The sequence below is a fragment of the Engraulis encrasicolus genome, chromosome 19, assembly GCF_034702125.1.
Source record: "Engraulis encrasicolus isolate BLACKSEA-1 chromosome 19, IST_EnEncr_1.0, whole genome shotgun sequence".
Lineage (NCBI taxonomy): Eukaryota > Metazoa > Chordata > Actinopteri > Clupeiformes > Engraulidae > Engraulis > Engraulis encrasicolus.
The window spans coordinates 34973857-35117265 of record NC_085875.1 but is presented as its reverse complement, the minus strand read 5'-3'; the positions used below and the strand labels follow the sequence as shown (position 1 = coordinate 35117265).

The following is a 143409-nucleotide window of genomic DNA, read 5'->3' as shown; positions in this document are numbered from 1 at the left end:
GATACGCAACATGGCATCCTTCAGATGCAGTACTCCTTCTCTCGAGTATCTTCTCAGTTTTGTAAAAGAAAGAAGGTTTTAGAAAACTAGTAAGGATTTCTTATGGCAACTCAGATCACTGTAATTTCTTTCAGGACGCAAGAAGACTTCCAAAATGATCATTTAAAGTAAAACTTAAAGAGTTGGTTCAAAGTTAGAATTCTTGAAAACGAGACGCCCCATCTCAAGAGGTTATCCCATAACAAAGAGAATTTGAATTTGAAAGAATTGGTTTCAAAGTCATTCCTACAGTCACATTTCATGCATGTACTATAGAGACCCTGGAGATGTTGTGCCCACCTGCTTCGCTTGGCTCGGAGGGTTCATTAGCCTGGCACCCAGCTCTGAGCTGCTGTGGCGGTGCCCTTGGCTCTGGAGGAGAAGCTGCCTGCTGTGTTCAGGTTGGCGTTGTTCTGGGTCGAGACGACGGCGCCCGATCCCGAGCCGGCGCTGGACCCGGAGTCGAAGAGCTCCAAGCTGTCGGCGTCCATCAGCTCGCCGCGCAGGATGGCCTCCATGTCGCAGTCCAGGCTGCCGTTGAAGAACTCCAGGCCCAGCTCCGTCGCCGGGAAGCAACGGTCCTGAGGCAAGACCAGGCCACCAGCGTTCAGCCCCAGCAGCAGGGAGGACGGCTCGGGAGGCTGGTGGAGGGCCGTGGAGCGGAGCGGCTGCTGCTGCTGCTGCTGCTTTGTCAAGTAGTGTTGTGTGGGGTCGTTGCTGAGGAGGCCCAGCCCCCCTCCTCCTCCTCCTCCTCCTCCTCCTCCGCCATTGAGGCCTCTCCAGGGCTGCGTGCCGCCGTTGAGGAGTCCCGGCCCGGACGGCTGGTTGGAGAGCATGGGGTCGGTGTTGCGGAGGAGCATGGCGCAGCGCCGGGCGCTCTGCGAGCTGACCACGGCCGTGCTGGCCTGCGACATGAGCGGGTCCGACTGGGTCAGCAGGATGTCGTTGCGGCCCCCGCCGCCGCCGCCGCAGCCTCCCCCCACGGTGCCCTCCAGCAGCTCCTGCAGTGTCTGGGCCCCCGCCCCCCCGTACGGCCCCCCCAGGCTGGGGAACGAGGCCTGCTTATTCTCCTGGATGGTCTCCATGGGCGACTGGCGCAGGCCGGGCCCGAACAGGGGCGAGGGGCAGCCGAAGGTGAAGACCGAGGAGGAAGAGGAGGAGCCGTGTTCGTCTCCGCTGTCCTCCCCGTCCACTCCTCCTCCTCCTCCACCGCCCCCGCCGGGCGACTGCTGCTGCTGCGTGGCCGTCAGGCTGATGTCGTCGAGCAGGTCGTTCATCAAGCCATCGTTCAAGTTGATGGTGCCGGCGAGGTCAGCGAGTCCCGGCAGCTCGCCCAGGCCGACGGTGGAGGGTGAGAGGCTGCTGGGGGAGGAGTAGAGCATGGGCGAGAGCAGCGGCGAGTCCTCGTCCAGCTCAGCGCCCTCGTCCAGCTCGGCGTTGGCCAGGATGGGCGAGAGGCGTCCGCTCAGCGTGCTGGCGTTGGAGTTGGTGCGCGAGCGGAAGTCGGTCCAGGCGTCCAGCTCGTCGCTGCTGCGCGACGCGGGGCTACCCGACCAGCGCGACAGCCCCGTGGAGGGGTCCAGAGCCGGCCCCAGCGCCCCCACCACTACCCCGCCCCCCTCCTGGGCGGCCTGCAGCGCCGCCTTCTTCTTGGCCGCACGGCCCCGCGCGCTCTTGGTGTACTTGTTGCCGTTGTCCATGGAGACGGCGCGGCGCCGCGGGGCCTTGCCGCCTTTGCCGCCCTCCGGGTTGACCATCCACCAGGAGCTCTTACCCGTGCCTTCATTTTGGACGCGCACGAAGCGGCTGTGCAGAGACAGGTTGTGCCGGATGGAGTTCTGAAAAGACACACAAGAATGCAGAAAAAAAGTAAGCTTTCGGCCTTTATTATTACAGGACAGTATGAGAGTAGACAGGAAACGATAGTGAGAGAGATATGGGGTAGGGCTGGGAAATGACCCCGGCAGGACTCGAACCGGGGTCCCCGTAGGCATGCAAGCCCAAATGTGGGGCTTAGTGCGCTGCACCACAGTGGCCCCAAGAATTGGGGACTTAATGTACTGTTCTGTTCTGAAACGAGGCGGCGAGGCGGCAGCATCATGCCCAGTGACTGCACCAGAGAACCTGTGAAGCACTAATTATGACTTTTTATCCTCACCAGCCACCAACTTCTCGGATGCCGGAGAGTGATTATGGTAGAGAGAGAGAGAGAGAGAAAGAGAGAGACAGAGAGAGAGAGAGAGAGAGAGAGAGAGAGAGAGAGAGAGAGAGAGAGAGAGAGAGAGCCTCTTTGAGCTGCATTTGAAAAGACATTTTTATTCTCAAACAGCAGCTTCATTCATGCGATCGCTTTTCCGTAGTTAGTTACTGTCTGGAGTAACAATTTTGCACAATGGGGCATCCATTTAGGACTTACGTAAAAGCTGACTGAATAGCAGAGAGACAACACAGCAATCAGTAGAGAAGTACACAAGCTTTCATATCTTCTTCTCCAGACTCACAGAGCAGAACAGTAGAGAAGTACACAAGCTTTCATACTGGCATTCAGATCCTCCTCTCGAGGCTCACAGAGCAGAACAGAAGAGTCTCAATGCAAGACATTTTAGAACGGCTCTCCAAAACAATTACAGTCCAATTTGTTTTTATTATTATTTATTTTTAGCTTATTTAGCAGGGACAATGCAGTGCACATTATTACAAACATGACATGGCAAGGCCATGACACAGCTTGCAGATGTGAATACATAAAAGATTTGTAGCTAGATAGCTAATTTTCAACCTCAGTCCCAACCTCAGTTTTAAGATGTTTAAAAAGAGCTTACATCTTTACCTCACAGCTTTTCTACATTCATCAAATCAGATGAGAAGGTCTTCAACCAAGAAAAAAAGTATCATTTAAAAAAAAAAAAAACTATTCACAAAGTACTTACACTTTTGTCATACACTGAACTTTGTGAGACAATAAAAAACGAAACCCCTCCCAAAAAGGAAGTGTATAAACTAACATTATGCCATCAGATGTACTTGAGCTTCCTATTCTAGATCAATTACATCCTTGCTAGTGCTTTGCGAAAACATGTCAAACTGAAACTGCCTCGCTGGTCGTTGGCTTGACTGTTGTCAACTTGTTCTTGTGCCTGAAACAAGACCTTGTAGTGACACATTAGTTCTCACTATCGGGGCTGGACTGGGGGAGAAATAGGGCCCGGGCACTTTTGGCGTAAAGGCGCAGAACTGACTCACCGGTGGACCCTGCACCCTCATGGGACCCTATTTTCAGAAATGTAAAGGGTGCAGGGCCCACCGGGAAATGCCTGCTGCGCTATACCAGATGGCCAGTCCAACCCTGCTCACTAACACAAGCCATTCTACAGCATGACACAGAGGGGAATCCACATAGGACTGCTCTTTGTCTGTGAACTTGTAGGAGTAATGTTAACGTTAACACAGAATAGGTCAGCATTCTTCGAGACCAATGTTTTTAGTTTGGTTTGTTTTGCTGGGGGAAGGGAAGGGAGGAAGGGAGGAAGGGAGGATTCTCAGTGGAGGTCTTTGTCTCCAGTAGAGCCGCCACCAGGGTTGCCAGATGAGGCTGATGATTTCCAGCCCAAAAAATGCTCACAACCTGCCTGGAAGCACTAAATCCCTTCCAATTCTATTGATTTCTATGGCCAAAAATTGGGCGGGTTTTTCTCCAAAATCCATTTTTACCCGCAGACGGCCATCCTAAGCAGCTCAATTGGGCGGGAAACAGCCCAATCTGGCAACACTGGCCACCACCCCCACGGCCGCTGGAGAACTGGCCTTTGTGTCTGCTGAGACCAAGGAACAGGCCTGGCTGACAAGCACATGAACTCAACTCTTAAGGACACGGTTTACGACTTCACAAACATGGCCGTCTGAAAACAGCTGCATGTGTGGTGGTGCATCTAACTAATCTTTACAATTTGACAAATGTGGGTGAGGACAGCAGCACATAGCCTGTATCGAATTTCCATAGAAACAGGTCAGGCCGAAGAATAACTCAACACAAGTTGCAAGCTTATGATTTTCCTGAAGTGTATTAATTTACTTCTCAACATCACAAAGCCAACCAACAAACATGTTGTTGTCTTTTCCGCACACGTCAAGTCATATAATACTGGGAAAGGACAAGGGAAAGTTGGGAAAAGAATGGAGTAGGTTGTTTTGTAAACGTTCCAAAAATATGGTGGGCCTACATTTAAAGTTATGGGTCAGTTACGACAAGCTACCAAACGGGGGAGTGGAAACTCGACAGTTGTATTGCAGCAGTACAATTTTCAAAACCCCAGTGGCAATTATGTGGCCAGGGAAGCCTGGAATGCAACCACAGAGGGAGATGAGAATAGGGGATTGGGGACTCAGTGACCTGGCTAGGCAACTTACTGCTTTTACAAGAGATGAGGAGAACCCTCCCACCCACCCACTCATTCATAAAGCAGTTTGCATCCGAGAGCTTTGATAAACTATTGCTGTGCATTCCAATATGCACACTCCCGTCCTCCACTTGTGCTTGTGACCTCGCCCCACCTCTTGGCCCGGCCTCCGTGGAGAAAACAATAAAGTTTCCCAGCTGTCAGCCCAGCCACAACAACTTTTGGGGGACTGTGTTTTCACCATACCAATTGCAAATGAGAAAATTAAATTAGAATTGTGCTTTTGCAAGATATTGAATTAATTTTCTGTCGTCAGTGACATCATCATGAGGTCACGAGCAGCAAGGGAGTGAGCAAGGGAGGACAGAAGTCTGTATATTGGAATCCAATTCCTCGGTCTATGCTAAAGGTTGTCCACTCACTCTCCCACCAACTCACAGACTAGTCTGACCATTTTCTGCTCTCTGTGCAGAAAGATCAGCCAGGGTCAACTCTGACCAAAAGCACACACACACGCGCACACACACCCACACACACAATGCAGGTGCAGAATGTTTAGGAGCTTTCTCGAATCCAAGCTTCCCTCCATTGTTCCGCTCAACAGGGGGGTGTTCCATTCACTGTGCAAAAAAAAAAAACCCACACATGCTAGCAGACAGACTAGCGTGGTGGAAGTCAAAAAGGGTTTGGATGACCCTTTGACCCGTGCAACATCTACTACAATTCGTATTAGCCTTAATCCTTTCCGTCGTCAAGGTCTGCCATTCTTCACCACTGATGAAGTTTAGTATTCATTGCACAATGAATGTTTCTTTAATCCCCTCCTGCCTATTATCCAAAATAATTGGAAAAGAGTGAAAATGAGACTGAGTGTTGGCTTCATGATTGACGAGAGCAATTAGATAGCTTGCACAGAGATTATGATCTTGCCTGATTATTATGAAATTGAGTGCAGAGAAGAGTCAAAATTGAAAGATTCTACTTTTAGCAGAGGCTGTGGCTCTTTCACGGCCGAGGACTAAATTCACCAGACGCATTTTAATCATTTCTCCCTGAACCTTGAAAAAATAGGTTTTTCTCCACTACAGGCACATGAGGACGTGCCATAAGAAAGACATTTTTACTCTCTTTTTTGCTCTCTACTTAATTTATTCTCCAAGGAAAATAGCTGCCAAAAATTGCAGAGGCAGAATGGCAGACAACCATGCAGACAAAAATCATCCGTCCCTCGCTGCTCCATTTTGGCTACTAGTTATATGTTTTTAGGACTGCTTAAGATCCGTTCAAGGACTGTTCCACATATCCATCAAATTCATACTACAACTATAAGGACAAACAAAGACGGAATTGGCCATGCAGTAATATTTGCTGTGTATTAAATCATGCACCAGTAAATTGATGCAAAACAACTGTGTTTGAAGGCTTGCTGCCTGGGAGCGTCAATTTAAGGAGATTTTGTTTAAACCTGTGCAGCTAGCACTGTTCTTCTTCTGTGAGCAAGCGTCCCATCTGTTTCAACAAGCTGTTTGTACCAACACAGGGGAACGGAGCCTCATTAATAGTGGAAACACACCTTACTTATTTTGATATTTTTAAAGAATAGTTTACACAAGGGAAACCATTTTGTTGATTTCTTTAAGCAAAGTTTTTAAAAAAAAATGCTTCTCACAGAATGACAGTTAACTTCAAAACTGTTTTCCAGATACGATAACAAATGGCTTAGCAAACCAACTTTCAACACTAGCTCTGGAAATGTCAGCATGATGGGCAATCGGCCATGTAAACTAAAATATCTAAGATAAATATTCAGAAGTCAGAAAACATTGCATGTATGCATTTGCACATTGCATGTATGAATTGAGTTTTAGACCGAGTCATCAAAACATCATCAGGTGTTGATACAGCCCCTATGAATAGAGTAAAGTTAGCCACCAAGATAAGTGTTCCCTGTATGCCTTAGCCAACCACCGGTGCACATAAAACACACACAAGACGTGTACACATGCACAAGCACACTGCGCATCTGTGTGTGTCTGTGTATGTGCATGCATGTGTGTGTGCGTGCACACAAGTCGTGTACACATGCACAAGCGCGCGCACACACACGCGCACACACACAAACTCGCACGCACACACAAACTCACACATTCACATTCACATTCACGCGCGCACACACACATGCACGCACGCGCGCACACACGCGCACACACGCGCACACACACGCGCACACACACGCACACACACACACACACACGGAGCTGCTCAGGGATCCGTGCGAGTCTCCAGGCAGAGGGCCAAGTCAGAGCTGCAGAGCAGGAAAGGGGGACCTGCGGCGAGGCTCGTAGGCAGCAAGCAGCTCCACTGGAGCAGGAGCAGGAGCTGGAGCACAGGCCAACAGCACTCCACTCTGCCCAGTACAGGCTGTTCTGGAACTGGGGAGGGAGAGAGGGAGGGAGAGATGGGGGGTGGAGGGAGGTGGGGAGGCCTGGGTGTGGACCTACTGATAAAGGTCAACACTAGAACAACTGCCATCAAACCGGTGCTTGAGAGTTGTCATCTGCTTAGTATCCTCACATTTGTGTCTGTAATTGTTCTACTTATTGAAATTTAACAGTAGCCCTACATGTTTCCATTTGAAGTGAGCTAGTCCACAATTAAGGCAGTTACACACTCATCTGTCTTATCTGTCTTATTGTTTGCTTTGTGTGGGGGGCTCTAAACACAAACAAAGTAAAACAATCCCTGTTAATCTCATTGCAGCTTAATTGTCTCATTAGCTTGTACAGTACAGTTAGGTCTAATTACTGTGGAGGGAAACACTGTGTTTACCAGATTGATCATGAGTGTACTGGAGCAGCCTACCACTAGGCCATATGTACTTTGTTCTCTCTCATTATAGTCTTTCTCTCTGCCTTTCTTTCTTTCCTTCCTTCCTTACTGTGTCTGTCTCTCTAACTGTTTCTCTCTTTCTGTGTCTGTCTATCTGTCTGTCTCTCTTTCTGTGTCTGTTTGCGTCTCTCTCTCTCTCTCTCTCTCTCTCTCTCTCTCTCTCTCTCTGAAAGAGATTCATCTTTCCGCCAATTTTCCTGTCAGCGGGGTGAAGTCTTGAGAGAGCATGCTGAGGATGTTCTGTTCGAAATGAAAGGGTTCGGGGCTCTCAGCGCTCCAAGGCGGAAGTAACCCGACGAGGATCGCGGCGGCGGCAGTCTTCAGAACCCTGCATCAAAGCACGGAACCCCGCTGTGCGACACGGGTCGGCTGTCGTAAGCATGGCATTGGAGCCCTACGCCACGGTACAGCACTGCATTTAAAAGGTCCAGTATCTCAGAGTTTGTGTTAGGTGTTCATTAGCAAGATTTGAATTGTAATTTGTTCTTTTTCCATGAATATATTCACCATCATTATCAATTTCAAGTATCCTTATTGGATTCAAGGATTCAATTGTCCATGACGGAAAGCTGAGAATGCATCCACATCATTGACACAGGTGCTGGACCAAACAGAAGATAATAAACAACACTGTTCTCTTGCTACTAAATATTTAATGGCACAATGTTTTGGAAGCTCAGTCCTTGGTGTAGTGAAGATTCATTACTTCCTTTACATAATAAGAATTTCCTTGTTTTTCTTTGCTATAACATGTTAACGTGCTACTCTATAACAATATAACAACTCACAACATTATAAATGTCACATATCCGGGCAAGTTTGAGGAAGGGAAATCTTTTATCGCTAATAATAGCCTTTGTTGGACCACTGCACCACTGCACTGCCTGTGTTAGCTTCAAAAGGGTTCTCTGTAGCACAGAATAGCCTGTGTTAACTTTGGTATACCCACTGATGCACAGAATAACTCGTGTTAGCTTCGGAAACCCCCCTACAAAAGAAGCAGCAGAGTCCATTTAGCTAATAAGAAGCCTCCTACCACAGGCCTGGTACAATGCAACCTCTTCAGGAGTGCATTTCTCAAAAGCGTAGTTGTTGGCTAGTTAGCAACTTGGATAATTGCCAATGAGAAATTGCCTTGAAAACGACAAAGTAGCCAATGAAGTTAGCAACTATGGATTCAAGAAATGCACCCCAGCACTCTTCTTCATTTGTATGCTGGTGGGTCAATGTAAGGCCCAATGCACAGCACACACTATGTGTCTCTGCAGTGCAGACAGACACCAATGGAGCGTCTGAAAGGGATGTGTGTTTGATTTACAACCATGAACACCATGTGGGCTGGATGTGCAGAGTGATTTGTGAGACACAGCCTTTATTCTTGGCTGAAAACTCTCGTTCAGGATCTTTGACCCGTGTGTGCATCTCTGCATATTTACACAACAGACTTCTCTCTTTTTTTGTGGATCCTCTTAGACAGAGAAGGCATTATACCGTGACATTATGTTGTGAAAAAATATTCATAGGCAAATGACGCTACTGATGTGATGTCACAGGCAACTGGCCTGGTGAATGGTTGCCCACAAATAAACAAATGCAGATTTATTGAAAACTGGCCTTTAGCCAGCTATTGACAGTTTCGAGACTTCGAACGCTGTTCCTCGCAAAAAAAACTAATTGCACCTCCATGTTGATTGTTCCTTCCTGCGCACGATCCATGGATCCAGTACTACTACTGGGTGCCATCTACTGTGTTTGTTAACTTCAAATTGACTGAAATATGTTATCTTCTCATCCCTGTTTACAGAACATGGTTGCTGCAATGTCCCTTTCACTTGCCATTTCAATAGAAACCACAGGACGGGACAGGTTGTCCAAGTCATTGACATTGATGCGTGCAATCTGGACATAAACTCAGCCATTTTCCCCTCATGACGCCAGCAACCCATTGACATTTTACACAAATAAATCACAGGAAAACGGATCAGCAGTGAAGAGTGTTAATGGCCATTCAGGCCAGTTTGTGTGCAGTTTAGTTGTATTAGCCCCAATGACCAGGACATAAACTTAAATGATCAAGCTTATTTGTATAGTTTCCGGTCATTATTATTTCAAAAGATAAAAGTTGTTTTACAATGAATGGCTTCAGTTCAAACAAAGTGACAGACAAGGATTTGTGTTATTCATATCCTCTGAAAAATGGCTACACAACTAAACATTCCAGCAGGATGTGTAAACTTAGGAGCATCACTGTACACAGAAATAATAGTCATCTTTATCCTTGCTCCTTGAAAGAGCAGTGCAGTGTGTGTGTGTGTGTGTGTGTGTGTGTGTGTGTGTGTGTGTGTGTGTGTATGTGTATGTGTGTGTGTGTCTCACAATAGCAACATGCTTTAATCTGTTGCTGGTGGTTGTTCTTAGTAGTGTGCTGGAGTTTTCCAGCCCTGCTATGCTCTACTCTACTCTACTGTGGGGATTTCCACCGTGACCTTTGTGCTATTTAACCCACGGCCCCAGCACAGCAGCTGGGGGAATGCGGGCGAGTGGAGAGGAGAGAGAGTTGACCAGCAGTAGCCAGCCGAGCCACACACCACCAACAATGCATGGCTGCCTGCATCACACACACACATGCGGCTTACCCAGCAGCCTCCGCTCAGCTCTCACACACTCACAACTGCATGTGAGGCAAACCGACCGTGATCCCTGCCACTGGCCCCAACACACACACCACCACACACCACCTCCTCCTCCACCTCCACCTCCACCCTCCCCACCCCAGGGTGACGGCCATGACCTGTGGACATGGTGGAGCTCCAAAGAAAAGCTCTGCTGCATCAAGGAAAGCTGACAAGGGGGGAGGGGGCAAAGGGGTCACTTGTCCTGGGTCCAGGGGAGAGGGGGCCCAGAATTAGATCCTCATTACATTATATGTATTGGGTCGTTTGGGGCCCTTTCAGATGTCTTTGTCCCGGGCCCAGCAAAAGCTGTCAGCGGCCCTGTCTGCATCAAGCCAATTACCGGCGCTCCAATCCTCCTCCTCGGTCTGTTTGTACTCCAAGTAAGTCAGTGTGCTCGGCCAGCTACATTGTTACCACACACAGCTCACTGTAAATGGGCCGGCCATTTCAACCGGGCTTTGAGCCGGCACGATTGATTGGATTGGCCCATTGGACAAGGGCACCTGAGATGCCGCTTTGTGTTGCATTAGTCTGCAGTGCACAGCCTCAATTAGGAGTTGGGACAACACTGTTGACTGATTACAGTACCTACAGACCATGCAAGCCAGTGTTTTCCGCTGAATTTTTGTTAGTCAAGGTGGTGGAGCGTTAAAAGTATATATTTTTGGTTTTGCAACTTTAGAAATTACATTCACAATATGAAATCTTTATCTTTTCAGGGGACCTAGTCAAGGTGGTAGGTGTTTTTTGTCAAAGTGTGCGCCGCCGTAACAAAAAAGTGCTGGTGGAAACCCTGCCAGCACAGTAGGAGGAGCATGTTGCGTTTTGCTGAAGGCCAGTTTTTGTCACTTAGCTTAGTGTGGATCAATATTTTACAAAAGGCAACAGTCCCTCCAGCTCATTCAAGTCAAGCCCATTGCACAGCACGTCCCTACAGATGACATAAAAGGGGTAAAACTTTACTGCCATTACAGTGTCATAACATTGTCATAATGCAGTCATGCATGTGTCATTAACATTGTCAATGTCATAAACATTGTATGACTGTCTTTATGTCAACTTTTCATGGCCATAAAACGTTTATGACATTGGCATTATGTTAATGACTCATTCATGACACTATTATGACACTGTTATGAAACTGTTATGTCATACGTATGACGCCAGCGTCAAGTAAAGTGTATCCATAAAATGTGAGGGAAACACTGGGACAGAACAGATCTCCCCTTTCCAGCACTAAAAAGGCCTATTCTGGGCCTATATCTCACACACTTGTGACTGAGGCAGGCTTGTCCACCACGACGGCACAGCGTGTCTGTGGGCCTCGTTCTCCTGCTCAACCCGAGCTGGAACGGAGCCACAGCGAGGACGAGAAGAACAGAGGCGGAGCTGTAGGGCCCCAACAATGAGAGGCCTTTCTCCACAGCCATGAGTTCATCTTCTGCCCGCTCTGCTCTCCGACCAGCAAGCGAAGCGCCCGGGTCACACCACCCACCACCGCCACCACAAAGAATCCACTAATCTTCCACCAACATGTCTGCACGCACCAAAACAAGACAGGGAGTCACTGTTTTCTAAGCCTAAGATAAAAAAATAAAGACGTCAACAAAAAAAAAAAAACGTGGCACACAGAGAGTGCTGATTGGCTATGGAACTACCAATGTCCGCAGAGTGGCACACAGATCCAAAGGATTTACGCAGAGAGCTTGCCTTGCTACAAGGGCAGGCTTGCGGCGGTTGCTGCAAGCTTCGGGCTTCATATTTTGCATCTGACGAGGGCAGTTGTGTTTTTCTAACTACAAAAAATTCTAACGCCACATACTTTCCCATATTGTCAAAGAATTTTTGGCTCTGAGACAGTCATAGTGAAACGTGCAATTGAACTTAAAAAAAATAGGCTCTTTGCAATGGGGATAATTCTAGTGTTGCATCGTGCACAATAAGGCTTGACAATGTTTGGAAACTGCAAAAAAATAGATAATATTGAGAAATGCTAAATGGATGTTATATATGTAAACTGCTTAAACATGCAAGTAACTATGAAACATAGTGATGTCTTTCATCACTCACTATGTGGCATGTGGCGGGAAAGTGTATTGGAAGAAGAATAAGGGGGGTGGGGTGGGGAGTAATCAGTGTAGAATGCAAAATGCATCGCACATGGAAGTGCACCACCCATTTCAGGGAATCTGTCTCGAACCATATGAATAATGCATAAGTTAAATGTTGTCATGTTGTGATATTGTTGATGTGCTGTGCAGCGCTATTATGCAATGCAAATACTGCACTGGAGGATGCCTTATGCAACCATGCACCCATGACCAAATCTGAAGCTTTCACACTCAAGATAACACTTCAGAAGATGGGATACATCTGCAAGACAGCCTAACATCAAAGTAATGACCTGAATACATTCGTTTCTGTGGAGGATTTTGCATAATGACACGGTGTCCTTATTCAATGTGCATACATGCTGCTTAATGTATTCAATGCATTCCATGCACTTCTGGGCAACCACAAAACCACTTTGATGTACATAAAGTAGATGTTTTTGCATTTCAGTTTAATTCCTGATTTGCACAGTATACAATGCACATCTGCATGCACTGCAGGGCACAGTTATCCTGTGAGTTACATTACCCATTCCAACTGAACCCACTGGGCACAAAGCATTTCATCTGACACTAACAGAAAGCGTGTAGAGAATGTAAAGAAAGAAAATGCAATAATTAGCAGTCTAAACTTCTTTGTCCTCCTGAACCAGGTCGAGTTCTCGTTGTTCCCTCTGTTATCTAGAGCCTTCTTCCCTAGCCTCGACGTCGTCTTTGTGCCTTTTCTCTCTCTCTCTTTCTCTGTCTCTCCCTTCCTCCCTCTCTGCTTGCTGCAGCCTTTCTCTGAGCCAAGCCCCTCTCCTCTCCTCTCAGGGAAGGCCTGGCGCACTGCCAGTTCACACAAAGGCAGATCCCGGAGTCAAACAGCAAGCTCTCTCCTCTCTCTCTCTCTCGTTCATTCTCTCTCACTCTCACTCTTGTTCTCTCTCCGTCTCTCTCTCTCTCTCTCTCTCGTTCATTCTCTCTCACTCTCACTCTTGTGTGTTTCTCTCTCTCTCTCTCTCTCTCTCTCTCATAGTCGCACACACACACACACACACACACACACACACACACACACACACACACACACACACACACACACACACACACACACACACACACACACACTGACCTACATAGTTTCCAGTCAGCTGATTGATCCTTGTGCAGGAGCTGCCAGCCAATGGAAAGTGAAGGTGGGGTGCAGGAGGACCAATCAGAAAACAGACACTGATAAAAACCTCATGGCAATTTTTAAGTTTGTATTTTTTTTCCCTGCCTCTTTCTCTTCCTCCCTCCCTCCCTCTCTCCTTCCTTCCTTCCCTGTACTGTTCATAGTGGGGCGTGGGTTTAGAAGAGCAGGCAGGCAGGCTCAGATGCAGCAGACAGAGTTTTTATCTCGCTCAACCCCACCCCCCTCCCTCCCCATCACTTCAAACCAATCCACCACCCCCAAAGTTCTCCTAGCAACACTGTGCAGACTCTTTCCCTCTCTCCCGCTCTCTCAAACTAGCGTCCGTCCGTCCGTCCGTTCCGCACGCAGCTGGCATGGGCCTGCGTGCCGTGAGCACCGTGTAATTTCTCTAATTTTCTTTAATAGCGGACGGGAGAGGGCTGCTGTTGAAGAGAATATAAACATGCCAGGCCGGTCTCGGCCCACCACCACCACACTGCGCCTGACTGCAGGGGTGCTGACAGCTTAGGCTGGGCCCAGGACAACGCCATCTGAAAGGATTTCTCTTAATATACATACAATATAACTGGGATTCAATTCTGGGCCCTCCCATCTCCCTAGGCCCGGGACAACGTACCCCTTTGTCCCCAGCTCTCGGCTGCTCTGCCTGCCTGCCTGCCTGCCTTGGTACGCAGAGAAGGAGGGAGAAGCTGCAGCATTTCAGATGAGCGATGTGTGTACGAAGCAAATAAATCAGAGGCAGAACAGACAGGCCCCATGTTTTCATTCCGTCGGGTGTGTGTTTTGTTTTCCCTCTGATGGAACGCTCGCTCGCCTTTTTCTTTGTAGGACACCAATCTCCATCTCCTCCTCCGTCTCGCCAACTCACACGTACACACACAACACAAACAAACATCAAAAGCAGATGCACACTTTCACTTGGTAGCCTAGCCGACCGACCGACCGTCCTCAGCGCAGTGGGATTACAAACCTATTTCAAGAGCATCTCTCCCTCTCTCCCTCCCTCTCTCTCTCTCTCTCTCTCTCTCTCTGGCATCTCACACATATTCGCTTTCTCTTTCTCTCTCTGTCCCTCTCTCCTTCTCTCTCTCCACCCCGCCCCCCCACCTCTCATTCAAATCCAGCCAAGGCCAAGAGAATTCATTACATGTGATTCCATGACGGCTGAATTGGTTTTACAAGCCAGGATAATCCCTGGACCCTTACAGCACCCAGCACAGCACAGACGAGCCGAGCGTAAGTGAAAAGGTCTTTACAAACGCTCCCATTTACATTCATAAGCAACACACGACAACATACTAACACACTGAAATATCTATGTCAGCTAAATATAGAACACGAGCAAATGTTACTGTTAAGGATTATAATTATTTCTACAGTTACACAACATGACTGAAAGAAAAAGATTGAGGTAAAAAAAAAATATGGGGGAAAAAAGGAAAGGGGAGGTCAATCTATAAATAAAAAATTATGACCAATGCAATTAAAGGTCAGGACAGATGATGTGTGGAATGTGAGCGTTTCAGTGAAGCACTATTGCCGGTACAAACACACGCTTTAATTCCACAACCAATTTCTGTTCACTGAAATGAACCCAGTAAGAGATGATCTGATTGGATCAGAATGTGTTGTTATGTGACAATACAAACATTATAGGTGTCCTGTTTGACACGCTGTGATGCTATTTTTACGGCTAAAAAATACTAATAGCATGGATGGATGGATGGATGGATGAATGAATAAATGGATGAATGAATGGATGGATGACAAATGCACAGATGTCAACACAACCATGATGAGGGAATTATTTATGCCTCAGAATTGAAATCACTGAAAGAAAAAAACAGTATCATAACACAAGTCTCCGCTACAAAGAGACAAATAGAGAAGTGTAGAGCAGTGATGTGCTGCATGCACTCACAAAAACATCCCCTCCTCCTCCTCCTGCTCCTCAGATGCAGACACAGCTTGTGTCTGCTGTGTGGACTATGAAAGCTAATATGGTGTAACACAAATAGCCCAGACGTCATACTGATAAGATAACCCTGGTGTGCTGCTGGTGTGAAGAAAGTGACAGCACTCAGCAACTCTGGAGCACTGATGCTTGAGAGCCAGGAAGGGAAGACGATGTCTGGGGACTGTTGGTACACTTTCTTTCTGTCTTTCTTGTAACATGCACGTCCATTGGTGACGTTAAAAACGATCAGTACAAAAAGATATATCAGACCTTGCTTTTCCCAAAGCACAACATAGTCTTTTCGTCTAGTTGACACGCTGTCTCACAGACCTCTCCTTACCACTACTATACTGGTGAGATAAGAGAAGCAACGTTGTCAGCACAGACACAGACATGCACACACAGGGGGCATGGTGCCAGGGTATGAGGCAGGCCTCCACGTGAGGGGATGAGGGCACAGGGCCGCGATGACCGCAGACCAGGGAGGGCCTGCCATCAGCTGTGCCAGTGCCAGTACCAGTGCCATCCGACTCCTGCCCCTTATCTGTGACACCAGGGCTGGACTGGGGGAGAAAAAGGGACCGGGCGGGCACTTTTGGCTTAAAGGGGCCCCTCAAAATTTGCTGCACAGAACTGACTCACTGGTGGGCCCTACATCCCTGTGGCTCCTTATTTTCAGAAATGAAATCGGGGGGCCCACGACGAGGGTGTGGGGCCTACCGGGAAATGGCCGCTATGCCAGATGGCCAGTCCAGCTCTCTTATCTGTGACCCTCTTCAAACGGCCTGACTTGACTGGCCCTATCAACCACCCCCAGTGTCTGACGGGCCAGCTGCTAATCAAACCTGCCCCACTGACTGACTAAAGAGGGGTGCATTTGATGATTGAGACCTATGACAGCCTCATTACCTCTTCTGCCCCATCAGTCTCAAATAAATAAGTTGTATAATGAGGCAGCAAATATTCTTATTACAGTCACAGTTTCTGTGTGGTTCATACATGTTTTCAGACTAATGATAATGCATATGGCCAATGCAGTAAGTGGCAACAACTCAGTCTACTCCGATCAACCTTTTTGTACAGCTACTAGCTACTACGATGTCACTACTATGTACTGTACATGTGTGGTGCAAGGGGAGTATACAAAAGCTCACCTTCCAGCCAGCGGAGCTGTTGCTGTCGCCTTTGTCCTTGAAATAAGCCACTGATCTGACCATCCAATCGTAGATTTGGGCCAAAGTCAAGCGCTTCTCAGGCGAGCTCTCGATGGCTTGAGTGATGAGGTCTGCGTAGGAGTAGTTGCCCCAGGCATTCCTGCGGGCCGAGGACTTCCTTGGCTGTGCAACCAGGCCATTGACACTCGTCTCGCTGCTCGCAGTGGACAGGGGCTGAGAAGGTACCTCGAAGCCATCGAGATCCTTGTCCTTGGAAGTGGTCTTGAGGCGCACCGCGGGGGTTGTCTCGGATCTATGTCCCCCTTCTGAAGTCTCAGTTTCTATCGAGCTGTCGTTGGCAATGATGTGGCCCGCAGAAGTGTCAGTGGTCGGGTCATCCTCCTCCTCCTCGGGAATGATCTCAGATGGTTCGGGTTTCCCTGTGTCCGACTCGGGTCGTGGAAGAGGCCACGTACAAGACCTGGGTCTTTTCTGTGGCTCGAAGTCCGGGTCTATCATAACGTCCAAAGTGTTTCCATTTTCATTGTTTGACACCTCTGCCATCTTCGCTGTACTTTTCGACTTTTCTGTGCTACACTTAGATCCGACAAACTAATTTGGAAGCCTGCTTTCCAGTTGCATTCCATTAATGAGCTTATTTGTTTATGTTAGTAGTTTACAGTACTTAAAGCACTGTTAATAGACCCTTGCTGTGGAAGTTTCAATGCCCTGGGTAGTAGAATGTAACTAATCTCACGTATTAAAAAAAAATCAAGTCAACACATAATATTTTTGGGGGTCATTTGGTACTGGTCCGCACCTCCTGCTACCTGATGTTTAGCTAACTCCACGTGCCTGCCCAATTGATTGTTTCAGACAGCATCAGTGGTGGCAAACGCACAAGGATAACTTCAAATACGCTGCTCAGGAGAAATACTTTAGGCGACTGAGTTGCAGTGATGCAATCCTGAAGGTTTTTTTTTAAACAGGGTAGGTATCACAAATTTCGCCCAGGCTCAATAGCAGAAAAAAAACACTCAATCAAAACACTTCATCGTTAAGCCTGACTGTAATCATTATAAAATGCATGAATACACTCAGTGACAGAATACGTGCCCTTAATACAGTCATTCAGAATGCAGCTGCCATCTTGACAATTTCCTTTTCGAGTCGTACGTATTATCCAGCCCGAGTGGAGAGTCGCCAGCTCCCAGTTGCAGTGCTTGCTTGATAATCTGTAGGGCTGTGAGTGCAAGGGCTTCTGAAAGGACGTCGGAACCTCCAACCAGCCAGTCGTCCTCCGAGCAGCTAAAATCACATATTGCGTGCGAAGGTTCATCGAAATATTTCATATTCCTCTGATTCACAAAGACACAGAGGCTTTCCCCCCTCTGTTCTGCAGCTAACTAGTTAGCCCTTGCTTGCATCCTGGGCGATCCGATGCAAGCGGAGCCTCGCTCTCGTGCCTCCGCCTGCCTTTGCTTGGACTACGCGGAGCTCTGCTGCAGTCGTCGCTGGCCGCTGAAGACAGACCTGCCCCCTAGATTACATGGGTGGCATAGCCTTTTAAAGTGACACAATCCCCGCTGATGAACATTGTGAGCGTGCCTGGAGAGACTGCACCGCTCAGCAGTTTTCATCCTCCCTCCCAGAGAGAAGGTGGCGGATCTATTTATCTACTTTTCTTTCTCCACAACCGTTTCCGCCCTCCTACACGCCAACATAACTTATGCATAATAATACAGTAATTGTATGAACTAGTCCAGATATTCAATGTGTACATGTTTACAAAACTCATACATCCATTTTGCATAAATAAAATCTTTACTTAAATATCTCATTTTTCATTCACTGTGTACATGATAATTAATTGCAGATAATATGGTGGCAGGTTGAAAGTCAGATCCATTCTTCCATCACACTTTAACTTTCAAACCAAAAACAGAGTTTTTAATGGCAAGAATAAGCTAACATTTACCAGAGAGCTTACATGCTTTTAACCATTAAATATGAAAATGACAAAATATGTATTAATCTACTGAAAATAAGACTGATAATGACTTGAGTGTACATGTCCCTCCTCAGATATCAATAATGTTCATTTGGCCACCAGATAATTCATTAACATCTTTACCTACAATAGGCCTATACGGCCAGGCCACCACTGCCCTGCCTTATTTAAAAGACACAAAAAACAAAAGGCATCCCTTTTCCTGCGGTTACCATAGGAATTGACATACTACATACAGTTTATAACATGTGCAACTCAACTGGATAAAGTGCAAAATGCAAAAATAATCTTACTGACATCCAGTTAAAATGCAGGGTTGTTGAGTTGATCCCATGACAAAGATTAGGATAGGATTGTATTTGTGGTGTATGTGGTAGTGACGAATAACGGAGGAGATGCCGACATGAGTAGGCCTAACTGTATGTGTGTGACAGAAGTAGACTGTACAGAATAACAGCTCATTTTCTCCAACAAGTCCGACCAAGAGCGGATAGCCTGCTCTGAATGACTGTTTTCAAGCAGCAAACCTTCAAGTCATTTATGTGCAACGACAATCCAATTCACCAACCAACCTGAGGAGCAAGAGAACATTTTTTTTTTTTAAATGACAGAGAGAAAAGCTGAGAACGCTGAACCGGACAAAGGCAACTTCTCAAACAGCACACACACGCAAGTAGGCACGCACACACGCACACACCCTCTCATTTCCAAGTCAGAAAACTAAACAGCACCAATGGAGAAAAATAATAAAGAGGTAGGATAGTGCCCAGCTCTTCTCCCCTTGTCTCAGGCTGGTGGGGTGGACTGGATTGGCGTAAAAGAAAAAGGAATGACTCTTCCAAGCGTTTAGACAGTTCACCAGGCAGCACTACTGTATGAAGTTCTCATCGCATGTGGTCCTCTGACTGCACTGTGACAGACGAGCGACGGGCCTGCAGCCTCAGGAGCTGTAGCCAGGCCACGCTGCGCTGCACGGACGCTGGGCAGGCAGGTGGGCATCATCACGTGGTGCTGCGGTCCCCCTCCTGCCAGTATTCCTCCGTCTGCATCTCCGTCAGGCGGGACACGGTGCGCTGGAAGGCAAACACCTCCTCCTCCCCACTGTAGATGGCCAGGCTGCTCGCCGCGTCCTAGACACACGATAGACACATATGACCATAGAGCCGTGAGAGAAGAGGAATTATTGCTATTGCTATACGGACAAAACGTGGCAAAAGTCGTGGATGTAAGTGACTGTATAAAACAACGGTGATGAGCGTTTTTGTTGGCAAGAGAAGTTCTACTTCAGTTAGTTTTATGTAATGACCTACAATATAGTTCAAAATGTATACATTAATGTTCCTCAATGTATACAAGGTCTCAAACAAGGGCTTCTGCCCTCATTGAACATGATCACATTTTTGGATGCTATTAGTCAGCACAGTCCAGCAGGATTCTTCAAATAATTTAACACTTTAGTCGCGTACACTACAGGCTATAGTCTAAGCCAGTGGTTCCCAGCTATGGGTACGCCTAACACTAGGGGTACTTGGGCGAGCTTCAGGGGATACGTGGAAGAATTTACAAATGTATGGAGCTGTCACATGAGAATAGAGGAAGAGATATAGGGCATGACTGAAGTGGTACTCATAGTATGATGAAAAGGCTTAAGGGGTCCACAAGACAAAAAAGGTTGTTAAACACTGGTCTAAGCTGCGTTTCCCCAACACTTTAGAGGTGGCAAACCGTTGCAAAGCTTTGTATGCCAGGGGGTGTCTGAGGCATGGTCGCCTAAAAAATAATTCTGTATAACTATAAGATAAACTGATAGTTTTGCTTGTCATACCAGTCAATTCGGCAAGGTCTTATCATATAAACCCACAGTAAGTGCACAAAGGGGTTAACAAGATGCCTTAAGCGTGGAGAGATTTTCATAGAGGACTTTTATAAAGGATATTTTACCAGCACAACATTATATCTCACCCAATTCACATGCATCTCTTATGTGGGATGCATTAAGGCATCATACTTTACCTGTTTAATGCCAAGGTCATCCAAAACCTCATGGGCATGGTCATCGAGACTTGCCTCAACAACAAACAGATCATCTAATGGGGCTTCGGCAAGAATCACAACTCTCACCTGGGGAAAGACAACAATAAAACATTTCATGTAAAGTATTTTGTTCCTTGTGTTAACCAAGCATATGCAAGTTTTATTCAAGACCAGAACAAGCTTGTGAGGCACACTGCTTTTAATAGATACAGTAGTTTACTTTCCAATTTCAACGAGAGGCACCTCTTTTCATGTTCTACTGTGAATTTGGACCACAGCGGGGCCAATAAGATGAGTCAGACCACCACAGTCTCATCAACACATGGGAAACAGGAAATGACATGTAGAAAATCGTAATAGCTTAAAAGTGCACTGTGCTGCAACTATGCTGCTCATTGAAACTGTGCTGCCTATTACCAAATTGGATCTTTTCATGAATATTTTCTAAATAATAAACCAATATTTACTAGTATAACCAAAGTACAGTAAGTTTTGCAGCCAAAAAATCTATTATTATATTATATTTTATGTCATTATATTATATATTATATCTATTTCTGAAAATGCAAAATGGAGTACCATGGAGAAGATCCCCCCTTTTCAGTATGAAAAGTGCAATTTTCCCAGTCATAATTAATACTACTTTCAGTTTCTTATTTCTTTCATTTCAATCAATCACTACTACTTCTACTGTTCAACTACTCGTGTTAACGTTTATTTCAGATTGTAGTTGAATAAAGCTGTTAATGACGAAGGCCATTCTGGATACTCAACGCCTGCTAATGTGATTTGGTAGATACCACTATTTACACCAATCCTGACTCTCTGTGATATAATCTGATGACGTCACCAATCAACCTGTAAATTCTGGATCAAAGAACTTGTTCTCAAGGCCCAAATATACCCTATGCCTGCCTTGTCAATGACGTTCGTATTTTGTCAGTTCATACATTCTATTCATTAACACCTTCGTTCATAACTCCAGCCGCATTTTCCATGGGGTGTGCTCTTTCTAGTCGTTTTAAGCTGTTTGATCTGTAATTGTAAACTCCCCAGTTTTATGTCAAATTACTAGGGATGCACGATACCACTTTTTTGGAAAACCAATACTAGTACGAGTACATTAATGTCTGTACTTGCTGATACAGAGTACAGAGTACCAATACTTTTACCCACAACATAAAATGAAAATGCACAGCCTTTTTTTCCACCTGTGATATTTGTTTTACCGTCCATTTCCACGTAGATTTAAACCTCGGTTAGTAAATGTATGAGGCAACGCGTGTTTTTTTGTAATAGCAGTATCGGTGCCTGGTATCGGCAAGTGTTTGACGAGTACGAGTAGTATAATGAGAAAGTATCTGGGCCGATACAGATACCAGTATCGGTATCAGTGCATCCCTACAAATTACAGATAAATTCAACACATGGGGAGAGTAAAGCACACTTCACCCGTATCCCTCTTTTATGTGGGACAGGAATGGGCCTTTTCTTAGACAGAGAAAGAGGAATAGGGAGCATGAATGGGCCATTAGATACTTAAAGAGGAAGCACCTTGTGGTCATAGAGTGCATCTATGAGAGTGATGAGGCGTCGCGCTTGTGTCTTCTTCCAGGAGGTGAGCAAAGGGATGTCGCGGATGAACACCGTGTCAAAGAGGTTGGAGATCATCAGGTAGTCACTAGCACCCAGGGGCTGAGGGACACAAGAGACACAGAAATGTTTTAATCACAAACACATCTGACTTGTCAGCATCCTATCTGGGATGTCCTCTCTGATGACATGATGTCACAGATAAGGTTTTCAGGCCGACCAGAACGGAGCCGGTGCTAGTGCCCGCACCAGTTACGTTCGGCACTGAAGTGCTTATCTGCAAAACGACCGTGTTCATACCGGGATCTGAACTTTTTCTGCATGTGACCATGTTACCCAGATGAACGTGCTGATGGCCACGTTGTCGTCATGGTTCTCGGAGAAAAAACAAGTATTTTGCGGTTCTCATTGCGTGCGGAAACGAGCACCGCCACGGTTCTCAGTCAGCCTGAATGCGCCCAGACAGCATGTACTGTGCATGAGATGGAGTGTTGTAGAACATCATACAAGTGGCTTAAAAGAAATAAATTCCCAAAGGTTACATAAAACTAGCCATCAATGGAATATTGGGATATAGAGTGCTGAGTATGCTGTGTACAGTAGAAACAGCAAGGAACTATGTGGGTGTACATCGCATAGCAAGCATTGAACAGATAGGATGGTTTAGTCATATACAGTGCCATGAGAAAGTTTAGGCACCCTTTTGGAAAATCATTACATCGGTTTATTTCTCATTGAGCTTTTAAAGTAGCAACTTCCTGTTAACATATGTTAAACTGTAGGGGAAGAGAAACATTTCAGCAGTGGAAGAATTTTCATAGATGTTATAGAAAGAATTGTATGTGGATTTAAACAAAAATATGCATGTGCATAAATATGGGCACCCCAAAGAAGGTAAACCATTAAAATGAAGTAGAGCTCACCTTTGCTGATCTAATGGCCTTTGGATACTTGCTATACAAGAAGACAAGTTCCAACTGCCTGGTGCTACTGAATAGTTGCCAATTATTCTATCCAGAACCCCTCTAATTCAGTCAGGTTACTCATCTGTCTTCTTTAGACATCCTGGTTCAAATAAATTCTTTCTTTTTCAATGATTGTGATATCTCAAGATTGGTATGACCATTTCAAGATATTGTACTTGTTGTTTTGCATTAACTCATTGTTGAATTTTGATCAGTGCAGTGCAAACACTGTCTTGCTGGAAAGTCCAAACTCTGCTCAGCTCTAATTTTGTGACTGACACTTGAACATTCTTTTGAAAAACATGCTATTTGAAAAGAATTAGTGAGGCCCTTAACTGTAATAAGTCTTACAGTGTGAATACTACCCACGCAGACCTATAGTAGCGAGTGTTTTAGACCAGAGGTCATAGAATGTATGGGTGCATTTTTTGCCATGTCCACCTCCCATTGTTGAGGTCAAATAACTCTTGCTCAATCTCATCTGAGCACACTATGATTTCCCAACATGCTTTTAGCTTGTCCAGATAAGCTTTCTGCATAAGTTTAACAATTTATTTCTGATGGATACACAGGAAAGCCTTTTTATTCGGCACCCATCCAATGAGCTTTTGCCCTGTGAAGAGTATACGTGGAAGGACCCATGTCTAAGTCTGCACTATCAGCAGCTATGGTCTTGTAATTCTATGGAGGTGTTCTGTAGTGTGCCTGTTACCATTCTTACCATCCTTTAGCCATGCCTTTTTAACTATTTATCAACAAACTACAGTTTTTTCAGAGCCCACCATATTCCACTCTCCAAGACAGAACTTAGGACGAGCCTTGTCTGCTATTTTGTATGATAAATAACATTTTAATGACCAATAATATCTGTCTTGGTGACTGAAGGGATTCCAAAGTCATTAAAACCAGTTTGTGCTGCAAAGGTGAGCTCTACTTCATATTAATGGTATACCTTCTTTGGGGTGCCCATATTTATGTGCACGCCTATTTTTGTTTAAATCCACATAAAATTAATTCTATAACACCTATGGAAATTCTTCCACTGCTGAAATGTTTCTCTTTCCCTACAGTTTAACATATGTTAAAAGGAAGTTGCTACTTTAAAAGCTCAACGAGAAATAAACCGATGTAATGATTTTCCAAAAGGGTGCCCAAACTTTCTCATGGCACTGTATTGGGTGTTGACATTCCATGCTAAAGATGGGGCGCAAAAACACACACACACACAAGGAAGAAAATGGCTCACTCACTCGATCACACAACTCATCAAATGTACAGTCCAGGATGGTCCCACACGCTTTACTGAGAGTCAGCTTCCGATTACGCACGTTCAGAATCCTCGGCCTTGTAACTGTTGAAAAATAAACAAAGATGTGGTTACTATCAAAATAACGTCAATAGACATCCTAACAGCTGTTACAACAGCAAGAACATGTACTGAGCTTAAGAAAATATAGTGTCCTGTTTTGGGCACAGACCACACAGACAGGAACACATTGCACCCATAAGTGTAATAGTCCTGATAAAAATAACTCTGAAAAGACGAGATATGATCATTCAACAATGCCACTCGTACCATACGTAAACTGACTGAACTGAAACACTGAAATTCTGAGAACATAACCCGGAGAGAGCATAACCAGGACGCTGGCATTTTACAAGAAGCCTCTCTATTCACCCATTTTAGTCTAAGCCCTTTTTGGGGAAAAAAAGGGCCCGCTGCCTATTAAAACCTTAATATCTCAGCCTCCGAAGCACATAAAACCATGAAATAAAGTTGCATTTAAAAGCTAGGATCCTCATTTTGCATTGGAATGTGTTCGTTCAGCTCTGACATACCCACATTTTAAATAAAACAGCTCAAATCTCAAGAAAGTGAATGCAGCCTATACTGTATGTCGCTCCAAGACAAAATGGGTTAAGCGACTCAAGAGGAGACAGAGAGCCCACTTACTGTCATTCTGCTTAAAGGCCATCTCGTCGAACATCTTGTCCAAGGTAGCGTGCACATCTGGTTCACTTGTGCTGAATTGAAGAGAGACAGACAGTGGTAAAGGAGAACGTTGGCCAAGCCAGGTAAAGTGTGTACAGAATTATGGCAAGAGAGTCCAGGGGACTTACAGAAAGAAAAGTTTTCCAGCACCGGGACGGTTCCTCCTCCTATAGTCAATTCCAGAATCCAGCTGAAGTGTTTGGCAATGGTCCTGCAGACAGCAGAAAACACACAGTGTGTTTTTTGGGTGGTAAGAAAAACAGATGATGAGAGAGGATAGACTGTGACAGACAGGGGGAGACTGACACCCCCAAAAAGAGAAAGAGAAAGAGAAAGAGAGAGAGAGAGAGAGAGAGAGAGAGAGATTGGCCAATATGTAATATGTAATAACAGAAGAGATGAAGCCAAGGTCCTGATTTCCAGTTTTGCAGCATCACTGTTAACATGTGCCTCAGAAAACAACACTACACACACACCAACAGCCATATTGTAGCCATTTTGTGAAATCCAGTCAATACATACAGTACCAAAGGTTACCTCTGAATAATATATCACAACGCACCCATAGCCTTGTCTCCTACTGAGGAGAACCACATGACATCACGATCAAACAAAAATGTTCACCTTTAGCACAGCGATGAAGGGCACAAAGTTAACTCTCTGAAGTCCGTTCTTGTAGAGGTCTGCAAATGGAAGACAATACAGTACATAGTCAAATGGAATGCTCACCCACCCCACATCCTATGGCATGTTTTACACACTGTGAAAACTGAGAGTAAAGTCCACAACACCAAGCTCGTGTTTTTCTTATTTTAATGTGACGTTTCGGGCAACAATGACAATGTCTGATGAAGGGCATGTTGCCAGAAACGTCACATTAAAATAAGAAAAACGGGAGCTTGGTGTCGCTGAGTTTACTTTCAGTTTTCATGTGATTTTGATAGTCCTCCATCCAATCTTTTTGAGACGGATGTGCGTGTTTTCTTTCTCTCGTCTTCTTTTTTTTTTTTTTTTACAAATGCTTTACACACGGTTCCAGAAAAACATCATATAGACTCCATACCCTTCCAGAGTTACACACGAGTACAAGACAATTTTTATGGTCAGATTCCATAAGATTTTACTATGGAACATTTTATATACATTTTCTTGAATGCGCTTGCTTTTAAGAAATTGTATGCTATATTTTAATAAGTTAAGACAAGGCCCCTGCTATAAATTTGTTGATACCAAGATGGTTTTAATAAGGACACTGTGTAATGTAGTAGTGTAGTAGTAAAGGTGGTAGCTACTATAGTAGTAAAAGTTTTTCGATGAATAGTAAGGCGTTTCAATAGTGGATGGGTGCATTATGAGGCTACTTTAAGATGAGAGGAATTGGTGAATAGCAGTTCACCTTCTGGCTGACGGTTGGAGGTGGCCACGACCACAACTCCGTGTTTGAAAAGATTTTCAAAAAGCTGTTTCAGTATCATTGCATCAGCAATGTCAGTCACCTGTGAAATGAAGAACACATCTCAACGAAAAGGCATGTGAGAAAACAACACGTATCCAAAGTGACCAGAGCACAAGACTTAGAAGCACAAATTATTCATTTTTCTGTCTCGCTCCTCAAAAGCACCTCCACATATCAGACAAGATGCTCATTCATCCACGACATCATGTTAGTCAAAAGAGTTCAGTTATAAGAAAATGGTCTTCAAAATACGTTTTGTGCTTCATCAAAAAGCCTCATCAGCGTTTCAGAGAGTACACAGAGTGTTCCTGAGAAATAAGTCTAGGTCCTCTCAACAGAACTGATTAAGGATTTTGATAAAGGCCAACATGCACTCAGGCTCCAAAAACAAGTGCACTTACTTACAACTAAACTCTTGTGGCAAATCCACATTTTTGTAGATGAGAGCTCAACAGCTATTTTGAGCTCTTTAGAGGGAGGAAAATGCTGAACGCTCTCGATGAACCAGTAAACTCCAAATATGCTGGTGCTCTTGAAGTCAAATAGACAAATGTCCCTTTTTCGTAGACTTGGTGGCCACTGGGCCTACTTCAGGCAACTCTTGCATATGAGTCAAGGAGAAATAAAGTTCTTTACGTTAAAACCCCTTTATTGTAAACTGGGGCATTTTGATTCTATTTGAGCTTTTTGATGCTATTTTGAGCTTTAGCTTGTGAGTCTTAGTTTCAGAAGACCCGCTTTTGCTGGGCGTACCTGAAACTCATCGAAACACAGAAGGGAGGCCTCCTCACTGATTTCTTCTGCCACGGGTGCAATGGGGTCATAAGACTTTGCCATTTTGCCAGCTTTCCTCTTAGGCATGGACTGCTTCAATCGATGTATTCCTGATGACAATCAATCTCACCAGGTTAGTAGCGAAAAGATTTGCACTTTCACCCGTATTGAACAGACTGCCGATCATAAATGTTCACACTTTAAAAACATTTGACAGCAACATCTTCACAATCACTCTCGCAAAATGAAAGGAGACTTTAAAAAAGGAGATAATTTGGAATTGAAAACAATTTAGTCTGAAACAACAGCCAATCCCATTGATACATTATGTTAGATAATGACAGAATAATTAAACTCACTCTGATGCACATCAAGCATAAATCCATGGAAATGGACTCTTTTCTTTTTGTTTGTCTCAACGTAGGAGTAAAACATGTCCATGACCATCGTTTTACCCGTACCTGAGAAGACCACCAAAAAGCAACAAAGAATAATTACATTACATACATTTAGCAGACACTTTTATGCAAAGTCACTTACAAAGAGGACAACAACTTACTTGTGCATAGCAAGAATCAACGAGAGGAGCATTACAGAAGAATTTACTGTAGATGTGTACTGTGTAGGATGGTGGCCAGTGGCCACTTTTCATGTATGAAAAGTGCAATTTTCCCAGTCATAATGAATTAATACTTAGAATTTGAAGTGGTGGTAAGTATACATGGAAAAGATAACATTTGTGAATGGGCAGCATGAATTCTGGAAATTAACTACTGAAAATATTACACAGTGCACCTTTAAAAATGGTATGTAATAATATTTAAGGGAGATGGTATTTATCTACTTGCCTACATCTCCATAGATATAGTAGCCTTTGGGTATCTTCGGCTTGGAGAACATCTGTAGAGTAAATAGCAGTTTAGTTGTATTGCAAACATTACTATACATGGCACATGCAACTTTAGATGGAACATTTAGAGTATGTAAACCTTGCATTTGTGTTAAGGCGACAAACACTGGTTGACAAACAGTGATTAAAATATTGTCACCTTAGAAAAGAAAGATTGGGGCTGGTTATCATAACCCTTCAGTGTCTGCTGTAGCTTTTCCAGATTCTCCAAAACTGATTTTTGATGAACGTCCTCTTTCAGAGTGCCCTCTTCCACCAGGCGCCTGTAGTGTTCAATGGGTCCTCCATAGCTGGCTGTTACGCTGTCTTCAACCGACTGTGACAATGCATTCGCTGCAAACCCTAGAAATCGAGACTCCGGTTGTTACATTGTAACATGGCGGTTGTTACATTGTAACATGACGGCTATTTTGGAACTTGCTTGCAACAGAGAAACTTCCAGCTGACTGTCAAAAACGTTGACCTGGGCTGACGTTAGCTTGACTAGTCGACTCTACACAGAATTCCAAATCCCCCCACATTGCTAATACACGACGTAGAGGAGAAACATGATAAACATAGCAAAGACAATACAGTAAGAGGTAAGTTGACTCCTTGAACGTTTTTGCAAAACCATAATCGTATCAAAGTAAAACTTGCCATATCAGTTATCTCTACATTATGCTAAACTACAGCTGCTAGCTAAAAACACCCCACGTAGAGGCCAGCACAGCCTTCGGTAATGTTTGTCATTTGAACGGATTTAAATGAAACCACTTACCCCGTTTAACGAAATTCAAACTAAATGGTATTGTTAACAACTTCGTTTTCCATAAGTAGTGGTCTTTAAAAAGAAATCGGATGCTAGCAGCACCCAAGGGCGCTGTGCAGGCAGCCATCTTGGTTTGTGCCTGGGATGAACTTATTGGTTGTTTGACAAACCAACAGCAGCGTCACTGTTGTGGGCAGCTTCAAAGGGCCAGCAGTCGTCTCGTGCATGCAAATGCTATGGTCCCGTGCATTGGATGCTGATGAGAGAATGATGCAGACTAAGCCTAACATAACGTAAGCAAACAAAATACTGTTTAATACTGTGAAAGCAAAATACTGACAAAATACTGTTTACCATTACACTACCGTTTAGGCATACTATACCACTGCAGTAATTATACTACAGTGTAAAGTGGTATCTCCATATCATACTAAATAGAAACAGTAGGCCTAGTCTACACCAGGGATTCCCAAACGTTACCATGACAAGGCCCCCCATATACCATTAAATTCCAACCATGGGCCATGGGTCCAACATGGGTCATGCTATGCTATTTTTTTCTGTGCACCCGCAATCACGACCATTGTGTGTGTGTCAGTGTCCCATTGGGATATATAATAATGTTCGTTGCAATAGACTATTATGCAGTTTTTAATTAATGGGAATATTGTTTAGCAGGCTTTGGTTTATTTTGGTGCACATTAATTCATCAATTAATTAATTGATGCATCCCTTCACAGCCCCCCAAGGATCCCCGGACCCCACTTTGAAAACCACTGTTTTTTAGCATCATGGCATGTGCTATATGGTGGGCCTATTAATACCAACAGTTGTTAATATAATTTACCTTACTATAGCAGAATACAATGGGAAGTAGGGTAAACTAATGTAGGTGTATTTACTAGGCTAATCTACACAACAGTGTGCTTAGTTTACTAATAATAGCACAACATGTGTATAACACAGCAGCCTATGGTATAGGCTACATACGATTGATAATTGATAATTTTGTCAGTGTGCTACCCAACCATATATACATTTTTTAATAAGTTGGTTGCTGCTTTTATTTTACACCAAGTTCAAATGTTTGCACATCAACATCTCTTAGTCTGATCCAGGATTGTTTAAACAGGTTAATAATAATAAATAATAATAATAGGCTAATAAAGCAACCTATTAATTATTAAATCAACCACACAATCCAGTCATTGCTGTGTTCTGTGTTTTCAGTCATTTGTGTAAAAAAGTAACACTCTACAACTGTGTTTTTAGTCAGACATAAAAATTCTAGAGCAGTAACATTTTTTGGTCAAATAGGCTACAGGCAGACTCCGGGGTTTAGGCAGCAGGCTCTGTTGCTATGACAACAGCAGCAGGTCTGTTTCTAGGGGGACTGCATGTACACACAGACATTGGTGTGCACATGTAATTTCTAGCTTCCTTCCTCCTCCCTGACACATAAACACACATTCGCTCACTGGGGTTATTTTTGGAAGCAAATAATGTATTCTAAAGCAGTTAAAAAAATATGAAGGATATATGCAAAAAGAAACAAAAAACAATCCCTCTCTTCATCATGAAGAAATAGATGTCTGGATTACAGCCATTAACACAGTTACTCTCTCACAACACTATTTCAGGCTTCATAATAAATGGATCCTCAAAATAGATGGATGTTCTTCTGTTGGCCTGCCACTGCTGTGCTGTATGTGTGCATGTCTTTTTTACCAGAGTGTGTAGTTCTAGGCTATGCAGCAGCAGCAGCCTGCTATAGCTATAGTCTACTGACTCAAAGCTGTGATGGTATTTCATGTGTGTGTCACCACAGTGATGCAACCCCCCACAACACACACACACCACCACCACCACCACCCCCCACTCTCAACCAACCCCCTCCCTCTGCTACCGCTACTGCTACTGCTACTGCTACTGCTACTGCTGAATGCATTAGTCTAATGAGGCGTCTGCAGCCTGAGCTCCTGTAAGCAACAGCACTGAGCCCCCGCGAGCACAGGGAGCTCAGACACGCAGAGACAACCGGAGAGAGGGAGGGGAGAGAGAGAGAGAGAGAGGGAGAGAGAAAGAAGACTGGAGACGGTGGAGGAGGAGGAGGAGCAGGAGGAGAAAAGTGGCCAAATGGATAGGGAACGGCAGAGAGAGAGAGAGGAAGAGAGAGAAAGAGAGATAAGGAGTAAGAGAGAGGATAGAGAGTGTGTGTGTGTGGTAGAGAGAGCGGGCAGTAGAATGAGAATGAGAGTGTGAGAGAGAAATAGAGAGAGAGCGAGGGAGAGTGAGTGAGAGAGAGAGAGAGGGAGGGAGGGAGGGTGGAAGAAAAATGTCTCTTATGGCAGTCCTCTGAAAGAATCTGTCTTTGTGCTGCTATATCAATCTCCACAGGGGAAAAACAGCTTAGCCAGTCCGGGAGAGGAAGAAGAAGAGAGGAAATCCAGAGAGCCAGGGAATAAGGATCAGGTAACTAACCGGCCCTGCCCTACCGGGGGGTATCTCCCTCGGGGCTGCATGCATGGGGTAGTAGAGTGGCGTGGAGTGGGGCTTTAACCGGGTGCTCGTCATCAATGGGGGTTTACTGTATGCAGTCAAGGGGATGCAATGTAAATCCAAATTGTTTTTTGGGAGGTGTGTGTGTTTGTATGTGTATGGTGGGGGGGGGGATGTTATGTCTATGCTCATTTTGATGCTTTGCGTACAGTAGCACCCTTATTTGGTGTCTCTTTGTGTTTGTGGGATATTTTGTACGGTACTGTACTGTATATGTGTGTCGTGAAGAGAGAGGGGAGTCAGCGTTGCTCTCAAGGTTTGTGTCTATGTGTCCTGATGTGTTTTAGATGGCAGCTATGCTATAGTACAGCAAGTGAGTCCTCGTGTGCATTTTGGATACAGATATATACTGTATATATGTGCAGGAGCAGGTTAGAACTTAGAAAGCTCTGAAACCTTGTGAATCTGTTATGTGTGTGTGTGTGTGACGGTAAGCATTATGTGTTGAGACAAGCATGTGGTTTTATAGATGCATTGTGTGTGTGTGTGTGTGTGTGTGTGTGTGTGTGTGTGTGTGTTACTACCAGCAGGTGTGTGGTGAGTGAGTGAGTGAGCGTGTGTGTTGTGTTGTGAAGAGTCCCCGGCGCTGATGAGCGGTCCTGCAGGCTCAGCACAGACAGCAGACAGCGGCAGCAGCGGCATCGGCATCATCGGCGAGATGCAGTCGCCCCCGGCAACCTCCTCCTCCCCCTCCTCAGCCTCCTTCCTGCCGGCTCCGACTGGCAAGATCCCGGGCCGCAAGAGGGGCCGGCCCCCGCTGCACCGCAACCTGGCTAAGATGGACTTCCCCAGCCGCTACCCGGAGGTGCTGCCGCCCCTCAAAGTGCCCAAGAAGAGGGGAAGGAAACCCGGATTCAAGGTCAGTCCAGTCCCCCTCTTCCTCTTCTCACAGGGGATGAGATGAAATTGTGTGGATTTCCGTTGCCTTGAAGCAGAAAAGATGTCTGTGTTTCTTTTTCCCTTTACTGATCTGTGTCCTTTTTTCGAAAGATATTGCTGTGTTCTTGAAAATGACAGATCCATGATCATATTTCTGAATGCTGCTGCTGAGATTGAAGATGGGTACACACAGGGTTTTACTGTAAATTATTTGCTTAGTTGTTGAGGGTGACTATTTTGTGTGTGAATCTCTTTTGTATCTCTTTTTCAAATCACCATTTGAGGAAAAAATAACAATGAAAATGCAAGCTGACTGTAGCTTGGCAGGCGGTGTGGGACATTGCTAGTCTCTTTGAGTGTGTCGTTTGACAAAGCTCGTAAAACAGGAGCTGGCAATCAGCCAGTTTGTGCTTGCGGCTGGAATTTTCATTATATACAGTGTCACCATCAAACAGATGAATGCCATCATTTACCGTCAAGCCATTTGCATCATTTCCTCATTTCCTCTTATCTAGTAGCCTATGCTGTATCATGACCATGTGGTGGGGCTTTGGGTGAATATCTCTCTCTCTCAGGTTACAATTAAATGTAGAATGAAGGTATTACTACTCTGAGTGTATCTTGTATTTCATTTCATTTTCAGGCTTTACACACACACACACACACGCACACACGCACGCACGCACACACACACACACACACACACACACACACACACACACACACACACACACACACACACACACACACACTCACGCACGCACGCACGCACGCACGCACGCACGCACGCACACACACACACAAAAGACTTGACACTGTCAGAAATACAGTGGCGTCTAGGATCTATCTAGCACGACTATTTTCATTTCACTCAAAGCATCACTGGTGTTTAGTTTCATGTCCTGCACTGTTTCCCTGAAGGTCCTTGTGTGGTTGCATCTGAAACTGCTATGGGGTTCATTTATAATCTTTTTTGAATTGGAGACATACAGTATGTAGTGTGTGCTTTGTCTGAATTATGATGTGGAATTACTGCCTGGCATTACTTTGGATTCCATGAATGATATGGAATATCAAAGTATAAAACCCACATTTTCTAAATCACAATGAAAGATCCAGTGTGAAATAGTAATTTACTCTGTATTCATTTTATTTTACTCTGAACTTATGTATTGAAACATAAACGTTAAATCTTCATAAATAACTGTATTTTATAAATCAGTTCTGTTGATCACAGTAGTGAAAAGGCATGCTATCATTGCTATCATTTCCAGCACCTGCCCCCCAAAATACCTGTGCACGCCTCTGGGCATAGAAGACAAAGGGCACACTTACTATTATAGTACATCAGTGGGCGCACACACACCATGAAGCTGTGCACAGGAGAATAACAGCTACTGTTGTGTTGGGAAGCAATCCTGTAGTTTTTTTAGGCTTTTTAGCCTTTATTTCTGACAGGGCAGTGGAGGAGAGGCAGGAAATGAGTGGGGAGAGAGAGACGGATAAGGATTGGCAAATGACCCAGGCCAGAATCAAACTGGGGTCTCCAGTGTTGTAACCCAGTGCCCTACCGTTAGGCCACGGCAGGGCCAGCAATCCTGTAGTTTGATAAAAACAAACTAATATTTTCTGTATGCCTAACGCAATTATATGTTGCATAGGTGTTATTTTTGATGACTTAGACTCATTACACACTCTGCAAACATCTGCTTTCTCATGCTTTTGATGCCAGCCATTAATTAGACCTAAATGACTTCCAATCGTCAGGTGTTGAGTGCAGTCAGAAAGTAAAGTCAAAACCAACTTCGAAAAATAAAACACTGAAAGAACAGTGTGCGATATGATACTATGTGATGAGTTTTTAATCCATATCTCGATGTCTTACAGAAACGAAAATCAGAAGTCGCTCTCACATCATCATGGTATTGAAAAGGAAAAGCCCCAAAAGCCGTTCTGAGCTGCTTCACAACTGGGGGAAACCCAACAAAACACAACAGTGTAGCATTAGAGTATTGGCAACAGTGTATTTGTTCTTCAATTGCACAATGAATGAATAGCGAGCCTTCTATAGTCTTATCTCCAGGTTGAAGGGGTGCATCTGGTTATTCCTTTTAGGGCTTGACAGACTTTGGAACTAAAGCACTCTCCTTTTAGTCAAGGTAGTAGAAGTATTTAAAAACCCTTTATTTTACATTGGGGTTAACATGGTAAAACGCCATGATATACTTGAAATACTTCAATTACCTTCAATCAAAGGAGAGTGCTTTGGATATAGTTCAAAAGTGTATTTGTTCTGTTTTTGTTTCTGTTATTACATTACATATTAGCCAATCTCCGTCTCGCATGAATGTGAATGCCCACAATGTACCATATATCCACATGAGCATACATGTTGATAATCCTGATGCCCCTCTGCCTTCTTGCTTCCCTTTCCTCTCTCTACCTCTCTTTTACTCTTCTCTCTCTCTCTCTCTCTCTCTCTCTCGCTCTCTCTCTCTCGCTCTCTCTCTCTCTCTCTCTCTCTCTCTCTCTCTCTCTTCTCTTTCTCTCTCTCGCTCTGTCTCTCTCTCTCTTTCTCTCTCTCTCTTTTGCTCTTCTCTCTCGCTCTCTATCTCACTTTTGCTCTTCTATTTCTCCGACTCTCGGTCTCTCTTTTGCTCTTTTCTCTATCTCTCTTTTGCTCCCCCCCTCTCCCTCTCTCTCTTTTGCTCTTTTGCTCTTCTCTCTCTATCTCTCTTTTGCTCCTCTCTCTCTATCTCCCTCTATCTCTTTTTTGCTTCTCTCTCTCTCTCTCTCTCTCTCTCTCTCTCTCTCTCTCTCTCTCTCTCTCTCTCTCTCTCTCTCTCTCTCTTTCTCTCTCTCCACAGCTAAAGCCCAGGATGTTGATGACCCCTCTGGCCATCTCTCCTCCCAGCAGCACCCCTGAGCCCGACATGAGCTCCATCCCCCAGGACGCCGCCACCGTCCCCCACTCCTCCACCGACCAGGAGCTCACAGGTACCATGTGCTCCTCCACTCTACTCCTCCTCCTCTCTTCCCCCTCTTTACACCTCCATGCACACCAAGACACAGTGGCACTCTGGCTCTGGCTCTGCACAGTAGGTGACAGATTAAGCAGGCTGCCCAGGTGTTCACGGTGGTACCAAGGGAGTGTGCAGGCTGTGCAGGCTGGCCAGCATTGCAAATGAGCTGACATGTACTGTAGCAGTTATATAGTGGAGCCCAGAGACAGAGCCAGCCAGTCCTGTCACACCCGAGGACACTCAACCAGCTGGGCTGTGCTGGGCAAATGTTAATGAGCTTCACAGTAGCCTACCAACCGGGCATGTCATTATTTCTTCATAGAAGCGTTTTTTTGCAGTAGGTTCTATTGAAACATTCATGCGACTGACATTTAGGCATTGCACATCAGTACCATTAGCAGAACAATTATCAACAATGATGAGTACGTGATGAGTGTTTTGCATTTTAATGTTTTTTTAATCCATTGAAAACAAAGCATGCATCATCATCTTTTAATATTAACCATGATCCATTCTGTACAAGACTTTGCTAGCATTTTGTTAGCATGTTTAAAAACTCATACAGTATGTTGTATTTGGATGACAGTCTTTGTCAGATGTCAAATCACAATGTGGAAAATAAAGCAGAAAATATACTGTTTGTTCAACGTCATGCAGTATGTCACATGAGGGGAAATACTGTGGTGTAGTCATTCAATCATTTCACACAAAGAGTAGAGAAAGTGGTCTCTGAAGGGGGTTGTTGAAGTGAGAATTGAACAGTCAAACACGCACAGGCCTCTTTATTCTTCTCCCTCCATATTTACTCTGCCTCCCCGGTCCATTGTGTCTCTCTACCCTACTGCTATGACGTGATACCTAGACAGTGTTGTACAGCTTGGTACTGTATGAACTAAATGTTTAGCTATACTATGTGGGGGTCACTGTTGTCAGTGTTTTGCCTGCCCAGTCGTCTTTCTCTATTAGAATGCTTGCTACCCTTATCCTGCTACAATGTTGTATTACAGTGGTTCTCACTCCCCCTCTCCCCCCGCCCCCCCATGGCTCCCCAACGCCCCCTGGGGGCTGTAGCGCCCCTGTTGAGAAACACAACTGGATTATGATGTTAAAATTAGGGATGTGCCGAGTCCTGATTTTGAGGGTTCTGCCTTTTCAAGCCTTTTATTGGTGTTTATCAGACAGGACAGTGAAGCAGAGACAGCAAGAGAGTTGGGAGAGAGACACAGGGAAGGGCCGGCAAAGGATCCGGGCGGGGAATCGAACCTGGGTCGGCCGTGTAGTAGATGAGTGGCCTACCATTAGCGCCCCGGTAGGGCCAGATTTGGTTGAATCTGAAACGAATCTTACTTAGATCATGACACGGAAACCTGTCAACAAGGCAGAATCCGAAACCGAATCTTGGATTCGATACATCCCTAGTTAGAATGCCTCATTGTTTTTCATTGTCAATATTTTGAGTCATACACTGTGCAGCACTTTGGTCTGTTGTCACTGCTTTTGAACTGTTTTATAATTAAAATGTACTTACTTTACTTAAGCCCAGACTAGTCATCATATTCATACTGGTGGTTGAAACATGTACGTAGCTGTTTGCACAGCAACACTTGAACACTGTAACAAAAAAGCACAACAATGATCTGAAGTGGCCCCTGCCCAAGAGGACAATTTGTATCAAATGTGAAATAAAATGTATGTGACATGTTACAACTCACAATGGTATAGTGAGGGTTTTAAGGTTCTTAGCATTGCAGCAATTCATTTGAACATTTTATTGCATTTTATCTCTAGTCTCTAGATAGTTTCGTAGATAGACAGATATGCTTTGGTCAGTCATATTATTTTATGTTGATATGTTGGTGAGGTATGCATTATTTATTCTGCACTGTGGTGTTCTATGTGTTCAGTTAAAAAGTTATACATCCCAGATGAATATATACGTAGACAGGAAAATGTATATCTTGAGCCATACAAAAAGCATAATTGCGTTATTACACTTATCTGACGCTTTTATCCAAAGCGACTTACAGTTATTTGAAGGGTAGTGGTTACAGTCCCTGAAGCAGTGTGCGGTTAGGTGCCTTGCTCAAGGGCATCTCAGCCATAGAGTGAGGTGGGGAATGGAAGGGTGGTATTCAAACCTTCCCTCCAACCCTCTGATCTCAAGCCCATCTCCTTAACCATCAGGCCACGGTTGCCCCAATATATATATATATATATATATGAAAATATTTTTCGGGGGGATTCATACCTTTTCCGAGATGACAGGCAGTGAATGTTAGAGAGATATGGGGGAGGATCGGGAAATGACATCGGGCCGGAATCGAACCCAGGCCCCCAGCGTGACAGTGCAGTGCCCTACCGTTTGAGACACGGCAGGGCCTCGGTTGCTCCAATATTATTAATGTTGAATTCCCTTTTGCTTCTCCTGCACAGTGTGCATCTACATAAACAAGCAGGCTCACGTGGGGCCCAACCTGGACCGTAAGAAGGTGCAGCAGTTACCGGATCACTTCGGTCCCGACCGGCCCTCCGTAGTCCTCCAGCAGGCCGTGCAGGGCTGCATCGACTGCGCTTTCCAGCAGAAGGCCGTCTTCACCCTGCTCACACAGGGCTACGGAGGGGAGAAGATCTCAGGTGTGTACAGTATCTATACTGTATGCAGATACACACACACACACACACACACACACACACACATATACACAGATACACATGCACACAGACACACAGACACACAGACACACAGACACAGACACACACACACACACACACACACACACACACACACACACACACACACACACACACACACACACAGTCTTGTTTTTGCTACATTGTTAGGACCTTCCATTGACTCCAATGCATTTTCAACTAGTGAACTGTGCCCTAACCAAAACAATCCCTAAACCAGGCGTCACCAACGTGGTGCCCGCGGGCGCCAGGTAGCCCTCCAAGAGCTCCTGAGGTGCCTACCAAGGATGTTAATAAATAGTGATGAACACAGGATTTTAGTCACAGTTAATGTTTTTCTTCATGTAAATATGAGAGTATTTCTTTATCACCTATAAAGAATGTTTCTTTATAACTCTCTGGGGCAATGTAGGACATTTCTGTCAATGTACTTGAATTTAAGCAACACTTGTAAGTGCTTTAACTAATATGTTATCATTATTTAACTTTTTACGAAGAAGTAATGCTTCAGCTATGTCTGTGGTAACATGAAGCTTAGGGTTGTATATTTCCTCAGAGTTTCTCAGGAATTCTTGTTTGTGTCTGTTTTCCTGTTTTGTTTTGTATTTATGTTTATTCATTCTATGTACCTATGACTCTGACTGTATGCCTTGTACTTACTGCCTGTCCCACTAACATAAAAATAACTCCAAAAACATACTGCCTTGGGGGTTGTAGAGGTGGGGGAAAGAAGAGGCTGCTGTTAAAATGACTGTGTGAATGTGTGTTGTCTTGTACGATGTAATGTTTTGTCTTGTACTGTCTGTATTGTCCAGTTTCAAGGGGACTCTACTGAAAATGAGATGTTGCTTCTCAAGAAGCATTCCCCATGTGCAAATAAATACATAAAATAAATAAATTACCTATCAGCAAATAATCATTTAATCATAGTGTGATTTGAGAATCAGCTAATGGGGATCCTAATAAACTAAACTAAATAGTGTGATTTGAGAAGAATGTCAAGACATTGGTAGAGGATTTCGAACAAACAAGTAGCCCTTGGCAGCCATCACTAGCCCTCGGGTAGCCCTTGGTAGCCGTCCGACCCAGAAAAGCCCTAAACCTAACCTGTCAGTAAGAGCTATGTCTACCTGAAACTTAGGTCTCTGTGTCTGCTGTGTTGTATATTGGTGGGCACTGGGCAGCCACATTTGCACCTGGTGTGGGTTCCAGTTTTTAATAGATTTTGCACTATGGGAAGAAATGAAAAGAGCTCAAATATCTCCCTGAAACAGAGGTGTCTCTCTGTTGTGTTCTGTTGAGTTGCGTTGTGTCTCCTCATTGTGTGTATTGGTCTGCAGCCACGTTCGATGGGAAGCAGCTAAAAGCTAAAATGTCTGCCTAAAACAGAGGTGTCTCTCTCTTGTGTTGCGTTGCGTTGTCTGTTGTATTGTGTGTTGTTCATTGTGTGTGTTAGTTTGTCTCTCTGTTGCGTTGCGTTGTGTGTGTTCATTGTGTGTGTTGGTCTGCAGCCACGTTCAATGGGAAGCAGCACCTACAGTAGTGTGGGTTCCAGTTTTAATAGACATGAAAAGAGCTATTTCTGCCTGAAACAGAGGTGTCTCTCTGTTGTGTTGTGTCTGTTGTATAGTGTGTTGTTCATTGTGTGTGTGTGTGTGTGTTGGTCTGCAGCCACGTTCGATGGGAAGCAGCACCTGCTGAGTCTGCCGGTGGTGAACAGCGTGGGCTACGTGCTGCGCTTCCTCAAGAAGCTGTGCCGCAGCCTGCACTGTGAGAACCTCTTCAGCGACCAGCCGCCAGTCACCCAGCACAACGGGGCCTCCTACCAGACCGACACCATGCCGCTGTCTGGTGGGTGGCTAACTAACACACTTTCAATTTCAATTTCTCCAAGTGCCATCTTGCCATGACCACCTTTCCATGACAAATGTAACCATGAAAGTGGTTATATACTTGCATTTTTGGAGAATGGAAACCAACGCACACCAGAGCTTTCGAGGTGCAGGTTGCGGGTACTAGTTCACTTTAGACCGCATACTCTTGTCCATCATGCTGAATTTTATTTACAAAAACAACGTTTCGGCCAGAACCATTGTTTTTGTAAATAAAATTCAGCATAATGGTCAAGAGTGTGGGGTATCTTCCCCTCTAATACAGTATATAACTTGCATTCCCAAAACAATACTGTACATCAGTGGTGGGCAGCCTACCTGAAGTGGCCCCTCAAATGAAAAGGGATCCCCACCCCTGCTCTACATGCTGTAGATGGAAGATGCATCATGGATACAGTAACCAAACAATACAGCCATACAGAGTGCATACGGTATTTAACAGATGCGGTACACATACAAACTACATACAGTATCTAACAGACAAATATATATATTCGAGACAGTACAGCCATGTAGAAAAGATATGTAATAGTCAACACAGACTCCATACACACAGCACACAAATGAAGCTTTTGGCTCTAGACATAGTCGAACATGCTGGGTATTGACTGTAATAATATATACAGTACAGTACATGTTACATCCAAGACGCTCCTCAGTGACCACCCAGCACAATGGGGTGTCTTACTCAAGACAGACACCATGCCTCTGACTGATGGATGGTTAACATGCCTCAATTTCAATTTCAGAAGAGCTGGTGTCTTGCCATGACAAAATGGTTATATAGTTGCATTCACAGGGCTGTGACACAGGGAGCCGCATTCACAAAGCAATAGATGGAACATACAGACTGTTAATACAGACTGCATACAGTACACACCACAAGAATGAACCTGTCTGCACTCGACACTGTGTAGCATACTGGGTGTAAGTTCCCTTCAGAAAATCGTCGACCATGGTAAATCATGGTTTTGATGGTTTTTGGAGCATCGTTCAGCACGGTTTTTATTTACTATGGTTCAATCATGGTTTGACTATTGCCTAGTGGTGGGTGGTGAGCACAGTTGAATGTCATTGGCGGAGGTGCCATGTTTCCATGACAAAATGGATACATAGCCGTCTCATTCACAATACAATAAACATGTACCGGCAGGAGACATATACACTGTTCATAGAGGGTATATGTACATTCTGCTAATCCTATACTCATGGATTGAAGGGGTAGCATCAAGCATGCTGTGAGAAAGTGCATAAATATGGGCATGCTTGCCATGGAGAGAGGTGGCTCTGTTCTCTGCCAATTGTCCGTTTATTAAATAAAGTTTATTTTTGGATCACAATTGGCAGTGTGCCGACCTACCTCTTTCCAATGACTGTCTACTATTGAAGAGTTTATTTTCAAAGCGGTGTACGCACCATTTTTGACTGTTCAGAGGTCCTATCACCCACTATATATGTGATTTCTGGCCATTCAAATATTTTGAGAACATACTTTGTCAACCTATATAAAATGCATTTTGCAATGCAATACAATGGAAAGCCCAATACAAAAATGTCAATTTCCCAACATTCTACAAAATGGATATACACCGTTTTTCAAACAAACTCTTCTATCGTATACCACCTCCAAAACTTTGGATGTGCGCTGCTCACCCACTTCTAAAAACAACATGATTGTATTGTATTGCATTGCATTGCATGGGAATCTGTGCTGTTAGACTTGGACAGATGCTTCCACCATAGGAACTACCCCAGTAGCTCCCTGGAGGCTGTGATGTGTACAGCAGGACTGCCACAGGGGTATTCACCTAGCCTGCAGGAGCCCTTGTGCAGCACAAACTCTTGGCACCCGCAGCCAACCTCCCAGTGTGTAATAAGTCACTAAAGCGGTTGTTTACAACCTTGAAATGGCACCACACTTCAAAGACAAAAATATAGAAAAATGCATCATCACTGGGTACTGACAAGTCAAGGGTAGCATGAGCAATAGAACAGCATATTGAAATTGGCAGAAGTTATCCTTTAATTTTTTTTACAGATGTACCTTGTTTTCCAATGTTGCTTAGTATGTTTTTGGGCTTACCCACCACATAATCATACCTCCTTTCTTAAATTCAACAATAATACCAACTTAGTCTGTATATCCATGCGACTTACTGTACATGCCTAGCCAAGCGAATGGCTCACTATTTGTAAAATGTCCCTGTCTGAGATCCTTATGGAGTGGAGTACATACCATCCTCCAATATAATTTAATACCCACATCAAAATCTAATAGGAGCTGTATATCATGACTTCCAATAACGCTACAACATTTTAAGAAGATCAGATGGGATAACGTGTAATATTAATAACTATAGACGCACATGAAACGGTTTAGGAGAGAAATGATGGGGGAAGGAAGGATCAGGAAATTGCCTTGGGAAGGACTCAAATCCCAATCCCCAGATTTATGGTATGGATGTCTCAGTCTGCAACCCCCAACACCCAACCCCCTTGCTTTCGCATCAGCAAGAGTGCCTAGAGCTGAGGGGGTTAGATGCCTCACTCAAGGGCACCTCAGCTCAGGCATGGATGAGTGTGCACAGCACCACACACATTCCTCTTACTGCCACTGTGTTGGATTTCAACTTGCAACCCTCAGATCAAATAATTGAATAGGAGAGAAAGATACTTCAGGCTCATTCTTTTACGATATCCATGTGATGTCAGGTGAACGCCCCTTTAGGAGACCTTCAGTTAGGAGACCTTCGGAGTTTTGAGGTTGAGAATGAATTGAGTTCCCTTAGCGCTGTAGATGGCGGTAGCGCACTTCTTGTGCAAACACCACAAAAATTGAAAAAGAAGGAGGGCACAACGCCCCCTTGGGTGTGCTTTTTGAGCACACTCCTTTGTATTGGATGGACGGAGTTTGACATATCTTTCTCTCGTATACGATTCTTTGCTCAGATCCAAGACAAAAAACTCTCCATAGGCCATAGCTACGGTACAGTATAACCATTTCAAGAGGTTTTTTTCCACACTTTTTTGAGAGGTATATACAGTACAACATGGAGCCTACATTTTGCAACTATCATTGATGTGCAAGTGAGGCTAAAGAAAAGAAAAGACACAATATCACCTTTTCATTTCAATTTAATATTTACTTTACTAACATGACTGAAGCACACTGAAGCGCATGTTACATGTAACATACAGAAGAAGCAATGGTGGTGGTGGCGTCCACGCCAATTTCTGAGCATTTTGCATGTTGCGTAATTCCAAAAGTAGTATGCTGAAAAGGAAGAAAGGAGTCGCACACAAGCTGAATGCAAAGTTAAGACTATTAAACAAAGCCGAATAAAATAAATAAAACCGACAGACAAGGGACAAACGTTTCAGTCCAGCCCATCATCAGTGTTCCCAGAAACTTGCATCTCAGCCTCTGTGTGCGACTCATCTCTTTCTTTTCGGCATACTGAAGAAGCAAAGGCCAGAAGCAGGCTCAGATGTTTGACGTATTCATTGGCAGGTGAGGCGCCCATGCCGGATGATTACCTCTCTGAGGCGTCAGAGCTGCAGCAGCGCTACTCGGTAGACCCCAGTGACTCCGCCTTCAGCTGTATGAACTCGCCCTATCCCCCCAAGCCCGTCTACGGGGGAGGAGGAGGAGGAGGAGGTGGAGGAGGAGGAGGAGGAGGAGGAGGAGGCTTCCGCTCCCACCAGCCACACCACACCTCCCCGCTCGGCACCCACTGCGGACACAGCAGCAGCCCCAGCAACTTCATAGACAGCAACAGGGCAGGTGAGAAGGAGGAGGAGGAGGAGGAGGAGGACAGCAGGGCAGGTGAGGAGAGGAGGAGGAGGAGGACAGCAGGTGAGGAGAGGAGGAGGAGGAGAAGAAGGAGGACAGCAGGTGAGGAGAGGAGGAGGACAGCAGGTGAGGAGAGGAGGAGGAGGAGGAGGACAGCAGGAGAGGAGGAGGAGGAGGAAGTGGAGGAGGGAGTGGAGGAGGGGGGAACGGAGGAGGTGAAATAGGAGGAGGAGGGGGAGGAGGACAACAGGGTGAAGGTGAAGAGAAGAGGAGGCGGAGGAGGTGGAGGAGGGCAGCATGACAGGTAGGGTAAGGAAGAGGAAGAGGAGGAAGAGTGACAGGAGGAGGAGGAGGGCAAGGAGGGGCAGGTGTCTGACAGTGACAGCCAACTCCTGCCAAGATGTTTTTTCTTTCAGGGAGAGATGAACCATTGTCAGTGTGCACTATTATAAGGTGTTCAATGCACCAGCAGCTTCCTTTTGCATTCACACTTAATCCTGTTGGATGTGGTTCATCCTTCTTGGTGGTATGCAGACATTACCTTGGATACAGTGGCTCTTGATACATCAAGACAACAAAGACATTCAAAGGCTGTCTCAGTCTAAGATGCAACAGTTACAAGCGCACCAAGAATTTCTCCTTTTTGAACTCTGATATGTAACCCATAATGTTGTGTGCATTGCAAAATGTTGAGCAAAACTGTGCCCTTACCCTGCTAATTGAACCTTCACACTTCACTTTACTGGTGCAATGTACAATTAATGAAGATTGGCCAACAGGCTGGTCCACTTGAGCCATGAAACATCCCACACTAAAATGACAGGTGTCTCAGTTATTTTGTCCAACCCCTGTATATCTATTAGTTTGTGAGCTTGTGAGTTAGCTCAGTCGTGTTTTTTGGTGGCATTTTTTTTAATAGGTCAACAGAAATTTGGGATACGTGGCATAAAATGTTGGGAACCACTGTCTTAGACAAAGGGATGGCAGAAATAAGCCTGGCTTACGTGACTGGAAGTATCAGTCTGGCCAGGCAAACCAGCGACAACATTTCTCTACAGGAGATGCAAAGGGTGTGTCTAGCAAGCTCATGTTCATAAAATGCCTCAGTATGCTACTGGTTTAACCTTGAATCGATTACACCACCCACTCCTTCACTCACCTGTTAACAGAGCTGGTGTGTCATTGGGCACGATCATGATGCTTTTGTTTGATGCAGTGCTGCTTTTGATAGAGATTTTTTTAACCACAATGCATCAAACTGGCAAAGTGCGCATGCACACTGCCTGGCAAAAGCAGCATTGCTTTATCACGAACGTGCCAATTGTCTTGACTTAAACACACCCCATTGAGCCATATTGGAAATGGTCAACATTGATTGGTTTCCTCTTTCATGGAAATATGAAATGTTGTAGGCGGTTTGCCTGGTCAGACTATAGTCTTTTTTTTTTTAAGATTTGTTTTTGGTCTTTTTCGACTTTATTTGACAGGACAGTGTGAGAGGTGGACAGGAAGCAAATGGGGAGAGAGACGGGGAGGGGTCGGCAAAGGACCCAGGTCGGGAATCGAACTCAGGTCAGCCGCATGGCAGACGAGTGCCCTACCGGTTGGCAACGGCAGGGCTGTTCAGACTGTAGTCTAACTAACAAGAACTTTCTCTTCCAGACTCCCAGGAGTCTCCAAAGCGCCCCCTCTGCAAGGACCCCGCCACCTGGAGTGTAGACGACGTCATCTGGTTCATCAAGGACGCTGACGCTCAAGCTCTGGGGCCACACATAGACGTGTTCAGGAAGCATGTACGCACCAGAAACGCTCTTTCACATAATCAATTGTACCACATACAGCACAGCACAGCAGAGCGCACAGTCACATATAACAGTCTTTTTTTCTTTTTGGGGGGGGGCTTTTTGCCTTTATTTTGACAGGATAGTGAAGGTAATGACAGGAAGTGAGTGGGGAGAGAGAGATGGGGAAGGCTCGGCAAAGGACCCGGGGCCGGGAATCAAACCCGGGTCGGCCGCATAGCCATTTGCACCACGGTAGGGCCACATATGACACAGTCTGCTTGACTTCACACAGAAGCATTATGGCTTTCTAATGAGTAGAGACGAGCATAATGAATTGAAGACACTTTGATTCCCTTGATTAGCAAGATGACAATCATTAGAGGAACTGCACAATAACTGTGGCTGATCATGTATTAGCTGATGTAAATTGCAAGGCAATTTTATTTTTTATAGCGTATTTCATATGCAAAAGCAATTCAATGTGCTGTACAGTAAAGTAAGATAAAATAATGCAAAACCAACATGAAACAAAACAAAAAAACAAAAGCATAAAAGCAATAGAAGCACAAGGCATGCAATAAAAGGCAATAGAAGCACAAGGTATGGCAGGTAAAAAAAAGTTGGTATAAACACCAACTGTACTGCCTAGCCCCACCTATTTATTTATTTATATAGACTTTTTGCGCCTATTTATTGTTATGGCCTTTTTGTGCCTTTATTTTAGATGGTACAGTTAAGAGAGACAGGAATTGAGTGGAAGAGGGAAAGGCGGTAGGGTTGGGAAATAATACAAGCCAGATTCAAACCTGCGTCGATTTGGCAGGTGCATTATTGATTAGAGGGAGATTTCAGACTCCAGTTCGCATTGGATGTCTATGATACAGTTTGATCATCTAATCTGCTCTCCTTCTCACGTTTGTTCTCAGTTGGTCTCATGGCACATTTGAAACTGCAGGGGGCGCAAATGTCTGTTTTGCAGCTCTAAAATCTAACAAAATGTCACTCTTTGCTTTTAAAACACTGCTATTGCACTGTTAGGAAACAGTAATTAGGTAGTTTGTCGCATAATCAACAGAGCAAAAACTGACTCTAATACTGACACTAATATGAGTTTAAAATAGACTGTCACTAATATGAGTCTGAGTAACCATCTTCATAAATGATGACCTCGTCATTTAATTATGTAGCGCTTTCGGCATTGACACTGGCAGCTCTAGAAAGGCCTGATGGGTAATTACTGTTTAATGCTAATTACAGTTGGCGCATCACTGCTTATAGCCGCTAACCAGTTCTGGAAATGTTTGTTTGTCTTCATCTTGCGTTTTTATTTTTTTTACAGGAGATTGATGGCAATGCCTTGCTGCTGCTGAAGAGCGACATGATCATGAAATATCTGGGCCTGAAGCTGGGGCCTGCGCTCAAGCTGTGCTACCACATCGACAAACTCAAGCAGAGTCGCTTCTGATCCAGCTGACCTGACCTGACTGATTGCAGGGGAGAAGGAGGAGGAGGATGCCCCTCTTCATCCTACCCCTGTCCCAGCCAGGCCCTCTCCACCACACCACACCAGATCCGACCACACCAGACCAGTCTGTCCTCGGCCCCCCACACCACCACCCAACACCCTGCCACTTTATCACATTATAGTTACTTAAAAGGTCCTGTGGGTTTTTTTGTGGTTGGATGTTTATTTCCAGACTTAATGCTGCCCATTTACATACAGGATTTTCCATGCATATGTATTTATACTACAAAAGTATTCATACTAGGCCTATTCATACTACATCATACTGAGCAGTAAGACCAGTAAATATTCGTTTATATTTCCTTAGTACATTCTCATGAAAAAGATATAATTTATGAATGGGCAGCATATTTGGGATGTAAAGTACTAACCTCACTGACACAATGGACCTTTATAGAAATTGTGGCCCACAGAGAATGTTCTACTGGGATAACAACCTGATAATGTAATGCTTAAAGGGGTATGCCACTATTTTGGGGCTTAATACAGTTAAAATCGTGCTTGCTACAATGCTACACGGATCCATTGACTTTCACTAGCTTAGCGACATATTCCCTCTTTTAACTTGTCTTAAAGCAAGACAACGGCTTACATGAAAAATAAGACACTTTACCACCTTTATAAACCCCAGCCAACGATTTTATCTGTATTAAGCCCCAAAATAGTGGCATACCCCTTTAAGATATGAATGGCAGACCTGTAATGAGCACATAGGCCAGATGGATATATCAGTACAAGAAGGCCATCGTGAGTAAGTAGCACTTCTAGAGTCAGCATATGGTGGTCGTAGGCAGAAGCTTAGTGTGTGGTGTGATTTTTTTCACATGGTGGCAATGCTCTAAAGAGTCACCCTAATAATTTATTTTTGGGTGGAGGCGGCTGGTCTTACAAAAAAAGCATTATAAATTCTGTGGACATTCCTTAATCTCAACTATTATGTGTGCAAAGAGAATGTGTGACCGTAAGGCAGTATCCTGTGTTTTGTCTGCTGTATTAAAGTGAGTGCAAAACTGCATTGCATTACTGGGACGACTGAACAACTTCAATGATAGCTGGAAATCACACATTGGGTTGTTTTTATCTGTTTTTTTAGACCTTCTGGGAGTACTAAACACAATGAAAAATGAAAATTAAGTCCTGGGAGATTGGTGTGCAGACTTCATTTTCCTTTTTCATGTGACTTTGCTAGTCCTGCACCCAAAACTTTTTCGAGAAGGATGTGTGTGTTTTTTTCTTTGTTATACTGGTACTAAACACACAACCAGCATACAGTACAACCATCTCAGTGGACCTGAAGTTGATACTAGGCGTTCATCTCAGGTTCTTTCCTATTTCTCTGCTCTTCTTCTTATTCACTTGTGTGCAATTCGTCACTACCACTTTCCAGAGGAACAACACGTGCATAAAGCAAGTCATCTGACAAGGAGGAAATGGTTATGAAGAAGAATTGTGATTGATGCTTTGTATATGAGGCTCTAGAGACACAGTATTTAAATACATTACTATGCATGTCACAATTAAACAACAAATTTGATCAGCGAAATATTGTATCGATCCACAAATGACTCTTTCCATTCCACCCAGAACTGTCTTTGAAGTGTTTTAATTCAATTTAACTCACCACTACAAATGCTCCACCACAAGAAGCTGAAAGGTTTGGTTAATTGTCTCTGTTAATTAAAAGATACCATCTCTTATTGTGATCAGATATCTTCCTTATGATTCCAAAGCTACAGGCACAGGGAAGGAGCTCTGCAGTGTTCAGTGCAGTGTGAACCTTTCCCTCATCCATCCCCCCTGGCAGCTCTCTGTCTGCACAAGGCTGGCCCACCCTGGTCCCATGCTCACCGAGTTCTTCTATCTTTAGAGCCAAGAGCTTTGCGGATGCCCTATTTCATTACCACAATTACTGAAAGCTATGCTGTATATTCTTGATGACATCTCCTGGCTCTCCGGGCAAATGCTACAAAGATAGTGTACCCAAGATATGTAAAAACACTACTCCATTTCAAATGTTACAGGGTACCCAAGATATGTAAAAACACTTATACATTTCAAATGCTACAGGGTAGAGTACCCAAGATATGTAAAAATGCTTCTCCATTTTCTTCATTAAATGGGAGCAACATTTCAGCTTACTACAACAGCCGAGGAGGCATCACAACAGGGAAGGCCCCAGAAATGTGTACTAGGCCTATATCCCACGGCTACAGGAAGAAAGAGTCACCAATTTGAAGTGATAATTAAAAGTGGGAAGAAACTGCCATGGTGAGCTTTGTAGTGTGGCCTGGTTTCCTTGTCACCTGTGCCCAGTCACTGGTTGCTGAGAGATTCACAAGAGGGAGGCCAATGACCCATTTAAGAGGGGAAAGTTTACATTAAATCTGGAGTGGGTCTCCGAATTTGGGTTCCTGTCGTTTAGGCTGCAGCAGCGTGTCACTGGCTTCCATCTGATCTTATGTAATATTTCAAGTAGCAAGCCTAGAGCTGAAGACAATGCTGCGGCACCCTGCTTTACAGTCCATATCTTGGAAGCACAGTGGTCGACTTGAATGCTGTTCTAGGCTGCTCTCCCCGTTGTAAATGCTTACGCCATCTCCAAACTGCCTCTCCATGGTGTTATTCATTAAAGCACTGACAACGCAGAATATAACTGCGATCTGATTTGTAGTTGACATATGAAACGCATAAAGGAAGGCGTAGTGGTGGAGTCCACACACATAGTGTCCAAGCCCCGTCGTGCATCGCTGGAGTCCTGTTGCCACACCGAGGTTCCTCTCTGGCTCTTCCCTTGCGTGATGCTCAACACTGTATGACGCCGCATGTCTAGCTATCGTCGCATAGCCCGAGCTCTTAAGGCGCGAGTGGGAACGGTCCCTACTGCGTGTCAGCGTAGTCCCCCATTTTAAACCAAGGCCAAACAAACGGCTCTGGAAAATCGGGACGGTATAATTAGCGCATTTTAACCGCTTTTGATACCCGCCAGGGCTCTCCTCCGCAAGCCTCTCCAAGACCCACCACAAGGTAAGGGGCAGCCTTAGTCATCGTGTCGGTCCCGAAAAAAAAACACCGCATGTCTGCCTGCCTCACTGGCGAGGTAATTTCGTGGTCTAAGTGGTACAAAATTAGCCATTGTAAGAGTAACGTCAGGTGAAATGGAATAATTTCTATCGCTGTCCGTATGCAGTCGACTCATAACGGGATAATTTGGTAGGGGATGGCAATTACATGATCACGAATCTTCCTTCCCCAACCATAATGCACGATACATACAATAACTATAATGATTTATAATTCATTTTCATTCGAAATAATGGCAGGTTGAAAGCGCACTACCTATAGCCTACATTGTCATAGTCTATCGGTAGAAGAGTTGCCATATATGAGTTTACGAGTCTGTATAAATATTGGTTTTGTGTAACAGATGTGTACAGATGTGTCTCCAAAGGAACAGTTGATTAGCATTGGCGTTGTGGTGCGTAAGTTCAGTGCAGACAAAATCGGACTGCGTTTTCCCCTGCACGCTCTGCTGGAATGCAACGACCTGCAAATCTGCCTAATTTATCCCACCCTGGGCGAGAGTGAATCTCACCGAGCACAATTTCGCTTAATTCCCTTAATTTCGATCTACTTAAGGTGAATAGTCAGTCAGATTTGACGTGGTTGGAAAGCAGCGCTGATCGTATGTATGCATTTTCGTGTACCACGATTTCATCCCATGAATTAACCCATGTAACCATTTAGTCGTTTTCTTACATTGTGAAGGAATGACTTACTCCTTGATGTGTTCTGCTCCCAAGGTCATTCTGAACGCTTACCCATGATTGAGGGGACAGTCTCGTTACATAATGTATTGAGTCTTTTGTCAACAAAATAGGTTTTTGAAAATGGATCTAAATTAGACAAACTGTTAAGATACATCCAAGACATCGGGAAGATTATTTTGTCAGCGCTTCATGTTGTTTTTGGTCTTCGATTGAATTTTGCGCATTGATCTAAAATGTAGCCTATTTGGTCATGCGTTAAATTGGGCTCACCATTTGTATTTGCATTTTGCGCTAATGACATGTGTAGAGATTGCAAAATCAATTTTGTTTTGTTAAGCAAACGCAGAAAAAGAGGTAAATCGTTCCTCTGTTGTAATGCATGACACATCATCAGATTCCGATTCCATGCCGCATTTCGTTTTTTTCCTCCCTTCTTTCTCTCGCAACGGCCCATACACGCCATTCCTACTGGACACGGGTCCGTGTGCAATAGGTGAACGGTTTCTGGCCTCATGCATCCATCCATTCGCCACAGCCGCGGTAGCACAGCAGCCAGGGGAGGATGGGGATGGGTGCAGCAAAGGGGAGTGTTACTTTAAGTGGGCTATGGTGGATATGGAGGGGGGGGGGGTCACATGCTACTGCAGACTCCTCATGATGACTGCTGAAGCCCTGATGCTGTCTGAGAGGCGCACCGCAAAGAGCGCGCCGCCACTCACCTACATGGATGATGCGCATTTTACGCACAAGCCAAATAGGGAGCTGTCATGGCCGGCTTTGCGCAAAACAATGCGAGGTGTCCAACAGATCAGTGATATGTGATCTGCACGATATGGCTTGCTGTTAGATGTGTTCCAAATTGTTTCAATGTTTTGACCTGTTCTGTTGGCTATGTAAGAATTTGGTCAGGATCTATACACAGCCCACAGTTTGCACAACCAGCGTTGCCGTTTAATATTTCTTATTGTGGCAGGCTGCAATGCAAGAGTGTGCCTATGCATTTGAAAATAGCCTCCTCTGACTATGTGCTGCCTCTGTACGACCCCTTTGGACCATTCATCCAACCATTTGTCATGAAGGTGTGTGTGTGTGTGTGTGTGTGTGTGTGTGTGTGTGTGTGTGTGTGTGTGTGTGTGTGTGTGTGTGTGTGTGTGTGTGTGTGTGTGTGTGTGTGTGTGTTGGGAAGGGGGGCTGAGGACCTGTCTGTCATTCTGCGGTGGATGCCTGTAGTCTGTTGGATGGACAGCCGTGGCTGTTTTAGCTGTTTCAGCCAGCACAGGCCCTGTGGCAGAGTTGGGTGTATAGCACATATTTCCGAAAAGGGACAAGAAAAAAATATATTGATGTCGATTTTCTAGTTTGAGTGAGGAAATAGCCATCTTGAGATTATGGATCTGTAGAGAATTGATTATGAGTAAAGCATAGGCTGGCCTTCCGATTGGACATTGAGATTGGCCTTCCAATTGGACATTGAGACTGGCCTTCCGGGCAAGCTCTATGACTAGTCCAGAGGGCCTGCTAAGCACACTGCTCTGATATGAATAGCTCTAAAGACCTAAGCCTAAACCTATCATTACATTACATCACATCACATTACATTACATTACACTTAGCTGACGCTTTTTTTATCCAAAGCGACTTACAGGTATTTTAGGTACAGGGTATTGGTTAAAGACCCTGAACCTATCATTCTTTTCATGCAAAGGATGTCTGGCCATCGTTTAGGTCAGAAGTAGCAAACTTGATATATGCCAGGGATGACAACTGTGAAAATACAGTAGGTAGTTCTTGAATTTCAATTGAAATTAATATATTCAATAGTGTCTGATTGTGTTCGAAAAAAACGTTGATCTTTCCTATCTGGTCTGTTGTCTCTTGAAAGCTCTAAGCAGGAAAGTTGAGCAACAACATCCTTCACAGTTTGTTTTGCGGTGTCAATTCAACACTATGTTAAATGGGACCATGCACGGTATGGTAGGCTCTACAACCCTGTTCAATTTAATTCTCTTTGTGTTAAAGTGACACCGCAAAACCGAGGTAATTCAATTCGCAGCATTAATTCAACATTCAAAGACTTCAATTTAAGACTCATCACCGAATGGAACCATGTATGCTCACAATATTTGAACAAATTAAGAGTTTATTTGCAAAACGGTGTATAGAATGTTGGGAAATTGACATTTTTGTATTGGGCTTTCCATTGCATTACATTGCAAAATGCATATAGGTTGAAAAAGTATTTTCTCAAAATATTTGAATGGCAAGAATTCACACATAGAAGGTGATCAGACCCCTGAACAGTCATTTTCAATATGCCATAGACAAAAATGGTGGATACACCATTCTGCAAATGAACTCTATACAATGTTGAATCAACACTGAAACATTTACTGTGTGTGTACACAACACGTGTCCAATTATTTTGTTTGTGTGCAGACATCACAATGGGCAAGCAAAACAGCAAGCTGACCCTGAAGGTGATGTAATGTATTGTAGTGTAGTGTAGGGGGATGTAATGTAATATATAATGTGTGTTTCTGTGCAGACATCACAATGGGCAAGCAGAACAGCAAGCTGACCCCGGAGGTGATGGAGGACCTGGTGAAGAACACAGAGTTTAATGAGCACGAGCTGAAGCAGTGGTACAAGGGCTTCCTCAAGGACTGCCCCAGTGGCCGCCTGAACCTGGACGAGTTCCAGCAGCTCTACGTCAAGGTAAATTACAAAAGGCAACCCCTGGCCTGGCTGCCACCGTACCGTACCGCTGTGGGAAGAAGAAGGTTACTATAGTGTAGTGCAGTGTTTCCCAACCCAACCTTTTTTGTCTCGCGCAACCCCTTACGCCTCTTAGTTGTGCTAGGAGTACCCCCTAGTTCATGTTCTATATCACTTTCTCTGTCCTGATGTGACTGCTCCATACATTCGTTATAATAATAACCTTTTTCCAAGTACCCCTGTACCCCCTGCAGTGTGCTTGCGTACCCCTAGTGGTACACGTACCCCTGGTTGTTACTCTAGTGTAGAGTAGAGTGGTGGGGGACGACCTTAGATAGTGGAACACACCTCAGCATGTGCAGGGCCGGATTAATGCACAGGCTAGATACTATGGCTGCAGCCTAGGGGCCCCCACCTGCCAGGGCCCCCCTGATTGGCCCGAAGTGAAACACTGCAGAATAATGACAAGATGCAACATCGAAAAATTCATCTGTCAGGTTGAGTAGAGTTGGTAGACATGTTATCCTTAATTCGTAGTACGTAATCATGACACTGTCTATGTAAATTTGTCGCAAAATTTGCTTTCCGGGGGGCCCCACAGCAACCTGTGGCCTAGGGGCCCCAGGCAATCTTAATCCGGCCCTGTCAGCGTGTGTTCCATATTCCTGCACAATACCATTCTGGAGTGTTGTTTTTACACTTAGAGAGTAGGGCCAACTCAGTGAGTTTTAGCAGCTCTACGTCAAGGTAAAAAAAAGGCAACCCCTGGCTGTAACTTTGTGGGAAGGTTAGAATACTACTATTATGATAGAGTGGCTATACTGGGCTCAGAGGTGGACATCCCGACCTCAGATAGTAGGAAACACCTCGCCATGTGCACTATATTCCCGCACAGTACATTTATTGTGTTAATTCAGCACTTGGAGAGTGTCGAGTATTAAATTCCACACTATAAATCTTGAATTAATGCAAAATTCACTGTGTGGGAATGTTACTATGTACAGGTATATCACATGCAGTACTACGCTTCTATATGATATATCATATGCCACTGTAAGTCTATGGTTACTATACTGTGTAGTGGGTGTGGCTTCTACCATACACAGAGGTTGGACAACCTGCCTGACCTCAGATTGTAGAAAACATTTCGCCATGTGCTTGCCCTATATCCCCGTACAGTGCCTTCTACACAGATGACTTTTCCTAAACATCTGATGCACTTCCCTAATCATTTATGGTGGTAAGCTCAGTCAATCTTGCAGGATTTTCTGGGTACTTTCTGAAACCAGGATTGTCATATCCTGTAGTGATATCAAGATGCAATTTGAAGTTTGGGAAAAGAGCCCTGTCTTACTTTTCGGAATGATTTATTTTCTTCTTTTTTCACTACTTTGTACACAAGCTCCGGTGAGACCTCTACAAATTAGATGCCAGGTTTACAGACCACATGCCGTCATAATGAAATTACTACCATAGAGACGAGACGGTTCCTCCAGCTCAAATGAGTTGAGGAGGCAAGCTGGGTTTTTCATGACAGCTACATAAAATCATCATTAATCAATTTCCTTAAACGTAATTAAGACAGAAGACATTAACATGTGGCTCGTTTAATCATTTGGCACTAGATAGTGCTAAAAATAAGACGGCTATTAATAGCCAACATGCTGCATGTTGACACTCTGTAGCAGAAACAGATGGAGAGGAGAGGTTTAGATGGAGAGGAGAGATGAAAGAAATCAGTGAGTGCCGTCTGAGTGAGGAGAACAGGCCACGATTTGTTTACTGATCTGTCACAGTCATTTGTCAACATTAGCTGAAGGGAAGACCGTGTTTTTTTTCTTTGTAAAGCTTTTCTTTGTATTGCTTTCTCAGCACATAGCTCATACTAAATCTATTTTATATCTTTTCTTTCCCCTGTTTTAGACAGAACAGTCATGTCTTTGTTTGATCCTTTCCTTTTTTTGTGACTATTTTTTTACGTTTGACTGTAGTACAAAAGTAAACAGCATCAAATAACAAAATATGACATTCCTCACCCCCACCCTACTACCTCCACAGCAGATTGTTTACACTGTGAGGAAGTAACCATATCAAAACCAAATCAAAACAAAGATGACAAAAGAAAGATAAAGTAAAGTAAACATTTAAAACACAATTATGGGGAGAGTAATCCCTTCAACCATTGCTATTCCATACAGCCAATTGTTGGTGGTAGAAGCCTTAGCATGGTTAATTCTCACAGAGGACCGTTCCACATATGGCACAAATAACAGATAACTCATAACACAAATCTTTTTTTCTTTGTGCAGTTCTTCCCATATGGAGACGCCTCCAAATTTGCACAGCACGCGTTCAGAACCTTTGACAAGAACGGTGATGGGACCATCGACTTCCGAGAGTTTATTTGCGCCCTGTCCATCACCTCGCGAGGCAGTTTCGAGCAGAAGCTCAACTGGGCCTTCAACATGTACGACCTGGACGGGGACGGCAAGATCACGCGCGTGGAGATGCTGGAGATCATCGAGGTAACGCATCACATCGCACCTATTTCTTTTTTGGGGGGCTTTTATGCCTTTATTTGACTGGACAGTCAAAGATGGTTACAGGAAGCGAATGAGACAGAGAGACAGGAAAGGATCGAGAAATGACCCCGGCCGGACTCGAACCGGGGTCCCCATGGATGGGCATGCAAGCCCAAATGTGGGGGGCTTAGCGCGTTGCGTCACAGTGCCCCCCCCCATCGCATCATATTTCACCACTTGCTTCACTTTTAAAGGTGCACTGTGTAAGATTGTGGCCAGAGTAGTACAGTAGGTATTGCAACTATGCTGCTCATTGAAACTGAACTGCCTGTTGCCAAATTGGATCTTTTCATTAATATTTACTAAGTAATAAACTAATATTTACTAGTGTAACCAAAATACAGTATTTTTTTCAACTTAAAATGCCTATTTCTGGAAATTCAAAATTGTGGACCATGGAGAAGATCCCCCTTTTCATGAAAAGTGCAATTTTCCCAGTCAAAATGAATACTAAGAATTTGATGGTGGTGGTAAGTATTCATGGAAAAGGCAACATTTGTGAATGGGTAGCATGAATTCTGGAAATAAACTACTACAAATATTACACGGCACACCTTTAAAGGTCCAGTGTGTAATTTTGTTTGCAGTTCATTCCCAGAATGCATGCTGCCCATTCACAAATGTCATCTTTTCATGAATATTACTATTACTACCACCAATACTACAATTACTACTGCTACTGCTTACTACCAAGTATCTACTAAGTATCAGTTTTTTTTAAATACATGGATAGATGGAATCATATACATCTGTTATTTTGAATGACCAGTCATACACATCTTTGATTACAAAGCCTGCAGCAAGTGCCAATCAGCTGGTACCCTGTTTCCTTAACTGTACCATTACATGGTCTGTGTAAGGTCTGGACAATCTCAATTGATCACCACGGATGCCCCATGGAAGCAGCATGGTATACTCTGCACATATGGACAGGAAAACAATAAGTACCATACTCTGGTCAGGGCAGTAGCCTAAATATTAGTTTACATACTTAAAATAAGTAAAATATTCATGAAAAAAATCAGATTTGTGAATGGCCAGCATATAAATTGGGTCAGCTACAGTATGTCGCTGGGATATAAGAAATACATGCTATGCTATAGAAATACATTTTGATTGATTGATTGATTAATTGACTGGGATTTTGAAGATAAAATACTATAATGACCCGCTGGACCTTTAAGCCTGCCCTCCCAGAGAACATGTGATGCACTTAAAAGGTTCATGTTCACATCAGACATGAACGATTAGCACTGTTGATACAAAACACAGCTATATTTAGCAGCGAGCGCATATTGATCATTGGCAGAGTTTCATGCTGCACAGAGGCCGCTTCTATAACAGGTAACAAGTCTCGATCGGGGCCCTGGCTTGCCGGGCTATCCAGTGTCCCCGGGACGGCAGTCTCTGTAGTGTAGTAGGAGCAGATGGTTATTCGGTAAGGACACGCGCAAGGACGGACGGTCCTGTCGAAAAGAGAGAGAAAAAAAGAAAAGGAAAAAAAAAACGTCAGTGCTTTCCTGAGAAGCCACCTGCTTCTCCACTGGTGGCATGTCCCCCGATTCACACACATCTCCAACCTGCTGAGTGTGCAGCCAGTTGGGATTAAAACAGTGTGACAACGAACTAGGGCTGCACGATATTAGAAAAATATGCGATACACGAGAACATGACTGTATACCGCGATATCGATATGACTCGCGATATTTAATGTATATAGATGTATTTTCCCCTCTCTACTTGCCATTCTACACTTTGTCATGTATAATACAACTGAGAGCAAAGTTTTATTTTCCAACATACATTTTTATTAGGAAAAAACATGGCTAATATACAGAATCAACATAAAATGTCAACCTTTTTAATATCTTTTTTTAAGCCTTTTCACCAAATTTGCTGTTATTAAAATTTAAAAACTAAGTATCGTAATTTAACCAACCTTTGCGATTCGTCTATTGCAAGCCGTGATATTGCAATAACGATACATTTTCGATATATGGTGCAGCCCTACAATGAACTGCCTGCCATATCCACACAGTCAGAAGGCCGTCCATTTTATTTTACCCAAGGCCTACGCAACTGAGTCAATGCAGAGTCCATGATTATCATTAGGTCTGTCTGTTGCACCATTTTATGTAGATTGTGTCAAGGATTTTGTCAAGGGTACATTTCAGCAATGAATGTCTTTTCATATTTCTTACCAAACAGTTCTGTGTGTGTGTGTCTGTGTGTGTGTGTGTGTGTGTGTGTGTGTGTGTGTGTGTGTGTGTGTGTGTGTGTGTGTGTGTGTGTGTGTGTGTGTGTGTGTGTGTGTGAGAGAGAGAGAGAGAGAGAGAGAGAGAGAGAGAGAGAGAGAGAGAGAGAGAGAGTGTGTGTGTGTGTGTGAGAGAGAGATCTATAATGTAAATGTTAATCTCAACCATAAATGAAGTCTTGCGAGCAGTGTGTGAATCTTTTCCCTTTTTCCCTCTTTTGTGTGTGTGTGTGCGTGTGTGTGTGTGTAGGCCATCTACAAGATGGTGGGCACTGTGATCATGATGAAGATGAATGAGGACGGGCTGACCCCGGAGCAGCGAGTGGACAGGATCTTCAGCAAGATGGACAAGAACAACGACGACCAGATCTCCCTGGACGAGTTCAAGGAGGCCGCCAAGAGTGACCCCTCCATCGTGCTGCTCTTGCAGTGTGACATGCAGAAGTGAGCGAGCCTGCCGATTGGCCTGCAGCCATCCTCCTGCCGAAAACAACAACAACAACAACCAACCACGTTCTCCCTGCATCTCAGCTGCCAGGACTGGGGAAAAACGAAAAAAAAATCTTTTACGTTTTTTTTTGTTTTGTTCATCCACCCCTCTACCATCTTCACCAGATTAAAGAAAAGAAAGAAAAAAAGAGAAAAAAAAAATCGGGACTACTTTTCTCAATGAACTTGCTTCTTCTGGTTGAATAAATAAATCTATATATGCATGAGAATGTCACCTGCTACAAATAAGCTATATACACACATATACTTATAAAAATGAATATATAATGAAATAAATTGTAAAGTGTGCAAATTAGATTATTTCATATTACTCCCATTTAATCATTAGAATGTGGTTGAGTGCAGTGCGCCATAGGTTTATGTTCTTACAGTTCAATCATGCTTGACCCTACAAGCCTGCTTTCTGTTCTTTATAGTTGTCAAAAGGAGAAAAAATATCCCCACCACAAATAATATAAATACTAGACGTAATACCACCAGTTATCAAAAACAAACAAAAAGACAAAAGGAATTATATTATTATTATTACTATGAAATAGCCTGAAGGAGGACCGTGCCTCCCTGTATGCTCCAACCACAAAGATGATCCAAATGTCACTAGTGCATGCACGTGCTGTGTCCAGCGTAGGCCTCCATTTTAGTCTCAGCCAGAATAACGGCGGGGAGATTAAAAAAAGACCTCAGACATCATTTTTGTTGTGTGGAACGTTCGTTCACTCGTGATCCATTCCTCCATAATTTGCATTCCTGTGCAAGCAAGCATGTCTCCTTTACTAGTATGTCTGTGTGTTTGTCAGTGACCAACTTTCCCCCCGCCCCCACACACACTCTTTCCCAAACACACTCCCTCTTGAAGCCTTGCTCGCTCTGAGAGATCTTTTGGTAACACTTTACTTGATGCTGGTGTCATAAGCATGCCATTATGGTGTCATAATAGTGTCATGGCACAGTTATGCATGTGTAATAAACATTATGTCCATGTCATAAACATTTTATGACTGTTGGCCTTGAGTGACATGCCATAACCGAATGTTACTTAAGGCCAACGGTCATAAAATGTTTATGACCCGGACATAATGTTTATGACTTATCTATGACTGCATCATGACACTATTATGACACCGTAATGACATGCTTATGACACCAGCATCAAGTAAAGTGTTACCGATCTTTTCCCCTCACGCTAACGTGTTTCAATGTCGCGTCAGTCTATGCACCGAGCTGCAAAACGGGATGGAGAGCTCCCCCCTTCTGCCATTACCATCCTGTTAAAAAAAAAGATTTTAACACAGACTGTCTCAAGCTTGCAAAAATGTCTACTATCACAGGCCCTGCTTAAAAAAATGTATAATGAAAAAAAAAACAGATAGCACATTAACCCTTATGTTTCCAGATCTTTGTTTTTTTGTTTTTTATAGAAGATCTATGTGAGCATGTCTCGTGTGACTGCATTATCTATTTGTTTTTACCACAAGCAGTGTTTCGGACGAGAACGGGCAATATGCTACCAGTATTCCCTAGTTGACGAAGGGCGCCCCACAAGTGCTGAAGTACTCCCCACCCCCGCCACTTTGTGTACATGATGATAGGCCCCTCCCCTCTATGTGTTTGTTACACAAGTTTACTCGAAGTGCACTGCATTTTTATTGACTCATGTTTTTGTAATGAGATACCTTTTTAATTCAAGTTTACATCCCGAAGACCAACAACACACCAAGTATCTTAAGGACACAGTCTGGCCAGGATGCAGCATTCTGTTTAAGAGACAAAGGCTTTTGTCAAAGTATATTGAATATAACAATTGAGTGGACATGAACAGGCAAAACTTCGATGTTAATTAAGATGATTTGATGTATTAGTTTAATGCTATTTTCACACAACAGGGGGGTATTTCAGAAAGCGGGGTCTCTCTTTCTTCAGTATGTTGATTCTGAGCATGTGCTAACTCTTGTAATAGGTGAGGCCTGTGGCTGTGTTTTGATTGAAGCATGAATCTGCAAGTCTCTTCTATTAGGAGGTTTACAACTCTCTCATGGTCGACTTAACTGGGTTGGTAACGGGCGCCTTCGTGATGGCACATGCTGTGACAGTCTGTACAGCACGCATAACACACTGTGAAATTACAATGTATTCTGGCTTGAAAATTCTAACCGCAATGCATTGTAATGGCGAAATGTGCATGCATACGCGCTGGCGCAGACTGCTCCTGCGTGCAACACCACAAACACGCCCAATGAAACCACCTTTTTGGAATACGCCCCAGGCCAACGACCTTCTGTTCCACTGGTGGTGCATGGAGAGCCTACTAGCTCTGCCCTGCCCTCCTCTCCGCTCTCATTCCGGTACCAGGGGCACCTCCACTACCCCTCGGATGCTGCATCCCACAGACAAACAAAGACCAATCTTCCTGAGCAAAAAAAACAACAACAAAAAAGATAAACGAAGATAAAAGATACAGGCCGTTTGTACAATCTCCACCTCTTGCTGGTTACAGTGTATTTTGCTCTGTAAATATTTGTACTTAATACATACAAAATGAAATACCAAATTGAAGCAAGTGAGTAATTTACCAGTGTCAGACCTATAACCATGTTTTTATATGTGGCATGTGTTTATTTTCCGATGTAACAAATGTCATGATTGCACTACTTACATTGTGGTTTAAAAATCAGTAATAAAACAGCATATCCACTGGGATATTTCAGTGATTTGCCAGCATCCATTATTTTTATTTATTATTTTTTATTTCCTTTGGCTGAAAAAATAAATACAGTAGACAGTAAAAAAGCAACAGCATTATTTTTTGTCAATTTAGGGAGTCCCTTTAAAACCAATTCATGGTCTTCCCCCTAACAATTAACAGTTTAGTCAACCCCACCCTCCAAAAGGCACCGTAATGGCTAGCAGCATAGCATAGCACACAGCATTAACTCACACAATTACAGTCTTAGAGCAGAGAACTCACTCTCCCAACACACACAAACACACACCCTCACACAGAACACAGTGACAACCTTGGTCCTTCTATGAATTAAAAACGTTTCTACTTTAAAATAGGTACGTAAAACCATTCAACAATTACAAACGATAACAAAAATATAAAAGTTTCTGTGATATAAAAATTCTAACGTGAATAAGCTGCACTTCTATCGCCTGCTGCGCGAGACCTCCTCGTCCTCGATGCCGCCTCTCTCTGGATCTTCCAGCTGATGGATTTTAATGTGATCACTCTTGGGGAGATTGCTGATAGGAGAGACATGAACCAAGTAGAGATGAGAGTCTAAACACTTATATTCACTCAATTATATGCTGCTATGTTAAGTATCCTATATTTAAGAAAAAAAACACACATTTTATAAATCCTCAGCAGTACTAGAAACTTCTCTGAGAGTGTGTTTTTAAGAACATGTCACACACAAAAACTCTGTATTACCTTGTAGTATTTTAATGAAAAAATGTACAGCTGGAGCTTACAGCTTATTTGCCATCTCAAGTGACTGCAAATAAAGTATAATACATGAGACGGTAAAACCATCATTGCAATGAAATAGAGAAGAAATAGCAGGTAATTTACTAAGGCCCAAATTAGTGGACCGAACAGAAATGGTAGATCGAATAGAAATGAATAATTTGGGAAGGAACAGCACTGCTGTTGATGAGAAGCAGGTTTATTCCACATTTGACCAGAAGGGGGTTAGAAGCTGACTGAATCTGACTCGGGAGGAATTGCCAGTTCATAATTGTATATACTTTATTTGCCTATGCTCCTATTGGGCCATTCAAGCAGGTGCTGTAGACTAAAGCACGTCCATACACACCCCAGTGATATGCGTTTACTCTTGCAGTACGTCAACTGGGCACTTCTTGGGCTACTATCGCTTAGCAATGCATCAGTTTGGGGGATACAATTAAAAAGACAGAAGTTCATTGGCCAATCATTCAATAATTTAGCACTGCAACCAATGCACCCATCTGTGAAATGGATCCCCCCCCTCAAGGGTCATCATCCAACTGCAAGAATAGTGATGAAATAAGTGGCCATGGCATGAGTGTGTGTGGCAGGTAGCAGGCATCACTCAGGGTTTCTTGATTAATTGTGAGGGTGCTGGCCCAAATAAAACACTTAAAATGAAAGAGAAAGGGGCGCACCTTGCATCAAACTGTTTTCTTTATTTCTGTGCATAAAAAAATGAGGAAGGCAAACAAAGGTAGGCACACACCAAAAACGCGTCTGTGCACAAAAATGAAGAAAACAGGGTGATGCGAGGTGCGCCCCGTTCTCTTTGATTTCATGAGTGTGTGTTGACCTCTGACCCTGACAGCAGCGCTGCTCACCTCGTGGTCTGGGGCGTGATGAAGATGAACTGGCGAAGATGCTGCCTCTCCGACAACTCTAGAAGCAGGTCCAGAGAAATGCGTCGATTATGCATGTCCTTCGTTGGCAAGGAAATAAAGAAACAACATTAAATCAGATCAGAAGTCACGTTTATGATGTTAATACTTAAAGAGTCTCACCCTGTATGGAAAGAAAAATCCCTGAACTGTAGCAACAACAGTAGTACACACAAACTACTACTTGGCTCTGCCTTCTGAGATGTGAAACACACACACAGACACAGACAAAGACACAAAGACAGACACAGACAGACACACAGACACACACACACACACACACACACACACACACACACACACACACACACACACACACACACACACACACACACACACACACACACAGAGAGAGAGAGACAGACACACAGACACGGGCAGTGGAAAGTAATTCAAATGGCACAACCATCTCACAACAAGAGCAAACTTCTACCAAGAAAAAAATGAGATTTTCTCAGTGTCAAAATGGAATTTCTGAATTTTGAACAGGCAGGTTTGTTACAAATGTCACACTAGATGCGATGCAGGGCGTTACTGAATGTTTTACAAATTATTATACATGTTACACATTTTTCAAATGAACTGTTACTCATGGTTGTTACACAGCCACAGAATGGATGGAGAATTGAGAAGTGATCCAATTCACTGTGTAGACACATTATGCTCCCATGAATGTAATGTTGTTCTGGATTACAGAGGTGTCAATATCCGGTTAAGAAGTAAAAACCCTTGCATGCCCATGGGGACCCGGTTCGAGTCTGGCCGGGGTAATTTCCCAGCCCTACCCCATCTCTCTATCACAATTGTTTCCTTTCTCCTCTCATACTTTCCTGTCATAATAAAGCCCAAAAAGCCCCCCGAAAATATTTATATTTTTTTAAATGATAAAAAAAGAAAAGAAGTCTACCTGCCTTGTGCACTCATTACGCTCTACTGATTAAGAGTTCAGGAAGTTCTACTGCCTATTATTTTATTTTTTTTTTTTAAATGTGTCTGAAATGTTTTGTGAGAATGTGGGTATGAGAGAGAGTTTGTATCGTGTAGTTCTCCTGCAAACGGATTCATAAATAAAGTAGTAGTACTACTAATGTTCCAAGATGGCCGACCTGTAAACATACCGTTGTAATATGAGGAAACTCTACTCCTCATCGACTGTATGTAAATATGCAAATGGATCCACTTCAATATCTCCTCTCTCACCTTTCCTTGTGATTGTGGCCTCGTGATGATGTTGCAAGACGTCATTGATGATAGAAGTTTGATTCAATATCTCACAAAAGTGTGATTTCAAAGGCTATTTTTCCCATTTGCAATCGGGTTGTTTAATGTGTGGGAAAGTCCCTCAAAAATTGTTGTGCCTAGGATGATGGCAGGGAAACTTATTGTTGTCTCCACATAGGCGGGGTGAAAGCAAAGCACGAGGAAACAAGACTCGGATGTTTGACACTAGGGCATGAGAGCTCTGAGCATGCTCAGTTTGGACAATGCACTCTGCTCGTGTACCAGAAAAACCTGTTTGCCACCACACAGGAAGTGAGATATGTCTCCCAGATAAGGCATGACATAAGTGTGGACAGACAAACCCCTGACTTAAAAAAAGTGAGTGAGGTCTGGCCTAGTAGCAGTAGCAGTAGGCCTAGTACTCAAGAAATGTATAGTTGCTGTCTTTGGGTGTGCTCCAAATACAGGCCAGGTGACGTAGAAAAGACTGCACTCTTTTACCCTGGCAGGGGAACTCCACCCACTTTGTCGGGAACCACTCAACTTTGAGCATTTCCAACAGCCTAGGTAGAGGCGTGTTCAAGGCAGTGATGTCGTTTAAGCAAAGACGTTCTAGACGTTCTGGCTTATTTTCTAAACTAGAAAAAGTTTCTTGCACCACGAGCCAATTACACAGACATGTTTCACCACCAAGCCATCCTCAGTGCCTGGCCTAGTGACTGACATCTCCCCATGAACATGAGGCTGGGCTGGATGGTGGTGGTGGCTGGATATCTGAGGGAAAGGAGTATGGGGATATGACTGGGGTTGGTGTGTGTGTGTGTGTGTGTGTGTGTGTGTGTGTGTGTGTGTGTGTGTGTGTGTGTGTGTGTGTGGTGGGGTATGGTTGGGGTTGGCGTGTGAGTGTGTGTGTCTGTGTAAAGGGGGATTCATACTTGTCGTGACTGGCGCTACCCTCCTTCATACTTCACTCGCGACCTCACTCGCGCCGTCACGTGACCCAAAATGACGTCACACGCCGTGGCGCGAGCTGCCGTGGCGCGACGTCGTGCACCCCACATTTTTTGTAACTTGTCGTGCGCCACCAGCGACCATGCAGGTAGGCAGACAAAGCAGGAGTTGCGAAGAGGCTACAGCTACTGTAGGCTACTACAGAATGGATCCTGTATCATTTTGAGGATAATAAAATGTCCTAGAGAGTTATTTTATCTTCTCTCTTAAATGTTGTTCAGTGAAACAATTGTTTACTTTTTTCAGAAGCACGTTGTGTTCGGCGATCTATTTATAAATTCTGCCGCCAGAACAATGCTCTCACATGGTCTTGGAATGATCTGGCAATGTAGGCTACAACAAAAAAATATATGTTTCAATGTGGTAAGTCACAAGTCAGACGTTCAGTAGCCCTACAGCAGCCGTGTTTGTCTTTCTATTTTATACATCCATAGAACTCACGCTTGCGAGTTGCGAAAGATACTGCCGTTTCTCTCATGAACGGCAGAGGGCACTTCCGACAATGCGAGCAGGGCGCTTTTGAAGTATGAATAGTCTGGCGCAAGTGATGACGTCATTAATGGTTCTCGCGCCAAACGCGCCAAAGTGCGCACGTGAAGTATGCAGAGCCCTTAAGGGTGTGTTTTGGGGGGGGGGGAGGAGGGTGTTCAGATGGGTGTTCAGATGTGTGTGTGTGTGTGTGCCCCCCCCCCGTGGTGACTCACCATGTAGACGTCGAACTCGTCCAGGCAGCGGAAGGGCGACTCTGTGATCTCCCAGAGGGACAGGATGAAGCAGACGGTGGAGAAGGAGCGCTCGCCGCCCGACAGGGAACGCATGTCACTCACACTGTCGCTCTCCTGACCCGGCGGCTTCACCTGCCCAGACGCACACACAGGTAGGCAGGCGGGCGCACACACACACACACACACACACACACACACACCCACACACACACACAGACGCACACACAGGTAGGCGCACACACACACACACACACACACACACACACACACACACACACACACACACACACACACACAGACACACACACACACACACACACACACACAGACAGAAGCACACACAGGTAGGCGCACACACAGACACACACACACACACAGGTAGGCGCACACACAGACAGACAGACAGACAGAGAGACAGACGCACACACAGGTAGGCACACACACAGACACAGACACAGACACACGCACAGACAGACACACGCACAGACAGACAGACAGACAGACAGACAGACAGACACACACACAGGCAGACAGGCAGACAGACAGACAGACACACACACACACACACGCAGGCAGACACAGACAGACATACAGCCAGGCACACAGAAACAGACATACAGCCAGGCACACAGAAACAGACAGACAGACAGACAGACAGACAGACAGACAGACACACACACACACACACACACACACACACACACACACACACACACACACACACACACACAGGCAGGCCCAAACTCACACACACACACACACACACACAGACAGACAGACAGACAGACAGACAGACACACACACACACACACACAAAGGCAGGCAGGCAGGCACAGGCAGGCAGGCACAGGCAGGCACACACAGCGAGAGACCACACACACACACACACACACACACACACACACACACACACACACACACACACACACACACACACACACACACACACACACAGACACACACAGATGAGGGAGCCGTCTTTGGCAGACTGTGTAAGAATGAATGTGAGCAACCACATTGTGTGTGTAGAGGTGTGGACTATCAAAAGACCAGAATGGTTTACCAAGCAGGACACTTGTTCCCATGACCACCTAACCATCATTGTAGCACACAGTGATTGATACTGATGTATAATACCGTATATTACATCGCAGGACATTCTGTGATTGATCTGCCCTTATTGCTGTTATGACAGATCTCCATGAATAAACTGTAATAGATCTGGGTAACACTTTATTTTAATGGTTCACTATTACAGTGGATCTACCACATTAGGTACAGTGTAATAACCAGTGTAACAATATTTTAATACCATGTAATACCAGAGTTGATAAATGGTATTACACTGGTATTACATGGTATTAAACATTGTTACACTGGTTATTACACTGTACCTAATCAGGTACATCCACTGTAATAGTGAACCATTAAAATAAAGTGTAACCCAGATCTGTTTCCGAAAGGAAATTACAAAAATGTGTGTGTGTGTGTTTGAGGAAGAGAGGGGGGGGGGGAAGAGAGAGAGAGAGAGAGAGAGAGAGAGAGAGAGAGAGAGAGAGAGAGAGAGAGAGAGAGAGAGAGAGAGAGAGAGAGGGGCTGATGAGGGTGTTTGTTTGTTTTTGTGTTTGTGTGCACCCTTTTCACCTCAATCCAAACACAAACAAGTCCACAGAGTCCAGAACTGTGTAACTGAAACTGATATTTTTTCTGATGATTTCAACTGTGTAACTGAAACTGTAAATAAAAAAAATACTGTCTGATATTTTTTTCCTGATGATTTCATCAGACACTGCCGGTAGAGCTGACTGGGTGAGGAGAGAGCAGCGTACCGATATGGAGAGGGTTTCATTGTTGTGGTCGAATTTCATAGAGCCACAGCATTGCAGCTTGATCAGGAAGTTGTTGAAATAAAGCTTACACCTCACAGACAGCGACCTGAAACAACAACAACAAGAACAACAACAAAAACAACCATTAGCGTGCACAGACATTTTAAGGAGCAGGTGCTCGGTTGGAGGCAGTGGACATGTGGAATTTCCAGCTGCCTTACTAGGCTATAGGCTATGGGCATTGTTGCCGCATGCTTTTGATCGTCAAGCATTTGTAGATGATCATGTCAACATGGACCACAGTGCATTGTGACAGGAAAAAAAATAAAAATAAAGGGAACTTTCAAAAAGGTAATTTTTTGTTCAGTATGGCAAAGGGGCAGGTGCTTTAGCACAGTGTTTCCCAACCTTTTTTGTCCTGGGTACCCCCTAAGCCATTTTGTCATATGACATGTACCCCCTCGCCCTCACTCATGTTCTGTTGCTCTATCCCAATGTGACTACAGTCGATATATTAGTTATTATTACATTTTTCCGCGTACCCCCTGAGGTGTGCTCGCGTACCCCCAGTGGTACACGTACCCCTGGTTGGGAAACACTGCTTTAGCACCACCTCGTCCCTATCTGTGTACACATATGAAAACAACACAGAAAAACTCATGATTGAATTCCAAAACAAAAAAAATCTGTTTGACTGCAGAAAAGTATAGACACACACACACACATGCACAGAGCGCCAGTATGAAGCGCTATACTGTACCTGCGAAGAGTTTTATAACGTGCTTGTCTGTCAGTCATGATGTTGTCCAGGCAATCGATGAACTTCTTTAAATCCCTGAGCTGACTGGACTTACTCTTGTAGTTTTCATGAGCCTCTGCATATTCTCTGAAAAGGACAAACATAAAAAAACAGAAAGCGAGAGGGAAAATCGTTAATGCCAAGTTTAGACACGCAGCAATCCAAACTGGGAGGAAATCAATGGGACTGGCTGCCATGCAGGGGAAGCCGACAGGGGGGGACAACGGGGTCAGTTGTCCCGGGCCCAGGGAGACAGGGGATCTAAAATGGTGTTTTCGTTACATTGTATGCAGGGCTCTAAATTAACTTTTTTCATCACCAGCCAAAATGACAAGTAGATGTCAGTCTTACTAGCCAAATACATACTAACTAATGGGTCAAAGTAGCTAGTAAGTTGGCGTTTTCTACCGGCCAAACTGAAATTGTATGTATTGTATGGAGGGCCCTTTCAGATAACTTTGTCCTGGGCCCTGCAAAAGCTGTCAGCAGCCCTGCTGTCATGTACGTACACACGAAAAGTCAGCTCAGCTGATATAAAGCGATGGTGTCTGTCTGGCTGCTCAGTAAAGAAAAAAACACGCACATCCGTCTCAAAAACATTTTGGATACAGGACTAGCAAAGTCACATGAAAATAATAAATTAAGTCCGTACACCAGGCTCCCGTTTCTTTTCATTTAATATGACGTTCGGCCCGAAACGTCATATTAAGTGAAAAGAAACGAGTGCCTGGTGTGCAGACTTTGATTTTCGTCTGTCTGGCTGCTGCCTACCTGATGACTTTATCCTTGTCGCCGTGGCTCTGCTCTTGTGCAGTGATTTTCTGTCGCAGGCGCGTGATCTCCGTGTCCAGACTCTTCGTGCTGCGGTCCACGCTGAGCCGCTCAGGGCAGATCAGTTTGGCCTTCTCTATGCACTCCTAAATCAGAAGAATAGTAGTAGTAATAGTGAAAGTGATAATAGTGAAAACAATCCCTTGCGTTACAATATTACTATATTTGAAATGCAAAGCATTACACTATTTTTTAATTACTTTAGTTACCTTTGCCAAAATAACGTGTAGGCCCTAACATGGATCTGTCGCGTAAATCAAGCTCATGAGTCATGACCTTTTCACCTCCCGTTCAGGAGGTGTTTTGGCAGCATGCAGACTAAAAATTATCAGGTTCAGGAATAGCTTCTTTCTGACCCACCACAGTGAACACCATTAAAATCCAGGTTACAGTACAATGCATTGTAACTTAAGTTACTTAGCATTGTAACTAAGTAAATATTACAGATGATTTTTGCCCTGCAATGCCTTACATTACTGTGTTACAGCAAAAGGTAATCCATTACAGTAATTAATTACTTTTGTAATACCTTACTCCCCACACTGGTGATAATACATTTTATTTGCATATCCCAGTGCCTAATTTGAGGAGGAGCAAGGGGGAGCTAGCTCCGGAACCTCAGATGAGAGCTCCGGAACCTTGGATGGAACTTCAGGGAAAGACATCACAGATCCCCCCTCCTGGGAGAGCCACCCATCCTCTGTGCTCCGGGATCTCCCACTTGACAAATTAAGCACTGCATATCCCTTTTCATCGAGGGATCTCAAACTACAAAATCGTCATTCCAAATTCTCCAATTTCAAAGCACAACAACCAAGGTGTCAGTCTACACTGTGCCCCTTGAATAGTACACCTTACACCGGCTTTGTAGCCTTTTAAGGAATGACGGCCCCCTTCATAACAGGCACTGGTATATACCAACCATAAAACAGCCATGCCACAGAGAAAATAGTCTATACGTAAGTCACTGTAAAGCAGGTGTGTCAAACTCATTTTGGTCCGGGGGCTGCATACAACCCAAGCGGGCCGCATTAGTAACATTATCGCAAAAAAAAAACATAAAGCAGAGGGTTAGTTTTCAATACTATCGCATTATCTTTTCAGCATGTTTCAAATGTGTGTCGAATATGTAGAAAACAATGCAATACTGATAATCCTGTGCAAAATTTCATTGATTTCATTCATTCATTCATTGGCAACTGTCAATTAATAAAATAGGGGACAGTTCATTTTGGCGGGGGTTCTAGTGGTCTTCCCCCAGAAAATGTTGTATTTCTTAGATGTAATTTCCTGCATTTTAACGCATTTTAATGTCTCGTTTCCCGTTTGAGCTCAATACGAACCATGAAGCAATACCAATGCAGTACGAATAAGAAGTATTAACATTTGACATCTACATATGAGGTCTATGTATGAGCTTTATCAAATGCCTGTCACAGTACAAATTCACCATTTATACATAAGTCTGATGTGCACTTTACTACAAATACAGCGTAAGAGAGAGAGAGGACCATTGGATTAATGTCATGCAGGTCTCGATTCTGCCCCCGTAATTGCGCATTTCGGTTATTTCTCTGTTAAAAAAAAAAAAAAAAGAGATTTTTTTTTTTTTTAACATCCGGGCCGGATCAAACTTTCTGGCGGGCCGGATGCGGCCCGCGGGCCGTATGTTTGACACCCCTGCTGTAAAGTCTGTGACTCCTCCTACCGAGCACTAAAAAAGCTTTAATACCTTAAACTAACTTTAACTTTATTGATACCCGAAGGTAGATTTGTTCGCAGTTAAAAAGTAGAGGCTTGCAACGACAGTGACACAGAAAACAAGACAGGAGACTAACAAAACAAACATTAACAAACAGACAAAACAAATGCTAAATAGTATAAAGTAATAAATAAATAAATAGGCCTAGATGGAGGATGGGGTCATGTACTATTCAGGGCCTTAATAGCCGAGGAGACAAAACTACATCTATACCTTTTAGCTTTCAAGCCGTACCTGAATGTCCTCTTCTTTGGCGGTGAGCTCAGAGCGTATGGTCTGGATGTTTTCTTCGTGGGCCTTGGCTTTCTTCTCCAGGATCTTGAGAGTCTGCTCCAGCTTACTGCACTCCGCCTCCCCCTTCACTTGCTCTTCCTAAACAGCACACAAGGAAGGTTCTGGATGATGCTTTTCCCCCCAAATCTTATTCCACGACAATCGAACATTACGTTCAACACATGATATTCCTGAGGCGTGGCAACCATGCCGTTTGGGAAGCGTTCATTGTTATGCACTTGGTCAGACCAAGTCATGAAGAGATTTGAAAGTTGATGATAATCAGGCTAGACTAACAAGCCTTCATCAGGGCATGGTACCATGCACTGATGAAGGCTTGTTAGCCGAAACGCGTTTGCTTTTTGGACATGGTGGTAATATAAATAAATAATGAGACGCGGTTTGTGAGTGCGGATTTCTTCTTCCTTAAGTTGACGCTTTTTATCTCGCACCCAAAAGCTTTTCGGTTTTCCAAGAAGTTGAGCGCGTCCTCTGCCAATACTTGAAATCAGGCTAGACTGCCACGTGACTTGCAGCTGGTTCTGACATGAAACTTTGAATAGGAAGCCTTTGAGAACACTCTTGCCGATGAACAATTCACACAGCGATAATCTGTAATGCAAGCTGGAGAGACCTTCAACAATGGTCAGTCAAGGCTTTAGTACTTTGTCGGTATGAAAAATACTTTTTCCTTCTCACCTTCAGCTGGTCGGTGTCATCAGTGAGCTCTTCCATTTTATTCTTGACATTTTGGAATTTGCCGTTGACGTCCTTGAGAGCCTCTTCCTGCTTGTCCAGCTCCGTCTTGGTCTTCTCCACATTCTTCTTTTCCAGCTCAATTTTCTGCTGGATTTCCTGAGCGTCCTCCTCCTGAAACATTGCAGAACACCATACAGTAAGTCCATGGGCCAGACTAGATACCGATAAAAACAAGTGGGGTAACTGTTCAATGTTTGTAAAAAAAAAAGTGAGTGAGGTCTGGTCTAGTAGCAGTAGCAGTAGGCCTAGTACTCAAGAAATGTATAGTTGCTGTCTTTGGGTGTGCTCCAAATACAGGCCATCAGGTGACGTAGAAAAGACTGCACTCTCAAGCCTGTTTTCTAAACCAGGGGTGGGGAACCTTAGCCTGGTTCACACTAGACGGTGTATGTGTAGCTTTGGCGCCCCCTGGCGGAGCAGAGCTTCACACACTACCGTCTGGTATTCAGCCATAGAGCACGCTCCGTCTCCAACCAGAAAATAGACGGAGCATTTATTTCTTAAATATAAACGGTAACTCACATTGAGGAGTCACGAGACAGATTAGAGACTATATTGACTCTTTAAAGATGAACAGGGAGGTTTTTGAAGGAATTTGTTGGTGAGGAGGCCGTGCAGAAGCAATAAATTCTCAGCCTATTTTCTGGTTGGAGACGGAGCGTGCTCTATGGCTGAATACCAGACGGTAGTGTGTGTCGCTCTGCTCCGCCAGGGGGCGCCAAAGCTACACACACACCGTCTGGTGTGAACCAGGCTAGGGGAACCTATGTCTCGAGGGCCGTTTGCGTCCATTGAGGCTGCTTTATCTGGCCCCCGATGTAATTTTAATGTAATGCAGCTTCACATGAAATATGACATATTATGTAATGGAATCTTAGAAAATACATTTGCAATACAATTAAGTTATATTCAGGGGACCTAGAGAAGGTGGGGTCTGTTTTAAATGTGGCTGCCTTCAATATAGGATTAAAGTGCAGGGGAAAATCCTGGTTTGTGTTCATAGTATGGCCCACAGAGGACTTTTTCGGCCCTTGGATGAATTTGAAGTGGCCACTCGAATGAAAAAGGTTCCCCACCCTTGCCATAAGTCCATGGGCCAGACCAGATACCCGTACAAACAAGAGGGGTAACAGTTCAATGTTAGCCATTCAACTATGAGGGATGACTTCAACAATGGTACTTCAATGGATATTCTTCAAAAGGATACTGACCTCAATATCATACAACACTGACAAGTGTCCGGCCCATGATATCAACAAGGATATGCAATGGGTGTCTAAAATGCATTTCATTTGATGGGTTGGACAGGGCATTAGGAAGAAGCTACCAATATCACAAGGGATGTGTAGGTAGAAGAAAATCAGGACTAGAATTTGCCCTCCAAGATCGTACTTATTTTTTTGTTGCTTTTTTCTCTAAGGTGACCTTGGGTGTTCTGAATGGCGCCATGTAACAAACTGAAAATGAAATGTATTATTATTATTATTATTATTACAAGCATATTCACATCCATATATTTTGGGAACTTCGCTAAAGGGCAAAAAACAATATGAACTCAAGGGCATTGTGTAGTAGTGATTCTGACTGACTCATGGTGTGTGAATGTGGGAAAGTGTGTGTGTGTGTGTGTGTGTGTGTGTGTGTGTGTGTGTGTGTGTGTGTGTGTGTGTGTGTGTGTGTGTGTGTGTGTGTGTGTGTGTGTGTGTGTGTGTGTGTGTGTGTGTGTGTGTGTGTGTGTGTGTGTGTGTGTGTCTGCACCTTCTCACATGAACCCCGGACAATTGACACCGTGCGGCAGCCTCCAGAGCTGGTGTGAGAATGTGGGAAAGTGTATATGTGTATATGTGCATTTTGAAGGCGCTTTGTGACAACTTTAGTTGTGATATTGCACTATATAAATACAGGTTGTATTGTATTGTATTGTAACTTCTGGAAGGGTGTAATATCTTACCAATGTGCTGATATCCTCCACCTGGGACTCCTCTACGTTTTCCAGTTCAGAAATGGAGGTCTTCACTTGATTTATACTCGCCTGGAACAAAAGGAAACTTCTCACTTTTCTGAATGGGTCATGTATACAATGTCAAGGGGGGGACAAGTTTGGCAACTCCCATTAAACCTACGTATTCTGTCTCAGACTCAATTTACCACATTTCCACATATTTCCATAAACAAAGAAAAATAAGTCATTCAAATATATAATTTAAATGTGAGACAGTTTGCATTTCTCTGCTGATTAATATAACCTCAAGACTAACTATGACTTTAAGAAAGGCATGTGCTTGTAAAACTCTGATAAGAGCCCGGTGCTTGAGGTTTCTGACCACAGCTGAGGGCTGCACATGTGGTTTAACTGCCATGTGCTTCCGAGTGTGTGAATGGCAAAGGCACACCACTACCGTTACCGTAACTCTTTCAAAGGTGTGCAGTTTCAAGCTTACAAAAGTGGGCCATGTAGAAAAAGCAGTATATCCTCCACCCTCCTATCCTTCACGATTTGATGTGTCACAGCAGAGGACTTCAATTCGAGAAGAGAAAGAAGCTTCGTCTGAGCAAGTCAGATCTTTAATTTTATTTAAAGATTCTTTTTTTTAAGTATGTTTTGGGGCCTTTATCATGACAGGGCAGTGTGAGAGGAGACAGGAAATGAGCTGGAGAGAGATATTTGGTAGGGCTGGGAAATGACCCTGGCAGGACTCGAACCGGGGTCCTTATGGGCATGCAAGCCCAAATGTGGGGGGGCTTAGCGCGCTCAGATTAATTGTATTTATAATGGTGAAAGACTAACGCGGCTAACGCTACATGGTAACATCTCCGTCACGTTAAAGCATTGTTGTGCATCTGTATAAAAAGCACATCTGAGTTGCTCTGGCGAACCTCTCTCTGTGTGAAAAAAAGTGTTTGAGTGTCAAAAGGCACTCACTACTGTAGCCCCCTTTTCACCGTTTGTGGTTTTGACGAGTATACAACATGGCTTCCTGCACCTGGTTCTTCTTGCATGTGATGATGACACTGTTCATCTTGTCCTCCATGGCCTGGATGTCCTGCTTGACAGAGCTGAGGTGGAGCTGGAAGCGGGACAGCTGGGCGCGGTGGTTCTCCACCTCCGCCTCCACAAGCCTGGAAAGGAGAAGGGGGGGATGAAGTGCTGCGTTAGCGACAGGGGTGAAAGTAGTTTTCATGTCTTACCGGTGCTATTTTGTGCAGTAAGTCTTCCTAGCAACCGCCCTTCCAATGCCGACATCAGAAAGAGCGCAAACAAAATAAACATAAAATCTATATCACTGCATGACTGCATTTTAGGTAACTTTGAGCTATCCTCTTCATAGGACACTTGTCTCAAATGGCATGGTGTGGTTGTATGTTTTCTACTTAAATAGACAGCTGGGCGCGGTGGTTCTCCACCTCGGCCTCCACAAGACTGGAAAAGAGAAGGGTGGATGATGTGCAGCGTCAGTCCAAAGACTTTACAGTATGTCACAGAAGTCAGTACACCCCTCACATTTTTTTCAGATTTGTAAGTATATCTTTTCATAGGACAACATTAAAGAAATTTCACTTTGACACACTGATTGGTGTGGTGGTCAAAATGTGAAGGGTGTACTAACTTCTGTGACATACTGTAGCTGTAAGCAAAAAGCTTTTGCACAGTTTTGCTTGGATAGTATGTGACTGAAAATATATCTCTCAGAGCGAAACTGAGAAAATGTCATGGTCTCTCTCCCCACCCCAGTTAACTAGCATTTACTGCTTTCAATTATCCCTCCTGCTCACTCTGCTCTGCTTAATTGTGACACCTGTCCTCACTCTAATCTGCTCATTGCTACACCTGCTCTCACTCTCCCTCCTCATTGGCCAGCCAGCTGCACCACATTCACTCTGCAATTAACCCCTGTATTTAAAGCTCTGGTTTTCAGTTCCTCTCCGTCAGACCGTCTTCGAACACACTCCAGATTCCTGTTCCCTGGCAATTCAACTCTGACTCCTGTTGACGAACCCGGACCCGCTCTGAAACCCTGCCTGATCTCCAGTCCCTGAAAGCCGACCTGCCTTCCGTCCTCGACACCTGCTCCTTCCTCTAGCCCGGTAAATTTGACCTGCCTTCTGCCATACGACAACGATTTTGCTATTGCCCTGAACTGTGCCTCTGCCCCCTGTTAATTGCCCTGTTGTGTGTGTGTTCCCCCCCCAGGACTTCCGGACCATCCACCACCGGCTTCTGCGACGCTTCTCTGCAACTGGGGGGCACACACACACAGGCTCCTGGACTCTTCCACTTCCCTTTTCCCCAAAAGTAAATAAATACCATCTAACGTGACGCAACTGTGGTCCTCCTCTGTCTGGTCCGTGACAGAACGGTCTGACCAGCATGGACCCAGCGCACGGCCAACCCAACATGGACACAGACGAGCCAGAAACACCTACCGCCATGCAACGCTTGGAGAACACAGAGAGAGAGGTAAACCGCAACACCGGTGACATATCCTCCCTACTTCAAGTCGGCCACCAACAGCACCAGCAATTCCAGCAGCAACAGCAACAGCTTCAGCATCAGCAACAACAACTTGCGATGATCATTCAACTGCTCACCAATCTTTCTCCTCCATCTGCTCCCACCGGCCCGGCCACAGCCAGCCTGCTCTCCGGCCCAACTCCAGCCAGCTTGCTCACCGCCCCAGCTCCAGCCAGCCTGCTCCCCGGTCCAGCCCCAACCAGCCTGCCCGCCGGCCCAGCTCCCGAGTCATCTACCCAGGCCGCTGCCGCCGTTGCTGCCGGAACCCTAGAGCCCAAGATCGGCAATCCAGAACGGTTCAAACGTTGACCCAACCCAGGTACGGGCATTCCTGACGAGCTGCCGTGTCCAGTTTTACCCTGCAACCCAGAACCTTTGCCACTGAAGGGGCGAGGGTCGGTTACGTGATCACCCATCTGACTGGCCGGGCTCGACTCTGGGGAACGGCGGAGTTCGAGCGACAGACCCCAGCCTGTGCGACCTTCAACCAATTTGCAGAGGAGATGCTCAAGGTTTCGATTTGGAAATCCACAACTGCCGAGGCATCCCGGACCCTGATGAGTATTCGCCAAGGCAGAAGGACTGTTGCGGACTACTCCATCGACTTTCCGAACCGTGGCAAGTCGGAGCTCCTGGAACATGGAAGCGTTGGTGGATGCCTTCCTCCACAGCCTGGCAGACTACATAAAGGACGAGCTGGTATCCCATGATCAACCCGTCACTCTTGATGAGGCCATTGCTCTGGCTGTCCGCATCGACCGCAGGATCCAGGCCCGCCGTCGTGAAAGGGGGTGCCAGAATCCATCCACCAGCACAAGGAGCGGCCCAACTGCTTTTCTGTCCTCCACTGCCACACCATCTAGCCAGCCAGACCAGTCCTGAAACCGATGGAGATCGGCCGCGCCTCCCTAACCCTGCGGAACGCCAGCGGCGCATCACCACCTCCAACTTGTGCCTGTACTGCGTGGGTGAAAATCATAGAGTCGCAACCTGTCCAGCAAAAGCCGGAGCTCACCAGATGTAGGAGGAATCCGGATGAGCTCAATGAATATTCCGCCCTCCATCAGCCGTAAATCCCTTATCCAAGTCTGTCTTCACCTGTCCGGAAACACCCGCACTCTGGCAGCCCTGGTGGACTCTGGCGCAGAAGCAAACATCATTGACACAAGACTTGCTCATCAGCTGGGCTTGGGAATCCACCGCTTGTCCACTCCTGTTCCAGCCCGGGCCCTGGATGGTCATGTACTTGGCACAGTTACCAGCATCACAGCCCCCATCTCTATGAGGGTGTCAGGAAACCACCAAGAGACCATCCGCTTCCACCTGCTCAGCTCTCCAGGCCAACCCCTAATCCTGGGCTACCCATGGCTCCGTCTCCACAATCCTCACCTTGATTGGGCCTCTGGAACTGTAAAAGAGTGGGGAGCTGACTGCCACCTGACCTGTTTGCGAGCAGCCTCGCTGCCCCCCAGCTCAGTACCCCCCAGAACGGCCCCTGACATTTCCAATGTTCCTGAATGTTACCATGGCCTCAGAGAGGTGTTCAACAAGACCAAAGCCACATCTCTGCCCCCACACCGTCCGTACGACTGCGCCATTGATCTCCTTCCTGGGGCTGCTCCCTCCCAAAAGGCCACCTCTACTCTCTATCTCCTCCTGAGAGAAAAGCCATGGAGGATTACATCAGGGACTCCCTGGCAGCTGGGATCATCCGCCCGTCTTCTTCTCCTGCCGGTGCCGGGTTCTTCTTTGTGGGAAAGAAAGACGGCACCCTTCGCCCCTGCATTGATTACCGAGGCCTGAATGATGTCACAGTGAAGAACCGGTACCCTCTGCCTTTACTCACCTCTGCTTTTGAGCTGCTCCAGGGATCCACAATTTTCACCAAACTGGACCTAAGAAATGCTTACCATCTAGTGCGAATAAGAGAAGGTGACGAGTGGAAAACCGCGTTCAACACCCACACCGGCCATTATGAGTACCTGGCAATGCCATTTGGCCTCACCAACGCCCCAGCAGTGTTTCCAGGCTCTGGTGAATGATGTGCTGCGGGACCTGCTGAATAAATTTGTCTTCGTGTACCTGGATGACATATTAATATTCTCCAGAACTCTGTCTGAGCACACCCGTCATGTCCAGCTGGTCCTTCAACGACTCCTGGAGAACTCCCTCTATGTCAAAGCGGAGAAATGCGAGTTCCACGCTCAGACTGTCTCATTCCTGGGATACATTGTTGCTGAGGGCAACATTCAGATGGACCCTGCAAAGGTTTCGGCAGTTACATCCTGGCCTGTTCCGGAGAATAGGAAGAAGTTGCAGCAATTCCTTGGCTTTGCCAATTTCTACAGGAATTTCATCCGGAACTACAGCTCCGTCGCCGCTCCCCTCACAGCTCTGACCAGCATCAAACACCCCTTTTTCTGGACACCAGAGCCAACACAGCCTTTTCATACCTCAAGGCCCGGTTCACCACTACCCCCATCCTCCAGATGCCGGATGCAGACCGGCAGTTCGTCGTCGAGGTGGATGCCTCAGAACGTTGGAGTCGGGGCCATACTCTCTCAACGGGCAGAGGACAACAAGTTGCACCCCCTGTGCATTTTTTCTCCCGACGGCTTTCACCTGCAGAGCGCAATTATGATGTTGGAAACCGTGAGCTGCTGGCCGTCAAGCTTGCCCTAGAAGAGTGGCGTCACTGGCTGGAGGGGTCCACTGTCCCGTTCCTGGTCTGGACCGATCACAAAAACCTTGAGTACATCCGCAATGCCAAACGTCTTAATCCCAGACAGTCCCGCTGGCCCTGTTTTTTCACCAGATTCAACTTCACCCTGTCATACCGTCCAGGCTCTCGGAACACCAAGCCAGACGCCCTCTCCCGTCAGTTTCAGAAAGATGATACTCCTTCCCAGGAACCTGCATCAATTCTGCCCAATCCCTGCATCATTGCTGCCCTGACCTGGGATGTTGAGGAAGAAATTCAAAAGGCCCTACGCGACCACCCCAGTCCCAGTGCGTGCCCAGATGGTTGTCTCTTCGTCCCGAAGAATCTGAGGTCATGGGTCATACAGTGGGGACACAACTCCCGCACCTGCCGCCTCCTTGAACGGCGCTTCTGGTGGCCTTCTTTGGGAAAGGATGTTAGAGAATTCGTCCGTGCCTGCCCCATCTGCACTCAGAACAAGTCCTCCAATCGGCCCCCTGCTGGTTTACTCCAGCCCTTACCAGTGCCCACACGACCCTGGTCCCACATCTCCTTGGACTTTGTAACTGGCCTCCCACCATCAGGTGGGATGACTGTCATTCTCACAGTGGTTGACCGGTTCAGCAAGATGGCACACTTCATTCCCCTCCCAAAACTGCCATCCGCCAGAGAGACTGCCCAGGCTGTTCTTGATCATGTCTTCCGTCTACACGGGCTGCCAAGGGATGTTGTCTCTGACCGGGGCCCACAATTCACCTCTACGTTCTGGAAGGAGTTCTGCCATCTTCTGGGGGCCACAGTGAGTCTCACCTCTGGGTTCCACCCTCAGTCCAATGGTCAATCCGAGCGGGCAAACCAGGAGCTGGAGAAGGCGCTGAGGTGCATGGTTTCTCGCAAACCCCAGGCTTGGGCGCAACAACTGATGTGGATAGAGTATGCCCACAACTCCCTCACCTGCTCTGCCACTGGTATGTCACCTTTCCAGTGTGTGTATGGCTACCAGCCCCCCCTGTTTCCCAGCCAGGAAGGTGATGTTTCCTGCCCGTCTGCCCTAGCCTGTGCCCCGCCGTTGCCGCCGTACTTGGTCGCAAGCTCGTGCCACGCTACTCAAGTCGGCTGCCAGCTATGCCACTGGGGCTAACCGCCGAAGGTCACTGGCACCCTCCTACCGTGTTGGCCAGAAGGTGTGGCTGTCTGCCAAGGATCTGCCATTGCGGGTGGACTCCCGTAAGCTGGCACCCTCGATTCCTCGGCCCGTTCCCAATCCAGAGGGTCATCAGCCCAACCGCAGTCCGGCTCCAGTTGCCGACGTCCATGAAGGTGCACCCTACTTTCCATGTTTCGAAAGTCAAGCCAGTGCATGAAAGTCCACTGGTCCCCGTGACACCTCCTCCCCCTCCTCCTCGCCTTGTTGACGGTGGGCTGGTGTACACGGTTCGACGCCTGCTTCGGTCCAGACGGAGAGGTAGAGGCGTCCAGTATCTTGTCGACTGGGAGGGCTATGGGCCTGAGGAGAGGACCTGGGTACCAGCCAGTCGGATTGTGGACCGGACACTCATCGCCGACTTCCACCGTCTGCACCCTGATCAACCCGCTATCCGTAGGGGCCGTCCTAGGGGGGCCCTTGACCGTCCTTCCCGCCCGGCTGCCTGTCCTGTGTCTGACCCTGGCCCTGTACCTGTCCTGCCCCCTGATCACGACCCTGCGGCTCCCTCCGACGATGAGGGTGCTCACTCGGACCGCTCGGAGGAGTTCTAGCCCTCCTCCGGCTCCCCTCCACCCCCCCGACGTGGTGTTGCTCTTGGGACTTCTGGGGCCGTCCCTTAGGGGGGGGGTTCTGTCATGGTCTCTCTCCCCACCCCAGTTAACTAGCACTTACTGCTTTCAATTATCCCTCCTGCTCACTCTGCTCTGCTTAATTGTGACACCTGTCCTCACTCTAATCTGCTCATTGCTACACCTGCTCTCACTCTCCCTCCTCATTGGCCAGCCAGCTGCACCACATTCACTCTGCAATTAACCCCTGTATTTAAAGCTCTGGTTTTCAGTTCCTCTCCGTCAGACCGTCTTCGAACACACTCCAGATTCCTGTTCCCTGGCAATTCAACTCTGACTCCTGTTGACGAACCCGGACCCGCTCTGAAACCCTGCCTGATCTCCAGTCCCTGAAAGCCGACCTGCCTTCCGTCCTCGACACCTGCTCCTTCCTCTAGCCCGGTAAATTTGACCTGCCTTCTGCCATACGACAACGATTTTGCTATTGCCCTGAACTGTGCCTCTGCCCCCTGTTAATTGCCCTGTTGTGTGTGTGTTCCCCCCCCAGGACTTCCGGACCATCCACCACGGCTTCTGCGACGCTTCTCTGCAACTGGGGGGCACACACACACAGGCTCCTGGACTCTTCCACTTCCCTTTTCCCCAAAAGTAAATAAAAACCATCTAACGTGACGCAACTGTGGTCCTCCTCTGTCTGGTCCGTGACAGAAAATCACCTTCTTTTTTTCTTTGTAAGATTTTTAATTTTTTGCAGAATGTAAAAATTGAGGTCTTGAAGATGCTGGTCAGTACTTTATAAAACAGCATGCAACAGTAAGCATGCATTTTGTCTTTAAAGGGGCAACTTCACGCCTTTTCTTCATGCCTTTTGCCATGTCGAAGGTGTCATTGTATAGGTTAGAATCTACACTTTAAGAATCTATGATTAACTCAATATGTCCCTGGGCCTACTTTTTTACATTACACTTAGCTAACGCTTTTTATCCAAAGCGACTTACAGCTGTTTTAGGTAAGGATATTGGGTACAGTCCCTGGAGAAATGTGGGGTAAGGTGCCTTTCTCAAGGGCACTTTAGCCATGGATAGAGGTGCAGGGAGATGTAATGGTGGGATTTGAACCTGCAAACCACCTCCCTAACCACTAGGCCACGGCAGCCCCATACTTGTGGTCCTGTGGCTGGTCACATATGACATGAATGAATGAGAATCTTTAGACACATCGTTCTATTGCATCAGAGCAGTCATACAGCTACAACAGACAATACACTTCCCTCCCACCTTTATTATAATGTCACGACAGAACAAGAAAATACGATTTGGACCCAAAACTGAGGCACTTTCTCACATATCAAAAAGCACATTGCCTAGCACTTGACCCCAGCAGGTGATGCGCCATATCCGTGGTGTGAAACTAATGTTTGTTTCCAAGCAGTGCTTTATACTCATACACAACATATACAACATATGATTGAAAAATGTAAAAGCAAGCATGTTTTATTTTAATTACTCAAAACAAGCTGATGCCTATTTAACATTTTTAAAAGTACCTAGTACCATACAACAAAAAAGCTAATCCACAACTTGTGCTTATGACAGGAAATAACACACGGCAGATCTTGACTTTCTGAGAGCCACTAGGATACAGAAGGGAAAAAAGGCGGCAAAAAAGGCGGCATAAAAGGAGGAAAGGAAGACTATAAGGTCAATCATACGACCTTGATGCTAAAAATAGACCAGGCTGGCTCTCATTAAAACAGCTATCAGGTTCATCATCACCAGAACTCATTACACTCATGCCTAAGAATAAACCTGCACTGACCATTAATCACTTGGAGGGAATAAAAAATGAAACCGGCAAAATCACAAGCTTTAGCCAAATAGTTATGGAGTTGGTCTTGAAATGATATGGGAAGGTTGAAGGTTCCCAGTCTCCCAAAAGAAGTAACGTCTATGATTATTGCAATGCAACGACAGTAATAACATTCACAAACGATACATTAGCAAACAACATCTTCTCAGGGGATCTACGTAGTTAAGGTGGCAGAATGTACTGTATGTTATCAAGGTGATCACTTTAACTATTATGTGCTGGGTTAAACCCTGGATATTATAAAATCGTCTGACGATAAGTGTAATGCAAGTGTAATGTACGTGTAATGTACGTGTCATGTAATGTTACTTGCCGGATTTCGGCTTCAGGGTCTCCCCCGAGGTACTTGATGAGCACGTTCTTCTCGGGGGCGTAGCTGCGGTTGGTGTAGACCTGGTCCCCCTCCGCAGTGAAGGCCTCCCTGCAGTTACGCGGCGGCCTGTTGAGCATCATCACCTTTCTGGCCATAGCGGTGTCCTGGCATTGCATGCATGCACACATACACAAACACATACGGATACATGTACACACAGACACACAGACACACACACACACACGCACACACACACACACACACACACACACACACACACACACACACACACACACACACACACACACACACACACACACACACACACACACACACACACACACACACACACACACACACACACACACAGAAATTGGTGAGACTAGTTCTACGCTCAACCACGTTGTTAAAGGAAGGTTTGATGAAGACATCAACATGATCCATACCCCATCTACTATGGAACACACCAAATACAGTAATTACAAAGCAAGTTCTGGACTGTGTGTATTACAAATTCGGATACGTTTTTCCACAACACGCTCCGGTTACAAAATCTGCAACACTCAGTGGTTTATATGATACAAATAAGACTTGAATGTCTATGAATTGCTCTAGAACAGTGTTTCCCAACCTTTTTTGTGTCATGTACCCCCTAAGCCTTTTCGTTGTGCCATGAGTACCCCGGCCTAACTCATGTTTTACATCACTTTTTCTATTGCAGTGTGACTATGCTCCATGCATTTGTTAAAATTATTTTTTTCCAAGTACCCCCTGCAGTATGCTCGCGTACCCCAAGTGGTACACGTACCCCTGGTTGGGAAACACTGCTCTATAATACAGTATATTGCAGATGAGTCCAGCAATGCCACACATCTAACCCTCTGAACATATAGGCTGTCTTGCACTTTAAATGTCTGAACGTGTATTGTATAGGTAATCTAGGTGTACTGTCTATGTCTGTACTGTCTATGTCTACACCTAAGTGTGTCTATATCTGCATGGGAAAGTAAGAAACGTAATTTCAATTCGTTGTATGACCAGTGCATGTAAAGAAATGGTCAATAAAGCCAACTTGACTTGACTTGACAATGCCAAACATCTAACCCTCTGAACATGCATATAGGCTGAAGTGAAAAAGTGAAAGCCCATTGGGAAACTCCAACTCCCATTGTCATTGTGACACAGCACTCCACAGCACACAAGTGAACACTGCACACAACGAAATTGCATTTAGGCCTCACCCCTGCAAGGGGGCAGCCCTCAGTGGGGAGCAGTGCGGTGGGACGGTACCATGCTCAGGGTACCTCAGTCATGGAGGAGGATGGGGGAGAGCACTGGTTGATTACTCCGCCCACCAACCTGGCGGGTCGGGAGTCGAACCGGCAATCTCTGGGATGTTCACCCATGACTGATAGTGCGACCAAATTTCCAATGCAGTTTGGCGGCCGACATGAAACTTCAGAAAACCGACCACCAACTTGAGATCTCCAACCAGCACTTACTTTGATGATGAGGATGCACTCAATCCCCCTCATGTCAATCAGGCAGTTGGTGACCACAGGACTGGTGCAGCTGATCATGTCCAGCACCGACGGAAACTCGGGGTGCTTCACTCCTCTGTTGGCAGGACACATTTTAAACAATATTATTATATGGTGTGACGTCATCGGTCGAATGCTCCATTCATTTCAACGGGGCTCCCCAACGTTCGCACGTCTGTTATTTTTCGATAACGGACGGGTTGGTCTATAACAGACCGCTGTCAACGGCACTGTTTTGTTTTGCGCAGCAACAATCTTAACATTAAATAGGCCTAAAGAAATGTCCCCGCCATGTGTGAATCATTTAAGTATATCCATATAATAAGCGGGTTAACTTTCGGCGAGTCGGTCGCTTTGTGGAATAGCAGCACTTCAGAGAGAACAAGACCCCTCCGCTCCGCGTCGGGGTCTAAAGATTCTCTCTGTCGTGCTGCTATTCCACGGTAGCGACCTTCTCGCTGAACGTTAACCCTTGCGTAAAGGATGAATGTTTGCAACACTGTTAATGCTCCCAGATGTATTGGCACGACGTTTCGGACCTCAGTCCTTCTTCAAGTGCAACGTTGCACTTGAAAAAGGACTGCGGCACGAAACGTCGTGCCATTAAAAAATCTGGGAGCATTAACAGTTGTTGATCATCCTTTACTTCAGTCATTTTATTTAGTCCAGCACCTGTGCCACTGTGAAGTGCGCACATCTTTTGCGTTCACATTTAAAACAATGGCATCATCCAGTCGTGCATTTGAACATTTGAATTCTGTGAGACTTATGAGAAGCAAACATCTAATAGCATCCATGTAATAATGAAGTATGAAGTTCAAAACTGGCCTCTGGGGGGGCCATCATGGCTCAGTGATACAATATAATAAATAAAATACAATATAATAAATATCTACACCTATAATGCGATACAGTAAATATCCTTCTCTCTCTCTCTCTCTCTCTCTCTCTCTCTCTCTCTCTCTCTCTCTCTCCCACTAATTTTCCTGTCACTCTCTCCCAATAAATGCATGAAAAGTCAAAAGTATCTAAAAAAATAAATAATAATAATAATAAAAAAACACTACAGTCTGCTCACCTGCCCTGGACATTGTAGACGTTTTCCGTGAAGGGGCACACGATGATCTGCGGTCGAGAGCTCCGCTGGAAGTGGGGGGCCATGAGCTCCTCCAGGACCTTCTCGTCTCTGTAGTTGTCGCAGCAGAAGGTCTTCATGAAGCCCCGCAAGCAGCTCTCCACTGCCACCGTCAGAGACGGCTCTTTCACCGAGATGCAGGCCCCTTCAAGGATTCAAGGATTCAAGAGTTTATTGTCATTGTCAAAAAAGACAACGGAATTGTGTTTGGGGTACAATACTTAGTAGCAGCAGATTTTCAAGTAAAGTGCACAAGGGGTAAAAGTGACACCGGTGCTTAACCCCCCCAGCCCCTCCTCCATCCGACATGCAGCAACCTGCAGAGGGGTATACTAAGAAGCTGATTCAGGAGTAAACCAGGATAAGATAAGAGGTAAATGACCTAATACAGGGGTGTCAAACTCATTTTGGTCCGGGGGCCGCATACAACCCATGTGGACCTCAAGCGGGCCGCATTAGTAACATCATCGCAAAAAAAAAACGTAAAGCAGAGGATTAGTGTTCAGTACTATCACGTTTTAAGTGTGTTGAATATGTAGAAAGCAATGCAATACTGATAATCCTATGCAAAATTTCCTTGACTTCATTCATTCATTGCCAACTGTCAATGAATTAAATATGGGACAGTTCATTTTGGTGGGGGTCTGAGGGTTTTCCCCCAGAAAATGTTGTATTTCTTAGATGTAATTTAGTGCATTTTAACGCATTCTAACATCCCGTTTCCAGTTTCAGCTTAATAGGAACCAATACAAATCCAATTATATTCATTATTTAATTACAACCAATACCAATACAATATGAATAAGAAGTATTAACATTTTATCTCTATATATGAGGTCTATAATATATGAGCTTTATCAAATGCCTGTTACAGTACAAATTCACCATAAATAGAAGTGTGATGTGCACTTTACTACATATATACAGTTTAACAGAGGGACCATTGGGTTAATGTCATGCAGGTCTCGATTTTGCCCCGAGGGGCGTAATTGCGCATTTCGATTATTTCATTGAAAAAAAAAAAAACGTTAAAAAAACATATATATATATATATATATATATATTTTTTTTTTTTTTATTTTTACATCCGGGCCGGATGGAACCCTCCGGCGGGCCGGATGCGGCCCGCGGGCCGTACATTTGACACCCCTGATCTAATAGAAGAGTCCAGGCTCTTTACCTCTTAGCTTATCCTGGTTTACTCCTGAACCAGCTGCCTAGTAAAGGCCCCAGGACTCTTTCATAACCCAAACTCCATGATTTACTAATTTTTTGTACAAATCACTTTCATTTAATTTCATTTTCATTTTCATTTCATTTTCACAACTTTCAAAAAAGTGGAAAAAACTTTTGATTTATGTCATCTCTTTACGTCTCATTATGCTTTTCACAAAGTCACATGTACGAACAACAAGCATACTTCAGCATTTGCTCTATGCGAATTTCCATATCTTCAAAAAATATTCCAACTTAATATGATCACCAAGTTATATATTTTTTTACCTATTGGTCCAACAGGTTTGTGTTTGAAGCGTCCCTGGGCATGCGCCTTATTGATGGACTCTATGAGTTCCGGCATGCGTTCCCCAAACATCCGAAGACGGTTGGACCTGCTGGCTAGCAGTTGGTTCTTCCTCTTCAGTTTGGCTTCTAAAGCCACCTTGATGTTCTTCTCCTCCATGCTGTCAGGAAAAGAGATTTCTTTTTTTATGACAAAACTGAAACCAAAATTGATTCCCATAAAGTCTTCAGAATTCACCGTTATTTTTGTATGTCCAGGGAAAAAACACAAGACACAAGACAGGGAATGTTAAATGCAACTGTGGTCATCCTGTGCACTCCCCCAGGACTCAACACCCACAGCCTCACAGCAAACTAATGTTCCACTCCAAACTCAGCTAGTTGGCATCCGTTGGATATACTTTTTAAACCCCCCGAATTTACAGCCTCACATAAGACTCACATAAGACTCACATAATTGATAACTTATGCAAAACCAGTGTAAGTCGTATAAAAGAAAGATGTCTTTTCTCAGCTTTTCTTTTGAGTGACTGTCAAGCGTCAGTCAATTTGTTACTTGTTACTGGTTGTTTTTGCCATCACCTGAGTTTGTCGAACTCCTCTCTGCCTTTGAACAGAGCTTGTTGCTTATCCTTCAGCTCCTGATTGAGGGCGGCTGATTGGGCTTCGTGTTTCTCCAGTAGCTTCTTCAGGGCGGCCATCTTCTTTAAACGCTTGTTGCGTTCCACTTCCACATTTTGACTTTCACTGTTTACAGAATTGAACACACACTTGAGACACGACCCACCTAATCAGACTGATTGCGTTGTTTTTTTCAAAATGAGCAAAACAAAGACAAAATTAACAGCCTGGCCATTTTCAAAAGGGGCAGTTCAAACACAAGACAGACAATGCAAAATTAATAAGAAAACTGGTTATTATTGCATACGTACTTGTGTTTGATTTTGTGTATTCTCTCTGAGAGAAGGCACTGTTCTTTCTCCAGTTGCTTGAGTTTGTTTTCTGCTCGAAAGTACACGACCTAGGAAATAAAGATGCATATTCATAGACTTAACCCATTTTAACCTATGGAAAAGGTGCCCTCTCCCTTTTAAAACCTAAATATCTCAGCCTCCGAAGCGCATAAAAACATGAAATAAGTTGCATTTAAAAGCTAGAACCTTAATTTTGCACGAGAATGTGTTCATTCAGCTCTAACATACTCACATGTTTAGCAAAACTACCCAAATCTAAATAACTTGAATGCAGCGTATATGTCGCTCCAGGACACAATGGATTAATCCTCTAGATACTGCTTTCTTCAATACATTTTGACAGCCAGTGCAGAAGAAATTGTGAGCAATAACTTTAAATTGCAAATATTATCCTGTACAGTTAAAAGTGTGAAAAATATTAATTCGTAACTTTTACAACTGTTGTGGACGTACAACTTAAAGAGAGAGAGAGAGAGAGAGAGAGAGAGAGAGAGAGAGAGAGAGAGAGAGAGAGAGAGAGAGAGAGAGAGAGAGAGACGCTGCTCACCTCCTGGCCTTTCTGCTCTTTACTTTTGGCCTTCACTTCTTCCTTGAACCGTTGGTAGTCCCTGGTCAGAGACGTGTCCTCATCACGGACCTTTTCAAGCTTCTTCTGGATGTCACGAACTTTCTTCATAGCCTGGGTGACTTTGGCCTACACAGAACGAAACAAGACGCAATCTCATTGCGTGTACACAATAGATAGAAATACTAGAGACTTAAATGCTAGATATTTCCAACTCTTATTTAGCTAACCATTTGTAAGTGGGCCCTAGCATCGTTTCATAGTACTTACTGCCTATTTAGTGCATGTTAAGTCATCCCTTTTTAATCCAAACACTGATAAACTTTTTCATTATTTACTCATTACTCACTGCATTACTGACACAAACCCCACATACCTGACAGAGGAGAAGCTTTTCTTCAAATTTGCCATCACCCTCTTTTTCAATCTGTTCCTTCAGATGCTCAATCTGCCACTCCTTCTCCCTCACCTGAAACGAGAAGATTAGAGCACATTTAAAGTGCCATTTAAAGCACATTTAAAGTGCCATTAAAAAAAATCTGGGAGCAGTAAAGCCTGGCTCAAACTACACGACTATCGCGCCGATTCTCGGCTGAAAACCCCCCTTACGACAATCGCTGGAACGTTACCCCCCAGGACCATCGCAAGCGATTGTCGGGAAAGATTTCCTCGTCGTGAGCGACGTTCCAAGATAGAACTTTGGCAGCTCAAAGAGTCGCCAATCGCAAATCGTAGAAATCAAACAGTGTTTGATATTTGCGACTGGAAATAGAACGTCGGGCATTGTCTCGGTGACTGCGAGCAGCGACAAGATTGACAGTTGCGATTCTCTTCTAGTGTGCGGTGCACCCCGACGCCAAAATCGGACACACAATCGCTAGTCGTGTAGTTTGAGCCAGGCTTGACAGTGTTGCGGACATTCATCATTCACTTCAATAGTCCCATTCACTTCAATACTCTTGACAACTTCACAATACTGATAAAGGGCAATGGATGAGGATGTTTCCATCAGTCAGACCCACCAGACACCAAGCCATCTTCCTCTGCAGCCCCTCCAGAGTCTTCTTCATCTCGTCCAGAGACGCCAGGCTGTCGTACCTCTCCTTCTTCAGCACATAGTCTTGCCTCAGGTCTTTTAGGCACTGAAATGTGATGCAAAGGTTGGTGAAAGGCTGGTGTTTCTGTACTTTTTTATGTTTTGTTTTGTTTTTTGTTATTTTTTTTTGGGGGGGGGGGGGGGTTCTCTCAGAGCCGTTAATAAAGATATACGGCTCTGGTGTCTCTGTGTCTGATTGTTTTTTTAAGCAATAATACCCAAAAAACCTGCTGATCAGATGACTATGAAATTGATGAAGAAAAAGGGATTTATGATTCCTAGATGACACCGTTACATTTTGGGCAAAATAGTGTCATGATAAGGTCGGCACCACTTTATGGTGGCTAATGTTCAAAAGCAACATTCAAAAGCAAAGGTTTGAGCACATAATCGCTACCTAGTCTGGGCAACAAACCTTAGAACCTAGATAGAATAGAATTTTCATCAGCGACAGGTGTATTATAAATATATATATATATATATATATATATATACACACTAAATACCAACAAAACTGTCACAATGTATTTTCACAATAGATTTAAACTAAATGTTGTTCCAGACATATATGTTGATGGAACAAAGCTAAATAATGTTGATGAGTTTAAATATTTAGGTGTGACCTTAGATTCTACTCTTAGTTTTAAGAAACACATTAAAAAGCTGGGTAATACTGTAAAGTATAGCATATCAAATTTTAGACATATCCGTAACTCTCTGACCCACCCACCTGCATTATTGTTTATCAAGCTGGTCCCAGGCCAACAAGACTGTCTTAAAATCCATTGATTCACTATACAAGCAGGCCCTGAAGGTCCTAGATAGAAGATCTTTTCAGTACCACCATTGTCCTATACTGAGCAAGTATAATATGAAAACATCATACAATTTTCTGATCTGCGGCTAATCCATAAAATTATTCACAATGCAGCACCCCCACCCCTAAGAACATTTGTTCAACCCTGCTCTGAATTGATGAGCAGAACGTCAAGATCCACCATTAGGGGTGATTGTAGTCTCCCAATCCGACGAACTGCTTTTGCTCAGTCAGCCTTCTCCTTCAGGGCAACCAAAACATGGAATAGTCTACCCAGTAACTTAAAAAGTATTACTGATTATCAGGCCTTCTCAAGGGGTGTGAAAAAATGGATATTAACCAACCAGTCTTGTCAACATTAATCATATGTTTTTAAAATATTACTCACACTGTATGCCATTTTAGTGTGTGTGTGTGTGTGTGTGTGTGTGTGTGTGTGTGTGTGTGTGTGTGTGTGTGTGTGTGTGTGTGTGTGTGTGTGTGTGTGTGTGTGTGTGTGTGTGTGTGTGTGTGTGTGTGTGTGTGTGTGTGTGTGTGTTTGACCTATGGCCTATGGATGTGCTTACTTGTTTATATCTTGTCTATGTTATTGTATTTTAATATTTGTTTTACCTGTCCAGGGACTGCAAATGGAAATTAGCTATATAGCTATAATCTGGCACAAGCCATCTTTTTACTTCTGTAATCAATGTGTATTGTGCATGGTCCCTGTTGAACTAAACTAAATAAACTAAACTAAACTAAACATATATATATATATATATATATATATATATATATATATATATATATATATATATAGAGAGAGAGAGAGAGAGAGAGAGAGAGAGAGAGAGAGAGAGAGAGAGAGAGAGAGAGAGAGAGAGAGAGAGGGAATGAAAGAGAGAGAAAGAGAAAGAGCAAAAGAGGGAGAGTTGTAGGCTATTTCCCAATGTCCAGTGTTTTAGCCTTGCAAGGACACCCAGTGATTGGATACTTCACAGAGTTCACCAAAGAGTATCCAATCACTGGGCATTTCACATCCTAGCAACACTGGACATTGGGAAACAGCCGTAGACTGTGTGTGTGCACTACAAGCCACAAGACCCATGTGGTGCTCGCCCTCCGGACCCCCAAGATCAACTCATCACCACCACCGCCGTGTTTTTAGATGTGTCCTAGCATCTCTATAAGAGGGTATGTCCGTCCGTCCGTCTGTCTGTCTGTCTGTCTAAAGCGCATTCTTTGAATCTGCCAAAACATGATCTTCACCGCCATTTTTCGATTTACTCTCTTCATATATGCACTTTTTTCAACTACTGGGTCGTGATAAGCAACAAGCAGGCACATCTTTGTCCTGCCTGTTCCGTCATACCTCCTCCTGCCGCTCCACTTGGTCGCGTGTCACGTCCTCTGTCTGCTTGATGTGAATGTAGTCCCTTCTCATCTGCTCCAGCAGCGTTGCCTTCATGAAGAACTGCACACAAAGTCAAGTCAAGTCAAGTCAAGTCAGCTTTTATTGTCAGTTTCTTTCCTCATATGCACAGGTCATACAAGGAAATTGAAATTACGTTTTCGCTCTCTCTATACTATGAGAGGACATACGTAGACATACACAGGACTGACATTAACAGACTGACATCAAAGTGCAAGACAGGACAAGAAAAAGTGATGGAGGACCAATAACAGTAAAGTGATTAAGTAATAAATAATAACAAACCCACCACCACCACCACAACAACCACCACCACCAATGAGCTCACAAAGGCCACAGCAAAGAAGCCTGGCTCTCACGCAGACCCTTCGTGCTTCGTGCATCTTCGTTAAACTTTGTGAGCTCGCACGAGGGTCTGGAAATCTTAGACGAGCCCGAATGGAATCAGATATTTCACAGCCTGTCCAATCAGAATCGCGGGGCGGGATATATACACGTCAGTGGCTGAAGTAGTATGTGATTCAAAAAAGCCACATGAATTCTCCAATCAAGTTCCAGCTGTTTTGAACACACCCAGGCCTTTCCACAGCTAAGCGTTCGATTGACAATGCTCCAGATGGTTGGTAACAACCATCGTGTGAGAACCAGGTTAAGAGCACAGAGCATATATTCACAGACACCACTTTTTCTCTGCATAAAAGCCTCAAACCGGTAGTTGTTTATCCTGTTACATCATTTCAAAACAGAAATTGATCGTCATCACCGTGAAAGGGGCTAATACAAATGCCTGGAAAAATAAATAAATAAATAAAAGTTTGGACTGTTACCTTGTATTTGTCAGCTTCACTTTTTGAGTGGAGGAATTGTTTACTCATCTCTTGGTTGAGGATGGAAACTGGATTATCCACCTGAGCAGAGAGAGGATTTGCGTAATTCCAGGATGTGATCATGAGACTATTGATGTACAGAACAATAGTAAACATCATGAACAATAAGACAGCGTGGCTTACCTGGATGTTGAAGTGGTCCAAAATAGACATCAGCTCCTCCTTCTTATTGGAGATGATCTGGCCTAAAAGCCACCGGGACAGATAGATAAACAATGTACACATGCATAGTCATTGCATAAACTGAAACCACATAAAATCTTGAGAGACTGGAAAAAATGGATCACTGGTCGCCTGCCTTCACTTACCAGATTTATTTTTAATCTTGCACAGCCTGCACCCATCATTGGCGATGCGCTGCTCAACGATGATGCAGTCTCCATACACTTCTCCCTTAAAGGCATCGATTCCTCTGTTGCGTAGCTTCACGGTAACATCGGCATGGCTGCACATAGTAACGCCATAGGCTCTTATAGCATACAGCGAATGAAGACAATTATGCCTGCATGCATATGACCCCTTAACCCCTTTGCACAGAGCCTATGTTATAACCTTACTGTCACCAAAATTGTAATGACTATGTCTAAAATGTGTCAAATGTCACTTCGCCCAACAAACTTGTGTCTGTATAGAACCATAGTTAAGACTTGTTTATTGCGTCCTGGCGAGCAACAAACCTACGTAGACATTCAGAACTGAGTATGTCTCTGAATTACTCAATGCATTTGACAAGATGGCACATTAATTATGTACACAGTATGTGGCCTACATGCATGTGCGAAGGTAATGGTCAATGTTTACTAACCCTTCTCCGTTTTTAACAAATCCCTTCAGTGAGACTCCTCGGTTTGTCATGGTTGCCTTGCCTCCGAGGCCAACAATGAGGGCGGTGAGGATTGCACTTTTTCCACCTGGAAAGACATGGCCATGGTGTGAGTAGAGCCCGTAGCCCATGGGTTCCCAACCTTTTTTGGCATGGGACCCCATTTTTTCATCCGATACACATTCTTTCACAACAAGAATTAAAACATGACTGTGTTACATAAGCTGTAGAGTATTCAACCTATAGATATTTCTGACAGTCCAAGTTTGTAAATGGTGTTACAAAGAGAATATTAAATACTTATTATGTTATATTAGATATGTATTATTATCACATTTCAGTTGACCCCATTGGAATTCCAGGCAACCCCAAATGGGGTCTTGAAAATTACTGCCGTAGCCCTTTACCTTTTCAACGTTCATTTTTGTGAGGAAGTCTTGTTATGGTGCACCCTAATGCACTTGGAACATCACAACACGCTTTAGGACTTGGGCCATTTATAATAGAGTCATTTCAAGTGAAATCAGACGCTTTGGGACCCGACCGATCCGGATTTCAATCATACTTGGTGTGCCTTTTTAGTAGCAAGGTAGCACCCCAGAACTGCATTGGTTTGAATCTGACACTAATATTAAGGGAGAAACAGACTAGGAAAGGTTCACATTTTAGGGTAGGACACTATACCAGAGATTCTTTAAGTATATAGAGATATGCCAACATAATAGGTTTCTATGAGCACCTAACGTGACCAGGTTCCGGTCTGCCTAAAGGGGCGTGTCATAATGCTCCTAGCATTGAATAGAACAGTCCTTAGGTCTGCCTAGGTCTGCCTAAAGGGGGATTTCCCCCCCAATAATAGAACCCGGAAACAATGGGCCAATGGAACCTCTCTCTCTCTACTCTCTCTGACTATACATTCAGCCTTGAATATATCAGTCAGTGTTAGTCACAAAAAGATGCCTGTGGTGTTATTTGAAAGCTCTTTTCTGGCTCTACATATTACACAATCAGCTTGGAATACAACAACTCTCAGAATATGAATTATGATAAATTGAAAAATTAAAAATTTAATATCTAAAAAACCTATATTTTAAAATGGCCAGTTCCTTGTCCAAACGTAGCCGGCAATGTCATTAGCAACACCTCAAATGCTGGTGTTCGGTTCTTTATTCATTTCAGAGAGAATTTGACTCACAAATATGGCATCATACAGACCACTTACTAATAATATGGTAATACAGTTCAAATCAGTTCAGTTATGGTTTATTTGAGTAGGGACAAATACACATCATGTAGGCTGTACAACAACCTAACAGATAAGTATCATAGCATTTGTAGCCATAGGCTAATTTCCAATGCCCGTCCCTAGAAGGGCTTTTAAAGTAAAATATAAAAAACTGTTTTAATGTTGTTTTAAAATACAACCTATCCATTCATCCAAGCATTCATTCAATCTAAGAAGACAGGCAATATACATACACATACCTAATCCTATATTAATGTACAGTCACTCGCTCATTCATCCACTAATTAATCAATTTGATAAAACATGTACAATAGCACCCCCCCCTTACACACATAGTCAACTGCCACCCACCTCCCTCCCTCCCTCACACACACACACACACACACACACACACTCAACTGCACCTCCTCCATCACCACACACACACACACACACAACACTCTGAACTGCCCCCCCCCCCACGCCGCCCCCCCCCCACCACACACACACACACACACAGACGCACACACACACATTCTAGAAACACACACATAGAATCACACATGATTACATATCTGGTTGTTTTTTAGAAATTCCTTCATCTGACATCTGAACGACCTATGACTGTGATTGGCCTTGAATTCTGGGGGCAAATTATTCCATAAATTAAGACCTTTAATTAAAAACGAGGACTGACCAAAGGATGTTTTACGGTGGGGTATTCTACAGTTCCCTGCTACAGCCCCCCTGGTAGACCTCCCAACTGCCTGTATAGGTTGGGTTAGGTCACAGAGCACTTGAGGGGCTTGACCATGCAGGCATTTATATATCAGGTTGATATTTGACAAAGCAATATAATTATCAAAGCTCATCATGTTCAGATCCCGCTGAACATCGCAGTGATGAGCTCTAATTGGCCTTTTAGCTAGAATTTTTAAAGCACGATTGTACAGTCTCTCCAGTGGTCTTGTTGCTGTGAGACCTGCCTGTGACCATGCAGTTATACAGTAGCCAAGGTGAGAGAGAATCATTGAATGCAGATATATATTTGCTGCTTCAAATGATAAACAATCTCTAATTAGTCTAAAAGTGCATAAGTTCAGTCTAACTGTTTTGCTGATCTTCTGTATATGTTTATCAAATCTAAGATGTTCATCCAATATTAGGCCAAGGTATTTAACCTCTGTAACCTGATTTATTGGTTTGTCAAGGATACTAATGTTTAAGATTGTGGACGTGGTGCACCTCCCAGAGGAAAAACACATTGACACTGTTTTACTTACATTGAGTGCTAGACATGACCTGTTCAGCCAGTGAGCTACAGTGAGATACCATAGTAGCATCACATGACAAAACAAAAACAAAACAAAAATGGTCAGTTTCCATGGTCCCAGGTTTCAGAAACTAAGGCAGATGTCCATTTATACACACCAAATGATGATATGTGAATGTTTGAACATTCCTTCTCTGTGTACCTGTGTCATCTTCCCTTTACCGTACTTTAAATAGATAATCAATGGCTACACTCTCATTTTGTACTCTACCAGTGCATTTGAAGCAGCAGCTGTGTCTTTTGTAGATAATGTATAAGTATGTCCCGTTGCAGTTAGGTTCCACTACCAGAAGCACATCCTGATGATCCATGACAAGTCTATCTGGTCTGAAGGGAAAAGTGAAGGATGGAGATGGTCCATGAGGATGCAGGAAGTTCAGTTTCACCTCTCCAGTGCTCGGCATACATTCCTCAACACATGCTAGCCACCAGTTGCCATCATATACAGCTACAACATACCCTTTGATGCTTGAAAATGTAACACATTCCTTTACTGAGCTCACTCTTTCAACTCCTTCTCTGAATGCGGAAAATGGCCAAATGTCCATTGACAATGGGCAGAAGCTGTGTAGTTTTTGAGTACCTGGAATAGTTCTTGCAGATTCAAACCTCTTCAACAGGTTCTCAGCTTCATGATGGTGCATCTCATTGCCAGTTTGCCACAACAGAGATGTACCATCATGAAGCTGAGAACCTGTTGAAAAGGTTGGAATCTGCAAGAACTATTCCAGTTACTCAAAAACTACACAGCTTATGCCCATTGTCAATGGACACAGTAGAAGTTAGGCCATTTTCAGCATTCAGAGAAGGCAGAGTTGAAAGAGTGAGCTCAGTAAAGGAATGTGTTACATTTTCAAGCATCAAAGGGTATGTTGTAGCTGTATATGATGGCAACTGGTGGCTAGCATGTGTTGAGGAATGTATGTCGAGCACTGGAGAGGTGAAACTGAACTTCCTGCATCCTCATGGACCATCTCCATCCTTCACTTTTCCCTTCAGACCAGATAGACTTGTCATGGATCATCAGGATGCGCTTCTGGTAGTGGAACCTGTAACTGCAACGGGACGTACTTATACATTATCTACAAAAGACACAGCTGCTGCTTCAAATGCACTGGTAGAGTACAAAATGAGAGTGTAGCCATTGATTATCTATTTAAAGTACGGTAAAGGGAAGATGACACAGGTACACAGAGAAGGAATGTTCAAACATTCACATATCATCATTTGGTGTGTATAAATGGACATCTGCCTTAGTTTCTGAAACCTGGGACCATGGAAACTGACCATTTTTGTTTTGTTTTTGTTTTGTCATGTGATGCTACTATGGTATTACCATATTATTAGTAAGTGGTCTGTATGATGCCATATTTATGAGTCAAATTCTCTCTGAAATGAATAAAGAACCGAACACCAGCATTTGAGGTGTTGCTAATGACATTGCCGGCTACGTTTGGACAAGGAACTGGCCATTTTAAAATATAGTTTTTTTAGATATTCAATTTTAAATTTTTCAATTTATCATAATTCATATTCTGAGAGTTGTTGTATTCCAAGCTGATTGTGTAATATGTAGAGCCAGAAAAGAGCTTTCAAATAACACCACAGGCATCTTTTTGTGACTAACACTGACTGATATATTCAAGGCTGAATGTATAGTGTCCTACCTACCCTCACATGTGAACCTTTCCTAGTCTGTTTCTCCCTTAATATTAGTGTCAGATTCAAACCAATGCAGTTCTGGAGTGCTACCTTGCTACTAAAAAGGCACACCAAGTATGATTGAAATCCGGGTCGGTCGGGTCCCAAAGTGTCTGATTTCACGTGAAATGACCCAATACAAGCTGGTTAGAGTTGCTCATTTGCTCTCTTGTCAAAACAAATGTTAAACACTTTGATGTCAAATAGAATCTCTGTCAACACTTACTTCCATTATTTCCTACGATAAAGTTCACATTTGGGCCGAACTGGAATGGCCCGAGGTTTTGATGACACATGAAGTTCTTCAGTGTAATGCTCTCGATGACACCAATATCTCCCAAACTCTGCAATCAAAAAGATATGAAATTGATGGTCGAATTTGACAATCCAGTGCCCTGGAATTTGCACACAGGTCATCATGGGCGTAGCAGCAGTACCGAGGTGGAAAATGAATGGTCCTCCAAACCGTCGTCATCCTCAAAGTCATCCTCTTGCGTAGAACGTCTGTCTACTTTGAGACTTTTGCTTGGTTTTGCCTCAGGCTTTGTTTTTGATTTCCTTTTGTTCATGGCCAGGAACAAATTGTGCGATCTGTGAAAGTAAACCCATAAAAAAAAGATTTGCGGCATTAAAGGCATTAGAAGGAACATTAAAATCTCCAGGTATATATTCCCCAACTACAGTAAATTTCCTCATTGACAGTTACTGTATGTGCAAATGTGTAACATGGATTTGTGTGAAATCTTTTACACGTGCTGCTGGACATCTTAATTTCAAATATTTCCTGTGACACTGCACCATTTTTTCAAACATTAAAAGTCAGTTTGCCCAAGCTCGCATCAAGAACGTCATCCCTGTACCTCTTACAGCAGTGATCCACTGAGCTCTATTCATTTCAATAACAAAACTAGACTGCCTGTGCAGTCGCCTTCGACTGCTTAAGGTATATCCCCGAAACGCGACGCTTCCAGTCCCCAATCATTCCTACCACTCCCGTCCACCTTTTCATGAACGTTTATGATAAATACAAAATATAAAATAAATATATTTAATATCTATACATAGATCAATGACGTGCATAGGCTTAAAACCAAATGACTATTGTGAAAATGAAGGAAAAAATGGGGCAAATGGTAACACTGTTTTAATGGTTCACTATTACAGTGGATATACCACATTAGGTACAGTGTAATAACCAATGTAACAATATTTAATACCACGTCATACCAGTGTGACACCATGTACCAATTTTGTACTTATATCATGTAGGCTATTTGTGTGTAAGTGGTATTACATGGTATTGCATATTTGTACACTGGTATTACACTAGTATTACATGGTATTACATATTGTTACACTGGTTATTACACTGTACCTGGTATTGCCTATTTTTACACTGGTATTACACTAGTATGACATGGTATTAAATATTGTTACACTGGTTATTACACTGTAGGCCTACCTGATATGGTAGATTCACTGAAATGGTGAACCATTAAATTAAGGAGTTACCGGGAAAATCAATCCACCCAGTCAGAAGTTATGGGCCAAATAAAAATTCCACCATTTTGAAAGTGTTGACCTCCAAACTCGAATCAGTTCATGAACCTACCCTGCAGCATTCACACACCAAATCTGGGACAAATCCATCCACCCGGTCAGAAGTAATGGGCCAAACAAAAATTCGGCCATCTTGAATTCGGCCATCTTGAAATTGTTGACCTCCAAACTCGAATCAGTTCATGAACCTACCCTAGAACATTCACACACCAAATCTGGGACAAATCCATCCACCCGGTCAGAAGTTATGGACCAAACAAAAATTCGGCCATCTTGAATTCGGCCATCTTGAAAGTGTTAACCTCCAAACTCTAATCAGTTCATGAACCCATCCTAGAACATTCACACACCAAATCTGGGACAAATCCATCCACCCGGTCAGAAGTAATGGGCCAAACAAAAATTCGGCCATCTTGAATTCGGCCATCTTGAAATTGTTGACCTCCAAACTCGAATCAGTTCATGAACCTACCCTAGAACATTCACACACGAAATCTGGGACAAATCCAACCACCCGGTCAGAAGTTATGGACCAAACAAAAATTCGGCCATCTTGAATTCGGCCATCTTGAAAGTGTTAACCTCCAAACTCTAATCAGTTCATGAACCCACCCTAGAACATTCACACACCAAATCTGGGACAAATCCATCCACCCGGTCAGAAGTAATGGGCCAAACAAAAATTCGGCCATCTTGAATTCGGCCATCTTGAAATTGTTGACCACCAAACTCGAATCAGTTCATGAACCTACCCTAGAACATTCACACACCAAATCTGGGACAAATCCATCCACCCGGTCAGAAGTTATGGACCAAACAAAAATTCGGCCATCTTGAATTCGGCCATCTTGAAAGTGTTAACCTCCAAACTCTAATCAGTTCATGAACCCACCCTAGAACATTCACACACCAAATCTGGGACAAATCCATCCACCCGGTCAGAAGTAATGGGCCAAACAAAAATTCGGCCATCTTGAATTCGGCCATCTTGAAATTGTTGACCTCCAAACTCGAATCAGTTCATGAACCTACCCTAGAACATTCACACACCAAATCTGGGACAAATCCAAACATCCGTTCAAAAGTTATCGCGTTAACACGAAAGACCTTACGCGGCGGACGCGGCGGTGCACGCAAAACCATTACATCCCCGACGCTCCGCGTTTCGGGGATATAAAAACCATTACATCCCAGACGCTCCGCGTTTCGGGGATATAAATAATTCCATTCCCACATTGCATTCTCAAGTCTTTATGATGAGGGACCAATGGGCTGTGGGACCAATGGGCCTACAAATGAATCAAAAAGTCTTAGTGATGTGGGACCAATAGGCTGTAGGACAAATGGACCGTGTGGGAACATAGAGCTGACCCCCATTCTCAGCATGCGGTGCATCAAGATCTCACAACAATCTTCAACAATCTCCAACTGTATGCAAATGCTTCTACGGAACATGCCCATATCATGACAAGAAGAGCAAGATGGAGGGCATGGCCCCCACCTACAAATGGGTTTCGATCGATTCTTCTAACATTTTTGGTGAATATGTACTGTATTAGAATACCTTAGTGTGTGCTAATGCATGCAAAGAGATGATGGAGAGGAAGAAAAGATCATATTTGTGCTGCATTTACTACCAACATATTTAACCTTCCAAGCCAAATGCCATATAATTATTCTTTACCATTGTGATTGCATTTGGCCATTATACAGTGAACAAAAGGTCAGTGCTCTGAAGGCATGTCTGCCAGAGAGACTGGATAACTTTTAGAGTCTCTGCATGTGTCTCAGATGGTGCTCTTGTGGCACTGTGTTTTAGTGCATAATTAATGCCCCATACGCACTAAAACATGAACGCTGGAGTGCACAAGTGCACCATTCCAGATCCAGCATCTTTGTCTGCTCATCATGACCTCCTGGTAAGATGAACGAGTGTTTTGATAGATTGGAGCTTCGACCAATAGCATGCAGACGCATGGTAGACACGGATTCAGTCCGCCCTCTGATAACTTAGTAACTACAGCAGGGCAGCTTGTACATCCCAAGCACGCAGTTTTGTAGTAGGGCTCTACCTACCGACAGGCTACAGGTCATGGTAGCTTCGCTCCATAATAATCGGCAAGTTGCGCTCTGGAACAGGCGCATGGAAGCGCATCTGCGTATCGGCGCAAACTACTGGCACCTAGTTTACTTTATAATATATCCTTCAAATAAAAATGCACCCTTTTACATGAAACTGAGAGGAGACACAGTACAAGCCAGTGTGCCCAACGCCTCGCAGGTTAACTAATTCAACTTCAGCCAGCGACTGTGCGTTGCGCGCGGAGAGGGCATGGGAAGGGTGCCTGGGTGCGCATATGGAACACTTGTCGATAACCACCACGAGCTGCTTGATGTTCCCGTGATCAGTCTTCTACACTGACGGTTCGAAGGTTAGCGACTCTTGAGTGACTGTGGTGGTGGCCCTTGATCAAATATAATGTTGCCGGATATTAGGCCGACAACGCGTCGGCTAAACACTTTTATCATCGTAAAACCCGGCATTCCATGTCTTAATTAAAAACCATATGGAATACATGGCAAACTCAATGGGTTGAAGTTAACGCTATAGGTAAATATTGTATGTTTTTCTTACCGCACAAAGTGAACTGCGCTGGATCTTTAAAACTTCCGGGTGAAAATCTAGCAAGCCTACAATGGAAAGTGGGCGTGTTTCGTAGTGTTGTGGCTCGATGCGGATGGAGTGTAGATTTGAATGGCGCCTGCGCACGGAATATGAAGTTCATGTTTTGATAATTATTAACCTATAAATTATGTTTAGGCGATCAAAAACTTTTTTCAAAAACTATTGTAAGAAACGTTCCGTAATCCTACCGACACAGACACATCCTAGAGGCTGAGGGAGGAGGGGCGAGGCGTGAATATAAACTATTGGTGTCTTTCATAGAAATGACAACGTTAGTTAGTGTTAGAATAATATAACAACGGAAATGTTGATTTGCATCAACTTCGAAGATTCAGATCTGAAGTCAACTCGACTTTTATCAGGGAATGACAAACGGCATCGCTTCTGTTTATGGGCTGAAACCCCGGCGGTAACCATTCTCTGACATGCAAGTGTAATGAGTGTCCGAGAAAATTACCACAAACCGACATATCATTGGGCTGTTGCAGAAGTAGGCCTATATACTCTAACATGAACTGCTTGTGGGATAGTTGTGTTTAAGTGAGCCCGGTTGTGCCACCACCTATGCGTAAATTAGCCTAATTACATTTTTTAAATGCCTGTAGGCATTTCACACCTACAAGACACTAACATGCAGGTTTGCTTGTCATGTCAGCCTTCAGGTTATTTCATAGTGAATGGGCGCGCTTACACCTGTCGTGCCGAAAAGCGAGTGCCTGCCAGAACACGAGTGCCCTCATTGAAACCAATGGAAACCGATGACCAATTTTTCAGATAGTTTTTACCCATTTTTGCAGATAAATCTGAATTTAAGATGGAAAGCCTATCAATAAAGCATCTACATTCCTTCTGGAAGTATTACAAAGAACTGGTTACACTTTCAGTGTTATTTCCATGAAAGAATCGAAGAATTGTCATAACAAATGTTACAGTTTCATTCAAATAACTCATATTAAGTGCAGGACGAGTACTGTTTCATAAGCATATTTTTAGTTCATAAATTATGTAATTCATTCTGCAAGAAATTGTATAATTTTCTCTCAAAAAATGTCATTGGTTTCAATGAGGGCACTCGTGTTCTGGCAGGCACTCACTTTTCGGCACGACATCCCCATCAACCCCCCGCGTCACACACACACACACACACACACACACACACACACACACACACACACACACACACACACACTTCCTTATACATGGGGGTATCAAAGGCATGGCAATGTATGCAATATGGGCAGTAACAACTTATGTTGACATCGCTCTTGAATTGATGTGGGAGTAGATTGCGCTGCGCAGTGCGCACGGTAAATCTTTAAAAACCGACCGAAGTAAACAAACTAAATAATTTGAATGCCAGCTCCCATTGGATTACGTTACACGCATGCCATCCAATTGGGTTCTAGGCGTGGACTATGAAACTTAATAAAACAAGCATGGACGAAGTTTCGGCCTCAACGATGGACCCTTACCAAATATACAGCGTTAGGACGTTTGGGAGGAAAGGTAAGCTTAATTTCTCTTTGTCGTTAAGAATTTGCTCTTAATATGTTGATATTTTCAGCTTGGCCGTCATATTTTTCATTCAACGCCAGAAAAGCAGGCCTAGGCCTATTGCGTTTTGTTGTGACACGTCTACGCTCGAATTTAGACCAAATAAATTATCCAATTCATGTTCGCTAGGTTTTTGAAAACCCTCGTCCCCCTGAAACACAATTCTTTCGTATACAAAATGTTGATCTCGTACATGCATGCATTTATGAAGTATGTCATTTAATTGGATTACAGTGATGATATTGCGGCAGGCAACTACAGTGAGTGGAATGCTTTGCTACTTCCGCAAGGTGTCTGCACTGGCGCAGGCCCAGGCCAGTAAACGTGGACACTATTGCACTTGTTCAAGAATGGACTGGTTTTCTGGGGGTATTCCCTTTTAGTTCAGGAAATGAGGACTTCAGGCTCTTCTATTAGATGATTTACCTCTACCTCAGGGTTACCTGAATCTTGTTCCAGTTTTTTGCAATACTCCATAGTCCTGCTGGTTTGTCTTGGAGGTCTACTAACGCTTTATGAACCATATTTTGTTTATATGCTCTACAGTAAAAGTATGCACCTAAAGTCTTTTGAGGTTGGGATGAATTATAGTAAACTTCTTAAAAAGCTCTCTAAAAGGAATATGCTGCTAGTATTGGTCTTGGGTTTTCAGTTTTGTCTTGGTAAAAGTATTTCTTAAAGGAGCACTTCTGTCAATTTCAATATGCTGTTGTATTGCTCACGCTACCCTTGACGTGTCAGTACCCGGTGATGCTGCATTTTTCGTCTCAGCCCTTTCCGAGATCTGCGACAATAGGCTCATTCGTGACGAAGCAGTGAGATTTTTGCTAGGCACAGTGGGCATGCGCACTTTGCCAGTTTGATGCAATAGGCTCATACGACTTAGATTTTTGTCTATCGATGGAGAGAAAACACGTGAGCGAGAATTTGTGGTCACGATGTGGTAGTTATTAAAACAGTGCATTTAAAGTCGGCCACAAATATGAATGAGACGATGAGCTCGCACCAGTTTGCTCTACTAACACACCACGTGTGAGGAGTGGGGGGACAGGCAGCGAGGAGGAGCTGAAGTGGGGACCTGCGCAAACTTGTGTAGAGGTGTGAGACAAGACTCATATCCACATGTGAGTGAGTTGTTGACCAACCAGTTCATGGGCGCGTGACCTCGGAGGCGGTCTGCAGACGAGTGTTGAAGGGGATAAGCAACTGCAGAGGTTGCAAGATCTGACTGCAGTCGCATTCATCCCGCAATATTTTGACACCGTGTGACATGTGACCTCGTCGACGCAACATCACCGAAATTTTTAAGTTTGACAGGAAATGCAGCATTTTCATCCAGAGTGCATTGCTGTCTAAATGCGCATGCATGCGTTGACGACTACGCGAATGCACTTAATGTGGTTAGAATTTTCTAACCACAATGCATCAAACTGGCAAAGTGTGCATGCCCACTGCCTAGCAAAAATCTTACTGCGTCGTCATGAATGAGCCTATTCTAATGGAGGTAGACTTTAGGCTCGTTCGTGACGAAGCAGTAAGATTTTTGCTAGGCAGTTTCTAACCACAATGCATCAAACTAGCAAAGTGCGCATGCCCACTACCTAGCAAAAATCTTACTGCGTCGTCACGAACGAGCCTTTTGTTTACATAAACCTTCTTAACGTAGGCCTACTCCAAAGATTATCCCAAAAGGTATCGCTGTTTGCTAGTTGTCTGCTGATGTTGCATAATCTTTTGGATGTTATTGTGCATAAATCAAGATGTTTTTTTATGTAAACAAACTCTGCCCCCATTACAATGACCAGGATCTCGGAAAATGCTGAGGGGAAAAAAATCTCAGGTACTGATATGTCCAGGGTTGTATGAGCATTACAACTGCATGACGAAATTGGCAGAAGTTATCCTTTAAGTATTTGAAATTTCATGTAAGATGCTCTACACATTTCTCTCCTTGATCTGGTGACAATAAAACTCTCTATGTTTTGCAATTATTGTATTATGTACCATGTTTCTGACATTGACTTTTCTTCTTTGGCAGATAATGCTGCATATGAGCTTGTTGGAGGCTCTCCTCCGCCACGACCAGACTCCGGTTGTTCCACCGCCTCGGGGGAAGAATGGACGGACGGCGATAGCACAAAAAGCAGTGAATTCTACAAAGATCAAGCCAGTCCTGTCCTAAAAGAACAGCTATTCACCATTGGAAACTCCGCTCCAGTGACTGTGTGCCGCGTGGAGGGGCCGGGGAAGTTTTGGTGTCAGCTGAGTCAGAATGCTAACCGTCTCAAGAATCTCATGGAGGACTTGCAGATCTTCTATGCGCGAAACAGACCTGTGGCACCAAGTGGATCAGCCTGTGTAGTTCGTCACCCGGACAGCGGCTTGTGGCACAGAGGAAACGTAGTCAAGCTCCAGTCGTTCCCTTATGTTGAAGTGCAATTTGTGGACTACGGTCAAACCCATAGGGTAATGCATCAAGACCTACGCCCCCTGGATTCGTCTTTCGCCACACTCCAGTGCCAGGCTTTTCAGTGCAGATTGATCGACGTAAAACGCCCGTCGTCCCTGATCTCACCAGAATGGGGAGAGGCTGCTGTCTCCAAATTCTGCACTTTTGTGCAATCGGCAGGTTCATCTGGTTTGACGTGCACAATATATGGAGTAATGTATGATCCGGAAGGTGTGGTGATAAATCTTGTAGACCTGACCACTTCCTTTCCTTTGGATGAATGCCACAGCGCCTCAGCATCCATATCAGAGAAATCCTCAGAATACATTGCACCTGAACTAAAGGTGGGATCAGAGGAGCAGATATTGATAACGTGCGTGAAAGATGTCCATTCATTCTATGGACAGCTGGTCAGACATGCAAGTGAGATTGACAAATTGAATGAGGAGATACAGTCTTTCTGTTGTCAGCAACAAGTACAAGGCAGCAGCAAATGCTCCTTCATTCCTGGAGCCCCATGCTTTGCAAAGTACACTGACGGTCAGTGGTACAGAGGACTGGTTAAAAAAACACAGCCCGTTGTCATGGTCCATTTCTTAGACTATGGGGACATTGTGCCTGTAAAATCGTCAGACTTGCGTCCAGTTCCTGATGAGGCAAGGGAAATCATGTCTGTTCCCAATCAAGTCCTTGAGTTTAACTTGGCCAATGCTCCTACAGACACAAGCACCGAGGTCAACAAATGGTTTGACAATAACGCCACCGGTAAACACTTCACAGTCAAAGTGTCAGGAAAATACCCTGATGGAAAATGTACAGTGGAACTCTTTGAGGGCAAATTAAACATAAACCAGGCTGTTCAGGAGAAAATCTGGAAAACAGGATGTGGCCCTTTGAGAGCACCGCGCCACTCAAGACCACCGACGTCCTACGATTCGTTTGCCTTAATAAACAGCGAGGCCTTTGTGCCCAGAGTATCACCCATGGGCATCTGTACAAGTCAGCCAACAGACTCATCCTCTCGGAGTGGAAGAGGAACCTTTTCTGGAAATGAAAACAACCAGTATGATGGAACCTCATCGGGCACCTTTCCCACACATCAGAAGTTTGAGAAACCGTCAAATACGCCAACGCAGCATGAGGGCGTGTCTGTGTGTGCCTTAACCCCTTCATATTATGCCTGCACCGCTGAACCTCTACAGACACACAGTACCGTTTTTGAAAGAGGCGTTTGCAACTCTCCTGGCCTATATAAGACATCCTTCCCCATGCTGGCCAACCTCCCACACCCACCCATCACACCAGGTCTCGTAACAGAGGTGTACATTTCCCACGTCAACTCGTTGGACAGTTTGTTTGTCCAGTTGCTGCAGGATGAAGATAAAACACACTCTCTTGTGACGGAGCTGAATGCAGGTCAGCCATGTGCCGACCCGGTGGACCTGGTGACTCTACGGGAGGGAGATGTGGTGGCGGCCATGTTCCCTGAAGACGACTGCTGGTATCGTGCTGCGGTGAAGAAGGTGAACGAGGACGACTCCATCCTTGTGGAATTCATTGACTTTGGGAATCGCGCAACAATCACGTCCAACATGATACGACATCTGAAAAAGTTTCTGCAAACACCCAGACTAAGTGTTCACTGCAGTTTTGAAGATGTAGATGATGTAGGCGTTGTCAAAACGCCCGATGAAACAACCAAGCAGTTGGAAAGTATAGCTAGGGCCGAAGAGCTCAAGAGGATGACATGCATGTTTATAAATTGGACTGGCCTTGTTTGGAGGATTGCTTTTCTGGATCCAGAGACCAAGCAAAGACGCTCCCTATCGTGCCTGGATGGTACCTCACCTTTGTCCTCAGGAAACCACCACACAACAAACACAGCAGTTGCTTCGACAAGCAGCACCCCCTGCCCACCCCAACCCTCTTCGGCGCACTTGGACTACCTGGCAGATCTGCCGCGTAAAGGCATCAGACAAGGAGTACTAACCGACGTCTACATCTGCCACGTGAACTCGACAGACAGCTTTTTTGTACAGTTGGCAGAGGATGGGGACTCCATTGGTTGCCTTGTGGAGGAAATGAATCAAGCAAACCAGACATGCAATCAGCCTCATGTGAGTGCGAGAAGTTTACAGGTGGGGGTTGTGGTGGCTGCCATGTTCCCTGAAGACGAGTCCTGGTATCGTGCCGTGGTCAAGAAGGTGAACCATGATGATGATGAATCGGTCCTTGTGGAGTTCATCGACTTTGGGAATGAAGTAACCGTCAGCTCCAGCCTCCTGAGAACGTTGACGAAGAGACAGTTGGACGTTCCTAGATTGTGTGTTGAATGCCGTGTGGATTTTGGCAACGGCTGCCTCAACACTACATCCAAGGAAGACCTTACTGCCAAACTGAGGGCTTATACACAGGGAGACGGCGAGAGGTTGTCGTGTCTATTCGCTGCACAGTTTGACCATTTCTGGGAAGTGATTTTTGAGGAACCTTGCAGCGCTGCACTGGAAAGCAACCCTGTGGATTTTCCTCGCACTGCAGACATGGCCAATTGCAATTGCCAAGACCACGCCACTGACATCTCCAGCCTCTCTAAGCTGTCCCTGGAATTATTCCCCAAACTGAGAGATCTGCCCCCTAATGCTATAACGCCTGGGCTTGCAGCAGAAGTTTACGTCAGCCACGTCAATTCCCAAACCAGTTTCTATGTACAGCTGATCAAGGATGAGGATGCCGTTCAATCTCTCGTGGAGAGGCTGAATTCAGCGAACCCGTGCAATGGCCCAGAGAGTGCGAGCGCTTTACAGGAGGGCGATGTGGTGGGCGCCATGTTCCCTGAAGATGACTCCTGGTATCGTGCCGTGGTCAAGAAGGTGAACGAGGATGACTCTGTCCTTGTGGAATTCATCGACTTTGGGAATGAGGCCACTGTTACGTCCAGCAAAATAACATACTTGGAGAAGAGCTTCCTGAATGTTCCAAAATTCAGCGTGCACTGTCGCCTTAGAGGCGGCTCCAGTTTGACTGCTGATGAGTTGATGGCGATGTGTAATGAGGCCCTTGATGGAAATCCCAGGAAAATTGGCTGCTTGTTCATCAGGGAGACTGACGGTGACGTTTGGGAGATCCAGAATCTTTAACTGATAGTAGCCAGCAATGCAACATCACTGATGAAACCAACTACAGGTAAAATGGTTCAATAAAATGAACATAAAGTATTGAATGTATCTGTTGCATTGATGCAGTCTTATGTTCTCTTGTCTTTGACTAACTCTGACTGTCTTTTGCCTTTAACAGCAGCATCGGGAATCACTGGATGACATTTGGGCCATTATGGATGAAAAATGAAATGTTTTTGCTTTGTTTTGCTTGTTTATTATCTTTTTAAGAACCTTACAACAATTGTGAAGGAATATTGAAGATTTGCCTATCTACTCACAGAAGTACTTGCTGTGCAAGCATGGTGTGTGGAAACTATTTGGGAACTATTTCAGTTGCTAATTATTGTGAAATGAATTATTCAAATAAAGTCATTGTGTGAAAAATATACAAATGTTTTCAGTGGCTCTTCAATCTTATTGTCCTTTTGAATCACCATGTTTTGTTGTAAAACTTAAGGAAAGGTAACCTAGTCTCTGGTCTTCAAATTATGTCACTATTCCAATCACTTGAACATTTGAACATTTTAATTGTATGATTGCATGCAGGGGTTAAATTGGACCTCAATTTTATAGCAGCTCTTTCAAAAATGTCTGCTGTCAAAAACCACACACACACACACACACACACACACACACACACACACACACACACACACACACACACACACACACACACATAGTAGATCCCAATTTAACCCCAGGGTACGTACATCTAAATTTACCTGGATGAGTACGTTGCGGTGGTCGTTGTTAGGCATGTGATTGGTCCCATTCCCCAGCTGCCCAACTGACAGAAACTGCAATAAGCAACTGGTCATTTATTTTATCCGGGAATGTCTTGTAGCAAGCCACTGGAGTGAGGTGGGTTTAAGGCGAGTTTTTTTTAACCACTAGATGGCACTATTGATGTTGGGTTGGCTAGTGTGTGCTTGGGCACTCTGACTGAACAGAAATATTGGTCATTGCGATGTGCAGTGTTTTTTTTTTAAGAGGTTGCACATCTAATGTGGCTATTCATCATGTTCATGTGGGTATTCTTGAATACTAAGAAACTTTTGAATACACATAATTGCAGGAAACCACCCTTACCTTTGGCCATGGAATTATGCGTGCGCGCGCAACAGTGTAGCCAATCCATTGACAGTAAATGAGCCAATCAGAGCGAGAACTGAACACCCTTTGGCCTGTGAACGCTGCTAGACGACGCAAGTAAACAAACACGGGGCCAGGAAGGGGACACAACGGTGGGAAAGGTGAGCTGTCTCGAGCTTGCTTCATTCGCTATAGTTGGAAACGCAGGCCTACTTTGCGTCGAGTTTTTTCCTTCACACCAGGCTTACTGTCGATGGATGCAAGCTGTAGTAGTACATACCAGTTACTTTTAGAACATTGAGGTACAGTGTTGGCCTATTATGGCCTGGTCAGTCGAATTGTGACCCAAGAGATATGCCCATTCAATATTCAGTGCGGTTCTGTCATACATGGGTTCTTTGGTATGGTTGACTTACCTTGCCCTGTGGTTAAACTTGTCTTTGTGTCAATAATTTCTCCAAGTTTATATTCTCCTGGCATTTTCATTTCCACCCTCCTTACAATACAATACTACACAATAGGCCTACAGTACAACATGTATTTATAGCACAGTCAGGGTCGGATTTATGCACAGGCTAGATATGGCTGCAGCCTAGGAGCCCCCACCTTCCAGGGGTCCCATGATTGTCCAAAAGCGAAAAATGCAGACTTGTGACAAGATGCAATATTGACATTTTCAATAAAGTTTTTCAAAAAATATTAATGATTTATCCTGAATTGTAATTATGGCAAGAAGTAAAGGGGGGAGGGGGGTGCACAGCAATAACCTAGTGGCCCAGGTAATCTTAATCCGGCTCTGGGCTATGACTACTGAGGACAGCAATGATCCGTACAGCTCAAACATTCCTCTCCCAACCTCAAGTCAAGTCAAGTTGGTTTTATTGTCAATTTCTTTACATGCACTGTAGGGAGACTGAAAATAAAAACTACTAGTGTCGTTTTAAATATTGAATGGAGGCAATAATACATTATCTACTGTTGTTGATGTATCCAAACTAAATCATATCCTTGGGAACGTGGCTTAAAATGAATTTGGATGATCAAGCAAATGTACTGTGTTTGTAGGTAATGTGTTTACCTTGTGTCTTAATCTGTCTGTGCATTGTGTTTTCAACTGCAGCTGCCCTGAAATGATGTCTGAACTCCATCAGGCCGCAGCATCGGGGGATGTTGACCTCGTGGAGGACATTCTGAGGCAGAACAAATACGACCCCAACCAGAGGGACGTGGACTGGAACAACAGAACTCCACTGCATTGGGCTGCCGCTCGAGGTAGAACTAGTCTAGCTGCGTTCCTTCGATTCCTTGCTGTATTTTTTTTGCTGTTCGATTCGGGAAGGGACGGCAAAAGACCCAAAATCGAACCCGAATCGCAGGTGTAACAGGCCAGTGCCCTACCATTAGAGCCACGGTGGGGCCTCCTCCACCATTTCTTAGGGTTCCAGACTAACCCCTGGCAGAGAGCTTGCCTGTCTAATCAGTTTGTTCAATCAGTTGGGATCACTGGTCTTGATACTACTACTGGTGCCCCAGCAGGTGACAGAAGAAAATTGCACTAGCACACTGGCCACCACAGATTGATAGAACGTCTGCAACATGTTAGTGCACACATACTGAAGACCTAAGCCCCNCCCCCCCCCCCCCCCCCCACCCCCCCCCCCCCCCCCCGCCCCCCCCCACCCCCCCCCCCCCCCCAAGAAATAGAGCCCAATATGACCGTCTCTTCTGACACATTAAAGACGTTTTTTTTTTCTTTTTAAAGAAGTGTGTCTCAGCCTCTTGCCTCTTTTTTTTATTATTTTTTTATTTACTTTCCCAGGTGAAAAACCCATATACTTAAAGCGATGGTTCGGAGTAGAATCACCCTAATGCCATTTGAACCGTGACACCCATCCACCTTTACACCCGAAGTGTTTTCTGCCGCAGGCTTACATCAACAGAGTTGCCGTGTTATTCGATGTTTATTCCGGTTAGCTTGACTCAAGCGCATATGGATACTGGGCACCGTCTCCAAACTTTCCCCACAAAAATAACATGTCATGACACCAAACTTCTGCAGTAGCACAAATATGGTCTGTACTCACGAAACGAAGCATTTGGAAGTTTGGAAATAGTCCAGGAGTTTATTATTATCAACACAAGCCGAATAGCTTCTCTGCTGCTAAAGCTGCGCCAACGTTACTTCCGTCATCTAAGACAAGCATGTAAGAGTCCTCAACGAAGCTCATAATATGCACAATGAAAAGTGAATTCAGCATCAGTATTGATAACGAAAATCCTTGTCTAATTGATAGTAGGTAAGATTTGAAATATCTTTTAAGTATTTTGCCTTGAAAATATAAGCCTTAATCACAATTCAGTGAAAACTTTTTTAACACTCTCGTCTGGAAGTTTTGTTGAAGACTTTTACGGGCTTGTCTCATATGACGGAAGTAACGTTGGCACAGCTTTAGCAGCAGAGAAGCTATTCAGCTTGTGTTGATAATACTAAACTCCTGGACTATTTCCAAACTTCCAAATGCTTCGTTTCGTGAGTACAGACCATATTTGTGCTACTGCAGAAGTTTGGTGTAATGACATGTTATTTTTGTGAGGAAAGTTTGGAGACGGTGCCCAGTATCCATATGCGCTTGAGTCAAGCTAACCGGAATAAACATCGAATAACACGGCAACTCTGTTGATGTAAGTCTGCGGCAGAAAACACTTCGGGTGTAAAGGTGGATGGGTGTCACGGTTCAAATGGCATTAAGGTGATTCTACTCCGAACCATCGCTTTAAAGTGTACTTTTTTGACCGTACTTAGCAGGGCTTGACATTCACATTTTTGCTTGCCGGCCACTCTGGCTAATGGTTTTCCTGAGTCACGAGTCATCCTAGCTATTCTACTTGCCACAACATTTTTTTTTAATCATGGTGCAGCACATCTTAACTCAGAAGATGGTGCTCAAAGCAAGAAGATGAGTGCATGGGTTTCTACATGGAAATAAAACAAACACATAGAAACTGAGTATCTTGAGCATAAATACACAAGGGGCAAAATGCAGAATATAGGCTATTCTGAAATGTCATACCATAGGATAAATTACCTGCCAAATTGGCTAGTGACACTGAATTTGTTACCAGCCACAGCCAAGTTTTACCAGCATTTGGCCAGTTGGCTAGTGCCAGTGTCAAGCACTGGTCCTCAGTACAAAGTGTACTATTTTCGGCGATTTAAAGTGTGCTTCATTGCACTATTAGTGCGCTGAAGCACTACTAAAGCAGTACTTCAGCACACTTGCAGCACACTGAGGATGCTAAATTGGCACCGCTTTTGGACAACTTTAAGTGCACTACAAGCATACTTTTGAAAGTATGCTCCAAACACGCTTTTCATGCATTCGTATGGCATTAATAGTGTGCTTGAGTACACTTCTATAACATTTTATTGTTACTAGAAGTACAATAAAAGTATATTAACTTCATGCTTCTTTGGACTACATTGGAACATTTTAAGTATGTAAAAAGTATATCATATTAAGTATTGTAAATATATAACAGGTATGCTTGAAGTATATTTACAGTACACTCCCAAGTACAACAAATAATATAAATGTAATACTACAATCCATGCTGGTTCTCGGAGCTTGTACATTACACACAGCCACATGTCACAGTAGTGATACAGTATGCATGCCTAGCACGACTGACATTTACAATCATTGCATTGTTACAGAGATTTCAGATACACATTTCACTTTATATCATTCTTGTTTCACCTTCCTGTAGTTGATCATTTGAATTGATCATGAATGGTGACCCTTGATTCTTTGTTTGAACAACTAGTTCCAACTTACCTCTCACCATGACACCATGGGAAGTGTGAGTCTATATATACCAGAACATATACATGACCATCATAATGACGGTGGGAACATGGCCATTTTTTGTGTACCACTTTAAAATGTTAAAACTCCTACAATAAATGCAGAATATAACAATGAGTAATATTTTCATGCAAACCAAAGATATTCCTTAGAGGTAAATGAATTTCTGTTTGAGAAATTTAGCTCCAAGAAGTGCATTTCTTTGAGAGCAACTTAATTACATCTAATTTTAAGTACACTTTAAATAAGCATATTGGAAACATACTTTTTCTTAGCACAAAAAGTGTGAGTGCGCTTTTAACATGCTAAGTACACTTCAGTCGTGCTTTTATTGTACTAAATTGAACCACTTTTTCACCTGGGTTTTTTTTTCACTTTTTGTGATCATCTACTGTACGTTGTAGCCAAATAGCACCTTCCACTTACCACCTCTTTACCACCACCACCACCCAGCCCTCTTTCCTCCTGCTCTGACCCTTTATGGTACCCTTTGTAGTTCTCAGTCTCTGTGTTGTGCTCCAGCCCCTAGTTGTGCCCCCCGCTCTACACCACTTACAATTCCACCCACAGCATGGGCATCATGTTACACTTAGCACTAGTTTTTCTTAAGTCCACCATCATGTCCTTGGTCTTCAAAGCCGATATGGACACTTCTGAGCAGCAACACTTCAGAGCAGATATTGATGTACAGTAATTGATATACAGTAATTAATATTGATATACAGTAATCTGAATAAAGGCCTCTTTTAGAATGTGTATAAATGGGAACATGTTTGTTTATTATTGTGTCATTAAGGCTTTCCAGGTTTCAATTCTATCCAGGGTCCATTCTCTTTGTCATAATTTTATCTATGTTTTTTTGTGTATACTGTATTTTCAGGGCTTTTTATGCCTTTATTGGGCAGGTTAATGAAGATGGAGACAGAGCATGTGTGGGAGAGAGATGGTATAGGCTTGAAGTTGTGAAATAACCCAGGCTGGATTCGAACCAGGGTCTCCCATCATGAGCACACAGCACACATATGGACAGATGCATTAGCGCACTGTGCCACAGCACCCCCACTGACTTCCAGGGCTGGACTGGACATCTGGCATACCAGGCATTTCCCGGTGGAGCATGCCCCCTCGTCACGTGGGCCCCTATTTTCAGAAATGTTAACAAAATATTTGTTTTAATTAAAATAGGGGCCTATGAGGGTACAGGGCCCACCGGTGAGTCAATTCCACGCAGCTAATTATGAGGGGCCCTCTTTAAGCCAAAAGTGGCCGGGCCCTATTTCTCCCTCAGTCCAGCCCTGCTGACTTCACATACATGCTGTATTGTATGGGGGCTGCCATGGCCTTGTAGTTAGGGATGTGGCCTCAAGATCAGAGGGTTGCAAGTTCGAATCCCACCCTTACCAGTCCTCCCTACTGTACTGTATACCTCTATCCATGTCTGAAGTGCCCTTGAGCAAGGCACCTAACCCCACATTGCTCTAGGGACTGTAACCAATATACCCTGTAAATATCTGTAAGTTGCTTTGGATAAAAGCGTCGGTTAAGTGTAGTGTAATTTAATGTAATGTAATTTCACTCTACAGGTCAGTCGGAGATGGTGCGCCTCCTCGTGGAGCACGGGGCTGAGCCAGGCCTCTGCACGGAGAGCGGGTGGACGGCCGCACATTTTGCCGCGGAGGCCGGCCGACTGCAGGTGCTGCGGACCCTGCACACCCTCCACGCCCCTCTGGACAATGAGGACTGCTGCGGGGACAAGCCCGTCAGGATCGCAGAGATCTACGGCCACGGGGACTGCGTGCAGTTCCTCAAGAGGTGGGGGTGGGGGTACTGTACCAATTTGTTGTTCGGGGCCAGTACATTGACAGAAATGGCATTAATAAAGCAGAGAATACTCTCACCCTAAGAATTGTGAATCTCTTGACTCTTACCCTGTCTCTCTGGAGGAAAACAGGTACCAGGGATAATATTATTATTATTAATAATAATAATAATAATAATAATAATAATAATAATACCACCACTGGTGCTTCTCCCCAAACTTTTCACAAATGTACTTCTTCCAAATGCACACTTCTGTTCCCAGCTGCACCCACTGGTATGTAGTATTTTTTTTATGCAGTATTAATAGTAATCTGAATTTTGTTCCAACTCAATAATTTGAATTTTGTTCCACTAACTGTGTGTGCCACAGGGCAGAGGAAGACAATCGCCGTTGCACACACTCCACTTTGTTGTCAGGGTCGACTCAGAATGACGCTGACCAAGAATGGGAGCAGCCAAAAAGAGTCACAGAACAGCAACAGCGGATGGCAAAGAAAGTGAAGGTGCAGGTGCAGGCTCCAGACCCAAAATCAAAGTTGAGAAACTAAGGCAGGTACGGTATGTATTACTTTCATCCTCATTTCTTGCTGTTAGGAATGCAGAACCTTAACCAAAACCCAATGGCTACTCTTTTGTTATTCGAAAAAACACAACTGGCTGACCAAATAATAAAAAAACAGGTTGTGGACACAAGAGAATTTTAAAGCTTATGTTACTTTATTAGAGCAAATTTCTATGTTTCAGAAATGAGGTCATTATTATTACAGTGCACACAGCCATTCACAGCTCACACCTACAACATTTCACCCATTATATACAGTTTGTGAACAAGGAACAGCTATGACAGTCCCTTTGGACAAGTCCCATTGACATTGTGATACAGCACACAATGCACATAACGAAATTGAATTGTGTGTGTGTGTGTGTGTGTGGGGCGGCCCAACAGGCACCCCAAAGGGAGCAGTGCAGCGGGGACTGTATCATGGTCAAGATCAGTGTTGCCAGATTGGGTGGTTACCCGGGAAAAATTGGCCATTTTTTTAAACAGGAAAAATTGGCCATTTGGCGTTTATTTTTCTGCAGTTTTGGGCCCATAGAAGTCAATGTAATTTGCTGAAATTGTGCAGAATTTAGCACATTTTGGCGGTTTTTGAGAACCTTTTGGGCGGAATTTGATCATGGTGGAGGAGGCATAATCTCTCCTGTTGGAAATAAAACTGGCAACTAGCTTGACTGTGTAACCACTTGCCCATGAATGTCCCTAAAATTTCTTACATAACATTTGTAACATAAAATGTGGAACATAACTTCAGAAACACCCAAGCAAACATTTAATATACCCTCGTCCTAAAAATCTAGGTTGTAAGTCATTTTTTATTGATATGAGGATTATATTATTTAGCACTGAGTGTATAACATAGGTATTATAAATAAATATGAAAAAAGCATAGTTATTCCAATTGTTACAATGACTATTCTTAATTATTAGAATGGAATGATCCCCAAAATTCAAGAGCCCCCTACACACTAATAAAGGATACATAGACTGTCTGAGCTATCAGCCTTTTGTTGTTTTTGACTGTAGAACAATGTTCCTCTGTCAACAGCTGTACATGGTATATCTACATGAAAATTCTTATATAAGAATATATAAGTACATGTATGCAGCACAACACCAGTGCAACAACTTAACATCACAGCAAAATCTTACTTTCAAACAAAGTGTTGTGCAAAACAGGAAAGCAAAAGTGGATTTCAAAAACCAAAGACCACGAGTTACTTCTTTTTGAGAGAACTTTCATTGGATGTCCTGGAGGCGGAAGCATTGCTTGTAGATGTCTTATAAACCTTGCATTGGAGAAAAATATCACGTCAAATTAGTTTTTATAGCATGTGCCTCAGATTGTCAGTTTGTCTTACACTCAAAACATTAGCTCATATGTATTTAAAAGTCCACTGTGTCATTTTAGAGACATTATGTGGTCAGTAGTGTTGCACCGATACCATTTTTTTGCCCTGATACCGATCGACTGTGCAGTATCGGCCGATACCGATACCATACTGATACTTTGTTTGAAATATATATACAGTATATATATGAAGAGCTGCATAGGCTACTACTTGGATGTAACATCATTGCTATCATGGCTTTGTCAGGCTGCTGCCTACCTTTGTAAAATAAGAAAAAGACTAATACTGTTCAAAATGACTCCAGTAGACCGTTTTATTCTTTTTAAATACCTCTGATATAAAATAACTAAGTTCAAGGCTGCTTTCAAGTGTCACACGAGCATCTTTAAATGGTATCGGTGCCCTATTTGTTGGCACTCGCCGATACCGATACCGACAACAATACCGATACCACCATTTTATTGCAGTATCAGGGCCCCGGCCGATACTGGTATCGGTACTGGTGCAACACTTGTGATCAGGTCATAAAACGTGGATTTCTCACCTTTGCGGTCCAGGAGATCTTCCCACAAAGTGTCTCTCTGACCTGTACAACACACCATATGTTAAAAAAAATCAAGAAATATCAGACATGTAAAGTATGAATGAATGTAGCCTCCACAATACACCCGTCTCCAAAAGAGTTGTCACCTATCCATCTGTTTGGAATAACAGCTAATAACCTAACTTTCAATTAATCACTTGACTTCAGAAGTCACTCATATGAAAGCTACAACCCTCCTGAATGAAAATGTATGTACAAAAATAAATTTCATGCACCAAAGAAAGATTGACCCTTTAATGAACACAGACAGGGCAGATTTTCACAAGACAAAAGTTTTGTCGCCTATCGAACATAATGTGAAAATGAGCAGATAAGACACTTCAAAACACTTCAAATACGCAGATCGGGTGTCATACTTAATCACTGATTCACTCACACCTATCCAGAAAATCAACTTTGGCCTTAGGTGTATGTTTAGGGTCATTGTAATCACGGACAGCAACACAATGAAAATCAATGGAGTTCAATGAGAGATGGTGACATATTGGCTATTCGTAGAGCAATACATTTTTAACTTAATGATGTAATCAATGATAAAATCCCTCACACACCAGCAGCATGCATGCAGCTCCTCATAAGAGCTGTATCCCTCCAATGTTTGACTTTCATTCAGGGTTGTAGCTTTCATATGAGTGACTTCTGAAGCCAAATGATTAATTGAAAGTTAGGTTATTATTCCAAACAGATGGATAGGCGACAACTCTTTTGGAGAGGGGTGTATATTGTTTTTAATTAATGAGTAAATGATGGTAACTTTACCTTTTTCTCACTCAGGCATGCCGTAACAAGAATGAAAAAACCCTGAAAGTCATGGATCATCAAAGTCAAGGCCATGTATACACTTTTCAAACAAACTCTCTCAGAAATTCTGCAGGTTGAGTTCAAATCCTTACCTGAAACGCATTGCACCCCGTAAAGAGGTAGTTCACAATGTCAGACATCGGCCTTTGGGTGTAGTCAATCGTCAGGATAAAAAAGCCAAAAATCCATGTCACTCCAAAAATGGGTGTCAGGAGGATGACTGCCTTGAGGATGCTCCGAATGATGTCTTTGTCATCTTGACTACGACTTTCAGACACAGAGGGCTTCAGCAGTCTAACAATGACCACCATCATGGACAGGATATTAATGCAGATGATAATGCCGACAGGCATTACAAACGCAAAAAAGGACCCTTGGAAAGTGCCCTCATACTTCAGCCAGCAGGTCTCTGGCAGGTAGTAGCTGTCGGCTTTCCCATTTCCATACGCAATGTAAGTCAAAACCACAATGATCAGAGGGCAGACGTAGCCGACGGTGAGGGACATGATCAGAAAGAACTTTTTGCTCAGGTGCTGGAATACAAAAACCAAGGAGTGGAGGAGCACCAGGCTCAAGCACAGCATCCAGAAGAACATGGCAAGGAAGCAGTAGTGCTTCACCACCACCAGCCACCAGCACCAGTTGGTAGGCTTGGACTCGAACGCCGTGGCCAAAAAGCTGATGTCGGCCAAAAGCAAGCTGAGAGAGATGTTGACCACGGCCGTGTGGCGAAAGTGGGCGATGTCCGACTTAACCACTGAGCTCCACACTATGCCCTCGATGAGAACGCAAATGATGAGAGACAGGATTGAAACGCTCACACCGATCCAAGTCAGATAGTTCATGTATGGAATTATAACTGGGTTTTTTGACATGAACACAGTGAATGAGGCTCCTAAGTAACCCTTGGTCTGAGATCGCGAAGTGAGATTGTTGTTGTTAAGTTTACATACGCATACACCTGGGTTGTCTGCACCTCCCCATGTGCACACCTCTTTGGACCACATCTTTTTTTCAGGCAACCAGACAACACAGCTCATTTCATGGTTAGCAGTTCGATTAACCTCTGGAAATGTAAGTGTAACATCCTCGTGACCTTCAGCTTGAACTTCTATCACAATGCCACGGCTCTCCTCATCCTTGATCTGTGGCAAGTACTCCGCAAGTTTTTTGAAGCCAGTGGCCAATAAGGGCCCTTTACTGCCTGATTCCTTTACCTTAACGCCAAAAACTTCCGTTGATTTACAGTTACCTTTACACTTCTTCAATTCTATGTTTTTCCTTGTTAAATCCTCGCTTACATTGGATCGTAACAACAATCTATTAACCTCGAACAGGTAAAAAGCCGCAGTGACATTGTCCCAGGATCCGTTCAGTGTATCATTCAACAAGTTGTTTGCCGATGTGAGGAAATCCTGGAAAGGATATGGAAGTATTATTTTCATATTTATGCCAGCTTATCATTTTCTATGACATGGTTATGTCCCTCTTATTCAGTTAGTGAAAGATTAAGTAACTGGAGCTATACTTTTATTCAAAAATATTGCCTGCTCTTCTGCACCAACATCTAAACTATTGTATACAGCCGTCTCCAAAAGTGTTGTCGCCTATCGATCTGTTTAGAATAACAGCTAATAACCTGACTTTCAATTAATCACTTGGCTTCAGAAGTCACTCATATGAAAGCTACAACCCTCTCGAATGAAAATGTATGTACAAAAATAAATTTCATGCACCAAAGAAAGCTTGACCCTTTAATGAACACAGACAGGGCAGATTTTCACAAGACAAAAGTTTTGTCGCCTATCGAACATAATGTGAAAATGAGCAGATAAGTCACATCAAATACACAGATCGGGTGTCATACTTATTCAATGAATCACTCTCACCTCTTAAAAAAATCAACTTTGGCCTTAGGTGTATGTTTAGGGTCATTGTAATCATGGAAAGCAACAGAATGAAAAACAATTAAGATCAATGAGAGATGGTGACATATTCGCTATTCGTAGAGCTATACATTTTTAACTTCACGATTTAATCAATGATAAAAGCCCTCAAACACCTGCAGCATGCATGCATCTCCTCATAAGAGCTGTATCCCTACCATGTTTCACTTTATGCCCCATTTTTCTTTTTTCCTATTCTTCATCTCCAACACCATACAGTTTTGATGCTATCAGTTCTAAAATGATTGATCTTGGGATCATGCCTTCAGAGTATGAGTCCCATTAGCCTTCATTTTTGTCAGAATTAGGCCTGACATACTCTTGGCTGGCTTTTTTGAGACAGGACAGTGGGAGAGACCTCTTTGGTGTTAAAGGTGAAGGATCTTAAAAAAATACATGGTGCCTAAAGTAAAATATGGGAGGGATACAGCTCTTATGTGGAGCTGCATGCATGCTGCTGGTGTTTGAGGGCTTTTATCATTGATTAAATCATTAAGGGTGGGTTGCACCAACGTGGTTTAAATTTTAATCTACATTTAATCTAAGTTTAATTTTTAGTTGTGTTGCACCAAACTTAAACCCAGTTTAAATTTAGCTTCCAGTAATCTCTGGTTAAATCTAATCCATGGCTAAACTCAGATTTAATACCCCACTTAAACTGAGATTAATTTTGAGTCTGTTGCACCAGTGATTTTAACCCAAGGATAAACCTGCATTGCCTGATTAATTTAAGCCACCCCTGGAGGAGGTTTAAATGCGTTATTCGGACAACATGGCTGCTGTTATTCGTCTGCTTGAGTTACAAGATAGAGTTCCACACATAAATATTCAAGATGGGCTAAACCCTGTTGAATTCTACAGCAATAGTGAGTTTCAGATTCACAAAATAGGCCCTAATAGTCTGTTGTGGCAGCCATTCTCCAGATTCTCGTTGCTTATCGCCACATGTTGTTTCCAGATGATGGATGGTGAACTATTTGGTGTCTACAAGTCCAGTCTGCACCTAGGTCCCCTGAATATAGGCCTAACTTAACTGGCCTATTGCAAATAGATAATGACATAAATAAGCAAATATGATTTGATTTATTAATTTGCATTAAATTATGTCACTCAAAAGTTCTTCAAGTGCTTTGTTATGAGCTCAATGGCTTTCCCATGCTCTGCAGCCTTTCTTTTTGCATTAAAATAACCTCCTTCTTCAGTCATCTGAGCAGAAAGACAGAAATTGATGAGCCATAGCCATAACAAATAATTCCATTCACCAATTATTTTCCAAAATATGACGAAATTGAACAAAACGGTAGAATTAAGTAGTCATCTGAAGATAGTAAGGATATGTCTTTAAAAGGATAATCAACTATGCTGTCATTGTAGATGGTCCGGCGCCTGTCACTTTAATGTCATGGTCGGACCCAAACAGTGACGTCACGTCTGTCAACAAACTTCATTCATGCAAGTGGGACGGTGGAGCCAGAAGTGCCACTACAACTACCGAGATGTTCATTTCTATTGATGCAGTGTAAATAAAATAAACAAAACAGAATCGCCATTGGATTATGTGGAATGTGTGTTCTGTATGCCCTTTTGAGTAAGTCATTACCTTAGTAACAAGAGACCACTTTGTGAACAGGATTCGCTTAGCCTACAGTAAAACTAGCCTTGCTGCAGCTTGTTCTTAACGAAACGGACATTCAATTAATGTTATGCCAAGTTGTTACAATGGTTGTAAATTCACGAAATGAATAATGCATTGCCATTTCGTTTAAAATCAGTGCTAAACATTTAATACGAAGTGTTATGTTGGAATATGACAGGTTTTGGTGGACATGAGTCCAACTCCAATGACGTTTTGTAGTAGACGTCAATGTGGACTGTAAAGTGAAGTCAGCATCTACGAAGCATGTTCGTTGTTTGTAGCCTAGCCTACATCAATGACGAATTACTTTTCCATTTTGGGCATTAACTGTGGTGCTACCACTTGACGTCTGGTGATGAAAAACGTAATTGATGTAGCCTACAGACATATAGGTGGAGACTTGGTGACGTTAGCAAAGCAGCAAAGTTAGCAACTTTTCTCCTGTCCAGAGCATCAAAGGGGTTGGAGAGGGAGAGCTGCTTCGGGATTAATATTGATATACCTTCGCCGTCAGCGGGTCAATGTTTTCTTTGTACAGTCCCACTATGCCGTCTCTCTTCTGTTTCCATTGCGATCTACCGGTATCTTAACTGTGATACAATGTAACGGCCGCTACGCATGCAGTGTTTACAAAATGTCAAACAGGCCGAATTCCAGACCACTGAACCTGAACGACTATCCCCGCCCCAAACAACTCAATGTGTGATCGTTTGTTTGTTAAATATTAAATAATAAATGTAAGTTTTGTCTTTTTAGGCACACATTTTGACCTACCCATCAATGGTGGCTGATGAACATATTTAAATCTAGTTTAATCCTTGATTAAACCAGTTTAGGTAATCCAGGTTTAAATTTAAGATGTGCAACACATCTCAGATTAATTTAAACCCTGTTTAAACATGGATTAACTAAACTCAGTTTAGGCCTAAACTAGGTTTAAGTTAAGCCATGTTGGTGCAACCCACCCTAAGTTAAACATGTATTGCTTTGCGAATAGCAAATACGTCACCATCTCTCATTGACATTCATTATTTTTCATTGTGTTGCTTTCCATGACCCTAAACGACCCTAAACATACACCTAAGGCCAAAGTTGATTTTCTGAAGAGGTGAGAGTGATTCAGTGATTAAGAATGACAACAGATCTGCGTATTTGAAGTGTTTTGATGTGACTTTTCTGCTCATTTTCACATTATGTTCGATAGGCGACAAAACTTTTGTCTTGTGAAAATCTGCCCTGAAAGGGTCAATCTTTCTTTGGTGCATGAAATTTATTTTTGTACATACATTTTCATTCCGGAGGGTTGTAGCTTTGATATGAGTGACTTCTGAAGCCAAGTAATTAATTGAAAGTCAGGTTATTAGCTGTTATTTCAAACAGATGGATAGGCGACAACACTTTTGGAGACGGCTGTATAGGCCTACAGTCATTGGTCGCAAATGTGAAATAGAGCAGACACTCAACATTCTTTCTTAAATGCATACTGATTAACAGGCTTTTGAACAACATATGTTAGAGTAATATTAATACATTTTGAGAACGAGTTTAGCTCCTTTTTTCTCTACAGATACATTTTAATACATTATCGATGATAGTTGGCCTGTTGTAACAGATCCCTTGACTTATTAAACATAACTATACTCACAGGTACCGCATCTGGACCAAGTGTTTGGTTCTTTGTTTCAGAAGTCTCTCTAATGATAGCAAAGATCTGCACTGATTGGTCGATGTTTGCGTTAGAATTAATATTTGTCTTTTCTGTAGACAGCTTCATGACTTGAAACAACTTTGGAGTTGTTTCAGCGAAATTCCCAATGCCTCTCTGTAGGGTCTGTGGAGAGACAAAAACATGTTTATATTATTAAAACTGAATAATGACCAATTAGAATTACGTTTCACAGATCGATTTAACATCTTTAAATAAATAGGCTTCAAGCGATCAGAATGTGATGACTCAGCCATGAGTGGTTAAAATGAAAATATTTCCGTAATTTTGACATTCAGTGTTTCCCACCAACTGGAGGGCTATCCCAATTCGAACAGGTAGCGTTTCAAGCCCTACGCCTACACCTACTTCATTGCTCCGTTTCATGGGGCGAGGGCCAAGGGGTAGGGGTCAGGGGTGGAATTTATTTTTTTTCCCCATCTGTCACTGTGGCAGGTAGATTTTAAAATCTCCCAGTCACTAGCCATTTTAACCAGTAAAAGTGACGGGTGGGTTGAAAAATTTACCAGTCACCTCTGAAATGTATCCGTCATTGGCAGGTGGACGGGTGCTTATTTCCATCCCTGGTAGGGGTAGGGGTAGGGGTGGAGGTTAGTAATGGGAAAGGCCCTTTGTAGTTTTGTATGCCATGGTGCTACCGGCAAAAAAACCCCAAAAAAACATTGTGCCTGTGCAAGTGTTATGTCTACACGCCCAGACACGTATACAGTGTTTATCAATTTCTGGTGCTTGGTTTTTATTCTGTGGTGCTGCACCAAAGCACAATGTGGTCCAAAATAATTGCCCACACCTGGCTAAGGTTGTGCAAAAAAACAAACAAACAAAAAAACGTCATGACAATACATCGCGATATGTACTTTCACGCTATACTGCATCAATACTTATTTTCATGATATATTGCATCGATTCATGACAATTGATCATTTAATAATAATAAAAGTCTAATTTGTCAATGGTTCATTTTGTTCAGTAGAGAGGTAATATTTCTGTTGTGATGGAAGCTCTCTCCCAGATGTTCAAATGCTCAAATAAAATAAATTGACTGATGAATGCTGCAACTGACAAATAAGCTGTATTTTTACACATTTACTGAAGTAAATATCGCAATACAGTACATCGCAATAGTACATGAATCGCAATGCATTGTGATAGAATCACATCCTGACGTGTATTGTGGAGCTTATTGAATAGTGAACCCTTTGCCACCCCTAATTCTGGCATAGTGTAATGAATGCCCACTAGAAGAGCTCAGCACTGGGTTAGTGTATACATTAGAAAAGTGTACATTCCTGAGTCATAACGAATACTTAGAAATTGATGGTGGTCGTAAATTACAAAAAGGCAAAAATATGACATTTTTAAACAAATCAATGGCTACCGTAAAAACTGTAACTACTGGTCCTTGGCACAACTGTATTACCTCTGCATCTCCAGCCACTTCTTTAAGATCAAGGTTTACACATTCAGACTTCTCATCCTCCCATGTTCCATCTCCGTTGCACTTTCTTTTCCTCTGTCCTCTTTGATGATTAGGGCAGGGCAGTTTTGCAGTAGAATTCCTTCTGGCTGCCGGCCAATCCCCCTCTTTGTCGCAGGCATCATTGTTCTCTGAGTGGGTAAGCAAGCAAACAAAATGGAGGAACAGGCCTGTTTCTGGCAAGACCAAAATACAGGAGTTGTACAAAATAATGGAAACACCGGTCATTTTAGTGAGAAGTGAGAGTGGGAAGTTTCATGGCTCATCCGCAGTTAATCCTGTTGGATGTGGTTCATCCTTCTTGGTGGTATGCAGATATTACCTTGGATACCGTGGCTCTTGACACATCATAAAGACTTGCTGTCTCGGTCAAAGATGCAACGGTTACACGCGCACCAAGAATGTATCCTTTTTGGACTCTGATATGTCACCCATAATGTTGTGTGAATTGCAACATTTTGAGCAAAACTGCTCTTGAACCCTGCTAATTCAACCTTCACACTTCACTTTACTAGTGCAATGTGAAATTAATGAAGATTGGCCAACAGGCTTGTCCACTTGAGTCATGAAACTTCCCACACTAAAATGACAGGTGTCTCAGCCATTTTGTCCAACCCCTGTACTGTATATCCACAAGAGAGCTGGAAAAAGGCACCTTTTAGCTCTGATGAAACTTTTTTTGTCCACTTTTGCATTAAGACATTTAATGAACTGTTATAATTGCAGCATGTAATGGCAGCATACACATTTGGAAAAATTAGTCCCCTAGCTTTCGTTCACTGTGTTACATAAAAAACTACTTTTTAATTCAAACTGTGATGGATGCATTTTCACATGGTTTTCCTCTGGTCAAAGACGACCTGTACTGCAGGAGAGTTGCGGACAGAGGGGTCTGTTTACATAAAACCTTGAATATGAATGAATACCGGTCAAAGGTTTGGGGTCACCCCACCACCCACCCATGACATTTTTTTCTGACAATTAAAGACAAAAATCTAAGGTTTCCAATGTATGGCACTTGCTTGTACACTAAAACATGGTTTAGATAATAGGAAGTCCCATTAGGTTCATTTTAATGGCTTGAGATTCCCACATTGACTTTCACTTGAATTTGTAGACGAGGTTGCAGTGAAACAAATGTCCTACGCCATTGGAAAGGGCAGAAATTGAGCTTTCCAATGGTTCCATAGCCTAGCGAAAACCTCTACGGCTTGAAAGCTGACAGGGGCGTCTAGATTTCTAGGCTAATGGTTCCATGTATTCTCTAATAAACTTTCCTATATAATAAATGTGTGAAACGGGTCGGTTTGATTTCACACTTCTGTGCAGTTTAATCTGATGGATTAAGCAAATCTGGAAAAAGGATATTGACCCCAATCTTTTGAACGGTACTTTGTGTGTTTATACATACATGCCACAAAAGGTGCCAAATGAAGTTAATTTTTTATTTTTTTTTAAATCACGATGACTGATGGAATTGAATGTTATAGCCTCTAAGGATAAAGGACTCACCATAAATGGCAGAAATCTTAAGGGTCGCGGTGCGATTTTGATTCTTCCTGTTTCTGAAAGTACATGAAATAGGTTCTTTTGTTGCTTTTTCTTTGTCGCATTCTACGGTCCTGTCAATTGTGTAGAAGACCTGATCCTTGTCATAATCAGGGCCTGCAGAGAGAGTAGAAAGTTTGGATTATTTTCACATGGAACTCTCTGGAGCACACTTCATTTTAACGAAGTTTAACCAACATCATGTGTGATGCTATCAACAGAGCCTACACAGTCACTCTAAATAAAATGAAAAGGCTCCCAGATTGTAATGGTTAAACGTACATACCGTTTTTATTAGAATAGTCGGCATCTTTCCATGTGATCTTATAATGCTCAGCCTCAGAAGAGTTTTGAATTCTACATGTCACTGTTATTTTGACATCATTTCCACCCGTCCTACAGTCAGGAAACTGAGGGTTGCTATACATGTTTATCTCTGGCAAGAGAGAAACATTTAAAAAGGCACGAGCTAGGTGTATGATTGGAGAATCATCCCTAAACTTGCATGTGTAAACACCTAATAAATGAAAAACAGGAGACAAACCGATCATTTACAGTATACTCAAAGGACAGACATTCAGCGGGAAATTAGGCTACGTGTCGTGGGCAGCATTCATTAATATTTGCTTGTGGTTACAGAGAGTGTCATTTCAGCAGTGTATTTCCAAAATGTGTGCTGCCCATTCACAAATGTTATCTGTTGATGTTATCCTTATATTTAGGCTGCTGGTCGATCAGAGTGGGATTTGCAGCCAATGTTGACTGGTATAGGACTTATTCAAAATGGCAGGTTTTGGCCCTTTCGTGTCTCCAGCAGTAGGGCACAGCACTGCTACGATCCTCCCTAATCTCTCTCACTCACTTCCTGTCAGCATCTCCTATCTAATAAAGGCATAAAAAGCCCCTATACTGTATATACAGTATATATATCAGGGCTTGACACTGGCACCTGTAAAAACTTGGCTGTGGCTAGTAACAATTACAGTGCCACTAGCCAATTTGGCAGGTATCTTATTCAATGATATGATACATCAGAATAGCATATAATATTCTGCATTATACACCTGTGTATTAATTGTTTCTATTTAAATTCAAGAAAAAGCTCAGTTACTCAGTTTCTATTTGTTTGATTTATTTCCATGTAAAAAGCTATGCGTTTATCTGATTGCTTTAACACCTCGTCCTCTGAGGTTAGATGATCAGTGTCATGATAAAGAAAAAAATCATTTCAAAATTGTGGCTACTAGTAGAATAGCTGCATGGCTAGAGGCTCAGGAAAAACCACACTAGCCACAGTGGCCGGCGAGCAAAAGTTAGTGTCAAGCCCTGATATATATATATATATATATATATATATATATATATATATATAATATATATATATATGAGTATTAATGAATTCTAAGTATTCATGAAAAAGAGGAATTTTGTGAATGGGCCACAGAAAAGAAAACAACACTGACACAGTGGACCTTTTTAGGTTTGACAGTGTTAACCAACTCATTTCCTATTGTAGCATACCTCTGAAGACATCCGATGCCTTCTTTATATTTATTTTGTTTTTGTTCACTTCCACTTCTGTTCCTCCCTCGATTACAGTTTCATTTGTGCCTCTTAACAGCAAAAACCATTCAGCTGTCAAGGGGCGGTTTGGTAAGTCACATGAAATGGTTTGCGCTGAATTATATTCAACAATCTCAGTTGGGGCTGTGATTTGGGCAAAACCTGTGAAGGATGAGGGGGAAAGGATTATAAAGGCCAAGAAGTTGCAACACAATAAAAAATAAAATAAACTACAGGTAAAAATGGTTAATATCTGTGTATTTTTTCATCAGGATAAAGTGTAAAAATATATATATATACCTTCAGTAGTAAGAGTGGCCGTTCCATTCTCCTCTTTTGCCATGATGACAGTTAAATTACCAAGACTGCTTATTTCATTGCCATCATATATAATCTTGAAAAAAACTCTCAGGGAACCCTTCCTGGGGTGAGGGACATGGTTAATTTCTTTGCCCTCAAGCAAAAACATGTTTTAAAAAATGACAAACTGTAAAAAACCTGTAAAAATGACTTTGAGACTTACTGGAATTTTGTGACAGTCAATGACCGGAACCATTTCACCTTACTGAAATATTCTGAAAACTAAAGCACATTAGTGATTTAGATACAGGTCTCAAACAACTGTTAAACTAAAATGACAAGCCATGAATGTGTAGTTCATAATCACTGATTCTGGTTAGTGGATGTTGACTGACTAAATTAAGTAATCTTTATATGGGCAAAAAAGGAATGACCATCGGCCCTCTCCACACATTCCATTCTGGGCAATGCAGTAACTTGCACCACAAAAAACAGGCTTAAAGGAGAATTCCTGCTAAATTGCATTGTACACATAACACACTTCCCCTTGACCTGTCAGAACCCGATGATGCTCTTTTTTGCCCCATTGAAAATTCACGTCTGAGCATACTTCAAATATCCAAAAACTGGTGCAGCATCACCTTACAACACAGCAATAACGTTTGGAATGATATTTGGAGTATGGTGAGAAGAAAACCATTAAATAAATTAAAATACATTAAATAAGCAACTGGACCTGTTTAGAAAATGTCATGGTCCAAATAAGGGTCCAGTTGGCTGTACCTGACTGCAGTTGCAGACTTAGTCACTGCTAATTATGTCACCGTCATTGTCTCTAGAGAGGTAGTAGCCTACAGAGGGTAGTCTGTGGCCTTAAGATAACAACATTTGCATCTTTCTGCGGAAGTATGTGGCCTCTATGTATTGGCATCATATTATATTAATAGTTTGTCAAGTACTAAACTTGAGGGGGTTTCTGTTGTCTTATTTCAGAAACGCACAAATACTCACCCCATCACTTATAAGCCCCCTTAGAGGTATATGAAATTAATGGCGATGCACAACAGGGGTCACATGTTTCAACAATAGGCCTACATGTTTTTTGTTTTGTTTATAAATACAGTGTTGTGAGGTGGGGCAAGACATTGGCAGCCAACCACGTGAGCAAATGTTTTGACCAACAGCAGTTTCCAACAATCAGAGGTTGCGTTGTGCGCAGCCAGGGTCGCGCAGCCAGGGGAAAACAAAATTTGAGAACCCATGTATTACAGTTCAGAAATAAACTGCCATAACAACTGTAGGGCCAAATATGTTTTTTTTCCCTGAACACTATAAAGAAAATTACATACCTTCTTTTCGTATATGCCTTTCTTCTCCATAAACTTCGCGGAATTAGGATTTTCATATGCATTGTGGTAGTCCTCTTCTTCAAAAAGTACTTGTCCTTCGATGGAAACTGGTATGTTGAAATGAATGTGCACAAAACATTACTCAGCACAACAGAATTACATTCTTTGCAATGGTACATACAGTAGATATTGCCATATAAGCTAGAGCAGGGATAGGCAACTTTCATGATAAAGAGGGCCGCATTTTTTTTATCGCCACCATCGGAGGGCCACATGACCAGGGATCTGACTGAAACTTACTGGAATAGGAGTATTCTTTATCAGTCAACAGTATAATAATTACAACAGATTCAATAGTTGTTTAAAAAAATGTTTTTTTTTTTGTTTGTTTTTTTTTTAAAGCACGTTTTATTTACGTAAGGGCCGCACTGAGTGAGGAGGCGGGCTGCATGTGGGCCCCCAGGACTCCAGTTGCCAATCCCTGAGATAGAGCATTACAGTTCATGCATAATAATAATGCTAATAATAATAATGTGGAAAAAACAAAGAACAAATTCTACCTCTTTTCTCAGGGACACATTCATTTCCATTATCATCAAACTTAAAGTCTTTAAGACATTTGCAATTGGGTATAGTGGAATCTGAGGTAGGTCTGCAATCTGTATACAAAAGGAACATGAATAAGTTTACATACTCTAGCAGAACGTACACTTTGCTGGCGTTTTTTATTTTCAGAGAATATGAATAATGATGGAAAACCGGTTTTGCCACTCATTGTTGGTGATTTGTTAGTGAATTATAATGCAGGGGTGATGGAAAAAAATCCTGAGCCTGAACTTTTCCCCCTGCTCTAACGACGACGACAAGATACTGCACGTAACGTAGGCCTATTTTGACACATTATTCAAACATTTAATAGCCTGTGTATGACCAATTTTCAAGCCTGATAGTAGAAGAAAACCCTGAACCTGTAACACTTTCTGAGATAAGAATAACCTAATGGCTAATTATTATCAATGTTTTTATTTTTGCAAACTCTGTCAAGCCTGAAATCAGGCATGGAGCCTGAATACTATCAGCCCTGATAATGACAACACAAGGTACCCATCCAAATGGCCCGGATAGAAAGATTACAATACATATACTCTAGTTTTTGATGCTGTGTACTGCCCCCTTTAACATCAACGACCGCTCAAACCTTTTGTTTAGTTGGAGATATGTCTCTTCCAGGGTCGCGGCTAAAGTTTTGTAGGCCCTGAGCATAACTGGCCAGGAGCCCCCCCTCATAATTACATACATACTACTACTAGTAGTAGTACCAGAGTGATCCAATAGTATTGAGGTCAGGAATGGCCTCTCCAGAACCATCACTTTATTTTTTTGTATTTATTGACAGGTCAACTTGGCCTTCTGATTTTGATTATTGTCATGTTGGAATGTCCAAGCAATGTCCCATATGCAGCTTCATGGGTAATGAGTGCAAAGATTCCTATTGTATTTTTTTAAAAAAAAAAAGATTTTTTGGGTCTTTTTTTACTTTATTGATAGGACAGTCTGAGAGGTGGACAGGAAGTGAATGGGGAGAGAGACGGGGAGGGGTCGGCAAAGGACCCGGGCCGGGAATCAAACCCGGGTCAGTCGCATGGCAGGCAAGTGCCTGCCCCGGTTGGCCAGGGCCTTCCTACTGTATTTTGAACAAGTTAATACATTCATCTTTCCATTAACATGGACCAACAGCCCAGTGCATTTGTAGCTCATATATCCCATAACATAAGCAATCCACCACCATGTTTCAAAGATGAGATGGTTTAACTTTCATCATAGGGCCGGTTGACCATTTTTTTTTCCAAATGCGGTGTTAATCATGTCTGAAAAATGTTCAGCGTTTGTCTAATTTTTCCAAATAACAGTTACTTTTTGGTTGACCTTTGACTCCTGAACAAGGTGTCTCCGCAATTATGGCTGAAATTGTATTTGGCCTACCTGACTATGGTTTGATATCACCATAACGACATAACATAATAACAGCAATAACATTTTACAATACTGAATTAAAATTTTAACCATGTGTCGATTGGCATTCTTATTTAGATTCTTATATTCTTAGAAGATGAAAACTGTCAGTGAAGCACTGACTACTAGGGGATGCAAGGTTCACTTAGAAGTCCAACAACACATTGGCATTTGATTTTACACACAAACAGATCACCAGTGAAGATGGTTATTTGACATGGCCATTCAGACGGGAAATGCTGAATTATTTTTTTTGGTGGCTTTTTGGGAGGAAATTATTGTTTCAATTTCAATTGATGTTTCAATGCATCTAAATGAACTGAAGGACAACTCTGAAATAATTGTACATCATGTTTTTTTGATGGTACAGATGACAAAATGGACAAAATTATGGTACAAATACGATAATTGCTGTACATCTAGCAACACTGCCCATTTGTGCTAAGTTGAACAGTATGCATGTCAACGGCCCAAATCACCAGGGTATGTACTGTACGCTCATTATCAAGCTCATTTGGGTCATTTCTATTTTTATTGTTTTATCAAAAGACTCAACATAGTTGTTTGACAATAAATGTCTTCAAAACAATCACAATTAGTGATAGAAAAGGTTTTGCGTTATCATTCACATTCTCTGAAAAATGCCTACGAAATTAAACATTCTACCAGGGTATGTAAACTTATGAGAAGCCCTCAAAATATCATGAACAACACAACGCAAAAGAGGAGAAAAATACCAAAGGTGAGATCCAGCATGCCACACTGATGCAATACTTTTAAATGTTGAATATCTAGAAGGGAATGATGCTTTGAAACTATTCAAAATGTGATTAGCCTACCTTTTGCGATATTAATCTGAGCGATTTTTTTGCTTCCATCCGTGATTGGCGTGTCAACGAAATTCTTCAATGCCTCTTCAAAGCGCTCATAAGCAGCATCCTCAAGGCTAACAACAGTATGGAAGACTTGGTAATAGGTCTCTTCTTCTACTGAAAGAAAATCAAAAAGTACAGTCCGAAAGGCACACAGGTGGCTGGTAGCTCAAGCAGTCATCAGAATGTTCAAAAAGTTTTGGGTGCTCTCATCCAGCCACTGCAAGCACAGTGTCCAAACGGGAAGTTACATTAAAAAGCCTTTAATTGTACTAGGCTGTGATTACATTAAAAAAGCCAACATGTTTCAACCTCACACACAGGTCTTCATCAGGGCTTGTTAAAGTATGAGTCCATTGAACAGCTCAATACAAACAGTCCAAGAAATACACCATGTCTGATCTAAAGGTCGTGGCTATACCTGTACGACATTCGAATGTCACCATATCATATTTGATGCCAAAACATTGTGACAACTTGCTTGAATGTTGCAACGATTTGTTCAAGCCACTTATACCTCTTTTCCACTGCAGGTTTTCTGGTAGGCCTACAGCTCGACAAAACTCGACTTGGACGCCACTTTCTGCTTTATGATTGAACTGTGTCGTGCCTATTCGAAAAGCGAAACGTGGCGGCCGCGTCACGCTGTGTTGAGCTGTTGGCCTACCAGAAAACCTGCAGTGGAAAAGAGGCATTAGGTTCTTCCTTTATCAACACAGAGTTACGGTATAAGACCATACCAAGCTTCTCTCACTGTGTTAACAGTACTGAGGGATTTCTGACATTCAGTATAGCCTTAACATGATTTAAAAGTCATCTTACCTGCAAATGAAATCTGTTTGAAGGGGTTTAAAAGAGTGTGAAAGCATTAGTCCAAGCTGAATAAGGGAAAACAAGTGATCAGTTCAATATTGATGAACAGATAGTCTAAAGGAACAACTTACGTGCACATTTAAAAGAAGGATGGAATTCAGAGCCAGCAAAAGTATCAGCTGCATATTTCTCATGATTTTGGCAATGAAGTTAAATCATCGTTCATGTCAACTAAGAAAATTGAAAATCCAAAAAATAAAAAATTAAAACGTAAGAAAAAAACTTTCTCTTTCTCTCTTTCTGTCAATGAGATGACTATAGCTCAACCCGTGCTCATGAGGTTATCCATGCTCTCTGCCTGCATAAATGGGTTGTGTTAAACTTGGTATCGTTTCTGTGATGTCATTTGAACAATATTCAAATGGCAAGTCAGACAGTTACAAGGAATAGTCTGTTGTTCACATTTGCATTTTATGGAAAATTCAGTTTTATGATCACATCAAAAACCCCATATTTGGCTGACAAATGAATAGCCATTGAGGAATCAGTTACAAGAACGAGACCATCCTCATGGCAGTATTAGGCCTACTGCTGCTCCACAATATTCAACTTTTTCATAAACAGAAATGAACAGAACAAGAACAGGATGTAATATGACACACAGTACAACACACATGAAAACGTGTTCAGTGCTTCAGACAGTGACACTGCACCTATGTGATATGACACACAACATAATACACATTTAAAAGGTAATCAAGAAAGATGACCCAAAAATTAGGTATACTATACCAAAGGATCAGGGTGCGATTTGTAGGGGGGGATGGGGGGGATTGTCCCCTCTTCTGGTTTTGATATTGTCACTTTTTCTAAATGATTTTAATCATAGTTTAATGTAACTCCATTGATATTGCTTGAAATCTGAAACATATCCCCCCTTCTGCTTTTCTGACACACCCGGCAAAGGATTAAAAGTAAAATGCGAGAAGATGAGGAACAGATGGCAAAAATGTATAGTTAATGCTGAATATTGTAGGTCTTTATACATTGTATGGGTTTAAATACCTAGATATGGGTTTTTGAACCTCATTTATTAGTAGCCTCCTATTTTTCAGAAAGTGGGCTAAACTCCCAACAACAACGTTCATATTTAGTAGAAAAGCCACTGCAAGTGTGATTCTTGTATTTTATTCTAGTGGGTTAGCATGACAGACCTTTCGCCTAAACCTTCTTCAGCGTCTTCAAATAAGTAGCCACCTAGTCATTAGGACCCATTCTTTGAAGGGAGGCCTTCAGATATTGCCACATAATGAGGGGCAATTGCATTTCCCACTACGTTCCAGCATGGCTCCATCAAGGGCTGGATTAAGATGGCCTGGGGCCCCTAGGTTACAGGTTGCAGAGGGCCCCCAGAAGGCAAATGTTGCAACAACTTTACTTGTTGTCATAATCACGAGCTACAGGGATTAAGGATAACATGTCTACCAACTGTAGCCCTACTGAACACAACAGGTGAATATTTCAATATTGCATCTTATCACAATGCTGCATTTTTCCACTTTTGGCCAATCAGGGGCCACATGGCAGGTGGGGGCCCGTGGCCCCTAGGCTGCAGCAATATCTCGCTTATGCATAAATCCGGCCCTGGCTCCATCATAAGGCAAGCAGGTAGGCTAATAAAACAAGCACCGTCTTATTGTCCATTATCTGTCAGTCACATTATAAAAAGAAACCAACAAGGGGACACAGCCTACCATATTAACTGCAAAAGTAGGCTTACTCCTTTCATAAGCCTAATCTTTTACATAACTTAATCAGGTAGACCTTTGAACTGGCCCAAAGAAGCGATCCTCACAGAAAAAAAAGATAAAATATATTTATCAACAGGCCTTCCTATAGTTTAATTTCCACTAACTTAGTGTGAATCACCAGAAGTTTCTTGTCTTGATAGTTTCTCATCTCACTGTAATAAAAACAGGCACCATTTCTATTGTATCACTCCTAGACTCTGCCCTACAAAGGCAAAGAGCAGTAAGTGCATTTTTTTTTTTTTTTTTGCAGAAATAGAAAGTGCACGGTCAGCTCTTCAATCTGTTACAATTGCATGTTGATCTGTGAACCGTTTCATGTAAATATTTGAGATTTTAGTTTGCAGTGTGTATTGAAAAGTAGGCTAAAACCAAGCCAAACTGTAGTATAGTGTTTTTACTGCTGTTTGCCTTGGTTTCAGTCATTTATTGCAGTCTGCCTTGGTTTACCTTTGTTATTATATTTTTTGAAAAAGGGCTGCTTGTAGGCCTAGTTAGTAGTTTGCAGCAGGGCAGTGTTGGTAGTTTGCAGTGTGTCATGATTATGTTAATCATGATTAATAGCCTAATGCTAATTAGTGTGTTTACACTTTCTGCAGAGCCAAACAACTCCTTGAGAAATGCAATCGCCTACAATACACTACAACAGTGGTTCTCAACTGGAACAGTCTTGGGACCCACCATTTTCCACTCTCATTCGGTCGCGACCCAATTTTTTTTAGCGTTCAAGTCAATTCAATGCAATTCTCAAAATGTAACCAAGACTCGAATGACTGGTTGCACGCTATCTATCTCGCATAAACATTCAGATTGTATTTATGACGATAGATGACAGGGAGTTCACTAGCCTATCAAAATAAAAGTTGTAAATTTTTGCAGGAAAAGTTGGATTTTTTTTTTTTTTTAGAATTTCGTTTTTTACACCAAGGCCCCGCGACCCACCCATGACCCCTCCGCGACCCACTTTTGGGTCGCGACCCACCAGTTGAGAAACGCTGCACTACAACATGTATCTAATTAGCGCAGCATAACTATGAAGTTGACTCAAAAGCGCTTCCTAAGGGTCTTGGCCTGCCAGCTGGAGTCTGACATCGACGAATTAATTTTGCAGAACAAAGTTTACAACTCAGTTCCCCGTTACCCCATCACCTAGCAACTAAAACTAACACACCCATGCACGTTTAGTTCGTAACTTGTGTAGGGCGTTGAAACAATCCTGCTATTCGAAACAACTATTGCCATTTTCAGCATAAATGCTTAAATAATAATGCTGGTATCATGGGTTAAACACGACGCGTTTCTGTTTTTTAGAGGCTGTGTAGTATTATTATTATCGCCTTTAGAGGTGTAATGTGATTAAACAAGTACCAAAATGTCAGGAGGAAAATCTTACCGGATTGATACATTGATGCATCCCAAACACATGTGTCTGGTTGAAGAGGATGAGAGCACGTGTGGTTCAACGTAAGTAGATTATCTACCGTACCTTAGCCCAATCATTTATTTTCTTATTTTCAATGCTTTATTCATAACGCCAGCGTTATCCCTGAACGAAGCATCGTACGGCGGCCAGACACCTTGCCGAAATTGGAACCAATCTCCTCCAAGAACCAGTCTGTGGGGGTTTTACAACAACAGCCCCTGTCCAAGGAAACAAGTAAGATGTGCTTCGTTCATTCCTTTGGCATTATTAGTAGCTCATGCTATTAAGTTTAGGACATCTAATGCAAGCTGTTCGAGAATGACAGTCCAGTCAGGGCCATATTAAAATGGCCTGGGGCCCTAGGCTACTTGCTGTGGGCCCACCCTGAAGGCAAATTTCACGACAAATTTACAAAGGCAGTGTCATAATTCCAAGCTTGGAATGAATGGCAACATGTCTACCAGCTGTACTCAACATGGCAGATATTGCACCTTGTCACATATCACATTCTTTTTCACTTTTGGTCAATCAGCCTTGGCCCCTTGGCAGGTGGGGGCCCCTAGCCTGCAGCCATTATCAGGGTTGGCGGTCGTCCCCCAAGCAAATTTGCATTTCTTACTTGCAATTTCAAGCATTTTAATGCATTTTAATGAAACAGGTGTCCGGCTTAATGCTGTGCCGGACAAGGCACTGAAAGGACGGACGTCTGGCCACCTTACATAAGTAGTTATTTAACCCCCCCAACCAAACCTATCCCACGTTTGTATGAACTTTTTTTGTATTCACTTTTGTCCCGTAGTCGGCGTAGTGGACAAAAATACCATTTACATATGAAAAACAATTCAAAACTCAGCGTGACCTCAGCGTGGCCTCAGAGCAAGTCATTCCGCTTCTGCCATCATTTAGCAAAATGAAGGAGCTTTACCCCACCCCACCCCACCCCACCCCGCCCTGGACCCAGAGCACAGAACCAAACGCCTGCTCTGACCACCGCACCAATACTCCAGGCTTGTTGGCATGGCAGTCAGCGAACACGCACATCCCTGATGGTCAGACCATCACACACTAAGTTGACCTTTGGATGAAGGCTGGTTTCCTGCTGTCCATTCTGCTGGACATTCATAAAAGAGCTAGGCGATTATAAATGCTGCCCTCCACACTGGTCTAATCCAGAACTATGTAGCTATATTATTAAAGGGACACTGTGTGAGAGTTTTAGTAGTTTATTTCCAGAATTTATGCTGCCCATTCGCTAATGTTACCTTTTTCATGAATACTTACCACCACCATCAAATTCTAGGTATTCATTATGACTGGAAAAATAGCACTTTTCATACATGAAAAGGGGGATCTTATCCATGGTCCGCCATTTTGAATTTCCAAAAATAGCCATTTTTAGCTGCAAAACTTGGACCATACTAGAAAATATTTGTTTATTACTTAATTAACTTTCATGTAAAGATCAAATTTGGCAATAGGCAGCCCAGTTTCAATGAGCAGCATAGTTGCAGTACCTTTTTTGACCATTTCCTGCACAGTGTACCTTTAAATAATGTAAATATGTTTAAAAAAAACATTCCTGATATGATATTTGGGGCAATCATGGGGAAGCGGTTAGGGTGCCAGTCCCATCTTCCATGACTGAGGCACCCTGTAGATGTTACTGTCCCACCACACTACTCCTGGGCTGCCAGTTGGGCTGCATGAGGCATAGATGTTATTTTTTAGTACAAGTAACAACCTCTAAGTCAACAAAAACAGAACCAAAACAGAATTTTATTAATAATGAAATTATTATTAATAATAACGTAGAATACTGGCTGCCATAGGATGCACATTGCCAACCATTTGTTTACAATTTTCATAAAGGCTCTTTCATTTTCAGATCGTGTTACAGCCACAAGAGGGGTCACTCTAAAACCTCTCCAACGAAGAACACATCAACCAAGATGGGACTCTCTCGTCATCCCACCCACATGGAATTACAAAGGTGTTAGGGTGAAAGGTGCACGCTTCGACAATACAGGTAACCTCGCTTTCTGGAATTAAAATTTAGATTTTGGTAACACTTAAATTCTGACGTGGAGTGATTTATGTGATTTCACTTCTATTGAAATGCCAGAAGCATTGGCCCAGTCCCATGTCAACGATCCCAAAGGGGTTGACCCTGAAATTTCAAATGATCCATCATACTACCTCTGTCTCGGCATGTATTTATTGGCATATGAAGCATCTGTTCTGCAAATAGAACTAACAGTTTTCTTTCAATTCTTAGAACCTGAAGATGATGATGTTGTTCGTCATATTGTGAGACTGAGAAGTAAGCGTGGCTGGCCCACCATATTGCCTGGTCATCAACAACAAAAAAGAACAAAGACATACTCAGATCATCCACAGGTTTGTCATGTCTGATGATATTTTTTAACGTATTCCGTAGCTTCATCTCCGTTTAATCATTGTATTTTATCCTATTATTCTCATTTTTCATCTGCTGTGTTTCTGTATCTTTATTTTGCTGAAATTCACAACTGTGCAAATGTGCTGCTATCCTAATAAACGTGCACTACCTGTGTTTATAGCACAGATAACCCAGACGTACACTATGTTGTTCATCTCAACAGGGATGCTGCTAATGTCAGTGAAATGCAGAGTAATGGTCTTAAATGAGCAGCTCTGTATATTTCAGAAAAGGAAATACATAGACACTGTTATTGATTCCTAAAGCACCTGCAAAAAACGCCTGCTGAATGCCTAAGCCCTTGTTGGGAGAGTTGTCCTCAGCTTATAAGAACCTAAATATCTCAGCCTCTGATGCACATAAAAGCAAGGAACATGATTGCATTTAAACCCTAAGACCCTCATCTTGCATTAAAATGTGTTCATTCAGCTGGAACATACCCATATTTTATTAAAAAAAGCTAAAATCTCAAGAGCCTGAATGCAGCGTATATGTCACTCAAGGCACCAAAGGTCAAACAACATATACTGTACGTGTCATCAGGCTTAAATGGGCTAAAGTGAGGTTAATTTATTCATCTAACAATAATCATTTTCTTTTCTAGGGAGGCTCACATGGGACGCAAGACACAGGAGAGTATGTGTATTGTATTAGAAGGAATGAGGGCGATGTCCAATACAACCCGTATGAACTCAAAGTTGTATCTGTTCAAACAGCCAAGCAACACAGCCGCTACTGGACTATTAGTGCGACGTGCGTGCAAGAGGTTAGTCTGTCTGTACCAGCTGGCACTTTCCTCCATCCTCACCCATGACCTGTGTGTGTGTGTGTGCCATCATGTGATGAACAGGGCTGGTCTTGGATGAAAAATCAGGCCAGGCATTTTCAGTCAAGACTGGTCCGTCAGGCATTGCGATAGACAATGAAGCCTGTGACAACACTTGTAGGCATCTACTATGAGCCATTTTGACCACAAGAGCCAAAATTTATATTTTAAATAGGACTTAGAGAGGTTTGCTATAGCAGCATGAGGATTGCTAACACTACATTTAGGGGAGGACCAGGCCAAAATCATCAACAGTCCACCGGGAAAATGTCTTGTATGCCCTATGGCGAGTCCAGCCCTGGTGATGAATGAATGAATGAATGAGTGAAAGAAGACCTTTATTGTCACAAAGGGAATTTTCCTTGCATTTAGGAGCCATACAACAAACACTTGGACATGTAGATAATTGCAACAGTACACAAAGACAAGTCTAAAAAACATAGAGTAGCCAGAGTTGATAGCCAGAGTAGAATAAAATAAAATACCGGCAATAATAAAATAAAATTCCAAAAGTCCTGTAATCCATGTGTGTACTTTACAATATTGCTTAATTTTATGCTGACAATGTTCATGGGCTGTTTTGCAACCATTACCGTATCCAATTCAATCCTGTTAGTTCACAGAATAATCATTTCTTAGGAATGTGTTGTGTGCAATATTCACACAACAATATTCACACAATATATTATGCACATATCAATGTGCATATTGCCATTGTTGTGTTGATGTCACAATTTTCAATGTAGTATTTTGATGTTGTAGCCCCAGTTCCCAACCTGACCATGCCGTTTCAACAGCCTTTTTAATGCATAGCAAGCAGGAAGCCAGAAGCCTAGGCCTAGTGGGACTGGGCAATTATTTTGGCCTAAGGGCCACATTGGGTGCACAGTATTGACCGAGGGGCCAGATGTCACAGGCAACTTGTCTGTGCCAATAATAAAAAATACTATAATGTACACTGGTAAAACTTTTTGGCTATTTCACTCCTACACATTGTGATATTTAGGTGCTGTTTCCACGTAGCTGGATATTTTTTTAGCAGGGTATTTTTTTCTCCTGGTTAGGTGTAAACGCAACATGTGAATAAAAATAAATCCTCCATTGTAACAAATGGGTTTCAGCCCCCTTAACAGGATGTTTTTTCTCCTGCTTTTTATACCTGGATTTTAAATATCTGCTACGTGGAAACGGAAGGCCAAAACCAATGCAAACCCAATGCAACCAGCAGAAAAAATATCCACATATAAAAATATCCAGCTTCGTGGAAACGGCACCTTAGCTGTGGCCTTGATTAATATCACACCTGCAAGACTATCTGTTTTAAGAATGTTAGGTGAGGGTATCTCTTTGGATTTAAAAGTTATTTTGTATAGGCTCTGTGGGCCACATGAAATGGCTCAGCATGTGGCCCCCAGCCCAGCCCACCTCTTGCCTAGTTACCACGGCTCTGGAGCGCACAATAACCTAGTGGTTCCCAAACTGG

General features: G+C 43.4%; 9 protein-coding genes and 1 long non-coding RNA gene across 15 annotated transcripts in view; 5 read left to right on the top strand and 5 right to left on the bottom strand.

Moving 5' to 3' along the window:
• Positions 1-17362, bottom strand: part of foxo3a (forkhead box O3A) — a 20280-nt gene extending 2918 nt beyond the window's left edge. Inside the window, exons 1-2 of the mRNA XM_063184227.1 lie at positions 16400-17362; positions 340-1877 (exon numbers count right to left, since the gene is read on the bottom strand). Coding sequence (XP_063040297.1) covers positions 366-1877; positions 16400-16963 — 2076 coding nt within the window. The 5' untranslated portion in view covers positions 16964-17362 and the 3' untranslated portion in view covers positions 340-365. The remainder of the gene's footprint in view (positions 1-339; positions 1878-16399) is intronic.
• Positions 17363-17449: 87 nt separating this feature from the next.
• Positions 17450-29018, bottom strand: afg1la (AFG1 like ATPase a). Its single transcript, XM_063184229.1, has 13 exons — positions 28896-29018; positions 28275-28477; positions 28074-28125; positions 27585-27686; positions 27205-27335; positions 26392-26491; positions 25620-25678; positions 25124-25206; positions 24957-25027; positions 24253-24353; positions 21999-22139; positions 20424-20531; positions 17450-19540 (listed from the first exon to the last, which is right to left on the bottom strand). Exons 1-13 carry the CDS (start codon positions 29011-29013, stop codon positions 19412-19414), a joined length of 1398 nt encoding a protein of 465 aa, XP_063040299.1. The 5' UTR covers positions 29014-29018; the 3' UTR covers positions 17450-19411.
• Positions 29019-31274: 2256 nt separating this feature from the next.
• Positions 31275-48701, top strand: LOC134470146 (sex comb on midleg-like protein 4). Of its 2 annotated transcripts, XR_010039162.1 has the most exons (9): positions 31275-31358; positions 31976-32304; positions 35192-35321; positions 37781-37981; positions 39710-39889; positions 43442-43714; positions 45386-45516; positions 45646-45759; positions 46847-46939. XR_010039162.1 is itself a non-coding variant. In XM_063224169.1 (8 exons), exons 2-8 carry the CDS (start codon positions 32035-32037, stop codon positions 46970-46972), a joined length of 1311 nt encoding a protein of 436 aa, XP_063080239.1. In that variant the 5' UTR covers positions 31275-31358; positions 31976-32034; the 3' UTR covers positions 46973-48701. The 2 variants fall into 2 exon arrangements, 1 of the variants encoding a protein (XP_063080239.1); XM_063224169.1 differs by lacking the exon at positions 45646-45759 and having other exon boundaries at positions 46847-48701.
• Positions 48702-49802: 1101 nt separating this feature from the next.
• vsnl1b (visinin-like 1b) lies at positions 49803-59746 on the top strand. Its single transcript, XM_063184226.1, has 4 exons — positions 49803-50056; positions 53345-53514; positions 55824-56039; positions 58601-59746. The coding sequence occupies exons 2-4, from the start codon at positions 53353-53355 to the stop codon at positions 58796-58798; spliced, it is 576 nt and encodes a 191-aa protein (XP_063040296.1). The 5' UTR covers positions 49803-50056; positions 53345-53352; the 3' UTR covers positions 58799-59746.
• A 1836-nt stretch (positions 59747-61582) lies between these two features.
• On the bottom strand, positions 61583-103067 carry smc6 (structural maintenance of chromosomes 6). Of its 2 annotated transcripts, none has more exons than XM_063184224.1 (27): positions 102862-103067; positions 99104-99257; positions 98893-99010; positions 94390-94495; positions 93893-94029; positions 93708-93769; positions 93525-93605; positions 92638-92739; positions 90393-90512; positions 89747-89839; positions 89353-89499; positions 88764-88852; positions 88414-88578; positions 87814-87992; positions 86254-86455; positions 85137-85251; positions 83635-83798; positions 75447-75582; positions 74414-74494; positions 72403-72573; positions 71665-71802; positions 69609-69754; positions 68799-68924; positions 68039-68144; positions 66189-66341; positions 63196-63293; positions 61583-62103 (listed from the first exon to the last, which is right to left on the bottom strand). In XM_063184224.1, the coding sequence occupies exons 2-27, from the start codon at positions 99233-99235 to the stop codon at positions 62007-62009; spliced, it is 3264 nt and encodes a 1087-aa protein (XP_063040294.1). In that variant the 5' UTR covers positions 99236-99257; positions 102862-103067; the 3' UTR covers positions 61583-62006. The 2 variants fall into 2 exon arrangements, with proteins under 2 accessions (XP_063040294.1, XP_063040295.1); XM_063184225.1 differs by lacking the exon at positions 102862-103067 and adding an exon at positions 102303-102819.
• A 1075-nt stretch (positions 103068-104142) lies between these two features.
• On the top strand, positions 104143-110459 carry LOC134435330 (tudor domain-containing 6). 2 transcript variants are annotated; one of them, XM_063184223.1, is made up of 3 exons: positions 104143-104418; positions 106505-110098; positions 110213-110459. In XM_063184223.1, exons 1-2 carry the CDS (start codon positions 104328-104330, stop codon positions 110050-110052), a joined length of 3639 nt encoding a protein of 1212 aa, XP_063040293.1. In that variant the 5' UTR covers positions 104143-104327; the 3' UTR covers positions 110053-110098; positions 110213-110459. The 2 variants fall into 2 exon arrangements, with proteins under 2 accessions (XP_063040293.1, XP_063040292.1); XM_063184222.1 differs by having other exon boundaries at positions 104145-104418; positions 110210-110459.
• Positions 110460-111230: 771 nt separating this feature from the next.
• LOC134435328 (ankyrin repeat domain-containing protein 66) lies at positions 111231-120247 on the top strand. 3 transcript variants are annotated; one of them, XM_063184220.1, is made up of 5 exons: positions 111231-111326; positions 112286-112437; positions 116615-116843; positions 117223-117405; positions 120142-120246. In XM_063184220.1, exons 2-4 carry the CDS (start codon positions 112296-112298, stop codon positions 117398-117400), a joined length of 549 nt encoding a protein of 182 aa, XP_063040290.1. In that variant the 5' UTR covers positions 111231-111326; positions 112286-112295; the 3' UTR covers positions 117401-117405; positions 120142-120246. The 3 variants fall into 3 exon arrangements, with proteins under 3 accessions (XP_063040290.1, XP_063040289.1, XP_063040291.1); XM_063184219.1 differs by lacking the exon at positions 111231-111326 and adding an exon at positions 111333-111467 and having other exon boundaries at positions 120142-120247; XM_063184221.1 differs by lacking the exon at positions 111231-111326 and adding an exon at positions 111333-111467 and having other exon boundaries at positions 117223-117410; positions 120142-120247.
• Positions 117557-127171, bottom strand: adgrf3a (adhesion G protein-coupled receptor F3a). The gene is made up of 6 exons (XM_063184218.1): positions 126897-127171; positions 125396-125581; positions 120261-121583; positions 120127-120168; positions 119308-119349; positions 117557-118700 (listed from the first exon to the last, which is right to left on the bottom strand). The coding sequence occupies exons 2-6, from the start codon at positions 125522-125524 to the stop codon at positions 118629-118631; spliced, it is 1608 nt and encodes a 535-aa protein (XP_063040288.1). The 5' UTR covers positions 125525-125581; positions 126897-127171; the 3' UTR covers positions 117557-118628.
• Positions 127172-131719: 4548 nt separating this feature from the next.
• Positions 131720-134715, bottom strand: LOC134435329 (uncharacterized). Its single transcript, XR_010032000.1, has 3 exons — positions 134566-134715; positions 132274-132372; positions 131720-131820 (listed from the first exon to the last, which is right to left on the bottom strand). It is a non-coding gene; the product is annotated as an uncharacterized LOC134435329 (long non-coding RNA).
• A 3912-nt stretch (positions 134716-138627) lies between these two features.
• LOC134469858 (dynein axonemal heavy chain 6-like) overlaps positions 138628-143409 on the top strand; it is a 49343-nt gene continuing 44561 nt past the window's right edge. Inside the window, exons 1-5 of the mRNA XM_063223887.1 lie at positions 138628-138683; positions 138776-138876; positions 140528-140668; positions 140918-141039; positions 141705-141866. Of these exons, the coding sequence (XP_063079957.1) occupies positions 138628-138683; positions 138776-138876; positions 140528-140668; positions 140918-141039; positions 141705-141866 (582 nt within the window). The remainder of the gene's footprint in view (positions 138684-138775; positions 138877-140527; positions 140669-140917; positions 141040-141704; positions 141867-143409) is intronic.

Bases quoted from the DNA above. Each gene is read 5' to 3' on its own strand.
- afg1la (XM_063184229.1), bottom strand. From the start codon at position 29,013: ATGGCTGCCTGCACAGCGCCCTTGGGTGCTGCTAGCATCCGATTTCTT. The intron at 25,207-25,619 runs GTGAACATTTTT...TGCTGTCTGCAG, and splicing joins CCTTCATCGCTGTGCTAAAG to GACCATTGCCAAACACTTCA. The intron at 22,140-24,252 runs GTGAGTGAGCCA...TGTGTCCCTCAG, and splicing joins TTGATGAGTTGTGTGATCGA to CCCCTGGGTGCTAGTGACTA.
- LOC134435328 (XM_063184219.1), top strand. From the start codon at position 112,296: ATGATGTCTGAACTCCATCAGGCCGCAGCATCGGGGGATGTTGACCTC. The intron at 112,438-116,614 runs GTAGAACTAGTC...TTCACTCTACAG, and splicing joins GCATTGGGCTGCCGCTCGAG to GTCAGTCGGAGATGGTGCGC. The intron at 116,844-117,222 runs GTGGGGGTGGGG...TGTGTGCCACAG, and splicing joins TGCGTGCAGTTCCTCAAGAG to GGCAGAGGAAGACAATCGCC.
- smc6 (XM_063184224.1), bottom strand. From the start codon at position 99,235: ATGAACAAAAGGAAATCAAAAACAAAGCCTGAGGCAAAACCAAGCAAA. The intron at 92,740-93,524 runs GTAACAGTCCAA...CTTTGTGTGCAG, and splicing joins GTGAAGCTGACAAATACAAG to TTCTTCATGAAGGCAACGCT. The intron at 90,513-92,637 runs GTATGACGGAAC...ATCACATTTCAG, and splicing joins AAGTGGAGCGGCAGGAGGAG to TGCCTAAAAGACCTGAGGCA.
- LOC134435330 (XM_063184223.1), top strand. From the start codon at position 104,328: ATGAAACTTAATAAAACAAGCATGGACGAAGTTTCGGCCTCAACGATG. The intron at 104,419-106,504 runs GTAAGCTTAATT...CTTCTTTGGCAG, and splicing joins TAGGACGTTTGGGAGGAAAG to ATAATGCTGCATATGAGCTT.
- adgrf3a (XM_063184218.1), bottom strand. From the start codon at position 125,524: ATGAAGCTGTCTACAGAAAAGACAAATATTAATTCTAACGCAAACATC. The intron at 121,584-125,395 runs GTGAGTATAGTT...TATCCTTTCCAG, and splicing joins TTGGTCCAGATGCGGTACCT to GATTTCCTCACATCGGCAAA. The intron at 118,701-119,307 runs GTGAGAAATCCA...CTCCAATGCAAG, and splicing joins AGATCTCCTGGACCGCAAAG to GTTTATAAGACATCTACAAG.
- vsnl1b (XM_063184226.1), top strand. From the start codon at position 53,353: ATGGGCAAGCAGAACAGCAAGCTGACCCCGGAGGTGATGGAGGACCTG. The intron at 53,515-55,823 runs GTAAATTACAAA...TTCTTTGTGCAG, and splicing joins TCCAGCAGCTCTACGTCAAG to TTCTTCCCATATGGAGACGC. The intron at 56,040-58,600 runs GTAACGCATCAC...GTGTGTGTGTAG, and splicing joins AGATGCTGGAGATCATCGAG to GCCATCTACAAGATGGTGGG.
- LOC134470146 (XM_063224169.1), top strand. From the start codon at position 32,035: ATGAGCGGTCCTGCAGGCTCAGCACAGACAGCAGACAGCGGCAGCAGC. The intron at 35,322-37,780 runs GTACCATGTGCT...TCTCCTGCACAG, and splicing joins CACCGACCAGGAGCTCACAG to TGTGCATCTACATAAACAAG. The intron at 37,982-39,709 runs GTGTGTACAGTA...GTTGGTCTGCAG, and splicing joins CGGAGGGGAGAAGATCTCAG to CCACGTTCGATGGGAAGCAG.